The 137,214-nt window shown below is 43.5% G+C and overlaps 1 protein-coding gene across 2 annotated transcripts; it reads left to right on the forward strand.

Moving 5' to 3' along the window:
* The first annotated feature begins 34,368 nt into the window (after nucleotides 1-34,368).
* On the forward strand, nucleotides 34,369-102,619 carry LOC121291735. Of its 2 annotated transcripts, XM_041213241.1 has the most exons (16): nucleotides 34,369-34,939; nucleotides 40,182-40,280; nucleotides 51,247-51,546; nucleotides 56,310-56,609; nucleotides 60,570-60,634; nucleotides 66,608-66,791; nucleotides 68,113-68,551; nucleotides 69,627-69,841; nucleotides 79,786-79,901; nucleotides 83,465-83,627; nucleotides 84,114-84,355; nucleotides 85,985-86,116; nucleotides 90,297-90,474; nucleotides 94,566-94,703; nucleotides 94,827-94,973; nucleotides 101,975-102,619. In XM_041213241.1, the coding sequence occupies exons 1-16, from the start codon at nucleotides 34,624-34,626 to the stop codon at nucleotides 102,262-102,264; spliced, it is 3,324 nt and encodes a 1,107-aa protein (XP_041069175.1). In that variant the 5' UTR covers nucleotides 34,369-34,623; the 3' UTR covers nucleotides 102,265-102,619. The 2 variants fall into 2 exon arrangements, with proteins under 2 accessions (XP_041069175.1, XP_041069176.1); XM_041213242.1 differs by lacking the exons at nucleotides 34,369-34,939; nucleotides 40,182-40,280 and adding an exon at nucleotides 43,504-43,626.
* Nucleotides 102,620-137,214: the final 34,595 nt, after the last annotated feature.

Consider the following 137,214-nt stretch of genomic DNA (forward strand, 5'->3'; position numbering starts at 1 on the left):
TGGGAGGGTTCACAGACAGTGGCTTTTCCCTATTGCATCTTTGTGGCAGCTGCCCTAAGCTTTAGTGAGTCCCTCAGCATGTAGTGCTGGATCTTGGAATCTGCAACACTTTGGCAGCAACGGTTCTTTGTACTGGAAGACCAGCAGGTTTTGGGCAGAACAGAGTGTCTTTCACTGAGTTCATGGGCCCCCAGTAGCAGTTGATGTTTATCTCCGTGTTCATCCCTGGGCACAACCTGTAGAGTACTGCATTCTGCATTACAGAGCTGCTCGGGTTGATTTTTTTTTGGAAAAATATACTTTATTCATAAAATATCTGAAAGAATATTACAAACCATTTCAAAATGGCCATCACAAAAAGTGCAATCATATTCAACTTTCCCACATAGATCATGAGGTGCTTCAATACAATCAATTAACATTAAGACAGACAGTCAGACAGTGCAATGGTATTCAAATTATCTACATAGATCATGTTGCACTCTGAGGTGCTTCAATACAATTATGATACATGTGGTATTCACTGCATACATTCATTGTGAGTCATACATCCCAAGGGGTCCATACAACTCCCAGCCTGCAACACTCAGTCAGGGACAACTCTTTGCACTGCAAGACCAACAAGCTTCGGGCAGACCAAAGAGCGTCTTTCAACGAGTTCATGATCCTCCAGCTACAATTGATGTTTGTCTCAGTGTGTGTCCCTGGGAACAGCCCGTAGAGCACAGAGTCCTGCGTTACAGCACTGCTTGGGATGAATCTCGACAAAAACCACTGCATCTCTCTTCAGACCTTCTTTGCAAAGGCACGTTCCACAAAGAGGTGAATGGTCTCTTCACCACAGCCACCTCAAGGGCAACATGTAGAGGGGGTGAGACTCTTGGTGTGTAGGAAGGATCTGATGGGGAGGGTCTTTCTCACCACTAGCCAAGCTACATCTTGGTGCTTGTTGAAAAGTTCTGGCGATGAGGCATTCTGCCAAATGACTTTGACAGTCTGCTCAGGGAACCATCCGACAGGATCCGCCATCTCCTTTTCCCGCAGGGCCTCTAGGACGTTACATCCCGACCACTGCCTGATGGACTTGTGGTCAAAGGCGTTTACCCATCTGCTGGGGATTTCATTTCCCAGTTCCTAGTGTGATATGTGGTCAGATTACTGACCTCATTCTAACACAAGTGTTAATGCTGCACACACCATTTGTTGAAAGAAATTTTCCTTTCCTGCCCTGGATCCTATTCCTGATGCTTTTTCCCTAGTTTAGGAAGCTTCTTTGCACAGGCCTGTGGTTAAGATTCTGTGCTGGACCCAATGACCCCCATCTGGATTTGATTTGCATATCTAAACACAGACCAGGCTGACCTTAGTTGGGTGCCCTTGGCATTTAACTTAAAATTGTAATTGGTAGGACTGGTATAGGAAGCCAGCGAATGTGATTCCCACTTTATTTTAACTGCCCACCCATTCTGTTTCTGTTATAAATTCCCTCCCTCCACGTCATATTATAAAGTAATCAATTAAAACAAAAAGGCTGAGTGGTGTAACAATGGCTGGGTTTTCAGTTATGCTCACTCTAAGATCTGATTGAAAAACTAGATTACCTTCTGTTCCTCTTCACTAAACAACTGCTGTAACTTTCTGAATAAAACAGTTTTCATGTGTGTTTTCTGACCTGGATATTTCTCTACCAAGAAAAGTGCAAGGTTGTGTTTTAGCTCAGTAGGATTGACACCCATTCCTGTAAAGGAGGAGATGACGTTAAACTCATAGGATACTTTTGTCGGTTTGAGACATTTTAAAAGCAAATTTAAGTCTGCCCCTATTAGGCAGTTATTATGGTCTGTCCAGTCATTAGTAAATCTCAAGTCCATTTAATGTTAAAGTTGGAATGTAAACATAAAGTTACGTACGCAATCTGACTCTCAATTGGGAAATGGAATGTGAAACTCCAGTTCAGAATCAGGGAGTTTCAAACATGACTTGCAGATCCCTATCTTCAGGGTAAAGGTAATCTGGGTTCAAAGCTCGATATTTCCTCTTGTGCACAGCCTTGTAAATAACATCAAAATATACTGGGGCAAAAACCAGCTCATGACTGAGAACCTCTGAACAAAAACCACGTAAACCAGCTCCTCACACCTGCTGTCAATTGAGTGATCAGCATTCAGTTTGCTGTGTACTTTGTAAATGTTCACTATGCACAGTTTAAAGATCTGTCTGGTGGTATGGAAGAATTGTAACAAAGATTGTGAAAGGCCGAAGGATGAAATAGTGCCAGAAAAATGGGCAGAAAATGGCAAATGCAGATTAGTGCAGAAAAATGTGAAGTACATGTCAAGTACAATAGGAAAATGAAATGCATCTTAAATGCTAAGATTCTAGATGCAATAGAGAATCAAAAAAATCTTGGTGTGGAAATACATGGCTTACTGAAGGTGGTAATGCATGTAGATAATGCCATAAAAACTATTTGGAGGCATAAAATACAAAATCAAAGAGGTCATGATAAATTTGTACAAGATGAGAGTTGGATCCCAGTTGGTGTACTTTGTGGAGCTCTGGGCACCTCATTATAGATAGGGTATAAAAGCAATCTAAAATGGTGTTACCTGGATTAACTGGGATATTACCAGGTAACCCTGTTTTTCATCTGTCTGTGATCAGAATAAGTAGTTTACACACTGGCTTATGGATACCAGTCTCTTGTAATCAAAACTAAAAAAGCAGCTGAACCAGAGCAGTTTTAATCTAAAATTATTGTCGAATGGATTCAATTTAACCTTTCAAATGTTGTGAATATGAGAGAATCTCGCAGTCACTATTTAAACTCAGGACATATCATTCTATGTTCATCTCATAATAACTCCACCAATACTGAATGTATTTTCCATGAAAATCAATACTTGACTAAATGGAAACACAACTCTCAAGAAATAGCATTTAATGTCATACTGAATGATCCAACAGACTAACCTGAGCATGATGGATATTTAGGCAGGAGCAGGAGCAGCTGTGTGTTAGTGCTGGGTGTGTGCACATTGAACGGAGGCCCAGCCAGAGACACCTGGCCCAGAAAAGCCTCAAACTCCTTCACATTTATTTCTTTTACAGTTGGAGCTTCATTGCATTGATTGTAAATTAGTCTAAGACCACCACACACCATGCTGACTACATGTTGGTACCTATAAGAGTAATGAGTGCACAGGTAAATCAACCACACTGAACTTACAATCTATTTTAACTGACAAAAGCATTTTTTTGTATTTATTAATTAATAATTACTTTGCAATCCTGATTATCATGGACCTCCACTTGCATTGCTCATTGTGAGCTAGACTACATAAGAGAGTGAAGTCATTAAGTATTTTGATTGATTGGTTGAATTTGCCAATAATCAGACAGGATATTTTGCACCAGTATGTCTCAATACTGTTGTAGATTTATGAGAAAAGTACAATGTCCTGCAGAATGTAGGGTTGTGTCTGGTTTAGACTTTAGGAAACAGATGCTCTGGACTCGAAGTGAATGCTGGTCAGTTAGACTTAGGCCGCAGCTCAGAACCCAGGCTTTGATATAATTTTCTAATGTTGTATCACTGGTGTTTTGTGTAGTGAGGGAAAAGTCATTATTTTAAGATCTGTGAAGAAATGTGTCGAGTACAGGAGCAAAGTACTGTGTATGCTGAAATCTGAAATAAAAAACAGAAAATGCTGGAAATCCTCAGCAGATCTGACATCATCTGTGGAAAGAGAAAGAGTTAACGTTTCACAGAATCACAGTGCAGAAGAGGCCCTTCGGCCCATCAAGTCTGCACCGACACGTGAGATTGCTTTTAATAAAAGGTCAGTGAACTGAAACGTTAAGTCTGTTTCTTTCTTCACAGAAGCTCCCAGGCCAGCTGAGTATTTCCAGCATTTCCTGTTTTTAAGTTGGGTACAGGATATAGAATATATAGGTTATTCTGACTGTAATTTTCATTATTTAAAAAACAAAGTTTGCTACATTCTATTTCTACCCTGGAATTGTTCTTTGTTGCAAAGACTTCAAGGAATCTTACAGCACAGAAGGAAGCCATTTGAACCTGTGCTTTTGTGGGCTCTTAGAAAGAGCTATTCAATTAATCCCACTGCCCTGCTCTTTCTTCATAGCCCAGCAACATTTTTCCCCATCAAATATTTATCCAATTTCATTTCAAGGATATTATTGAATCTGCTTCCACCATCTTTTCTGGCAGTGCATTCCAGGTGAAAGAAATACATATGAGCCAGAGGTAAAAGAAATTTGATTTAAGGATGGACAAAGTTGCAAGTGGCTCCTTGGCTGTAAGGATTTACAACCTAGTCCAAGTGCAAGATACCAATTGGGGCATCCAAATCTGACACATGAATCGCAAAGGTTTCTAACTCCTTTCCTTTTCGATTAATATGTTACCTACTTCTTCAATTCTGATTGGTGTAATTGTAAGTAACAATTACCAGAAAGTGGGTCATTTTCTGGTTGGCAGGATGTAACAAGTAGTGTGCCTCAGGGATCAGTGCCGGGGCCTCAACTCTTTACAATTTATATAAATGAGTTGGATAGAGCAATGGCTATAACCAGTCGAACTCCTTACTATGGGGTACCTAACACCATCGAGTCATGGTGAAGGGCAGCGAGCAAGGAACAGGAATGGATAGGACCTTCTTCACCAAGAGGATCCTATTCAAGCTGTGTGGTTTCGAGGCTGCAGAGATCTACTGCCTACAGGATTTCCCCAGCGCTGGATTTTTTGATGTGACTTTCAAGCAAGTGGCAGCTTGTGTCAAACTCCTGAAGGTGTTTGAGGAAAAGAAAGACCCGCCAGAAATGAAGATCCTGACGGCGGAGCCGCTCTTTGCTCTGAGGTTGCAACGAGAACGGGTTGCGACGGTGCATCTTTACAACCCCTTCATCCCTGTCGCTGACGTGCTCACCTTCCTTACCAGGTACTTCGATAAGGTTGGGAGCTGCACCACGGTTAGAGATGATTTGGGGATCTGGACATGTAAACGCCAGGTTAAGGTAACGCTCAAGACCGACGGTAAGGGAGCCATCTTCCACCCCCCTTCCAGATTCGCTATCGGGGGAAGCCATGGCTACCTTGTCTATGCTGGGCAGCCCAAACTTTATCGCTCAGGCAGCAAGTCTGGTCATGTGGCGGCCAACTGCAGTGCCGTCCTCTGCAAGAACTGCAAACAGGAAGGGCACCAGACAAAAGACTGTAGACAGGCTAAGTGCTGCAACCTGTGTGATGAGGCAAGTCACCTCTACAAGACCTGCCCCAAACGTTGCCGTACTTATGCACAGACAGCCAAAGCCAACGAGGGGGAAGCAGAAGAAATGCCTCGTGTCACTCCAACCACCAAGGCCCCCAGGGAGAACAACAGGACAAAGGAGGACACACAGAGAGACAAGGTGGAGGAAAAGATTGGGGCAACAGACGGCCAAACAACAGCACTGCCCCCTGATCCTCCCACTCCTCAGGAGACTGAATCAACGGAGGAGGAGGTGGCAGCAGTGGGAAAGCAGCAGGGGGATTGGCAGCTGGTGAAGAGAGCCAAAAGGAAGAAGGGAATAAGAAGAAACCAAGCCACTTCCCAGAAAAGAAGCAAGAGGCGTCTCCTATCCGACACGGATAACAAGAGCAGCAGCTATTTGGACGAAGAAGGGCCAGGGCAGCGCCAACAGAAGAAGCAGCAAAACGCTAGGGATGAGTCACCCGAGCTCCAGAACATTGGAGTCAATGAGGAGACCAGCGCACCCCAACTTTGCCCACAACCTGAAGAGGCCAGTGTACCACAGCCCCAGGAATCTAGGAACAGTGAGGTGCTCAGCGCACCCCAGCTCCGGGAAGCCGGGAGCAGCAATGCCCCAGAGGGGGAGAGGATTGGAGAAGCTTCTCCAACAGAGGACATTTCAAACCCCGCTCTCTGTACAGACCCCCAGATGCCACCCGAGCAGAACACCGCCAATGGGGAGGTTCAGGACGCTTTCCTCAGCCCATCCAAAGTGAAGCAATTTGAGCACACTACGGGCATGAAGGAGCAGACCAAAGGTCTGGAACTTTCAGAGACAACAGTTTTAGTAAGCGACTAACTGCTTTAAAATGGGTGTAAAGATTGTATCCATAAATATGCGTAGCATTAAAGCTACTACATGATGTGTTGCAACCTTGGATTACCTTGCCAAGGTCAAAGCTGACCTGTTGTTTCTGCAGGAGTGTGCGATACCGCACCTCAGCTCCTACAGGTAATGGTCATGATGGTGGTCCCATGGGCCATCGATTTGGTGGGGAGGAAACGACTCTCGTTCCTCCAGCCTGGGTATTCTGCTGTGGGGAGGCAACTTCACCGTCTCCCAGGTTAAGGAGGTGGTGGGCGGGCGCCTCCTCATAGCAGACGTAATGTACAAGAATGCTCCACTCCGGTTAATTAACGTCTACGCCCTGTCACAAGGGGCTGAGCAGCTGGAGGTTTTTCAGCGGCTCCCACTGCTGCTGGTTACCTCCAGGCCAGTCATTCTGGGCGGTGACTTCAACTGCATCATCGATGCAGCTGGACGATCCGGCAGGGCCGACAGCTGATTGGACGCTATGTCCAGATCCCTGATGGAAACAGTAAAGGATGCCAAGCTGCACGACGTCTTCAGCAACCCTGCAGACGGAGCACAGTCTAGATACACCTGGTCGCGGCCTGATGGGTCCGTCTGTTCCAGGATAGGTTTCCTGTTTGTGTCCCGTGCATTCACAGTCAGATCCACCGACGTCAAGCCGGTGTTCTTCTCTGACCACTGCCTCCTACTGGCTGACTGTCACTTAGAGGAAGACCAGAGGGTTGGCAGGGGGGGCATGGAAGCTAAACGTGAAACTGCTGACACCAGAGAACATTGAGGAGCTCAAGAGGGATTACAAAGGTTGGAGAACCATGAAACCCCACTTTGAGTCACTGACACCTTGGTGGGAAGCGATCAAGGGAAACATCAAGAGGTTTTTCATCCTCAAAGGCACCCAGAAAGCTAGAAAGGAACAGAGTGAAATGTCCCGACTCCAGAAAAACATGCAGAATCTGCTCCGGCTGCAGTCGATGGGGGTCGATGTCAAGGAGGAACTCCAAGAGGTGAAGAGCCAGCAAGCCTCGCTCTTTGCCTCGGAGGCCTCCAAGATCATCTTCCGTTCCAGAGTCCGCTCCATGGAGCAGGAAGAGACATGCTCACGTTTCTTCTTCCAAAAGGTACACAGAGAGAGCTCTGTGATCAGCAGCCTGAAAGAAGAAGATGGCTCAGTAAAGTCATCACAGTCGACATTTTGAGGATCAGCAAATCCTTTTATGCCGGATTGTATGACATGAAGCCCACAGACAGCACGGCCTCCCAGTCCTTCCTGTCCTCTATCACAGAGGTCTTAGACGACAGTACACGGGAGAGTCTGGACAAAGCGCTAACTCCTGACGAACTGACTGAGGCCCTTGAGTCCTTCGAGAAAAGTAAAACTCCCGGAAGCAATGGCTTGCCGGCGGAGTTGTATTCGGCTCTGTGGAACTGGATCTGCCCGGACCTGCTAGAAGTGTACGAGAGTATGCTCCTGGCTGGCAGTATGCCAGAATCCATGAGGAAAGGCATTATCACCCTCATCTACAAGCACAAGGGGGAAAGGGAGGAAATTAGAAATTGGCGACCCATTTCACTGTTGAATGTGGACTATAAGATTCTGTCCAAGGTCATCGCCAATCGGGTCAAATCCGCTCTGGAATTGGTGATCCACCCTGACCAGACCTGCACTGTGCCGGGCAGGAAGATCTCTGACAGCCTCGCGCTGCTCAGGGATACGATTGCCTATGTACAGGACAGGGGTGTGGACACCTGCCTCATCAGCCTGGATCAGGAGAAGGCCTTTGACAGAATATTGCACACCTACATGGTGGATGTGTTCTCCAAAATTTGGGGAGGGAATTCGCAATTGGATCCAACTGCTCTACACTAACATCAGTAGTGCAGTCTCAATCAATGGGTGGGAATCAGATAGCTTTCCTATTAAATCTGAAGTCAGGCAGGGCGGACCTCTCTCACCTCTTCTTTTCGTGTGTTGCATAGAACCCTTTGCTGAGTCCATCAGGAAGGATCCGGGCATAAGAGGAGTGACGATCCCAGGCAGTGGAGGCAGCTCAGGTCAAAGTCTCCCTGTACATGAACGATATCGCCGTCTTCTGCTCGGCTCTGCTGTCGGTGCGCAGACTGATCCACATCTGCGACCAGTTCGAACTGGCCTCGGGAGCCAAGGTAAATCGTGGGAAGAGCGAGGCCATGTTCTTTGGGAACTGGGCTGACCGATCCTTTGTCCCCTTCACTGTCAGGGCTGATGGCCTGAAGGTGCTGGGGATATGGTTCGGAGGGACCAGGGCACGCGTTAGGAACTGGAAGGAGCGAGTGTCTATGGTGAAAAGGAAACTGGGCATGTGGGAGCGACGCTCCCTCTCCATTGCGGGTAAGAACCTGGTCATCAGGTGTGCGGCACTCTCGCTGTTGCTGTACGTGGTGCAGGTCTGGCCCATTCCACACTCCTGTGTGGTGGCGATCACCCGAGCCATCTTCCGCTTTATCTGGAGGTCGAAAATGGATCGTGTCCACAGGACACGATGTACAAGCCTCTAGATAAAGGGGGAAAAAAACGTGCCCAACATCGCCCTCATACTGATGGCCACCTTTGTGTGCGGCTGCATCAAGCGGTGTGTAGACCCTTAGTAGGCAAACACCAAGTGTCACTACATGCTGAGGTTCTACCTGTCCCCAGTGTTACGATGGATGGGTCTGGCCACGCTGCCGTGGAATGCTCCAAGTAGTTGGACTGTGCCGTACTACCTGTCCCTCGTGGAAAAATTTATGCAGAGAAACACCTTTGACCACAAGTCCATCAGGTAGTGGTCGGCACGTAACGTCTTAAAGGCCCTGAGGGAAAAGGAGAGGGTGGATCCTGTGGGATGGTTCCCTGAGCAGACTGACAAAGTCATTTGGCAGAATGCCTCATCACCAGAACTTTCCAACAAGCACCAAGACTTAGCTTGGCTGGTGGTGAGAAAGGCCCTCCCTGTAAGATCCTTCCTACATGCCAGGAGTCTCACCCACTCTGCACGTTGCCCTCGAGGTGGCTGTGGTGGGGAAGAGACCATTGTTCACCTCCTGGTAGATTGTGTCTTTGCGAAGAAGGTCTGGAGAGAGATGCAGTGGTTTCTGTCGAGGTTCATCCCGAGCAGTTCTGTGACAGAGGACTCTGTGCTCTACGGGCTGTTCCCAGGGACACACACCGAGACAAACATCAACTGCAGCTGGAGGATCATCAACTCGGTGAAAGACGCTCTTTGGTCTGCCCGAAACTTGTTGGTCTTCCAGCGCAAAGAGTTGTCCCCGACCGAGTGTTGCAGACTGGCACATTCCAAGGTCCAGGACTACGTGCTGAGGGACACAGTTAAGTTTGGGGCAGCCGCCGCAAAGGCGCAATGGGGAAGGGTCGCTGCCTAAGACCTTTCTGCCACAGTGCACTGGGGGGCTGAGAACTGTAAAGAGCCCCTCAGGCTGTACAGATTAAAATGAAGGTCTGCCAATGATTGTAATATTCATTGTTTGTACTGATGCACCTTGTGATTCATGTTGTAAAAGTTGAACCTGATTGTATTTTTGTAATGGTGATTTTGAAATGGTTCGAAATGTTTTTGAAGATTTAAGAATAAAGTATATTTTTGCAAAAAAAAAAATAAATGAGTTGGATAGCGCAGTCTCAATCAATGGGTACGAATCAGATAGCTTTCCGATTAAATCTGGAGTCAGGCAGGGCTGTCCTCTCTCGTCTGTTCTTTTCGTGTGTTGCATAGAACCCTTTGCTGAGTCCTTCAGGAAAGATCCAGGCATAAGAGGAGTGACGATCCCAGGCAGTGGAAGCACTCAGATCAAAGCCTCCCTGTACATGGATGATGTCGCCGTTTTCTGCTCGGATCCGCTGTTGGTGCGCAGACTGATCCACATCTGCGACCAGTTCGAACTGGCCTCAGGAGCCAAGGTAAATCGTGGGAAGAGTGAGGCCATGTTCTTTGGGAACTGGGCTGACCGATCCTTTGTCCCCTTCACTGTCAGGGCTGATGGCCTGAAGGTGCTGGGGATATGGTTTGGAGGGACCAGGGCATGCGTTAGAAACTGGAAGGAGCGAGTGTCTATGGTGAAAAGGAAACTGGGCATGTGGGAGCGACGCTCCCTCTCCATTGCGGGTAAGAACCTGGTCATCAGGTGTGAGGCACTCTCGCTGTTCTGTACATGGCGCAGATCTGGCCCATTCCACACTCCTGCATGGTGGCGATCACCCACGCCATCTTCCGCTTTATCTGGAAGTCAAAAATGGATCGTGTCCTCAGGGACACGATGTACAAGCCTCTAGATAAAGGGGGAAAAAAAGTGCCCAATATCAACCAATGGTATGGCTGTTAAATTTGCTGATGACACAAAGATAGGTAAGTTGTGAAGAGGACATGAGGAGGTTACAAAAGGATACAGATAAATTAGGTGAGTGGGCAAAGATCTCGCAAATTGAGTATGAAGTGGGAAAATGTGAGATTGTCCATTTTGGCAGGACAAATAAAAAAGCATATTATTTAAATGGGGAGAGATTGCAGAATTCTGAGATTCACATCAAGAATGTGGAGTTGAGGTTAAAATTAGATCAGCCATGATTTTATTGAATGGCACAGCAGGCTTTGAGGGATAGAGTGGCCTACTCCTGCTCCTAATTCACATGTTCGTATGTACGTCCCTAGAGGAAATGCACAAGATGTTACTATCAGATTTCCTGTGGCACTGCACGTCTTAGTGGCAGAATAATACATTGCAAGTCATATGGTACAACACTCTCCTGTCCTTAGAAACTAACACCCCCAACTACACTGAACAGTTCACAAACGCCTGCCAGCAATAAAAAAAAAAGCTTATCAAATCATTTTACTAAGTTGAACAAAATTGTTTAAAGCAGACAGCAAGAAAATGAATAATATTTTGATTCACACTGCTCTGTATTTGACTGGAAGCTGCAGGAGAATATTTCCATTTCAGGGAATGACTGTCAGTTCCAGGGGCACTCACCTGTTCTGCTGCACTGGCTCTCTTCTCCCCTCTTGCTGAAATATTTGATCCCAATTACCTGAAGCAATCTGGATGGTGCCCACGTTTGCAACTGCGTCTGAAAGAAGCCACAATCACTGTTTGGTCTCATTTCTTCAAAGTAACCTCTAGCCAAACATTCAGAATTTTTTTTTTAAAAAACGTACTGCCTGTCAAAGCTGATCCTACAATTTGTCCCAACTCCTTGTAACATTTATATTCTTTGCCTTTACACAACAGCAGGAAGCACAGCTCTGTGAATTTCACACTTTGTTCTCCCATTAGTCTCTTCAGGAAGTGGAACATTCGGTGCTGGTGATTGTACCAAGGCTCCAAGGCTGTTTTCTTAATATCTGCTTCACTGAAACCAAAATCTCTGGTTACTGCTCTCCATTCCGAGGCCAGAGCCCCTGCCATTCGGAACAGCCATGGGTCAGCAGGTGTTGGATGTTTAAAACCTTCCTGCTTCTTAATGTACTTTCCCAGGGCAGGATGTTGCACATGCTCCAGAGTTTCGGGGAGAAAGACTGAGGATGAGGAATCAGCTTCCAGCTCTTGAACTGTACATTGTTGACAAATCAAAACATTAGTCTTAGATAAACTTCACACAGTCTCATAATATTGTAGACCAGAAAGATCTCCATTAACAGCCCTTCCAAAGCATGAGAGTTCTCTTGTTCAAAAGATTGTTGACTTGAATAGTTCATTCCATATAAACTTATCAAACCACTTATGATGTTTCCCACCACCCTGAGACACAAACACACACTGCCATCCCCTGTTACAGACCAATCCAGAAGCATGTCACTATAGCTAGATGATTCAGCAATTTAAAAGATCTATATTTCCTTTTAAATTTTTCTATTTCCTATGCTTTATAAACTAATGCTCAAATATTCTTTAATTTCTTGCACTTTTTAATCTCTGAGCACATTCACTACCTTAGGCACTAACTACTTGTTACCTAAATACTACAAATTCCCAAATACCCTCAAGTATTCACTTGTCTGGCACTAGCCCAAATTCTTGGTACTCTACATCACAATGTATATGTTTACTACCTCAATCCTCATTAGCACAGTAATCTTTACATCTTTTTAATTGCTAAATATGTCTATATACTCTTTTATAACTTATTAAGTCGCCCCTTGTTCTCAGAATCTACCCCCCACCCTCAGTCTAATTCTTACACCTCAGTCGAGTGACTGTCTGTTGTGACCGAATATCAACATTGGTTTTTGGGCGGTAGAAAGACTAGGAGATATTGGACATGGTGCTGAATGTAGGGGTAGGGATTGTTCAGCTGCTCAAAAGCTGTGGCAGAAGATCTCTTGAGGCTCTTCTAATTCGCCACCATTCTTGATGTCCCTGTTCCTTCAGCATCTGGTTGATTATCCTCATCCAGTGCTGGCTTCATCTGCTGTCACTCGTGGAGAGAAATGTTATGCAGTTAACCACCATCATGAACGACCGGACCTGTACAAACAGTGGTGTTTTTGCTTGATGAGGATTCAAGTTAAACTGTCCATTTGTTTCTTGCTCAGTACAGTCAGTGAGCGTAGGTTTTTCAGAGCAGCCATGAGCCAAGTGTTCAGAGATGAACCTCACTGAGCAGCCAGTTGCTTTGCAGGGTCAAAGACTTGCACAATATGAAGGCATCATGGAGGTTGTCAGGAAGGTAGGCACACACCTGCATGATTCATGGCAAGCAACTAAATCATAGGTAAATCCTACTCGGGTTATTTTTGTCTTTGCCTTGAGGGGCTTGGTAGCAGGACATAAATTATAAAAACAAGTTGCTGTTTTTCCACTGGAGCATTTGACCATTGAGATATTCAGGAGGGGCCTCAATGTAAGTGCCCAGAGCTCCCGCTCAACCCCTTGGAGGAGGAGGCAATTGTTTTAATATATTAATGAGCCATTTTTTCACAGACTTGATGCTGCTATCCTACTTCCTAAACTTAAATGGCCACTCACCTATTTCTGGTTAAATCAATATAAATATTTGGTTGACATCTTATTCAAAGATTTCTTTCTGAGCAAAGTTGTTATTTCATCTTGAATGGCAGCACAAAATGGGTGCTGTCGCTTTGGCCACCTGTTGTACATTTATCAAATATTCAGCTATCAACTATCAGGCAGGGCCTGACTGATGTGACACTGCTTATTTTGTGCTATTCAAAATTAATTCTACCCCGTTTGTCCAGGAACAATCAAAGAAGCAAAAGAAAAATATTTTCTTTTGATGTTGAGTAGGAACCTGAACTCCCAATATGCAAATATAATTCATTAATTATACAGAAATTCAGCGTGGTACACACACAAATATCCAACTTACTGCCTTCTTCCTGCTTTCCTGGTTGTTGAGTGAACCTGATAATGTTCCTGCCAGCTCTGTTCCTGCTCAGCTCACAGCTAATGTATGGGTAACCAAGAGATGAGCACGTTTTCAGAAACGCACCAGCTGAGGTGGGACCAAACCACATCATCATTTCAGTCTCCTGTGAAGGCCATTTCAAATATTAGATAAGCTGTTCATTAAACTGTTAAATGGACATGAATTTTGAAGTATTGCTAAACAATGATGCCCTGCATAACCCAATCTGAATAAATATTTTAAAAAAAATTGTAGAGAACCTTGGAACAGTGAAAGGCTATTTGGTTCTCCAACCTATTCTGGACATTGTCATGTCGAACAATCAACTATAGACTGCACATCCCTCACCACACTTCTAGTCTCTCCTAATCCTGACTGAACCTATTAGGTTTCTATAACACCATGTCTCCTTTCAATATTTATAAAGCTCTGAAAAGAGTGAGACGAATTAGATTGCTCTTCGAAAGAGGCAGTGCAGACACGATGAACTGAATGGCCTTGACCTTCTGTTCTGTACTATTATTATACTGTATTCCAAGCTGACTTAAAATGAATTTTTTCTGTGCTGGTCTATTCTTCATCCTCTCGCCAAAGGGAAATAAAATATTTCTAATCAACTGGAAAAGCTGGAGCTTTATAGTGGAGAAGGTTAAGGGAAGATTTAATAGAGATATTCAAAGTTGTTAAGGCTAAATAGGAGAAAATATTTCCAATGGCAGGAGGATCACTAACCCAGAAGATAGTGTATTAAGATAATTGGCTGAAGGACCAGAGGGGAGATAGGTCTTTTATTACATACAGCGAGTTATGTTCTAAAATACACTGTCTAAAATGCACTGCCTAAAAGGGAGATGGAAGCTGATTCAAAAGGGGTTTGAACATCTGGCACAAATATGATGGGTTGAATAGTCACCTCTATACTGTAATCTATCTTGTAATCACTGAAGCCTGTTCTAATTTGTCATGCAACTCCAGACATCAAGTTTCACAGCCCCACCATTGCATTTAATTGCTTGAAAGAACCACTCTAAGAATCTTATGTTTACACATAGGACAGGAACAATCTCCAGCATAAATTCCCAAGTCAATACTTATAGTGGAATCTGTCGATGTAAACTTGTCATGCTGAAATTACACCCAGTGGTAGCATAGTGATGCTTGAGTATTATAGTCCCAATTCTTCTGCCTGTATCGCAGAGGAACTTACTGCTAGGAAAATAAATATATTTTTGAGGGCTCTTTTTGAGGAAAAACTGTCTAGTTTAATTTTCTCAAGGTCTCCTTTTTCATTTTCACCAACTCCTTTATTAAGTGATGCAGTCGTTTGGTGACATTACCTTCTGTAATTCTGTTGAGTTTTCTTTTCAGGATTTCCTTCTTTGGATAAATAACACAAACACCAAACAGAAAGACTCGGTCTCATAATTAAATCTTTAATTCCTCATTAAAAATTCGAATTATTTACAAGGATTGTGCAAATGCCCTTCCGCTCTGTCTGCAGTTTATGGACTTTCACTGAAAGCTGCATTTTACATGCCCCACGTGTTGATGTTGATTCTTTTTCTACAGGAATTAAACCCAGAGCTACATTCACGCTCCTCGTTGGTACGACCAAGACCCCTTTGAAAACAGAATGAAGTTTCACTTACCAGTCCCCTGCCTGCCAGCGCTTCGCCACAGCCCGGAGTTTGCAGACCGAAGCCGAAGACAGCCTCACTGCCTCCCGAGTGTGTGTTTCAAACATTAAATGGGGTTTGTATAAACCACTCCCCTGCCCAGTAACTGCAGAGTCGCATGCGAGCGGTACAGACCTTCTCACCGGTTGTTGCTGCTGCTGCTGCCCATGAATACATTGTCAGTACAGGTGGCTCATCCTGGCCCCGCTTTGGCTGCTCTGGACCAGCAGCTGCCCGAGGCCACACTCCCGGCCCCCGCTCTGGGTTTCCACACATACCTGCGGTTCTCCCTCACCCCCCTCCCCTCCCCTCCCCTTCCAAAGATCGGCGCAGTTGAAAATCTCCGGCACGGCAGATTCTGGGACCGGCCAGAATATCAGGGTCTACTTCCAATCACCGATTCCATCTCTGGAGGAGCCGCAAGGAGTGGGAAGGGGGGAACCTGTCATTGGAGGAACAGCGAGCATGGGCAGGAATGAATCTGTGATTGGAGGAGCAGCGGTCTCTCCCACGCTTGCTGGCCCAATCACAACTCTGTGTTATTGTTGCCACACTCTCGCTGACGCGCGCGAGTGCTTTTTGCCTCCTTTGGACCACGGGGGGAGGCAGAGGTCGGAGATGAGGGGCAAATCGCCTCAAATATTTTGTCATTTCGTCTCCGGTCTTTAATTTTTCCCGGCTATTTAAGGGCTGGAGGACGAATTCGACCTCTGTCCCTAAGTATTTTGAGCACTGCACGTTACCGTCACATTTTGTTATAGGCGCAAAGGAGAAAGAATGATTGTGATTTCTTACTGGGCTCTTCTGATGGAGCCAAACATTTACAATTTAGGTACATTTTCCATCTGAGTTTCCTACAGTTCATGTGAATTTGCCTCCCCACAGGGCACCTTGAGCAATGGCCTTAAAAGGGACAGGCCAGATTAGCAACTCAACATCTACTCCAGAGCTCAGAACGCACGGCCAAGGCAAAACCGACAGATCAGCTTTACGTCATTTACGCCTGCATTTATAATACAAACCTTGAAAAAGGTGTGTTTATGTACAAGTAACTTCACTTTATTGAAAACCTTTGACCAGCTGGAATCTACAGAGAAAATGAAATTGGTTAAAGAAAGACGAAAGCAAAATTCTGCAGCTGCTGGAAATCTGAAATCTGAACAGAAAATGCTGGCAAAACTCAGCAGGTCTGGCAGCACCTGTGGAGAGAGACTCTTTTTCAGAGCTAAGCTTTAGAAGCTGCCAGACCTGCTGAGTTTTACCAACATTTTCCATTGGTTAAAGAAATATGTGGTTTTTGGTATAGCATCATATCTTCTCTCAGCACTTTATACAATTGAGTCATTTAAACTTTGATCACCAGGCAATAATAAATCAGTCGCTAGGGCTGCTCCTCACTCAGCAATTAAACTTCAAATCACCTGCAATTAAAGGTTATGTAATAATTTTATGCACAGGAAGATCCTGAAAACACCAAGAGATAAACAACTGACTAATCTGCCTTTGGTAATGTTGATTGGAAAAAGAATGACTGCCTGGGAGAGAACTGTCAGCCCAGACACTGGCAAAATTCCCTGCGTGCCATAGGATCTTTAGCAGTCAACTAAAAGAGGAAAATCTCAATTTTGCGTCTCAACCCTCAGTGCTGCCCCCCTGACAGAGCCTCCTCCATGCAGACCCTCTGACAGTGCAGTGTTCCCACAGTACTGCCTTTCAATAGTACAGTGCTCCCTCAGTACTGCCCCACCAACAATGCTGCCAACCTCTCAATACTGCTCTAGTATCAGCCTAGGTTCATATCCTCAAGTCTTCGAATGCAACTTGAACCCACAACCCTCTAACTCAGAGACAATTTTGCTGCCCCTGATTAAAAATGGAAAGAGTTTGTGCTTCTTGGTTGATCTTTAGAGGTTTTTTTAAAAAAAATACACAATTTTTTTTACCGATATTGATTGGCAGCAGAATCTTGTCTCCATGGAACATTGAAAATGTATCGAGCTGGTCCTGTGGGCTTTTTAATGAGAGGAGCAGAGCATGCAGGAACTCTCGTGCACACCAAGCTGAGCCTTGCTGCTCCTGGTCCAAGATATTAGCCAAACATTTCTGGCCCAACATCCAACACATCTTCTGGGAAAACTCTCTCAGTTCCTGTTGACTGTGTTGTGAGGTCAGATCCTTCAGGCAGGGAGCAAATTGTGGATGTACAGAGATTAAGGAGTCAAACAGATTCAAATCTACCTTCATCAAGTCCATTGTTCCAGCAGCTTCCAGGGAGCTGGCCAACAGATTGCCTGATGTAAACCAGAAAGATGAATATCAAAATAGATGGAAAATACTGAAATTACAATAATCTCAAGAAAGCAAAGTTTAATTTGTTGAATACTGGAATTCAGAGTAAATTGGACAATTGTCAAGTTAATGAGGTGCTATAAAAGAGATGCTTTTCAGTTTGTAATACTCTTTATTCCCTGTTTAGTTTCTATTTCTAAACATTTTTTTTCTGAATTGGAATGTCCACCATCTCAATTCTTATGAATTTGCCACTAGTTAGTCCTCAAGTCCATCCCCGTCTTCACACCTCCATGCTAATGCGGACCGAGGCTGAGGATTTCCTCAGGAGGCTGTTCCATTGTTTCTGGCAAGGTAGAGGCAGAGTGACTGCTAACCCCAAGAATCTCGCAGCTCCTCCTAATGTAACAGTTTCTGCCATTTTACTGCGGGATGTCTACCCACGCTGAGAGGTGGAGTGTGGCGGGTGTGATGGTGGTGAGATCTTAAGTGTGAAATCAGACATGTTTTATAATTGCATCAGTTCCCTTTATATACATTCTGTCCCATATTAATTTTCACTGACTTCAACAGAGTTGAATATTGAGTAAGTTGCTTAATGATGACCGATGCCATTAAGCCCGTTTTCACTCTTATATCCTTGAGGACACTGGCACCTTCAGAAATTTTAACAGTCCAGTTCCTGGCCTCAGACACATCTCTGCCATAAGCATTGAGTGAAATGACTGTGCTGTCTCTAAGAAGCAGGACAGCACCCATTACACCTGCTCTTACTCAGCGTACTACGCACTCGTTCATAGACCCACTGCTGTACTCGCCTTTATAAAGCCAGGTTGCTATGAGAGTAATGACTTCACTCCATCATCACCTCCTTATGTAATTAGTCTGATTACCTATTTCCTGGTCCTCCTGCAGCAGGCATGTGTAGATTTCTTGGAATTGATTGTGTCCAATACAAGAATAATACTCATTGTTCACTTGTATCAGAATCTTTGCCATTTCCACCACCAAGTCTGACTCCGCCTGGCATAAAATCTCCTGGATTCTTGGCCATTCACTGGTCATCAGACAGTTCCTCTCATTCCGAGCTTTCAGCTGCTGTAGGAAGGGCTCCTTGTTTCCTGTATCAACAAGCCAAACGCTCAGATAACTGAGGAATTGTAGTAACTAAAAATTAAAATCCCCAGCTCTGGGTAAGGGGCCTTAGCTGTCTTATGGATGAGACTTTAAACAAAGGGTTCACATGTGGGATGGGCACGTGTGCTTTGAAGTTTATTACTTGTGTAATATTACCGAATCCACTTAGCACCTCCTTCCCTCTCTATTCCTAATTCCCACTCTCACCAAAATTCCAACTTTGACACCTTACATTTACATGAATCAACACCTGGTGTGCTCACAAATTGTAAGACAAATTATATCACCACAGTAATTCCCTGTTAGTGAGTTATAACAAAGATGGGTCATGGTCTTACTCAAATGAAAGTTCAATTTTATTCAAATATTTAAAGGTGTATTGCAGCTGCTGCCACTAGGTGGCAGTGCAGGACGTCAACCCTGCTGCCTCTCCTGCCCTTCTGCAGCACCACAGGGGAGGGAAAACTGAAATTATTCAACAGCTAAATTCCAGTTTACAAAGTGCTTCCATTTTACAGCATTTGCTTCAGTAATTGATAATTGGCTGACGGAGTTATCTTAATGCATTTTACAGCAGACCTTTTGTGACATTTCCCTCCCGCATTGGTTCTTTTTTGGGCATCAGAAAAGAAATTCCCAAAAGACCTCTGTAAATTAGGAACACACAAGAAAATCCTAAAGAAAAATCCTTTTGCTACGGATAGAGTAAAAGTTTTGACATTTTCCTTATTTTTGTTCAGCCATAAATGTGGATTAACACCATCCAGGACACAGCTGCCCATCCGCTGGCTTAAACATTTACTCCCTCCACATCAGCACACCACACTGCAGTGTGTATTTACAAGATGCATTGCAGCAACTTGCAAAGGCTTGTTCTGCAGCACCTCCTAAACCTGCAACCTTCACCACTTAGAAGGACAAGAGCAGCAGGTGCATGGAAACAGCGTCACCTGCAAGTTCCCTTCAAGTCATACACTACCCCGATTTGAACATATATCAGCAGTTTCTTCATCGTTGCTGGGTCAAAACCGTGGAACTCCCTACCTAACACAATTGTAGGAGTACCTTCACCTGATGAACTTCAGTGCTTCAAGTAGAAGGCCCACCAGTAGCTTCTGAAGGCCAGCTAGGAGATGCTGGCCTTACCGTCAATGCCCAAACTTTACAGCCAGCAGAGGGTATAAATGCTCAATGGAAAACAAAATGTCATTGCCACCTGCTGTTTATAAACAGTACTACAGGACAAGGCTAAAACATGAATGAATTGGAAAGAAATGATCGCTGTTTTATATATACTAAAGCCTGGATTCAGAGACTGGTCATGAAACTGCAGTGTACATAGCTGGGTTCAAAGCTCATCAGCATGAGCCTCAGCAAAAGAGTCAGTGATGCTATTGTTTAAAACTGGTACTAAAGACTCAGCAACAAAACCAAAATACTTAATATTTAAATAAAAGTTATTTTATAATCTGAAGGGAAAATGTGTGTGTCTTTGACCACAGGAACATAGCAACAGGAGGTGTGCATTTAGTCCCACTAGCCAATGCTACCTTTCAATGAGATCATGGCTGATCTGAAACCTAACTCCATATACGCACGTTGCTCCATAACCCTCAATAACTGGTTAACAAAAATCTACCAATTTCAGTTTTAAAATTAACACTGACTCAGAATCAGCTGCCTTATGCAGAAGAGAGTTACTCTGTGTGTGTAAAAGCATTTCCAATTTCAGTCCTGAAGGATCTGGCTCTAATTTTCAAACTACATTCCTTAGTCCTAGATCCCCCAACCAGCAAAAATCGTTTCTCCATATCTACCCTATTAGCTCCCCTTAGTATCTTGAAAACTTTGATCAAATCACACCTTAACCTTCTAAATTTCAGAGAATACAACCACAATTTGTCTAACCTCTTCATGTAATTTACCCTCTGAGTCCAGATTTTATTCTGGTAAATCTATCCAGCACCCCTCCAAGGCCTATTTCCTTCCTAAGGTGTGGTGTCCAGAATTTCAGGCTGTGGTTCTAACCAAGGCTTTGTATAGCTGAAACATGACTTCTACCCCCCCTTGTATTTTAGGCCTCTAGATATAAAGGCCACCATTTCATTTGCCATTTTGATCGTTTTCTGTACTTGTCAATGGCATTTTATGATCTATGTACACGAACCTCTAAGTTTCTTTGGATCTCCACTGTTTCTAACTTTTCACCATTTTAGAAAGTATTGTGATCTATCCTTTTTAAGATCCAAAGCAGATGACCTCGCACTTGCCTACACTGAAATTTTGTTTGCTACAGTTTTGTCTGTTCACTAAATCCATTATACCTCTTTGTAATTGTGTGCTTTCATCTATACACTGCTTACAATGTCACCTAACTTTGTGTCATTGGCAAACTTGGATATGTGGTTCCTATTCCAACACCGGAGTTATCAAGAAACAGGTAAATAGTCAAGGCACCAACAAAAATCATGTAGTTCACCACTGGTCACATCCTGCCAATTAAAGTACCTTCTCATTATCACTACTGCGAGGAACCTGTTTTTGAAAAATTTGAAGGACATTAAATTTTGGACATTCTTCTTCCTGAGTTATTTTTTTTTAAAAATTGCAATATTAATTTGAGGCTCTGCATATTCTTAAAAAAAAACATAGGTCAAGATAGCTGTCCAGTGGAGAACACTGGAAATGGAAGAGATACTTTGTATGTCTAAGTTAACAAAGAAGTGCTGTTGCCAAGCTAAAGACTCATGTTGATTGGTTAAAAATACCTGGCCTAAGAGAAGTATTCTTTGAACATCTTAGTTTAAAATAAACTCAGAGTGTGCTTGGTGTGCCTGGGAAGAATGCTGCAAGGAAAAGACCCTTTCTTTCCCTCTCTCTGCCCACCTTGTGTGTTAAACTTTCCTCAGAAACGTCTCATCAGGATAACTCGTGTTTTTTTTGAGAGTTTACAAAGTTGTGATAAGTAAGAGTCATCAAGGGCAGTCTCACCAAAGAATCTGTCTGAAAGAACTTCCAGATCAATTGTGACCAGAATTCTGTTAGATCAACAACGATGCGATCTCCTGGAATTTTATCCTTTTAAAAGAAAATTTTCCCATACACTTCTCCTCTGCAGGGGACTGTTTGCTTTGTCATATTTTGTGTTTGTGTGAGTGTGTGGAGGGGGGAGGTTTAAATATCTTTTTTATATAAGGGGAAAATCATTACACTTCTAAACTACAACTTCTACGTTAACCAGTTTATTAACTTGTTTTTAAAAAGTAATTTGGTTTATATTAAATCAATGTTTTTATGTTTTCTGAAAGAAGCCTGGTTAGAGTCTTTTTATGCTGGGAATAACTGTCAAAAGTAAATAATTGGCCAGTTTTGTGGGTGAATTAAACATTTAAACTATTGTTACGACCTGTAGAGAAGTGGGGCTAGAACTGACTGCACACTCTTCCCATCTCAGTCTGTAACACTACTCTGTCTTCTGCCTCTCAGCCAATTTCCTAACCAGGTCAATAATAATGCTAGAGGGACTGCCAACACAGGATTGGAAGTGTAGGTTGTGGGGGGGGGGGGGGGGGGGGGGGGGTGCCAGAGGCAGTGGCAGGGAAAGCATGAAGAGCCTCTCTGGCCCAAAGTTTGAAGAGGGTGCTGTCAGCATTTCTGAGTCACCTGCAACATGAACAGCATGTGACATGATATTAAAAATGAGAAGTGCTTCTTCAGCAGCTGCCTGTGGTTACTTTGTGGCTGGGTATTTCAGCACTTGTTATTTGTAGCTGGGAACTTGGGTGCATTTGGACAGGGCAGACAACGGAACTTACAAGTCAGTGATGGTTAGCAGGCAGTGGAAACTCTGGATAGGGTTAAGAAACAGCTTATGACACAAGATTCTGGTGAAAGATATCTACAGACCTCCTGACAGCAATGATGTAGGAATGGATGCACAAAAACTGGTCAGAGAAGCTTGAAGCAAAGAGACAAAGCAACTGTTATGAGAAACTTTAATTTTCACAAAGACTAAGAGGCAAACCAGTTCAGGTAGTAAAACTAGTAAAAGATATTTCTGGTGTATCCAGGACAGTTTTATGTTTTACTTATGAAGAAGCCAGTATTAATTAATAATCTGACAGTGAAGAAACATCTTACAAACAATTTACATCTACATAGCATCTGCAGCATAGTAAAATGTCCCAAGGTGTTTCACAGGAGTATTATCAAACAATATCTAATCACAACATGATAGAGTTTGACATTAAGGTCGAGATGGTTTCAGTCTTAATTAGGCTGACGATAAAATTGGGTTGAGCTATTAACAGACAAATCTACAAAAAAAAAACAACTGGGAGGGATTCGAGAGGTGCTTAATGTAATGCAAGATCAATTCTGGACTCATTTAAAAGATTTAAAAGATTATCAATTCTGGACTCTTCTCATTTCTCATCTACGTGCTGCCCTTGGTGACAGCATCCAAAAACACACCAGGTTTCACATGTGCACTGCGGCACACAGCTCTACCTCACCACCACCTCTCGTAACCCCTCCACAGTATCTAAATTGTCAGACCGCTCTTCTGACATTCAGCATTATATGAGCAGAAATTTCATCCAGTTAAATACTGGGAAGAGCAAAACCGTAGTCTTTTTGGTCCCCACCACAAAATTCGTCCCTTAGCCACCAATTCAACCCCTCTCCCCGGCCAGCATCTCAGGCTGAACCAGACTGTTCACAACCTGGTCATCTTGTTTGACCCCGAGATGAGCGTCCGACCCCATATCCTCCCATTACAAAGACTCCCGAGTTTCACCTCCATAACATTGTCCGTATCCGCTCCTCTCTCCGCCTATCTGGTACTGTAACTCCACATTTGATTATTACAATACTCTATCTTGGTCAGTCTTCCATCTTCCAGAAAACATGTGTTCGTCCAAAGGTCATCTACCCTTATCCTAAATGGCAGCAAGTCTTGTTCATCTATCATCACCCACCCCCCATGCTCACTGATTTACCAATGGCTCCCAATCTGGCAACACCTCAATTTTAAAAAAATATCAGATCACCCCTCCCCATGGCCTTGCCACTCCATATTTCTGTTACCTCCTCCAGCTACAACCTCTCTGCAATTATGGAAGCACCTTGACTGGACCACCAGCTCTGGGATTCCCTCTTTAAACCTCTCCTCTTCTTTGACCAACTTATGTCCGAAGATCTGGTGGCTGGTGTCAAATGTTGTTTGATCAGCTTCCTCTAAAGCGCCTGTGATGTTTAACCAGGTTTAAGAAAAGTGCTGCAGAAACGCACGTTGCTGTTATTTAGCTGAGGAGTGACCTGTTCCAGGGAACTGGGCACCCGGCAGTCCGGGTGGTCAGTGGCCGGAATCTGTCACGGCTCTCCATCCTCCGGACCCGGACCCGGAACCCCGGGCTCTCCCTTACCTGGCGGGCCGTCCACCTGCCGCAGCCCCTCGGTCACCAGCGCTGAGAAGCGGAGGTCAAACTCGCTCCACTTGTGGGTCAGGTCGGCGGACAGGAAACCGGAATCCAGCGAGTTCCACTCCGCGCTGCCCTGCGGCTTCAGGTAACGGGGATCCGACACCGCCATCCCGGCCTCATCGCCTCGCAATAGCGGGGACTCGTGCCCGAGCCCAGCCCACGTCCGCTCCTTCAGCAGAGAGTAACTAAGCAACCAGTAACCTAGCAGTATAACATGGCAACCAATAACTTAGCAACAGGATAACCCTTACCAGTGACCTGGCAGCATTTGACCGAGTGTGGCATCAAGGAGCCCCAGTAAAACTGGAGTCATTGGGAATCAGGGGGAAAACTCCCCACTGGTTTGAGTCATACCTGGCACAAAGGAAGACGGTTGTGGTTGTTGGATGTCAGTCATCTCAGCTCCAGGACATCACTGATTGTCCTCAGGGGTAAGAGTTCCTCAGGGTAGTGTCCTAGGCCCAACCATCTTCAGCTGCTTCATCAATGAGCTTCCTTCCATCATAAGGTCAGAAGTGGGGATGTTTGCTGATGACTGCACAATGTTCAGCACCATTTGCCACTCCTCAGATACCAAATTAGCAAATGTCCAAAAGCAGCAAGACCTGGACAATATCCAGGCTTGGGCTGACAAGTGGAAATTTTCATTCACACTACACAAACGCCAGGCAATTATCATCTCCGACAAGAGAAAATCTAACCATTGCCCCTTGACATTTCATAGCATTACCATCACTAAATCCCCTACAATCAACATCCTGGGAGTTATCATTGGCCAAAAACTGAACTAGACTAGCCATACACTGTGGCTACAAGAGCAGGTCAGAGGTTGGAAATTCTGCAGAGACTAACTCACCTCCTGACTCCCCAAAGCCTGCTCACCACCTACAAGACACAAGCCAGGAATGTGATGGAATACTCTCCACTTGCCTGGATGAGTGCAGCTCCAACAACACTTAAGAAGCTTGACACCATCCAGCTTGATTGGCACTCCATCCATGAACATTCAGTTTCTCCACCACCGACACAGAGTGGCAGTAGTGTCCACCATCTACAAGATACACTGCAGGAACTCACCAAGGCTCCATAGGCAGCACCTTAAAACTCATGACCGCTACCATCTAGAAGGACAAGGGCAACAGACACATGGGGACACCACCACCTGAAAGTTCACTCACCATCCTGACTTGGAAATATATCACCTTTCCTAAACTGTTGTTGGGTCAAAATGCTGGAACTCCCTCTCTAACAGAACTGTGGGTGTACCTACACCACATAGACTGCAGCTGTTCAAGAAGGCAGCTCACCACCACCTTCTCAAGGGCAATTAGAGATGGGTAATAAATGCTGGCCTAGCCAGTGATGCCCACATCCCATTAATGAATAAAAGAAAGCTCTGGATTACTACCTGAGCCATCATCAAATTGGCATAGGGTAAATAAGAGCAGGGAGTTGAATGCATTGCTCAAAGATTGATGTGGAAGAAATGGGTTTTGAGTCATGGGGCACTAGCACCATTACTAGGGAAAGAGGAAGCTGGGTTGGCCTTCACCTGAACCATGCTGGGATCAGCATTGTGGTGAATCATATAATTAGGACTGTAGATAAATCTTTAAACTAAATAGTGAGGAGGATTAATATGAGAGGAGTTTTGGAAAGTTAAAGAGAAAGCACAAGGCAATCATGTAGGGTAATGATGCAGGTACCGATAACCAGAGTGTGACAGGAAGCGATAGAGTGTGCAAACATAAGCGTACACCAACAATTAAAGATCAGAGTAATGGTGAAAGGACAGTGAAAAGATAGAATTAATGGTTCTTCATCTGAATGCTCACAGCATTTGTTACAAGATGGATGAATTGATGGCACAGATAAAAATAATTAAGTACGATATAATAGCCATAACAGAAATGTGTTGCAATGTAGCCAAGGTTAGGACCTGAATAGTCAAGGCTATCTGACATTTCGGAAGGACAGGAGGAAAGGAAAAGGAGGTGGGATAGCTCTGGTAATAAAGGATGAAATCAGTACAGTGGTGAGCAATAATCTTGGTTCAGAAAATCAAGATATAGTATCAGTTTGGATAAAGATAAGATATAGCAAAGGAAAGAAGTCATTGGTGGGAGTAGCTTATAGGCCCTCTAGGACAGAGCATACATCAAGAAATAATTGGGCTTGGAAGAAAGGTACTGCAATAATAGTGGGTGACTTTAATCTTCACATTGGTTGGACAGATCAAATTGCCAATGGTAGCTAGGAGGATGAGTTCCTACAGTGTTTTCGGGACAGTTTCTGAGAATAATATGTTCTGGAACCTACCAGGGATCAGGCAATTTTGGTCCTGGGCCAGGATTTTATGGTCCTGTCACATAGTGTCTCCCCAGCGGATTTAAATCCCCATCCAGTTCAGCAGGACTGTATTGTCCTGCCAAGCGGGAGGGGCCATAAAATCCAGGCCCTGATAACGTGTAATAAGACAAGATTAATTAAGGACCTTATAGTAAAGGATTCCCTAAGCAAGAATCATAACATACCATCAGTTTGAAAGCAAGAAATGTGGGTCCATACATAGTGTCTTAAACTTAAATAAAGGAAATTACAGGTGTACAGGGCACTGGTGAGATCACTTCTGGAGTACAATGTACAGTATTGGTCTCCTTATTTAAGGAAAAATGCATTAGAAACAGTTCAGAGAAGGTTTACTAGGATAATACCAATAATGGGCAGGTTGTTTTATGAGGAAAAGTTGGACAGGTTAGGCTTGTATCCAGTGGCGTTTAAAAGAATAAGAAGTGACTTGATTGAAGCCTTTAAGATCCTGAGGTATCTTGACTGAGTGGATGTGGAGAGGATGTTTCCTCTTGTGGGAGAATCTAGAACTAGGGGTCATGGTTTAAAAATAAGGGGTCACTCATTTAAGACAGATATAAGGAGAAATTTTTATCTCAGAAGGTCATGAGGTTTTGGAATTCTCTTCCTCAAAAGACAGTGGAATCACAGGGTCTTTGAATATTTTTAAGGCAGAACTTGATAGATTTTTGGTTAACAAGGGGGTGAAAGATTATCAGGGGTAGACAAGGGGGGTTACGGTCAGATCGGCCATGATCTTATTGAATAGTAGAGCAGGCTTGAATGGCCAAGTGGCCTACTCCTGCTCCTAGTTCATACGCTCATGTGTATAAGGGTATAAAGACAGATTTGTCTACAGTGGGCTAGGAAAATAAGTTAAAAAGTAAGGTGGTCTAGATTTGGTGGCGGACATTTGAGGAGATATTTCATAACTATCAACAAAGTTATATTCCTTTGAGTAAGGAAGACGCTACCAGAAGGATACATCATCTGTGGCTAACTAAGGAAGTTAAGGGTGGTATCAAATTGAAAGAAAAGTTGTACATTCTGCAAAGATTAGTGGTAGGGCAGAAGTTTGGGAAAGTTTAGAAACTGGTGAAGGATAACTAAGAAAATAATGAAAAGGGAGAAATTGGGGTACGAGAAAAAACTAGCAAGAAATGTAAACAGACAGTAACAGCTTCCACAAGTTTATAAAAAGGAAAAGAGTAGCTAAAATGAGCATTGGTCCCTTAGATGATGAGACTGGGAAATTAATAATGGAAGACAGGGATATGGTAGAAGCTTTGAACAAGTATTTTGTATCTGTCTTCACAGTAGAAGACACAAAAAACATCTCAAGAAGATCAAAACCAAGAGATAAAACCGAGGGAGAACCTATCAGTAGAGAAATAGTAATGGCAATACTAATGGGACTTAAGATTGACAAGTCCCCTGGACCTGATATTTTAAGACCCTAAGATGCAGACTAAGTGGCTGTAGACACAGTGGATGCAATAGTTGTAATCTTCAAAAATTCCCTAGATTCAGGAAAGATCCTTGCGGATTGGAAAATCGCAGATATAACACCTCTGTTCTATAGAGGGAGACAGAAAACAGGAAACTATAGGCCAGTTAGCCTTAACATCTGTCATTGGGAAAATGTGAGGCCTGGATTTTTGCTTCCGAGGCAGGTGAGCAGAGATGTAAAATCTTCTGGCTCGCCACACCTACCTCAGGAATAGCTGCCCCAAATGGCTTGATTTTGGCTCTGAGGAGCAGAAGGGAGTCGAACCTAACTACCCCAAAAGCAATAGAAGAGATGCGGGGCTGAGTAATATGGGGGAGGACCAAATGGCAAGCCCCCACCCCACCCAAAAAACAATGTTTGAGTTGAGCCAACATGCTCCATGCCAACCCGCCCCACACTGCAGGGCAGACTAATTAGGGCAGAGTAGGACTTCTATTCCTTGGTGGGTAGGAGATACCGCCCCCTGGAGCTGCCAGCCAATCAGATTCACCAGCAGCTCCATTAGTCCCTAGAGCACCAGGAAACTGTTAGTGGCCACTGCTGGGACTGCAGGAGAAGTCAAGGTCCGTGGATCCCTGGAGCAGGTAAGTTCAGGGTTTTGGGCAGGTAGGGTTTAGGTAGGTTAGGGAGAGGGGTTGGGGGTGAGTTTAAGGGAGGGAGAAAGTAGAAGGAAGGCGCGATTTGACCTAATGGGGGCCTACAGTTGGTTTGAAAAACACTTCATTTTGAAATTTCTCATGCTGTAAAAGCAGCTTTTACATCAATTGATTTACAGGAATTTTTTTACTCATTCATGGGATGTGGACTTCGCTGGCTGAGCCAGTATTAATTGCCCATCCCTAGTTGCCCTTGAGAAGGTGGTGGTGAGCTGCCTTCTTGAACTGCTGCAGTCCATGCAGTGTAGGTACACCCACAGTGCTGTTAGGAAGGGAGTTCCAGGATTTTGACCCATTGACAGTGAATGAACGGCGATATATTTCCAAGTCAGGATGTTGAATGGCTTGGAGGGGAACATCCATGTGGTGTTTCCATCTATCTGCTGCCCTTATCCTTCCAGATGTTAGTGGTTGTGGGTTTGGAAGACGTTGCCTTGGTGAATTCCTGCAGTGCATTTTGTAGACTCTACACACTGCTGCCATTGTGCGGTGGTGGAGGGAATGAATGTTTGTGGATGTGGTGCCAATCAAGCAGGCTGCTTTGTCCTGGATGGTGTCAAGCTTCCTGAGTGTTGTGGGAGCTGTACTCATCCAGACAAGTGGGGAGTATTCCATCACACTCCTGACTTGTGCCTTGTAGATGTTGGACAGGCTTTGAGGAGTGAGGAAGTGAGTTATTCGTCACTGGATTCCCAGCCTCTGATCTGTTCTTGTAGCTACAGTATTTATACGGGTAGTCCAGTTCAGTTTCTGGTCAATGGTAACCCCCAGTATTGAATGTGGAGGGTTCAGTGATGGTAATGCCATTGAACGTCAAGGGATGATTTGATTAGATTCTCTCTTGTTGGAAATGGTCATTGCCTGGCACTTGTGTGATGTAATGTTACTTGCCACTTTTCAGCCCAATATTGGATATTGCCCAGGTCTTGCTGCATTTGGACATGGACTGCTTCAGTATCTGAGGAGTCACGAATGGTGCTGGACATTGTGTAATCATCAGCGATCACCCCCATTTCTGACCTTATGATGGAAGGAAGATCATTGATGAAGCAGCTGAAGATGGTTGGGCTGAGGACACTACCCTGAGAAACTCCTACAGTGATGTCCTGGAGCTGAGATGGTTGACCTCCAACAACCACAACCATCTTCCTTTGTGCTAGGTATGACTCCAATCAGTGGAGACTTTTCCCCTTGATTCCCATTGACTCCAGTTTTTCCAGGGCTCCTTGATGCCACACTCAGTCAAAAGCAGCCTTGATGTCAAGGGCAGTCATTCTCACCTCACTCTGGAGTTCAGCTCTTTTGTCCATATTTGAACCAAGGCCGTAATGAGGTCAGGAGCCGAGTGGCCCTGGTGGAACCCAAACTGGCCATCAGTGAGCAGGTTATTGCTGAGCAAGTGCCATTGTTAGCATTGTTGATAACCCCCTCCATTATTTTACTGATAATTGAGAGTATACTGATGGGGCGGTAATTGGCTGGGTTCGATTTGTCCTGCTTTTTGTGTACAGGTCATACTTGGGCAATTTTCCACATAGCCAGGTAGATGCCAGAGTTGTAGCTGTACTGGAACAGCTTGGCTCAGGATATAGCAAGTTCTGGAGCACAAGTCTTCAATACTATTGCTGGAATATTATCAGGGCCCATAGCCTTTGCAGTATTCAGTGCCTTCAGCCATTTCTAGATGTCACATGGAGTGAATCGAATTGGCTGGAGACTGGCATTTGTGATGCTGGGGAGGAAGCCAAATGGATCATCCACTCGGCACCTTTGGCTAAAGATTGGAGCAAATGCTTCAGCCTTATGTTTATCATATGTTGCTAAAAGAACCAAGAAAATCTTAAAGATCGCTCTTCCTGCAGTGAGGGAGCCCCCTCTGACATCTTGACAGTCTCTCTTCGAAACCTCAAGCCATCCATCTGGCTTTAGCTTTACACATGCCATCAGGAAGTACCTTTTCTATGCATATCCACTTGTGTGATAAGAGTGGCTGTCCCCTCTCTGGTATTTCAGTGTTTACACCAAATGCTTTCTGACTCTTTGTTTGGCATCCTTTATTACCTTATCTTCTAATTTGTTAGTAACCACTAAAACCTCTCAATCATAAAGGCTTCTACTTTTCATGGCATTCCTAGCCTGTTCTATGGTCCTTGTTCTTGTCAAATTGCAACCTCTACTTGCCCTCCGATCATTCCTGGACTACTGCTACACAATCTCTCCCTCCTACAATTAGAGTTCCTTTCGTGAGTCTGTGATCTTTTCCTAGGGCTGTGATCACTTCCAGGTCAACTTTCAGAACTCTCATTGCGTTTTCTGGCTTTCCACATCTTTAACCTCATTTTGCTAACACATGGGTCTTACTTTCTGTCTCTCATCTTGCATATTCAGCCAATGCTCTCCCTATAAAAATATAGGGTGTGCGGTCTTAGCCCTGTTACACTCCCATTTAACCTGACTCTGCTGGGAAGACTCTGTACCTACAGAACTGATACAATCTCTGCTTCCTACTTCATCTTGTAGCATCACAAAAGCAAATCTTACACCGGTGGTCGTCAGTCAGCAGACCGCTGCGAAAGAATTCCTCATTGAACTTCAATTCCAGACTCTGGGACTCATGTGAACTGATATTCATTTTTTCTGTGGTCCTTGTACTATATAACCTCCTTTTCTCCATCCCTTTACTGCATGAATGGGGAGTGGGAAGTTGCAGACACTTCTTTTCACATTTATTTCTTGAATGTATTCAATTACCTAACCTTCTGAGTTAATCCTACCTCGAGTTTTTAGTAGTTTTAGTGCCTATTCTAAAAAAAAATCAAAACACCTTCTGTTTATGAACAGGTGGTAAGAGGAAAAACCCAGTGTACTCACCCCCTCCTGTCCATAACAGAAATTGGAAGCTCAAATCTGGGATCATCCATTTGAATTTGACCAGAGTCCAAATTTAAGACATGAGACAAATCTGATATAAAAGAGCCAATTGGAAGCCAAAAGAAAAAACTTGGAGTCTGGAACTACTTTTAAAACACAGTAAATTAACACAGCAAATTCCTTTTTCCTAACACTAAGAAAATGGCAACTTTAAATGTCTGGATGTGGATTAAACAAAGAACTAAATAGCAAAACATCAGCATCTCTAAGCACAGAGCAACTTAAAGCTGTAGCTAGGGAAGTGCAGTTAAAATTACCTAGTAAAGTGAAAAGAACAACTGATGCAGTTGTTGGTTGGACACCAAGACCTTACATATCCAACAGAGCAGGTAGATGAAGAGCTCAACCCTGAATCCAAATCCCTTCCCCTAGCCAACTTAGTGTTGGAAAAACTCAGAATGCAACTAGAGTTTCAGGAGAGAGAAAAGAGAAGCTGAAGAGAGGGAAAGAGAATTATAGCTCTGCAAATTGAAATAGAGCTAGCAGCTCAAAGGGAGAGGGGGAGAGAGAGACCAGACAGCTGGAAGCTGTGAGGGAAAATCTCTCCTTACCTGGTAGCAACCCCTATCTCCCTTTCCCAGAACTACTCTGAGGCCCTCAAGCACGCTAGATTCATTCACAAATTCAGAGACAGTGATGTGGAGTCATTTTTTGCCACTTTTAGAAAATAGTAGGACAGCTAAAATGGCCATCAGATATCAGGTGTTTTTAATTTGCTTCCCCTTTTATAAGCAGTGGTGTCTTTCCCAACCCTCCAGTTTTGGTGTGATCCAATTTTTATTAATAACCCCACAGCAAACTCAAGATAGGGTAAACTCAGAGGGTTAGTTTATTTGCACACACTCAAAAATGGGAAAAGGATCACACCTTAGCTTCTTTTTCACTCGTGCAATAAAAGAGGGGGAATAGAGAAAAAAGATTTACAGGGTAAAGACCACAGAGAAAAGAATTATTGTTTCATGTGTGTCTAAAATCCAGAATTAATGTCCAATGGGGTATTCCTTCAGAGGTTGGCAGGCTGAACTGATGTTGGATAATTCACTTATCCAGTAGAGAGTTGACTTCTACAATGAGATTGATTCATCTCTACGTGCCTGGCTTGTAGGTGATGGTACAGAAGTTCCAGTATTAACAGTATAGATGGGGCCAGGTATTCAAACCTGGACACAGCCCTTTTTCTGTGCTGCTGCCCGGTAGATGGAAAGATGTTTTGCAGCTCCACAAGGCAATATTATAGGCTTCACCAGCTATGGGGGTGGGTGGTGGCTGGTGGGGGGGTCATGTCACATGAGTCTCACCTCTCCACTTTGGCTTTGACAAAGGGTGTATATCACTTTGCTGGGGTTCCTGAGATTATTAATGTTCCAACCATTAAGAATTTGAAAGGAAAATTGCATGGCTCTTTGTCCTAGTAAACAAGTAGTGTCCAGTTGTAGACTAGTAGCCAGCAGGGTTCTGAAATACAGATGGCCTTTGTACAGTTCCCTTTGAACTTGGTCTCTGCAGCCCACAGAGGTATTAGGGTTCCATTAGGGTCTCCAGAGATAATAAGGTGCCAATTTCTTCGATACTGCTAAACAGCCTCTTTTTGTTCAGGGTCACAGACAGACATAGCTTCAACTGTTCTAAAAGGTCATTGTCCAGTTTTTAAAATTTTAGAAATTAGTTATGAGGATATATATATTTTTTATAAAAATATAGAGTGTACGGTCTTAGCCCTGTTACATCCCCATCCAACCTGACTCAGCTGGGAAGATCTTATACTATCATCTACAGAACTAATTCAATCTTTGCATTCCTACTTCATCTTGTGACATCAACACCACTGGAAAAGCAAATCTTACACCACCAGTCTTCGGCCAGCAGACATCTGTGAAAGAATTCTTCACTTTATTCATTCTCTCTGTGGTCCTTGTACTATATAATCTCCTTTACTCTATCCCTTCCTTTACCATATGAATGTGGAGTGGGGAAGTTGCAGACACTCCCTTTCACGCTTTTTTGAATGTTTGCAATGAACAAACCTTATGAGTTAATCCTACCTTGAATTTGCTGTTCGATTATTGGTAGAAAATCGGCACACAGAAACGCCAAGGGGTTGGGAAATATGTCATCACCACCTACTCTTAAAATAAACAATCCAAAATACCTGTTTATGGACAAGTGATGAGGAAAAATCAGTGTTGTTTGAACTGACCCCCTCCTGTCTGTAACGTAGATTTTGTCCATGAGTTTTAAGAGATTATCCAAACCTTCCTCAGTGTCCAATTGATGAGCCTCTAGCTCTGAAAATAGTTTGCATCTGATCCTGCTTCTGATAGGCCATACCTTATTTTTTCTTTGATAAGGATGTTTCCCCCCCACCTCTCCCTTCCCTCTCCCCCCTCCTCCTTCCCCCTCCCCTCTTCCTCCCTCCTTCCCTCTCCCCCTCCCCCTCCTTCTTTCCTCTCCCTCCTTCCCACCCAAACCCTCCCCCCTTTCCCTCCCCCTTCCCCCCTCTCCACTCCCTTACCCCTCACTGTTCCCCCCCATCCCCTTCTCCGCCCACTCCCTCTCCCCCCTCCCCCCTCCCCCCTCCCCTTTCCCTCCTCCTCCCTCCTCCCCCTTCCCTCCCCCCTTCCCTCCCGTCCGCCCCTTCCCTCTTCCTCTCTCCTTCCCTCTCCCTCCCCCCTCCTCCTCCTCCCCCCCACCCAAACCCTCCCCCTTTCCTCTCCCTTCCCCCTCCCTCCCTTTCCCTCTCCCTCCGCCCCTGCCTCCCTTCTCCTCCCTCTTCCTTTCCCTCCTCCCCTTTCCCCCGTCCTCCCCCTCCTTCCCTCCGCCCCTTCCTCCCTCCCCCCTCATTTTTATTGCTTGGTTGTTCCAGCTGAAATAAACACTGGAGAATAACCTACTTTTCATTGCTGGCGGCACTGTGGGGAATACACGGTGAGGATACAGCTCAATGGCTCAGGGCAGGGGGTTATGGTAACACGGGAAGGGAGCGGGCTCTCACTCTCGGGACGGCCCAGTGACGCGCTGGGGGCAGCCTATCAGATTCAGTGGGCGGCGCCGCTTTGACCAGGCGATGTCGGAGCCGGGACTGTGGCAGAGACTGAGGCTGAGGCTGAGGCGATGGCGCGCTCGAGGTCGAGCTCGAGCTCGAGCTCGAAGTCAGAGCCACAGCTGCAGCCTGAGCGGGATCCGAACACGGGACCTGACTCACTTGCCCGTCAGGACCAACGTGCGGGGTCCGGGCGAACTGGAGCCGTTATCTGGCTCGAAAGCAGCCAAGTCCCCGCTGCCGAGGAACCTGGGTTTCGACTGCGATGTCTGTAGCTGCCGCGAGGTGAAACCACTTCCGGGAATAAGTTGGTTGACTTTCAGCGATAATGAAGAACGTGGTAAGAACATCCGCTTTTAGTGATCAGAGGGTTTGTGGGCTTCACAAAAGGCGGCAGGTGGTGTAATTATCCGGTAGACCCGGAGTTGTGGGAGAAAAGGGGGCAGGTTACAGGCCACTGAAGGGCAGCACCTGTCTTAAATGAGCGACCCCTTACTTTTGAATAGTGACTCCGAGTTCCTCCCACAAGTTGGGACACCCTCCCACATCAGCCATGTCAAGACCCCTCAGGCTCTTGTATGTTGCAATCAAGTTGCCTCTTACTCTTCCAAACTCTGGTGGATACAAACCTAACCTGTCCAAACTTGCCTCGTAAGAGAACTTGCCCATTTTTCTTTATTCATTCATGGGACTGGGGCTTCGCTGGCTGGGCCAGCGTTTATTGCCCATCCCTGGTTGCCCTTGAGAAGGTGGTGGTGAGCTGCCTTCTTGAACCGCTGCAGTCCATGTGGTGTAGGTACACCTGCAGTGCTATTAGGAAGGGAGTTCCAGGTTTATTTTATTTATTCATGGGATGTATTACCCATTCCTAATTGTTCAGAGGGCATTTAATGGTCAACCACATTGCTATGGGTCTGGAGTCACATGCAGGTAAGGATGGCAGATTTCCTTCCCTAAAGGGCATTAGTGACCAGATGGGTTTTTACAACAATCAACAATGGTTTCATGGTCATCAGACTTTTAATTCCAGATTTTATTGAATTCAAATTCACTATTTGCCATGCTGGGATTCGACCCTGCGTCTCCAGAACATCACCCTGGGTCTCTGGAATACCAGCCCAGTGACAATACCAATAGGCCACAACCTCCCCCATAAAGATACCCAATATTAGTCTAGTAAACCTTCTCCGAACTGCTTATAATGCATTTAGATCTTTCCTTAAATAAGGAGACCACTACTGTACACATTACTCCAGATGTGGTCTGTCCAGTATCCTGTAGAACTGAAGCATAACCTCCCTACTTTTATAATCAATTTCCCTCACAGTAAATGATAACATTCTATTAGCTCTCCTAATTACTTGCTGTATCTGCATACTAGCCTTTTGTGATCCATGCACTAGGACATCCAGATCCCTCTGAATCTCAGAGCTCTGCAATCTGTCACCTTTTAGATAATAAGCTTCCTTTTTATTCTTCCTGCCAAAATGGACAATTTCAAATGTGGGGACTGCATCAGTCAATGGAGCAAGATGCAAAGATAAGTTGGAGTGGTCTTGCTGGAGTCAGGCTGGCAGTCCCTGGTGAGGGTAGGGAAAGGAACGGTTGAGGGGAAAACGTAGGGGTGTGAAGACCTTGGGGTGGCAGTGGGGCTCCAATGGGGACAGGGGGCGCATAAAGGAGTTACCAGCCACCGGCCTGAACAGTAAAAGCTGCCGGCGCTGCACATTTGGCGTGGGAGTCTTCCTCCAAATGTTAAATCCCAGCGGCAGTAAGACGAGGCCCTTAAGTTGCCTCCTGACACCTCCCCAGGTGTGGGTAAAATTGGGGTGCATGGGTAGGCACCGAGAATGTTATCCATGGTATGGTGCCTGTGATATGGCACCCAATTCTAAGTCTGCCAACCTATCCCTTCAGGGAGGGGGGGCGGGGGCACATAAAATATAGCCCATTAGCTCAATTTCTCTCTCTCTCAATGCTGCCCAACCTGCTGAGGGTTTCCAGCATTTTCAGTTTTTATTTCTGATTTCCAGCATCCATGGTTTTAGGTGTGTTTGTGTGTTGTTCTGCATACTATGCGAAGAATATTGAGGAATGATGATATGTGCAGATTCACTATTCCTTTGCCTGCTTTGAGGAAATTCAACTATGAAGAAAGACTCGAAAAATTGACCCTTTTCTCATTGAAACAAAATAGATAGGATAGAGGTGTTTAATATTATGAAAGGATGGGACGAAGTAAATAGAAGTGAACTGTTTCCAATGGTTGAACAGTCAGAATTAGGAGCCATAGATATTAGGTTAACTGTGAGATTTAGAACAGAGGCCAGGAGAAGTTTCTTTACAGACAGTTGTGAGGCTGTCGAATTTACTTCCAGATTTCAGGCAGAAATTATTTAAGATTTGTTAGGTGAATAAAGGAAAGGGGGTTGAAGGGATATATGGACTGGTTGGTTAGATATGATTAAGAACTTAAGCAGGTTATTCAGCCCCTCGAACCTGTTCCACATTCAGTTAGATCATGGCTGATCTGCATCTTAACTCCACCTACACACACTGTTTCTATAACCTTCGTACCCTTGTCTAACAGAAGTGTATCAACCTCAGTTTTGAAATTTTTGATTTATCCCCCAGCCTCAAATCTTTTTTTTTGGAGAAAGTTTCAGATTTCCAGTACTGATTTTGTGAAGAATTGATTTCTGACATCATCCCTGAATGACCTTGCTCCAATTTTAAGATTATGCAAATTTGTTCTGGACATTCCACCAGAGAAAATTATTTCTGATTACCATATCAACTAATTTAACCATTTTAAGCACCTCAATTACATCATCTCTTAATCTTCTGCAGTCGAAATGCAAACCTAGTCTGTCCTCACAATTTAACTTCTTTAGTCCCACTATCATTTTGTTGAATCTGCACAGTACCCTCTTCAAGGCCTACATATCTTTTTGAGGGGTGGTGCTCAGACTGAACGTAATACTCTAAATGGGCTCCAACCAGAACTTTATAACTTCAAAATAACTTCCAGCCATTTAAAACTCAGCCCCTTTGAGAAAAATATCAATCTTCCATTAGCACTTTTCATTATATTTTGTAACTGTCCACTAACATTTAGTGATTTATGTACTTGGACGCCTAAATCTCTCTAATCATCCGTGGCTCCTAGTGTCTTGTCATTTAGAAAATATCCTGGCTTATAGATACAAACATTTGAATTAGAAGCAGGAGTAGACCATTTGGCCCCTTGAGCTTGCTCTACCATTTGATAAGATCATTGCTGATCTGATTGTGGCCTCAACTCTACTTTTCTGTTTACTCTTTGACCTCTATAACCTTTGACTAACTTATTAATCAAGAATATATCTAACTCAGCCATAAAAATATTCAATGACCCTGGCTGCACTGTTCCCTGGGGAAGAGAATTCCACAGACTTAACAACCATCTGAGGGGAAAAAAACTCCTCATCTCTGGCTTAAATAGGAGAATCCTTATTTTTAAACTGTGTCCCCTAATTTGAGTCTTTCTCATCCTCTCAGCATTCACCCTGTCAAATCCCTCGGGATCTTACATCTTTCAATAATACTACCTCTCATTCCTCTAAACTACAATGGATACAGGCCCAATTTATTTAACCGTTCTTCATAAGTAATTCCTTCTTCATCAGTCAAGTGTACCTTCTCTGAACTACTTCCAATGCAATTATATCCTTTCTTAAGTAAGGAGATCAAAACTGTACACAGTACTCCAGATGTGATCTCACCAACACCCTGTACAATTGTAGCAAAACTTCCCAACTTTTATGCTTGATTTCCCTTGCAATACACAGCAACATTCCATTGGCCTTCCTAACTAATTTGCTGTACCTGCACACTTTTTGTGACTCATCTATCAGGACACCTAGATCCCTCTGTGCTGCAGAGCTCTGTAATCTCTTGCCATTTAAATACTGTTTTTCTGGACTTTCCATAAAAGCGGGCAAGTTCATATTTTCCCACATTATACGCCATCTGTCAAATTTTAGCCCACTCACCTAACCAATTTGCAGACTCCTTATGTTCTCTCTCTTTCTTGGGTTCAAAGTGGATGATCTCACTTTCCCCAAATTGAACTCCATTTCCCACAGTTTTGCCCAGTCACTCAATTTATCAATGTTCCTTTGCAACTTTCTGCTCCCGTTGCCTATATTTGTTGTGCCATCTAACATGATGTCACAAGCAAACTTATATATATGGCTCTTTATTCATTCATGTAAGTAATTTATATATACAGTCAAAAGCTGAGGCCCCAGTACAGATCCTTGGGGGAATACCACAAGTCACATTCTGCCAACTGGAAAACATATTCATTATCCCTATTCTCTGTCTACTACCTCCTTATCAATTCCATAGCCATGTCACTAGGTTGCCTCAAATTCCATTTTTTTAGTTCACTTATGGGATGTGTGTGTTGCTGGCTAGGCTAACACTTATTGCCCATCCCTAATTGCCCTTGAGAAGGTGTGGTGAGCTGCTGCCTTGAACTGCTGCAGTCCCTATGGTGTAGGTACACCCACAGTGCTGTTAGGGAGGGAGTTCCCTACTACATACCACATTGAAAAAGCTCTTGGTCACCTGTATAGAGCTGAGTTTCAAATTTTGTTTGGTCATGCTCCTGTGAAGTGCTTTAGGATGTTTTACTATTTTAAGGACTTTGACAGTGAAGGAACAACAATATATTTCCAAGTCAGGATGGTGAGTGGTTTGGAGGAGAACTTCCAGGTGGTGGCGTTCCCATCTATCTGCTGCCCTTGTCCATCTAGATGGTAATAGGTGTGGGTTTGGAAGGTGCTGCCTAAGGAGGCTTGGTGAGTTCCTGCTGTGCATCTTGTTGGTGGTACACACTGCTGCCACTGTGCATTGGTGGTGGAAGGAGTGAATAGTTCTGGATGGGGTGCCAATTGCTCTCATTTTTGTTTACTCTGCTTGCATGGGGGTGGGGTGGGGGGGTGTGGCTATGTGCCAATATGGACTGCTTTGGCTTGTTACTTTAAACTGACCATTCCTGCTTTCTGGGCTGATTTCCCATCTCCTTTTCTCTGTAATCTTCAGCTCATCTAGAACTCTGCTGCCCATACCTTAACTTGCATCAGATCCCATTTGCTCATCAACCCAGTGCTGACCTACATTGGCTTCTGGTCCTTTGTCTTAAATTTCTCATCCATGTTTTCAAATCTTTCCATGGTCTCATCCCTTCCTATCTTTACAACCTCCAACAGCACTCCAAAATCTTTGTATTCCTTCAACTCTGGCTTTTATGTGACTCGAATTTTAATCACTTCATCCTTGATGGTCATTCCTTCAGTTGTCTAGGCCTTGAGCTCTGGAATTCCTTACCGAGCGCATCTGCCTATCTAACTCTTTCTGCTCCTTTAAAACCCTCCTTATAACATACCACATTGAAAAAGCTTTTGGTCACCTGTATAGAGCTGGGTTTCGAATTTTATTTGGTCATGCTCTTGTGAAGTGCTTTAGGATGTTTTACTATTTTAATGGTGTATGTTGTTGTTGCTGTAGTAATCTCTATGTATTTCCCAATACAGGAGCTGTTGCCTCTCTGTTTATGGATAGTTCCTTTCTTGAACAGTGGACACAGCCACATAATGCAGTGAAACAGAATCTGTCTGCCTGCTTTAACTCAGGTGAGGTTTGTGCTGTGACCGAGTAATTAGTACATATAATGGGTTGGGTGGTTGGGGGGGGGGTGGTTTCATTGTTATCCCAACCCCTTGGGTCATGCTATGGTCTGAAGGGAAACTCCTGATTATTGGGTACAGCGACCTGCTAACTGAGAGCTGGCACTAGTAAATCGCCATTAAGTGTTGTTAAAACTCACCTGATATAGAGAGAGACTGCCACCCTGTCTATTCTGGTCTACCTGTGAATCCATTAAGTGTAGCCCCATACTTACCTAGGGATGGACAATAAACATATACTTGGCTCGCAAGTGTTGCCCACAACAAATTAATAGAAATATGGGGGCTAGGATGCCGACAATATCCTGTATAGATCTGACATTTTTAACAGTGGGTGTACTGGAGGAAGAGATGAAACATTTTTTAGAGCTAATTGTAGAAAAATTATTATTTCTGAATAAAATAGCAGAATACAACATGGATACGTCACCAGGTTGTAATGATGTGGGCTCTGGGCTGTTGGAGGAAGTCAGACAGGAAATAGTAAAGACTCCGACCACGATTTTTCAGCCGGCTTTAAATTTGCAATTGTGCCATGAATTTGGGGAGTAGCTAATGTAAAACCCTTTCTCAAAAAGGAAGAAAAGGATAAAGTGGGTAACTGTAGACCAATTAGTCTAACATTAGTTGTGGACAAACAGTATCTATAATTTGAGATAAAATTAATATGCATTTAAAAATCAATGTTTGACAAATTTGATCGAATTTTTTGAGGAGGTAACCAGGAATGTTGATGAGAGTAATGCATTTGATGTGGTCTACCTAGACTTTAGCAATGCTTTTGAGAAGGTCCCTCATGGCAGACTGATCAAAAAGTAAGAGCCCATGGGATCCAAGGCAAAGTGCAACGTTGGATACAAAATTGGCTGAGAGGCAGGAAGCAGAGGGTGATGGTAGAAGGATGTTCCTGTGACTGGAAGCCTGTTTCCAGTGTGGTTCCACAGGACTGAGTGCTGAGGCTCTTGCTGTTTGTGGTGTACACAAATGATTTGCACTTAAATGTAGGAGGTATGGTCAAGAAGTTTGCAGATGACATGAAAATTGGTAGGGTGGTAAATAGTGAGGAGGATAGTTGTAAACTGCAGGAGGATATCAATGGACTGGTTAGGTGGGCAGAGCAGTGACAAATGGAATTCAACCTGGAAAAGTGTGAGGTAATGCACTTGTGGATGGCTAACAGGCAAGGGATTACACTATGAATAGTCAGACCCCGGAAAACACTGAAGATCAGAGGGACCTTGGTGTGCATATCCTTAGGTCCCTGAAGGTAGCAGGACAGGTAGATAGGTTGTTGAGATGGCATATGGGATGCTTGCCTTTGTTAGCTGAGGCATAGAATACAAGAGTAGGGCGGTTATGCTGGAACTTTATAAAATGCTGGTTAGGCCACAACTGGACTACTACGTGCAGTTCTGGTCACCACATTATAGGAAGTATGTGATTGCACTAGAGATGGTGCAGAGGAGATTTATCAGAATGCTTCCTGGGCTGCAGGGTCTGAGCTATGAGGAAAGATTGGATAGGCTGGGGTTGTTTTCCTTGGAGCAGCGAAGGTTGAGAGGGGACCTGATAGAGGTGTATAAAATTATGAGGGGCATAGATAGGGTGGATAGGAAGGCCCTTTTTCTATTAGCAGAGGGGTCAGTAACTAGGGGGCATAAATTTAAGGTAAGAGGTAGAGGGCTAAGAGGGGAGTTGATGAGAACTCACTGCCTGAAAGGGTGGTTGAGACAGAAACTTTCATAACATTTAAGAAGTATTTCGATATTCACTTGCATCGCCACAGCCTCCAGGGCTATAGGCCAAGCGCTGGAAAATGGGATTCGTGTAGTCAGATCTTTGTTGACCGGTGTAGACATGATGGGCCGAATGGTCTCCTTCTGTGCTGTAAATGCCTATGTCATTTGAGTGCATCCATTTGGGACATTTGAGTTTAATGTCCCGTTTTATACAGTATAAAACCACCTGTAAAAAGGAATTGTTACAAGCTAAAGATGGCACCCTGTAGGTGCTGCTGAGGGTTCGTTGGTAACAGTTGCCACAGACCAGAGAAGTCGTGTTGGAAAATGCTGAGGAATCAGAATGTGCTCTGCTGGGAAAGAAACCGAACTAGCGTATTGTTTAAAAATTCATTCTTGCGTTAGGTATGTCACTGGCGAGACCAGGGTTTATTGGCCATCCTTAGATACCCTAGAAAGGGGGTGGTATTGGACCTTCTTGAACTGCTGAATTTGTATTGTGTTTTATTTGTGCTCTTTGTAGCAATTTGATGCAACAGAGTGGGTTGTTGGGCCATTTAGAGGACAATAAAGAGTCCAGCACATTGGTGTGGGACTGGAGTCACATGTAATCCAGACCAACAATGGATGGTAGGTATCCTTTCCAAAAGGACAGAGTGAACAAATTGGAGTGTTACAATAATCTGATAGCCTATGGTTGCTTCTACTGATGCCAGCTTTTTATTTAACTGCACATGGACTGCAACAGCTCAAGAAGACAGCTCAACACCATCTTCTCGAGGGCAATTAGGGATGGGCAATAAATGCTGACCTAGTCAGTGACTCTCATATCCCATGAATGAATGAAAAAAATAATTCACATTCTCAAACTGTCATAGTGGGATCTGAAAACACATTCTCTGGATTCTTAGTCCAAGCCACTGGATTACTAGTCCAGCAATTAAACCACATCCTTAATTACTCCCTTTAGCATGGACCCTGGTGTCCAGTGCAGCTGGAGTAGTACCTGTTGCAATTTTTGAACACGCAATGTATTTCTCATCTGTGTGAAGACCCATCCCATATGTGAGCCCTTGTTTCCAATAAGGTTTCCTTCCCTCAAGGCCATTGGTGAACCTGTTGGGTTTTTACAACCAATTTTGGGAGTATAGCTAACATGGAGAAATAATGCAACATAATAGAAAAAGACATTCGAAAACTTGCAGATTGTGCAGTTAAATGGCAAAGGAAGAGTATCCTCTGCAGTCACCATCGTGATGAAGCCGTCTGGGAAGAGTGTCCTCTGCAGTCACCATCGTGATGAAGCCGTCTGGGAAGAGTGTCCTCTGCAGTCACCGTCACCGTGAAGCAGTCTGGGAAGAGTGTCCTCTGCAGTCACCGTCACCGTGAAGCAGTCTGGGAAGAGTGTCCTCTGCAGTCACCGTCACCGTCACCGTGAAGCAGCCTGGGAAGAGTGTCCTCTGCAGTCACCATCACCGTGAAGCAGTCTGGGAAGAGTGTCCTCTGTAGTTACTGTCGCCGAATGAAAAAAAGAGTGACATCACAGGAAAACCGTAAGTTCATTGTTTGCTAAGTAACTGTTTGAGCTACCTATTCTAAGTTGACTTCAGATTAAAGGTCACTACTGAGGCCCAGGATTGGAAGCCTAACACTTCAGCTTCAATTCAGCAGAGAGAGCAGGTTCCAGTTGATTTTAAAAAGTGTAGTTTGAATCTCTATTCTAACTTGCTTTCAGATTAAAGGTAAATAGGAGAAATACTTTACAGATTTGGTAAACTAAAGTAGGAAATTTAAAAACAAATTGAAAAACTAATTAAATAAAGTAGAGATGCAGGGCCAGGCAATGTGTTGTAGCTGCATGATGTAGGAGCTTGTGGACCCCATTGTGGTTCCTAGTAACCACATCTGTAGTAAAGGTTAGTTGCTCAAGGAACTCCAGCTCAGAGGTGATGAGCTAGAGTCTGAGCTTTGGACACTGCTACACATCAGGGAGGGGGACGCTGGACGCTGTGTTTCAAGACACAGCCACACCTCTTAGATTAACTACCTTAAATTCAGCCAGTGGTCAGGGACAGGAGGGTGTGACTATGAGTGAGGCAGGTAGAGGGTTCCAGGAAGTAGCACTGCAGGACCCTCAGCCCTTGCCCCTATCCAACAGGTTTGAGATTCTTGCTCCCTGTGTGGATGAGAGTGGGGGCTGTAGGGAGGATAAGCAAACTGACCATAGCACCGTGGTACAGGGAGCCATTCAAGTTGGGGGAAGAAACGAGAAATGTAGTTGTAATCGGGGATAGTATAGTTAGGGGAATAGATACTGTTCTCTGTAGTCAGGATCGAGAGTCCCGAAGGTTGTGTTGCCTACCTGGAGCCAGGGTTAAGGATATCTCATTTGGGCTGCAGAGGAACTTGGAGCGGAAGGGGAAAGATCAAGTTGCCTGTCCACATAGGTATCAACGATATAGGTAGAATGAAGAAAGAGGTTCTGCTGAGGGAATATGAGCAGCTAGGGGCTAAATTAAAAAGCAGAACCAAAAGGGTAATAATCTCCGGCTTACTACCTGAGCCATGAGCTAGTTAGCACAGGTTCAATAAGATTAAAGAGGTAAATGTGTGGCTCAAAGATTAGTGTGGGAGAAATGGGTTTGAATTCACGGGACATTAGCACCAGTACTGGGGAAAGAGGGAGCTATTCCGTTCGGACAGGCTCCACTTGAATCATGCTGGGACCAGTGTCCTGGCGAATCGCATAACTAGGGTCGTAGACAGGGCTTTAAACTAAATAGTCAGGGGGTGGCTACAGTTGCATGGAAATATAAAAAATCAAAGTTTAAGAAGAGAGTAAGAGTGCAGGTTAGTGACAAGGCTGATTGTTACCAAAAAGTGAAAGGAAGGGACAGAATGTGTTGAAAATGGTACTCCCTTCAATCCAGCAGCTACTACCTAGGCCAGTTGAAGAGGAGAAGTTACAATCCCCGATTACACAGTGAGCACAGAGACTCAGGCTTTCTTTAACTGGTTTTATTCAAGCATCTGCAAGGGAGCTGCAATCCTTCCTAAGAATAAAGGCCCAGCTCCCAGATTGATTACATTTCATTACTTTTGTACTTTTTCTTATCATAATACATTTGAATACATCCAATCGGTAACCGACACATCGGTCTCATGTTAAAACTATCCTATTGAGTACATAAACATGCGATTTTGCTAACCAATTATTCTAAAGGATATATACATAATTATATTATCCAATCAAAATTAAAACACGTACGTAAAGACCTTGGTTCTCACAACTCAAGACTGTTTGTGTTTCATCAAAGCCCCCTCTTTGTCTATTGTATGTCCTCCCATATCTAAGCTAAAACCATCTGCCCCTTCCCTATGTGAGAGGGGAGTAATCTAATTTATGTCCTGCTTGTGTCTTCCAGTCTGACTCTCAAGGCTATGCAATGTCCATCTGGTAATCTTCAACTCTTAATATGTTTAACAGCCAGATCTGGCTGGAGAGTTTGTATTTTTCAGTAAATTCTAAGTGTTCTCTTTTAGCTTTTTTAATTTTCCCCTAACAGTGTGAACGCCATATTGCACCAAAGGATCATATAAGAGGAGGGAAAATTGACAATATGGCAAACTTAAAGGCTTTGAATCTGAATGCGTGTAGCATTCTGAATAAAACTAATGAGCTAAGAGTGCAAATAGAGATAAATAGGTATGATTTGGTGGCAATTACTGAGACTTGGTTACAGGGAGAATAGATTTGGGAGTTGAATATCCAAGGGTACTCAGTGTTTCGGAAGGATAGGCAGGAAGGAAAAGGAGGTGGGGCAGCTTTGTTAGTAAAGGAAGAGATCAGTGCTATAGTGAGGAATGATATAGGCACTGGAGAGCAAGACATAGAGTCAGTCTGGGTAGAAATAAGAAATAGCAAAGGAAAGAAGTCCCTTTTGGAAGTAATCCATAAGTCCCAAAACAGTAGTTCAGCAGTAGGGCACAGTATAAACCAGGAAATACTGGGAGCATGTAAGAAAGGCAGTGCTATAATCATGGGTGATTTTAATATGCATATAGACTGGACTAATCAAATTGGCAAGGGTAGCCACGAGGGAGAGTTTATAGGGTGTATTAGAGATTGTTTCTTGGAACAATATGTTGTGGAACCAACCAGGGAGCAGGCTTTTCTGGATTTGGCTTTGTGTAATTAGATGGGATTAATTAATGATCTCATAGTAAAGAGTGATCATAGCATGCTAGAATTTCAAGTTCAGTTTGAGAGTGAGAAGCTTGAATCCCACACCAGTGTTCTGGAGTTAAACAAAGGTAACTACATAGGCATGAGGGCAGATTGTCCCTTGTGGACTGGGCAGGAAGACTACAAGGTAGGACAGTTGATGAACAGTGGCAGATACTTAAGGAGATATTCAATTACTCCCAAGTAAAATATATTCCAAAGAGGAAGAAAGATGGTAAGAGGGGGAAAAAGCATCCATGGCTAATCAAGGAAGTTAAAGATAACATAAAGGCAAAAAATAAGGCAAACCAAAATGCAAAGGTCAGTGACAGGCTGGAAGATTGGGAAACTTTTAAAGATCAACAAAGGGTTACTAAAAAAAAAAAATAAAAAGAGCAAAGGTAAATTATGAAAGAAAACTAGCGCAAAATGTAAAAACTGACAGCAAAAGCTTCTGTAAGTATATAAAAGGAAAGAGAGTAGCTAAAGTGAATGTTGGTCCCTTGGAGGATGAGACTGGGGAGTTAATAGTGGGGAATGCAGAAATGGAAGAGATGCTTAATCAATATTTTGTCTCAGTTTTCACAGAGGAGGACACTAGTACCACCCCAATAGTAACAGGTAGTGCAGAGGGTATAGAGAAGGAGGAATTTAGAACAATCACCATCACTAGAGAAAAAGTACTGAGCAAACTATTGGGATTAAAGGGTGACAAGTTCCCAGGACCTGATGGCCTACATCCCAGGGTCTTAAAGGAAGTGGCAGTGGAAATAGTGGATGCATTGGCTATAATATTCCAAAATTCCCTGGATTCTGGAAAGGTTCCAATGGCTTGGAAAAATGCTAATAATATGCCCTTATTCAAAAAGTGGGGGAGGCAGCAAGTAGGAAACTATAGACCAGTTAGTTTAATGTCTGTCGTTGGGAAATTGTTGGTATCCATTATTAAGGAAGTGGTAATGGGGTATTTGGAAAGTCAAAATGCAATCCATCAGAGTCAGCATGGTTTTATGAAGAGTAAATCATGACTAATTTGCTAGAGTTCTTGAAGATGTGACAAGCAAAGTGGATAATGGGGATCTTGTGGATATATATCTGGACTTCCAGGAGGCCTTTGATAAGGTGCCGCACAAAAGATTAATACACAAGATAAGATCACACGGAGTTAAGGGTAATATATTAGCTTGGATAGAGGATTAGCTAACCAACAGAAAGCAGAGAGTCGGGATAAATGGGTCTTTTTCTGGATGGCAAGCTGTAACTAGTGGGGTACCGCAGGGTTCGGTCCTTGGGGCCCCAACTATTTACAACCTATATTAATGACTTGGATTCAGGGGCAGAAGGTACTATAGCTAAATTTGCAATGACACCAAAATAGGTGGGAAAGTAAGTTGCAATGAAGAAATAAAAAACTTACAAATGGATACGGACTGGTTAGGTGAATGAGCCAAAATTTGGCAGATGGAGTTTAACATGGATAAGCGTGAGGTTATCCAATTTGGTCGGAAAAATAAAAAGGCGACTTATTATTTAAATGGAGAGAAACTTCAGAATGCTTCAGTGCAGAGGGATCTGGGTGTCCTCGTGCATGAATTGCTGAATGCTAGTGTACAGGTAATAAGGAAGGCAAATGGAATTTTGGCATTTATTGCTAAAGGAGTAGTGTATAAAAATAGGGAAGTATTGTTGCAACTGCACAAGGCATTGGTGAGACCGCACTTGGAGCACTGTGCACAGTTTTGGTTCCCTTACTTGAGGAAGGATGTAGTTGCAATGGAGGCAGTTCAGAGGAGGTTCACTAGATTGATTCCAGAGATGCAGGGCTTGTCTTAGGAGAGATTGAACAGTTTAGGCCTATACTTGCTAGAGTTTAGAAGGATGAGAGGAGATCTAATTAAGATATATAAGATGCTAAAGGGGATAGACAAAGTAGACGTGGAGCAGATGTTTCCCCTTGTGGGGCATTCTAGAACAAGAGGCCATAGTTTTAGGCTAATGGGTGGTAGATTTAAATCAATGATGAGGAGGAATTACTTTTCTCAAAGGGTCACGAATATGTGGAATTCACTACCTCCAGAGTGCAGTGGATGCCGGAACGCTGAATAAATTTAAGGAGGAGATAGACTGATTTTTAATTAGTAACGGGTTGAAAGGTTATGGGGAGAGGGCAGGAAATTGGAGTTGAGGCCGAAATGAGATCAGCCTTGATTGTATTGAATGGCGGGGCAGGCTCGAGGGGCTGAATTGCCTACTCCTGTTCCTAGTTCTTTATGTTCTTATGAATGTTAACGTAGATAAATGTAAAGTGATGCACTTTGGTAGGTAAAACAGAAACATAACTAACAGCATGCAAATTAAGAAATTAAATGGGGAGATGAGCAAAGGAATCTAGGAATGCAGGCACATAATCATTAAAAGCAGCATCACAGGTCAACAAAGCATTAAAAAACTAAATAAAACACTGGGATTTATTTCATGGGGCAAAGAATTAAAAAATACTGTAGTTATGTTAGTACAGAACCTTGGTCAGGGTGCCCTTAGAGAATAGTGCACTGTTCTGGTTTGTTTACTATAGAAAATACATAGAAACTGGAGAATGTGCAAAGCTGGTACTAGAGGTTACAGCCAGCGAGAAAGGTTGAACAGGTTGAGCAATAATGCAAAAGCAAAAATACTGAGGATGCTGAAAATCTGAAAAAACAATTGGAAATACACATCTGTGGAGAAATTAAGAGAATTGATGATTCAGGCCTGTGAGGCCCGAAAGGTTAACAGATGCTGCCAGAACTCCTCATTCGGAAAGGAAAGATGACCTGATAGAGTTCCTTAAAATTTTGAACTTTTTTTTATTTGTTCGTGGGATTTGGAAGTCACTGGCTAGACTAGTATTTATTACCCATCCCTAATTGCCCTCCTTCAGCCACACATTGCTGTGGGTCTGGAGTCACATATAGGCCAGACCAAAGGGCATTAGTGAACCAGGTGGGTTTTTAATGACAATCAACAATGGTTTTTGTGGTCATCATCAGACTTTTAATTCCAGATTTTTTATTGGATTCAAATCTGCCTTGGTGGGATTCAAACCCTGGTCCCCAGAGCATTACCCTGGGTCTCTGGAATACTAGCTCAGTGACAATACCACTATGCCGCCGCCTTCCCTGTAATGGGGAAGAATACAGAACTATTGGCCATGAAATCATGATTGTCAGAAGGCGAAATTTCTTTACTCAGGGAGTGATTGGATTGCTGTAATTTCTCAGCTCTGGTACTGACTTTGTAAATCTTTCTTGCACTTTTCCAGTGCTTCTATGTCCTTTGTATCTAGTTAGAATGTGGAGCTAGCTACTGCCAGCTAGTTTCTTAGAAGCTTTCAAAAGAAAATTGGACAATAAGCGAAAAAGGGAATAGAAATATATGCTGAAAGGCTGAGATTAATAAATGGAATGGGAGGAAATTTGTGTGGTGTTTAATCACTAGCACAAATTATATATAAACCAGTGCCTCCGCTATTTCCTCCCTAATTTCCTTCCTTTCAATGACAGCTCAATAACTTCATGGTCATTTTAACTGGTCTCATTTTTTTATTCTATATTTATTTAATTAATTAATTAAATTCAAATTCACCATCTTCTTTGGTGGGATTTGAATTTGCACGGTCCAGGGCTCTGGATCACTAGTCCAGTTATACAACTACTATGCTATCATATCCTTGAGTGTGCATAGGTGCATCCCATCTGGACTGAGGGTGGTATCCTCTTTTAGTTTTGTTGGTTAATCATTTATTTTCTCCTTTACTATCACAGTTGTATTTTTTTTAAGTTCAGCCACTGACAAAGTGTCTGTTTCATTAACCTCATTAGGAGAAACAGATGCTGCCAGAACTCCTCCTTCGGAAAGGAAAGATGACCTGATAGAGTTCCTTAAAATTTTGAACTTTTTTTTATTTGTTCGTGGGGTTTGGAAGTCACTGGCTAGACTAGAATTTATTACCCATCCCTAATTGCCCTCCTTCAGCCACACATTGCTGTGGGTCTGGAGTCACATATAGGCCAGACCAAAGGGCATTAGTGAACCAGTACAATATTCCTGCCATTTCTCAATCTTTTCTTGGTTAGAATTTCTTGGTTCCGTGAGTATGACAGGCTGTTGCTTGACTAGACCCAACTTCCAAATTTTGTAATGGTCTCCAGGTGTTACTGAGGACTTTGCAGGGTTGATTGGGCTGGGTGTGCTTTTGTGGTTTCCTGATTCAATGCCTAGATTATAGCTGAGTGATAAGTTTTATTTTTTGCACCTACATGATGCTCTTAATTCTGGTTTTGTGTGTAAAAAATCTGTTGGAGGAGAAAGTGAAACAGTGATCTTCAAATAGGGGTTAAAAAGACAGTTCACTGAATCTAAGGAACAGAAGTGAAAGAAACGGCGGTGTTAGCAGAGAGTTTCCAGGTTTGTAACTCTTTTGAGTACAAACACGTTTCCATCTGTTTCAGATGAAGTTACATTGTTTCAAAGTTTGCCACTGTGAGATTTGAACTCTTGATCTTGGGGTTACAAACCCAGTACCATAACCACTTGGCTATTTAGGCCAAGCCTTTCCAGGTTTGTAACTCTTTCAAGTACAAACATGTTTCCATCTGTTTCAGATGAAGTTACATTGTTTCATAGTTTGCCATTGTGAGATGTGAACTCTTGATCTTGAGGTTACAAACCCAGTACCATAACCACTTGGCTATTTAGGCCAAGCCCTTTCCAGGTTTGTAGCTGCTTTAGGAACAGGAGGTGGTTATTTAGCCCTCAAGCCTGTTCCACCATTCAATTAAGTCATGGTTGATTTGGACCTCAACGCAATTTACCTGCCTTTGTTTGAAGGTGTTTGGTTTTGTTATAGAATTGTTGCATGTTACCACCTGTGCCTGTCACTTAGAATTTGTTCTTTCGTGTTTTGTAGTCGACATTGAAGCCCTTGTCCTGGAGCTGCAGCCAGGGATATTATTATTTCCCACAATCTGTACCGAAGCCCAATGTCAGCAGAACAAGAGCTGGTTGCATGAGCTGGATGATTACTGCAAAAATCTGGTCTGTTCGGCAGAGAGAAACATGGAAGCCTTGGTCAATGTGGCGAAAGCAGTGATTAGAACCAGCTATTATTGGGACATCTCTAATCTGAGGAGTTCCCCTAGGTTGTCTTCAACTCGCTCAAATGTTTGGAATCTTTACACCTCATTACTGAAGCTGGCGCCAGAGCAAGGTAGGTGTCACTGGGGGACCACCACTTTCTTTTACCATTCCACCCATTCAACCTGGGCAGAACAATAAAGAATCATCCAACCAATGAGGGCAGCTGCTGTCAATTTTGCTGATCAGAGGAGGAAGCCTGGCTAGTACGATGATTAGAGGGATTGTTTGGTGACTGAAGAGTCGTGCTTGTGTCCCAGCCTCAACTTCTCTGTTTCCATTTCTAGGTAAAGCTGTCGACCAATATCTACTCCCACAGCTACCTTGATTGCACTTCCTCTCACCTCGCTTCCTGCTAAAATTCTAATCTATTCTCTTAATTTCTCCATGCCTGTCACTTATGTTCTGACAATGTCACCTTCCACACTAGTGATCCTGTTAGAGTTCTGTTATCTTTACTGGTGTGGTCGCAAACCCCTCACCCCGGCAAGGGAAATTCTATCCTTTTGAATTTATTGTTAGTTTAAAATCTCATCTAAAAAATTCTAAATCATTAGAGCTTAATCAGCTATGCTAGCTAGTGACGTGGTCTTCTGAAAAAAGAGGACATTTTATTTTGAGTTTTTAGACGAAACAAGTATATCTCAGAATAGAAAGTACATAGAGAATAATGAATTTGTTATAATGTACTAAGGTAATTTCTCTCAGAAAATATACAGAATCCTATAATTAAAGAATGCCAGACGAATTAGGGTCCTTGAGGTTTATTGACAGAGACTACAACCTTTTTAAATGGTGACAATATAATACTGTATTATAAGCATGGTCTGTAGTGGTTCAAGAAGGCAGCTCCACCATCACCTTCTCAAGGACAACTAATGATGGGCAATAAATGCTGGCCTAGCCAGTGATACCCACATCACATTAATTAATTTTTAAAAAATCTTGAATTACATTATCGTAATGTTTTGAATACTCCAGCTGCAGTAGTGAGGTAAAAGCAGAATAAACCAATTCGTCTAAATATAGTAAATGTAAACCTCTTTTCCACTTAATTTTATTCTCTAAGTAAGGCATCCAAACAATTTTATACTTACAAACATAAGTATAAAGTGTAGTTTTTCCTGTCTTTGTCTCAACTATGAGGAAACCTTTCTTAAGGTCTCAACTCAATGATGCTCCAACTGACTTGTTTACTTAAGTTTGTAATATAAAGAAAATCTGTTATGATGAATTACATGACTATTGTCTGCTTTACTGTTAGCCCTCTTTATCCTGAGCAATTCTTGAGAATCAAAGCAACATGTAGCAGGTGCAATTTTATCAGCTTAAGCATGGCTCCCTGTATGGTAAAGCCTTACTTTCAAGGCCTCTATCTGTCACTCTGCCTGTGAAAATAAAATGTATGTATTTCTCACAGAAGATTTGCAGCTGTAATTATTTGAGTTAAGTTTTTAACCCATTTATAGTTTGAGCCAAATCCTTTACACTTCCAATATATCTTCCTTTTTTCTCAACCTAGGATTCCTCTCCACTGTGGCTGACGTTTCCTGCACTTCTGCCCTTATCTCTTCACCTCCTTCCCAAAGCCACAATAGGCCCCCCTTATCCTCACCTTCCACTCTACCAGCCTTCGCTTTTAATAGATCATTCTCTGCCATTTCTAGCATCTCCAGCGCAAAGCCCCCACCAAACACATCATCCCCGCTATTCCTCTTTCAGCATTTTGCAAGACTTTGGTCCACTATCCTATCATCACCAAGAGTTACTCACCTTTCCCTGGCATTTTCCTATGTAAGCAAAGATGATGCAGCATTTGCCCTTTCTGTTCCTTCCTTCCCATTGTCCAGTGCTCCAAACCCTCATTCCAGGTGAAACAGCAATTTATTTGTACATCTTTCAACTTGGTATATTTATGATGCAGTCTACTCTACAATGGGAAGAATAAATGCAGATTGGGTAGTCAATTTACTAGACACCTGAAGATCCTGTCTGTAGTGCCAAAGACATACTCCAGGATGAGTTAACCTCCCCTAAACTAGCCAAGCTGATCCAGTACAACTACAACAATGGCAACTGGCTGATAAAGTGGAAAATTGGCCAGGTAAGTCCTGTTGGAGATGTAGGACAAATTCAATCTGGCCAATTACTGCTTCATCTGTCTGCTGTCAATCATTAGCAAAGCGATGGAAGGTTTTGTCAAAAGTGCTATTAGCAGCACTTACCAATAACCTGCTCACCAATGCTCAGTTTTGGTCCCACCATACACACACAGCTGCAGCCATTACAGCCTTGGTCCAAACATGGACATAAGAGCTGAACCCCAGAGGTGAGAGTGACTGCCCTTGACATCAAGGCAGCATTTGACCGAGTCTGACATCAATGAGCTCTAGCAAAACTGAAGTCAATGGGAATCAGAGGGAAGACTCTCCACTGGTTGGAGTCATACCTAGCACAAAGGAAGATGGTTGTAGTTGTTGGAGGCCAATCATCTCAGCCCTAGGACGTTGCTGTAGGAGTTTCTCAGAGCAGTGCCCTGGGCCCAACAATCTTCAGCTGCTACATCAATGACCTTCCCTCCATCATAAAACAAAAACAGAATTACCTGGAAAAACTCAGCAGGTCTGGCAGCTTCGACAGAGAAGAAAAGAGTTGACGTTTCGAGTCCTCATGACCCTTCGACAGAACTTGAGTGAACTCACTCAAGTTCTGTCGAAGGGTCATGAGGACTCGAAACGTCAACTCTTTTCTTCTCCGCCGATGCTGCCAGACCTGCTGAGTTTTTCCAGGTAATTCTGTTTTTGTTTTGGATTTCCAGCATCCGCAGTTTTTTTGTTTTTTTCCCTCCAAGATAGATGTTTCTAATAATGCACAGTGTTCTGTTCAATTTGCAAATCCTCAGATAATGAAGTAATCCATGCCCGCGTGCAGCAAGACCATACAACATTCAGACCTGGGCTAAGTGTCAAGTAAGTTTGCACCATGCGAGTGCTAGGCGATCACCATCTCTAATAAGAGAAAATCTAACCATCTCCCTGGACATTCAATGACACTGTCTTTGCTGAGCTCTCCCACACTAACATCTTGGATGTCACTATTGACCAGAGGCTTAACTGCACTTGCCACATAAATACCATGGCTGGAAGGTCAGAGGCTGGGAATTCTGCTGTAAGTATCTCACCCCCTGACTCCCTAGAACCTGCCTACCATCCACGAGGCACAAGTCAGGAGTATGATGGAATACTCCCCACTTTCCTGGATGGTGCAGCTGCAAAGAAATTCAAGAAGCTTGACACCATCCAGGACAAAGCAGGCTACTTGGTTGGCACCCCATCTACCACCTTAAACACTCGCTTCCTCCACCATTGGCACTTTTGTGGCTGCAATGTGTACCATCTACATGTTGCACTGCAACAACTCGTCAGGACTCCTATAGCACCCTTCCAAACCTGTGACCTCTGTCACCTAGAAAGACAAGAGTAGAGAATAACATCACTTGCAAATTCCACTCTAAGCCATACGTCATCCACTTGGAAATGTACTACTGTTTCTTCACTGTTACTGGGTCAAAGTTCTGGGACTTCCATCCTGGCACCACTGTGAATCTACCTACATCAAATGGATTGCTGCAGTTCAAGAAGGCAGCTCACCATCACCTTCAAGGGCAAGTCGGGATAGGCAATAAATGCTGGCCTTTCCAGCAACATCCCAAGTATGAACAAAAAAAAAAATGCCTTTTAGCCTGCAAGTATCACCCTGAGCCTTCCAACTGCTTGCCATTTTAATTCTCTGCACAACTCCCAGTCTGGTCTCTCTGCCCTTGACCACCTAATAATCAATATTCAAATAAAGCTCAACACAAGTTTGTGGAACAGTGCCTCATTTATCGACCAGGCACTTTATAACTTTCCGGATGCAACACTGAGTTCATCGACCTCAGATTATAAACATTGTTTCTGTTTTCTTGGATAGCAGGAGCTGTTAATGGTTCTGTTGTTACCATTTACCGCTCCTTCATCTTTTGTTTCTTTACTTGTCCCATTATTGCCCCTTTTGCCCTGCTCCATCATCCCTTTTTCCTCTCAATCACTCCGGCCATCCACTCTTATTGTAAAGCTTTTTGGTTCTACCCCACCTGTTCCCCCTGCACCCCTTATTCTAACCAATGTGCTTGCTTACAAACTGTTAAATCTATAACAGCGTCTAGTTCTGATGAAAGGTCATCAGTCTGTATTGTTAACTCTGTCCCACAGATGCTGTGCGTCCTGCTGAGTGTTCCAGAATTTTCTGTTTTTAGGCCAGATTACTTTGTTGTGCTTTGTTTCCATGCCATGTCCATTAAACACTTGGCTGTGTTACTATGGTTGCGAACTAATCTGAGATGAGAGCTGGCCATACAGAAGAATGTGTACCAGTAATATTTCTAGTCATATATCTCAGAAGAGAGAATGCATCAACCACATACCTGTCTCTGGTGCAGACTGTGGATGCAAGAGTTGTCTTCTGAGCTACCTGTTTGGCTCCACTGTTGCAACTAACAAAGGTAGCCTGTAGAAAAAGTGGCTGTGCAAGCTCTCCTGACTGTGACTGGTTCCTTTAGTTAATACATTGTCAGGGACAGAAGAAAAATTAACAGGCAGTTTGTCAGCCACATGTCTCTCCAGCGATGGGAAATCCCCAAAGAATGTCACGTGTATCTACTGCCATACTGACTGGACTGCCAACAGAGGCTAGAGAACTGTGTGCCAGAAATCTGGCTGGAGTCAGCTCCATATAAGGTGCAGGTAGCCTTGTACAGCCTGTTTTTATTGATGCTTATTTTTGGTTTGCTTTAAGGGAAAGTGTTACAAGAATCGGTGGCGGCTGCTGAAGAACTGGATGTGACTAAAGTGGATTTGGAGGTTCTGGCTAGATTACTCAGTATTTATCCACCCTGGGAACCTCACGCTGTGCAGCACTTAACAACACCATCTGAGTTCTTTTACACAAACGTTATCGGGATTGCACAAAGCACAAGCATTTGCTATCAAAGAGAGTTTCTGCATGCTGTTCTTTTATCGACGAAAACTAAAAAGGATCAGATGGAAACCTTTTACACTTTCAGAGGAGATGAGATCTTATTACCGACGTCCATTGGTGAGAGCAACTGTTAGATGTAGAATTCTGAAAATTGGAGCACTCCCAGATTACCAAGGCCAGTCTCCAACTGTCCAACACTGGATTCATGCAGGGGTTGAGGAAGGGACCATATTCTGTTCTCAGGAGTCATTCCCATCACTTATAGTTTTAAGTACCTCTAGAAAATCACCTCTTCTAACAAAATCACTTGCAGAATTTCAAATCTGTCTTTGTATTTGCATTTGTCTTTCCTCGTACCAGACATCTCTGCTGTACCTTCCCTAGAACCTCAATATCTCGCAGACTGCACACGGTCTTCCAACTTACTGAGGTTTTATATAGATTCTTCATTATATATCAACTTTTATATTTTATACCTCTTGCTATAAAACTTAGCATTCCTTTGGCTTTTTATGGGCTTATCAACTTGAGCTGTTTTAATGTCTTGTGAACCTGAAACCCAAATCCCTCTGCTCTCTTAAATTTATTTATTCACTCACAGAACAGAGTCATGGGTTTGGGAGGAGCTGTCAAAGAAGCTTTGGCATGTTGCTGCAGTGCATGTTGTACACGGTGCACACACCTTCAACATTACTCAATCACACCCTTCCCCCATTCAAAGTATTATTATTTGCATTTTTCTAATCAAAATATACCACCTCACATTTACTGACACTGAATGTTATCTGCTGTTGCTTGTACCCATTCCACTCCCTTGTCAATAGACCCTTGAATATTTCTCTGGTCCTCAGAATTATTTCCTGGTCCTTCCTGTATTTTCTGCAAGTTTGGACAAAATATCCTCTTGGCCTATTGCAAATGACTGATATACACAGTGAACTAAAACAGTCCCAAAACAGTTTTGGGACACTCATTTCCAACCACTTTGACCAAGTGTCCTTAACTCATTTTCCAGTCCTGCCAGTGGTGGGCATCATAGCGGGGGCGAGACTGGAAAATCAAGGCCTTTGTTTCTTCCTTTCCAATTACTCCAATGTAGTACTTTTCCCTCATACCCCTTAATATTTTGCGAAACCCCACTGTGTGGAACTTAGTCAAAAGCTTCCTGATAGTCCAGGCACATCACATCCACTACATTTGCCCCCTCCACTTTATCTGTCAAGAGGCTTGGTTTCTCTGGTCTCTCCACCAAAAGTGCCTCATCCCTTTGTGAATCCCTTCTGCACCTCCTCCATGGTTTCCCTCTGCTTCTTAAAATATGGTTCCCATATTGTAAGCAAGTACTCAGTAAGTTGTATGTGTCTCTATAATCTATTATTCCTTCATTATCTAGTACATGAATGTTTGCAATTTGAGTGGTACAGCCTCACTGCTTTGATGCTCATGATTTTTTTTGTCCTGAGTGCTTTTCTTGTGAGTTGAATAAGTGTTGGCTGGCTGCAGGTATCATTGACAACTTGCTGGAGCTCAGATGGATCTAGACCTCCCTGGACTACAGATTTCCCAGGCTGTGTGTGAGAGCCAGGCACAACTGAAACTGCTGTTTGCTTTGTTATCTCCTCCCCTGCCTTGTGTGTGTACTGCTTTAGCTATCTTAAAATGTGTACCTTTTCTCCCTAGCTCCTTGAAGAATGGTTTGCAGGTCCCGGTTAATTAAACCATTCTTTCTGTTCATTAACTCAAAATCTTAAGCAATTTGACGAGCTATCTATTAATTTTGAAATGCAAATTGTCACATTCCTTATCAAGACAGACTTTAAATTTAACTTTAGAGAAAGATATTTGAACGTCCAGTTGATATTTGAAGGGATAAGATGCCAAAATTTCACTTTTTAAGGCTTTCACTGTTACAAATAGACTGAAAGCACTTATTGACTAAATACTATTTTTGTAGGCAATTTGTACTTTAAACTACAAAGCAGAACCTTCCCTTTTTACTTTAAGCACACCAACAAAAACCCACTTCACAGCTATACTTTACATTCTCCTATACGTAGTCATTCAGTTTTCCTCTTAACTTCCAAGGGTTCACTTACTTTTTTTTTCCTTTCCCAGTCTGGCAACTTTTAACCCCAGGCTGTCTTTTACAGTGAGTTTTTTTTTCTGACAGCTCCCCTTCTAGCTCAAGGTAGGTGAATCTTCCAGCCTTGTTTCATTTCTACATGGATTTGGTCTTTTCAATCAGAGCATGAGCTCCCACCTGCATTCTTATGTGATAAACCATAGAATCTTTTGGCCTCTAACTGCTCCCTTGCTCCCAAATTCTCACAGACTGCCTATGTCTGTATGTTTCCAGGAATAGCTTAGAAAGCTTTCCCCTCTCAAAGCCTATCTCCATGGCAAAATGAATCACATAGACCTTGTATCCAGGTAGAAATGCTGATTTGTTATCCTTGACACCCTAACTCCCTTTTACCTTGGAAGTAAATAGACAGCTCAAAGCATAACCGTTTACGACCCAATATTCGTAGCACCTTCCTGGTACTTTGGAGACTAAGTCTAATAACTGTAAACACAGATGCTGCTGCCATTGTCACCTTCTTCCTAGCAAAACAGCCCAGGCCTCCCTTTAATTTTTAACAGCCATGTCATCCAATCCTGTTGTTAGACGAACTTCAGAATAGATCACATGACCCCCTTCATTTTATCCTAAATTAAAGACATAGTCCCAAAACAAAACAATCTTATAAACCTCATATTTGTAGCAGAATGTTGTTATTATGCTTAATTGTCTGAGTTCCAGTGTGCAAGTGATCTAGAGGTCCATCCTTCTCATCCTCTGACCTGCTTTGTGGGAAGGACTTTTCTCATTTTAGCTCACAGAATGAAAACATAACCTTTATTGTTAACTTGCAGCAGAAAATCCTCCAAAAGCCTTAGAAGCCCAAAGCATTTGGTTAAAGCACTTTCCAACTTTGTTTATTAGTGTCTCCACAGTTAAGTTGCTGTCCGTCACTTAAGCAAGGCAGTCAGTTAGAATGTTTTTGTAGAAAGGTCCCAGTAATTGATAGTTCTTCAATGGACAGAGAAAAGAAAAGAAAAACAAAGGCTTACATTTATATAGCACCTTTTACAACCACAGGATTTTCCAAAGTGTTTTACAACCAATGAAGTACCTGTGAAGTATAGTGATTGTTACATTGTAGGAAACACCAGAGCCAATTTGCAATTACAAACAGCAATGTAATGATGGCCAGATATTTTTGTGATGCTGATTAAGGGATACATATTGGCCAGCACATTGGGGATAACTTCCCTGATCGTCTTCTAATAATGCCAAGGGGAGGCGCTGGACTAGTAATCCAGAGACCCAGGGTAATGCTCTAGGAACCCGGGTTCGAATCCTGCCACAGCAGATGGTGGGAATTTAATCAAAATCTGGAATTAAGAGTCTTAATGATGACCATGAAACCATTGTCGATTGTTGTAAAAACCCTTCTGGTTCACTAATGTCCTTTAGGGAAGGAAACCCTTACCTGGTCTGACCTGTGGTTGACTCTTAAATTAGGGATGGGCAATAAATGTTGGCATAGTCAGCGAATGAGTATTTAAAAAAAAATCCACTTGAAAGGGCAGACGTTGTCTCGGTGTAATGTCTCAAGACAAAGAAACCAGATTCCCCTTGACTGCTGGCTGGCCTTAACCAATTATTCCACACTTGGAAACCAATATAAAGCAAGCCACTGTTAGGAACAGCCAGTAGAATTACTAAACTCTGATGCCACCCTGTGCTTGTTAATCCTAACTAGATGTTGTGGCCTAAAGCTTCTTTATTACAGCAGGATAATGCCACTAGTGATAGGCAATAAATGTGGCCGTCTCAATGTTGCCTCCATACTGAGGGCAAATATTTTCCTGAAAATATTTGTAAAATATGTGGCTAGGATGTACCACAAGCAATACCACAGGAGACTTGCTAATATAAAAGGCCATAATTTGCATGCCAACAAATTCAATACTGTTCTCCCTTTCCTGCCATGATCATCTTGTAAGTTTGTCTCATTTCATTAATTTCAGATTCCATGTGGGTGAAGACGGTAAAGTCAATGAGGTTCCTGTTACTGAAGCATGTATTTGAGCAGGTTTGCACTCCAAATAAACCCTCACTGGTGAATTTTCATGCGGCCTGAAATCAGTGTGATATGACATAGTATGATTGGTGTCATGACCCCATTTGAGGCTGTACGACAGCCTCAAAGCCTCACAGCCTCACAGCCTTTGAGGCTGTGGTGATGCTTGTGCTGACTTCACTATCCACAGACTGCAGAACAAGACAGGCAGCCACTGGTTGAATGTGGTTGAAGACAATTTGGTTTGGTCTGAGCAAGTGGCTGCAGGAGGGGAATGGCATGAGTAATAAGGGAGCAGAGTTTGTGGCAGACATCAAAAACCATAGCTTCAATTTTTCCAAATTTAAACTGAAGGAGGTTCTGGTTACTCCAAGACTTGATGTTGGACAGTAGGATGAGAGAGATAAAAGTAGGGGAAATCCCAAGATATTCTATAAGTCTATCAATGGGAAGAGGATAACCAGGGAAAGAGTAAGGTCCATTAGGGACCAAGGGGGCAATCTATGGGTGGAACTAGAGGACATTGGTGGAGTGTTGAATGAATACTTCACATCCGTCTTCACCCAAGAGAATGAGGATGGAGTTATCGAATTCTGGGAGAGAGACTGCGAGGTTCTTGAGCAAATTGATATAGGGAGTAACAAGGACTGGCAGGCTTAAAAGTGGACAGATCTCCAGGTCCAGATGATTTGTGTGCCAGACTGCTGGGGGAGGCAAGGGAGGAGATCGCAGGGGCACTGACCCAAATTTTTAATTCCTCTCTGGCCACTGGGGAGGTGCCAGAATACTGGAGAATAGCTAGTGGTTCCGCTATTTAAGAAGTGTTATAGAGATAAGCCAGGGAACTACAGGCCAGTGAGTCTCACGTCAGTGTTAGGGAAACTATTGGAGAGAACTCTGAAGGAGAGAATCTATCTCCACTTGGAGAGGCAAGGTTTGATCAGGGATAGTCAGCATGGCTTTGTCAGAGGGAGGTCATGCCTAACAAATTTGATTGAATTTTTTGAGGAGGTGACCAGGTGTGTAGATGAGGGTAGTGCAATTGATGTAGTTTATATGGATTTCAGCAAAGCCTTTGACAAGGTCCCACATGGGAGACTTATAAAGATAGCAAATACACATGGGATACAGGGTAATTTGATAAGGTAGATTCAAAATTGGCTTAGTTGTAGGAGGCAGAGGGTGATGACAGAAGGATGCTTTAGTGACTGGAAGCCAGTGTCCAGTGGCGTACCACAGGGATCTGTGCTGGGTCCCCTATTATTTGTCATTTATATAAATGACATAGATGACTATGTGGGGGGTAGGATTAGTAAGTTTGCGGATGACACAAAGATTGGCCAGGTGGTTAACAGTGAGGTTGAGTGTCTTGGGCTACAGGAATATATAGACGGGATGGTCAAATGGGCAGATAAGTGGCAGATGAAATTTAACCCTGAAAAGTGTGAGGTGATACACTTTGGAAGGAGTAATTTGACAAGGAAGTATTCAATTGGCATGACACTAGGAAGTTCTGAAGAACAAAGGGACCTTGGCATGTGTGTCCATAGACCTCTGAAGACGGAGGGGCATGCTAGTGGGGTGGCGAAAAAGGCATATAGGACACTTGCCTTTATCAATCGAAGCATAGAATACAAAAGTAGGGAGATCATGTTGGAGTTGTATAGAACCTTGGTGAGGCCACAGCTGGAGTACTGTGTGCAGTTCTGGTTGCCACATTATAGGAAGGATGTGATTGCACTGGAAGGGGTGCAGAGGAGATTCACCAGGATGTTGTCTGGGATGAAACATTTAAGTTATGAAGAGAGGTTGGATAGACTTGGGTTGTTTTCATTGGAGCAGAGAAAATTGAGGGGTGACCTGATCGAGCTGTACAAGATGGAGGGGCATGGACAGGGTGGGTAGGGAGCAGCTGTTCCCCTTTGTTGAAGGGTCAATCACGAGGGGACACAAGTTCAAGGTGAGGGGCAGGAGGTTTAGGGGGGACATGAGGAAAAACCTTTTTACCCAGAGGGTGGTGACAAGTCTGGAATGCACTGCCAGGGAGGGTGGTGGAGGCGGGTTGCCTCACATCCTTTAAAAAGTACCTGAATGAGCACTTGGCAAGACATAACATTCAAGGCTATGGGCCAAGTGCTGGTAAATGGGATTAGGTAGGTAGGTCAGGTGTTTCTCACCTGTTGGTGCAGACTTGATGCGCCGAAGGGCCTCTTCTGCACTGTGATTCGGTGAGATTGTGAAACGATAGATGTGGGAATATCAGCATACATGAATGGAAACTCCCTGCCCCTGCTGCCAACCTGTAGATGATATCTCTAAAGGACAACATCTCAGTGAAGAAAAGGCCCAGGATTGATCCTTGGGAGATCCTGGAGGTGACTGGGCAGGGAAGAAGGAGGAATCGTTGCTGACAATGCACTGGCTTTGTCTGCACAGATAGGACTGGTTCAGGTAATCCAAAACAAAAACAGAATTACCTGGAAAAACTCAGCAGGTCTGGCAGCATCGGCAGAGAAGAAAACAGTTGACGTTTCGAGTCCTCATGATCCTTCGACAGAACTTGAGTGAGTCCACGAAAGAGGTGAAATATAAGCTGGTTTAAGGTGTGTGGGGGGCGGGCGGAGAGAGAGAGAGAGAGAGAGAAGTGGAGGGGCTTGGTGTGGTTGTAGAGACTAACAAGCAGTGATAGAAGCAGATCATCAAAAGATGTCACAAACAACAGAACAAAAGAACACAGGTGTTAAAAGTTGGTGATATTATCTAAACGAATGTGCTAATTAAGAATGGATGGAATGGATGGCACTCAAGGTATAGCTCGTGGGGGTGGGGGGAGCATAAAAGATTTAAAAATATTTAAAAATAATGGAAATAGGTGGGAAAAGAAAAATCTATATAATTTATTGGAAAAAAACAAAAGGAAGGGGGAAACAGAAAGGGGGTGGGGATGGAGGAGGGAGCTCAAGACCTAAAGTTGTTGAATTCAATATTCAGTCCGGAAGGCTGTAAAGTGCCTAGTCGGAAGATGAGGTGTTGTTCCTCCAGTTTGCGTTGGGCTTCACTGGAACAATGCAGCAAGCCAAGGACAGACATGTGGGCAAGAGAGTAGGGTGGAGTGTTAAAATGGCATGCGACAGGGAGGTTTGGGTCATTCTTGCGGACAGACCGCAGGTGTTCTGCAAAGCAGTCACCCAGTTTACGTTTGGTCTCTCCAATGTAGAGGAGACCACATTGGGAGCAACGAATGCAGTAGACTAAGTTGGGGGAAATGCAAGTGAAATGCTGCTTCACTTGAAAGGAGTGTTTGGGCCCTTGGACGGTGAGGAGAGAGGAAGTGAAGGGGCAGGTGTTGCATCTTTTGCGTGGGCATGGGGTGGTGCCATAGGAGGGGGTTGAGGAGTAGGGGGTAATGGAGGAGTGGACCAGGGTGTCCCGGAGGGAATGATCCCTATGGAATGCTGACAGGGGGGGTGAAGGGAAGATGTGTTTGGTGGTGGCATCATGCTGGAGTTGGCGGAAATGGCGGAGGATGATCCTTTGAATGCGGAGGCTGGTGGGGTGATAAGTGAGGACAAGGGGGACCCTATCATGTTTCTGGGAGGGAGGTGAAGGTGTGAGGGCGGATGTGCGGGAGATGGGCCGGACACGGTTGAGGGCCCTGTCAACGACCGTGGGTGGAAAACCTTGGTTAAGGAAGAAGGAGGACATGTCAGAGGAACTGTTTTTGAAGGTAGCATCATCAGAACAGATGCGACGGAGGCGAAGGAACTGAGAGAATGGGATGGAGTCCTTACAGGAAACGGGGTGTGAGGAGCTGTAGTCGAGGTAGCTGTGGGAGTCGGTGGGTTTGTAATGGATATTGGTGGACAGTCTATCACCAGAGATTGATACTGAGGGGTCAAGGAAGGGAAGGGAAGTGTCAGAGATGGACCACGTGAAAATGATGGAGGGGTGGAGATTGGAAGCAAAATTAATAAATTTTTCCAAGGCCCGATGAGAGCATGAAGCAGCACCGAAGTAATCATCGATGTACCGGAGAAAGAGTTGTGGAAGGGGGCCAGAGTAGGACTGGAACAAGGAATATTCCACATACCCCATAAAGAGACAGGCATAGCTGGGGCCCATGCGGTACCCATAGCCACACCTTTTATTTGGAGGAAGTGAGAGGAGTTGAAGGAGAAATTGTTCAGTGTGAGAACAAGTTCAGCCAGACGGAGGAGAGTAGTGGTGGATGGGGATTGTTCGGGCCTCTGTTCGAGGAAGAAACTAAGGAAGAAGCTAACTCTTTCTCCGGTGCATTGATGATTACTTCATGCTCTCGTCGGGACTTGGAGAAATTTATTAATTTTGCTTCCAATCTCCACCCCTCCATCATTTTCACGTGGTCCATCTCTGACACTTCCCTTCCCTTCCTTGACCTCTCTGTCTCAATCTCTGGTGATAGATTGTCCACCAATATCCATTACAAACCCACCGACTCCCACAGCTACCTCGACTACAGCTCCTCACACCCCGCTTCCTGTAAGGACTCCATCCCATTCTCTCAGTTCCTTCGCCTCCGTCGCATCTGTTCTGATGATGCTACCTTCAAAAACAGTTTCTCTGACATGTCCTCCTTCTTAACCGAGGTTTTCCACCCACGGTCGTTGACAGGGCCCTCAACCGTGTCCGGCCCATCTCCCGCGCATCCACCCTCACGCCTTCTCCCTCCCAGAAACATGATAGGGTCCCCCTTGTCCTCACTTATCACCCCACCAGCCTCCGCATTCAAAGGATCATCCTCCGCCATTTCCGCCAACTCCAGCATGATGCCACCACCAAACACATCTTCCCTTCACCCCCCTGTCAGCATTCCGTAGGGATCGTTCCCTCCGGGACACCCTGGTCCACTCCTCCATCACCCCCTACTCCTCAACCCCCTCCTATGGCACCACCCCATGCCCATGCATAAGATGCAACACCTGCCCCTTCACTTCCTCTCTCCTCACCGTCCAAGGGCCCAAACACTCCTTTCAAGTGAAGCAGCATTTCACTTGCATTTCCCCCAACTTAGTCTACTGCATTCGTTGCTCCCAATGTGGTCTCCTCTACATTGGAGAGACCAAACGTAAACTGGGTGACTGCTTTGCAGAACACCTGCGGTCTGTCCGCAAGAATGACCCAAACCTCCCTGTCGCTTGCCATTTTAACACTCCACCCTGCTCTCTTGCCCACATGTCTGTCCTTGGCTTGCTGCATTGTTCAGTGAAGCCCAACACAAACTGGAGGAACAACACCTCATCTTCTGACTAGGCACTTTACAGCCTTCCGGACTAAATATTGAATTCAACAACTTTAGGTCTTGAGCTCCCTCCTCCATCCCCACCCCCTTTCTGTTTCCCCCTTCCTTTTGTTTTTTTCCAATAAATTATATAGATTTTTCTTTTCCCACCTATTTCCATTATTTTTAAAAATTTTTAAATCTTTTATGCTCCCCCCACCCCCACGAGCTATACCTTGAGTGCCCTACCATCCATTCTTAATTAGCACATTTGTTTAGATAATATCACCAACTTTTAACACCTATGTGTTCTTTTGTTCTGTTGTTTGTGACACCTTTTGATGATCTGTTTCTATCACTGCTTGTTTGTCCCTACAACCACACCAACCCCCTCCACTTCTCTCTCTCCCTCTCTCTCTCTCTCTCTCTTCCCCCCCCCCCACCCCCCCCCCCCCCCCCCCCCCCCCCCCCCAACCACACACACCTTAAACCAGCTTATATTTCACCTCTTTCTTGGACTCACTCAAGTTCTGTCGAAGGGTCATGAGGACTCGAAACGTCAACTCTTTTCTTCTCTGCCGATGCTGCCAGACCTGCTGAGTCTTTCCAGGTAATTCTGTTTTTGTTTTTGGATTTCCAGCATCCGCAGTTTTTTGTTTTTGTTTTTATTTTTGTTTTTGGTTCAGGTAATGTTTGGCACATGTTTAGGTTCTCTCTCTTTGTTTTAGGAAAAGCAATTGCATAGAGTGATGTGGTTTAGTCCAACTGAGATAAAACAATTTCTGAAAGAACTAGCAGCCTATGGATATCCACATATCACACGAGAGCTGGAAAAGTGCATGAACAGCAGGAATATCATTCGATTCAAGGATGGGAAGCCACTTAAGAAGAAAATGTGTAAAGAACTAGTTGGTGTGTAAAGTGCTATTTATTGTAAATTGATGCTCAATGTAACCTCAGCCTTGTCGCTGAAATCCTTATCTCTGCCTTTGTTTGGTTCTATAACTATTCCAATATGCTCCTGACTGACCTGCAGTCTTCCACTTATGCTTCACCACATCTTAAACTCTGCTGCCTGTATCCTGACTTGCACAAAGTTTCAATCATATTTTGCTTGTTGACCTAGCTTGATTCCTGCTTCCCCTGACACCTCAAATTTAAACTGATCATCTTTTGTGATTAAATTCCTCCTCCCCCCCCCCCCACCCCCCGCAAACCCCACCTCATCCTGTGTGTGCTACTTTCTCTAGCCCTACATCAACTTCTACTCAACTCTCTGGGCTGAATTTTTGCGTCGGGGTGGAGAGGTTCAAAGGGCCTCCTACTATTTCTTATGAAGTAGAAGTAAAGACTGTTTCAGTCCTGAACCCACTGCCAGGGGAAAACAGAATTGAGTCACAATTTTCAAGGGGGTATCCCTTTAATTGGTATGGAGATGGGTTTGGCAGTCTATTAGCACCAGTGCGGTCAGGAATGGAGGCAGACCAGATGAAGTACAGGCTCAATTTAAACTCACCCCAGCAGCCAGTATTGTTGCTGTTCAGGCCCTCCAGGCCACACACTCTCCTGACTTGGAAGTATATTGTCATTCCTTCACTGCCACTGGGTTTAAAACTTGTAATTCACTTCCTTACAGCACTGTGGGTGTACCTACACCGCATGGACTGCAGCAGCTTAAGAAGGCAGCTCACTACCACCTTCTCAAGGGTAATTAGGGATGGGCAACAAATGCTGGCCTTAAGGTAACATGCATTTCCCAGAGAACAATTAAAAGAAAAGATCATGATGGTACCCTCCCCATGCCCTGGTGAACATGGCCAGAATCAGGAATGGCATTGGGAATCCAGCACACTAATGTGTGCTGGTATTTTTGGGGCCTGTCCACTTCTGTTCCCATACCCAGTGGAGCCCAAAAATTCAGCGGTCTCCAGCTTTGGCCTCATGCTTCTCTTTATGCCTCTCTTCATCCCTTCATTGGCACCTTTGGCTTGAAATACCTACATTCTAAGCTCTTGAATTCCCTTCTTTAACCCCTCTGTTTTTCCACATACCTTTTCTTCAAATATTTTCTGCTTTTCTCTCTCTGTCCCTGTCTGCTGTCACAGTGTGACTCCTCAGTGCCACCCTCACCTTCAACCCCACCCCCCAATCCCCATTCACTGTTGTGCATGCTTCAAACCAACACTGTTATTTCCAACATACACAGTTCCTTTTTTGATCTACTTGTCCACAGGAGGACCTTATGTTAATATTGCTGACACCTCCGCTGAAAGCTGTCCACCCAAAATACAATTACACACCAAGCACTGGTTACCTTCCAGTGATTGTGAATATCAAAACGATTTATTCTTTACATTCAACTTTGGAAATCTGTCCTCTTCTGACCCCTGGCTGTTCCGAATGGCAGGGGCATTGGCCTCGGAATGGAAGGCAGTAGCCAGAGATTTTGGTTTCAGTGGTGCAGACATTAAGAAAATAGCCTTGGATCCTTGGTACAACCACCAGCATCGAATGTTCCACTTCCTGAAGAGTCTAATGGGAGAGCAAAGTGTGAAATTCACAGAGCTGTGCTTCCTGCTGTTGTGTAAAGGCAAAGAATATAAATGTTACAGGTACCTCCAGGATATTATCGGTACAGCCCTACCTGATGTCAATTGTTCACCTGTTTTAAGGTGAGATGGTTTCTTTGTGAATGTGGAAAGATATTGCTAGCAAGACATGTTTGGTTTAAATGAAAGATATATGAATGGAAAAATATGACAGCAGAAAGCCTGAAATTCAGATTAGGCACCGGAGTCACATGATTTAAGTTTCTTGTTGGCTACAAACAAGAAGCTGGATGTTTTCTGTGTTTATTTCGATTGGAACTACAGTGCCTTCTCTGCTTCAGAGTTGCAAAATGTTGCCTCAGTGAAGGTGGAATCTCAATCTTTATCGCTAAGAGTTCCCCACCATTGAATAGGGATTGAATAGGTACAAAGGATCTCAGATAAGTGCAGTAGGGTGGGAACAGAATAATCATGCTTACACTTATGTCCAACACCTCCTTAAACTCTGATCCCCAAGTGGAAACTTTCTGACTGATGCACATCTATATTAAATGTTCACTTGCACATGTCCATGTATCAAGCTCCAAATATATTTTCCTTTTGCTAAAAATCAGTTAATCAAAACGGCAGTTTCTTACAGCCATTTCACTATCTGTTCAATTGCAGTCAGTTAACTCTCCCAACGGAAAGTTGGGTTATCATCATGTTTTCTCATCCAAGCATTACCCTAAAAATAATACTTCTAAAATAATAACTGCAAAACATTCAATTATCAGAAGAATGGAATCCCAAAACCATGACGCAAACTCAGTTACCACATTTTCCAAACCCTCCAATGTGGGTGCTGGATGGGCCTAACCACTGCTGGTAGCCTCTGTTTGCATTAGTTTGTATCGAACAACTGAGCCTCGATGTATTTTGGGCTTTGATGCTTGTGTAATCTCAATACCCCAAACAGTTTTCAATCTGACAATTGATAAGCTGCCATTTTTATACATTGCAAAAGAAGTGAGAAAATGATCTGAACAAAATTAATTTAATGCAGTGGGGTTTCTTAGTGCACCACAGGTGGTCAATTTATAAGCTTTTTGTACTATTCTAGAACTTAAATGAAGTACATTCTATTGTTTGTGACCAGTGTGAATTTGCGTACTTTGAATTGTACTAAATATGGCCTTGTTTATTTATTTTTGATCAGTTCCCAGTATATTGAACAATTACACGTGGGTAAAACAGAATCACTTGCAGCTTTTTATAAAAAAGGACAACCCTGTCCCATAATAAAAGAAACTAGTGGGAAGGAGTTTGAGAATTTTCTTCATGTGTTCTCGCTGCTTGGACCAGTGTATGATGTGCACACACCTGTCAAGGGAACAGAAGTGCTCTTGTACCTCCCTAGCGATGCATCTGCTGGTAAGTGCTTAAGTAGATGAATTTTGTAAAAACTGGAGCAGAGAAGCTCTCAGAATGATCCTATTTTCACCAGGTGTTTGTGCAGTGTTGACCTATCTCATCAGTGCTGGCTGAGTACTGAGTTAGATGGTTCAACTGGAATTTTGATTCCCAAGGTTTCTAATGTAGTATTTAAACAGTTAGCATCCCTGCATTATTGTGATGTAAGTGACGTGGCCAATTTTGTGATAAATAATTCCGTTTTCTGCTAATGACTCCAGTCTGCTGGGATGATGACCCCATTGCATCTGTCTTCACAATAGAGGAGAACGACCAGACATTGTAGTTAAGAAGGAGGAGTGTGAAATAGTAAATGTGATAAACGTAGGGAGAGGATACAGGATTGGCTCAGTGGAAGGAAACAAAGTCTAACGATTAACAAAAACAGAATTACCTGGAAAACTCAGCAGGTCTGGCAGCATCGGCGGAGAAGAAAAGAGTTGACGTTTCGAGTCCTCATGACCCTTCGACAGAAGGTTCTGTCGAAGGGTCATGAGGACTCGAAACGTCAACTCTTTTCTTCTCCGCCGATGCTGCCAGACCTGCTGAGTTTTTCCAGGTAATTCTGTTTTTGTTTTGGATTTCCAGCATCCGCAGTTTTTTTGTTTTTATTAAAGTCTAACGATTGATGGGTGTTTTTGAAACTGGAAGGTTGTTTCCAGTGGGGTTCCACAGGGCTCAGTACTAGGTGCCCTGTTTCTTGTGGTATATATTCATGATTTGGACTTAAATGTAGGTGGCATGATCAAGAAGTTTGCAGGCAACACAAAATTGGCCACATGGTTGATAGTGAGATGGGTAGCTATAGACTCCACATACATATCAATGAACTGGTCAGGTGGGTAGAAAAGTGGCATATAGAACTCAACCCATAGAAGTGTGAGGTGATGCATTTGAGGAGGTCAAACAAGGCTAAGGAATACACAATAAATGGGAGGATACTGAGAAGTATAGAGGAATTGAGGGATCTTGGCGTGCATGTCCACAGACCCCTGAAGGTAGCAGGACAGGTCATTAAGGTAGTTAAGATGATATATGGAATGTTTCCTTTTTTAGCCGAGGCACGGAATATAAGAGCAGAGAGGTTATGCTGGTGCTATATAAAAGTCTAGTTAGACCACAACTTGAGTACTGCATGTAGTTCTGGTAACCTCATCACGTGAGAGAGGGAACTGAGGGGGATTTACAAGGATATTGCTGGGTCTGAAAACTTGCAGCTGTGAGGAAAGATTGGATAGGCTGAGGTTGTTTTCCTTGGAACAGAGGAGATTGAGGGGAGATTTGATTGAGGTGTACAAGGTTGTGAGGGGCTTGGGTAGTTATGGGTGTTATGACACAACAGATGGTAAATGCTGAGCTGTTCAAATCCCAGAGGGAAACTTGAAACAACTGTCACAACTAATTTTCAATTTGTATGTTTTGAGGTGCAGGCTTTGAATTCAGTAATAATAAGACCACCGAATCTTAAGAGGTTTTTTATAAAACAAAATTAAACATTTATTAATAAAAGAAAAGATTGTAAGCACATAGATATGTCTACAAATTACTACTACAATAATTTTTAAATCTCCTAGTTAGTCTGATTCCCAGTTATCCCTTTAAGGCAACAGTAAAACACACAGATTTTAAAAGACCCTGGCAAAGTAAATGATATCCTGAACAGTTGAATGCAAAGTGAGTTCTCTTAACTTTAGTTCCTGAAAGCAGCAGTTTGAGGCATAGATGCTGAAGGCTTTTCACACTTGTTGAATATTAGACTGCTTACCCTTAAGCACAGTCTTCGCACCTTTATACATATTTTCCCCTTTAAATGCAAATTCCCATTGTTTCACCATGTCTTTGGACTTTATCTTTCTGATAATAAAAACCCCTCGTAGCACTAAGTTTTACCAACAATCTTTGGGGAGAAATAAGCACACTCTTTCTAAACTTCACCTGGCTAAGTGACACATTTCACTCCCTCTTTTGAAAGCAATCTAGTCTGGTGTATTTAAAAATGCAAATGTTCCCTTGACATCTATGTTTCTAAACTTCCCGATGGGGAGAATTTTCTCCCTGTCGAGCGGGCCGGTCAGGAGCGGGAATGGGTGGGCGTGGAGCCAATCACTGCCTGTGATCGGCTTCGCACTGCCATTTTACATGGGCAGGCCAATTAAGGCCTGCCCAGCATGAAACACAGCTCCCGAGGACAGCAGAAGTTGGCGGACGGCAGGGGGACTGCAATGACCACCAGGTCCAATAGCAACCCAGTGGCCTGTTTAAAGAGCGCAGCTGCAGCCTTGCAAAGGCTGTCAAACATGGCTAGCAGAAGCGTTCTGGGGAGTGCTGCTGGTGAGCAGGTCAGGCAGAAGGGCAGGTCAGCGGGGCACTGTGCCCCTCACCTTTTGGGTGAGAGCCTTGCTGCCCTCCTCAAGGAGCTGACAGCACGGAGTGAGATCCTCGTTCCAGGGACAGGAGGAGGAGGCTCCCCCACATGACCAAACATGCCTGGGAGGAGGTGGCAGAGATAGTGAGTTCACATGATGTGGTGCAACGCGCCGGGGTTCAGTGCCACAATCGCTTCAGTGACCTCTTGCTCTTGGGAAGGATGAGTACCTTGTTGCCATGGGTCACTTAACACAGCAGCTAGGACCCCACCCCCCCGCCTCCCTGGCACCACCCCTGAATGTAGTTACTGCATTGAATCATTCAGGGCATGTGTCCCTCGCTGGGTGGGCCAGCATTTATTGCCCATGCCTAGTTGACCCTGAAAGGGTTGTGCTGAGCTGGGTTCTACACCCACTGTTTGTGAAACACTGACCCACAGTACTGTTTTGGGGGCTATCTCAAGGATCTGCACCTTCGCACAGGGCTGGAACTCTGAAACATGTCAAAGTCAGGCTGCTGACATGCTGGGAGGGGAACCTCCAGGTGATGGGGCACCCGTCCATCTGCTGCCCTTGGTGTTCCACATGCTTGTGTGTCCTTGCTTTGCAAGGCTAAACCCATGTGGGTGGCAAATGTGATGGAGGCAGCATGTGGGCAAGGCCCTGGCTGCTTGGTGTGAGTGTGCGGCTGCTCCAGGGTCACGATTAAATGTCTATATGTGAGCATGGCTCTGGGTGATTCCTTACTTCTGCAGGTGGCTGGGAACCCATGATGTTATGAGTGACTTGTTTGTCATTGAGCTTTATTGACAAGGCACATAGTTAATGTTCCTAACAAGGCAGATGTTGCTCTCAGGTATCGAGTATGGAGGTTGCAGCCCTGGCATGTGTTGGAGGTTCACTTGTGGTGGGCTAGCTGACGGTTCATTGGATTAAAGCTTCCTTGGTGTCCCTGCCTCCTTGGAGGTTGCCGGGGTCAGTATCTATCTCCTCAGTGTTCTCCTGTATGTGCTCATCCTCGGACTTACTACTGGACTCATCGTGTGCAGCCAGAGCATCTGCATCACCCCTTTCCAGCGCCAGATTGTGGAGTGTGTACCATGCAACCACTATCAGTGACACACGATCTGGGGAGTATTGGACCGCGCCCCCTGAACAGTCCAGGCATTGGAAACGCAACTTGGTTCTCTCTACCACAGCCCTTGTGGAGCCGTGGCTCCTATTGTACCGCTGCTCAGCCTCTGTTCTTGGAAGGCAGAGAGGTGTCACGAGCCGCCTTTTGAGGGATAGCCCTTGTCACCCAGCAGCCATTCATCCAGCCGGGCTGGAGCTCTGAAGAGCTTCAGCTTCTGGGGGTGTCTCAAGATGTAAGCATAATGGGAACTGCCTGGGTACCTTGCACAGACTTGCAGAATCTGCATCCTATGGTCACATACTATCTGCACGTTCATAATTAAAATTCCTGTTGACAAAGGCACCCGTCTCACGGCGCTGGTGCCTTAATGACCACGTGTGCAGTCGATTGTACCCTAGAAGCAGGGTAACCCAGCAATCGCTGCAAAGCCTCTGACTTGCTTGGTCTGGCTGGCCTTGTCCCAGCAGTAGTGAATGAAAGTCAATGCACGCCTGAACAGAGCATCTGTGGACAGAGCAAGTGTGGACAGCTGATTGGGAGACTCCGCAAAGATCACCCACCAACCCCTGGAAAGAACCGGAGGCATTGAAGTTGAGGGCAGCTGTGACCTTCAACATTACAGGCATGGGGTGCCCACCCTCACAGTTGGTGCAGATCTCAGGGCCTATCATCTGACAGGTGGAGGTTACTGTCTCCCTTGAGAGACGGAGTCTCCTTCGGCCATCTCAGACATATTGAGGTAGCTGCTTCGCCGCCTGTAAACCCTGGCAGCAGGATAGTGATGTTTTCTGCGGCCCCTTCTACCTTGCACTTCCTGTTGGCCCTGCCCCCCTTGTGCCTGCACCTGTCCTTCCAAAGGTAGGTCCCCTGGAGGCTGAATGTGGACTTCTGGTCTCCTCCCCCTTCTGGCCCTCCCTTCCTCCTCAGAGGAGGTGCCTCCAGTGGAGAGCACAACTCCTATTCCCAGGGTAAGGGAAGGCTTCCTGAAACCCGCAAGGCCTCAAAAATGATGTTTATTCCAGAGTCCTGACCTGAAGCTTGTTACTCCTGTCCAAGCAGCTGTGAAGAGATTTGAAATTTTCTTGCCCACACAGGCAAGTAGCAGTATGTTTAAACATTAAATTTCTACCAAAGACCTCTTGCAACCCCACTCGTCCCTCTTATCCCACCCGTGGATGAGGTTTTTAAAAATGTGGCCTGCCCGTTGAGCCCATGCGTTAATCGGAATATCGCATGGGCCTCAAAAAAATCACCGTCTGTTAGTGGCTCAAGGGCCTTAATTGGCCAGTTAATTAATGGCGGGCACGCATCGGAGATCATCGTGCGCCCACCCACCGAAATATCGCGGTGGTGCACGGTGAGGTTGAGACGCATGCCCGATGTCACTGCGTGTCATTTTACGTATCGGTGTGTGGGGCCCGCCCCCACACATTGACAAGAAAATTCTGCCCCATGTTTACATAATTAACATTTCAAACCTAACTTCTCTTACACCAAAGCACCCAGACTATCTGCCTCTAATTCACACATCCACAGACACATATAAACACATCCCATTATTACTCAATTTTACAATAAATTCCAATAACATTGAGAATTATTATATCTTCCTGACAATTGGAAGGACCTATTTCCCTTAGCAAATAGGTCATTGACTAGGGGGCATAGATTTAAAGTGACCGGTAGAAGGATTATAAGGGAGATGAGGATAATTGTTTTCACCCAGAGTGTTGTATGGGTCTGGAACTCACTGCCTGAATGCTGTTACGAGCGCAGCCAATGTTATTCACTGAGTAAGCCAAATCCCAGAGGGAAACTGGCTTCAAATTCACGACTTTTCTCAGCACAGAGCTGGTATCAGGACATCTCCCCCACACAGCCATCTCAACTCAACTAAACATATAAAAATCTTTCATGTCTCCCTATTGCCTCCAATTTTGGGTTAAAATGCTTACTTATGAAACCTTTGTAAGTTGTAAAATCCCCTTAAAATCCCTTTGAAATTTAGTAGCTGAAAAGTCAAGTCCTTATCGACCACCTAATGCAAATTTTAAAACCCAACTTATTTACTTGTAATTCCAACTTCACCATAGCCTCTCATTACAAATGCATGCATCTAGTACCTTTACTGTTCAACTCTCTGTTCCCACAGACAAGCTGTCTTTGCTAACTTTCCCCCAGTTTAGTTACCCATGAACACACACACACATACACATAACACAAAATACCACCATATTCCCCAAAAATATTTAAAAAAAATAACATCCATTTTTACAACGCATACAAGAAGTAGAAACCCTCAACTCATTTAAAGGGTGTTTGGATATGCACATGGTGCATCGCCCTGAAGGCTATGGGACATCAAGTGCTGGAAAAAGGAATTAGGTTGGTGGTGGGGGGGGGGGGCCTCGTTTTTCAACCGGCACAGACATGATGGGCCAAGTGGCGAGTGGCCTCCTTCTGTACTATAAATGTTTCTAAATTTTAGAAATTTCCTGCTCTGAAAAGGAGGGATGTGCGGAGAGTGGCAGTATGTGAATGTGAATATCTCCTTAGGAGAGCCTGCATTGACACAATGGACCGAATGGCTGCCTTCTGTGCTTTAAAAATTCTATGATTCTATGACTGCCCTAATTTACTTTAGTTAACACCTTAGGTAGCTCCAAGTTTAAGCTGTTTTTTCTTGACCAGTACGTGAATGACAATCGCTGCGTTGTGGGCGTTGCACAATCATCTTTGTTGTAGATTTCATCCAAGAACTCTTATAGAAGTTCCAAACCTTCATCACTATCCAACTGCTGGGCATCCATCTCACAAAATATTTTCCTCTGATTATATTTCTTGTAGGAAATGAGAATACCAAGGTCTTACCTTGTTTTTCTCTTCAGTATGGACTTAACCCATGTCCACATGTCCACTTCATTCTTTCACTGGATATATGGTTCAGTCACCGAGAACATTGGAGGGTAATCACACTCCGACAGTTTGCACTTGTTTTCTGCCATTTTCCACAATGGCCACTAGAATTTTAACTTTCTGCCTGAATTTTATTTCTTAGTTTCCAACTTCCACCATTAGGCAACCGTTCTCTGCTACCCTGTTTTATTTGAGAATGCCAGGTGGTGCAGCATAGAATTGGAGCCAATCTTTATCATTTATTTGCAGAGATATACATTACAAACATGTACCTCCCAACCCAACAACCACAGTTTCAGCCTGTTCCTATTTATAAGAACACAAATATAAGGAACATATCTTTTTATTTCTGTTGGACTGTCGTAAAGAACATATCTTTTTTTTCCCCCAATAATTTATATAGGTTTTTCTTTTCCCACCTATTTCCATTATTTTAAAATGTATTTCCATCCATTGTTTTATCTCCACCTTTTAGCCTATTTTGATCCCTTCCCCCCACCCCACCGCCACTAAGGCTATCTGTACCTTGCTGGTCCTGCTTTCTACCCTTAATGTCACTTATTAGCACATTCCTTAGATAATATCACCACCTTCAACACCTCTTTGTCCTTTTGTTTATGACACCTTTTGGCTATCTCCACCTATCACTGGCCCTCTATCCAGCTCTACCTGTCCCACCCCCACCTTAAACCAGCTTATATTTCACCTCTTTTCTATTTTTACTTAGTTCTGTTGAAGAGTCATATGGGCTCGAAATATTAACTGTGTTCCTCTCCACAGATGCTGCCAGACCTGCTGAGTTTTTCCAGGTATTTTTATTTTTGTTTTGGATTTCCAGCATCCATAGGTTTTTGCTTTTATTTTTTTTATTTCCTGTTGAACTGTGGATTAGAATTATAATGGCTGTAGTTTAAAGAGCATGTCCACTGGAATAGGATGAGAGATATATACAATGTTGCAGTCCTGGAACAGAGTGTGTCATGAAAGACAGAATGGTGCCAGACTGGAGCCCTGGATGAAGGGAGCTGCCTGACAATAGCATTTTAATTGGCTCCTGACCAGGTGACAAGGTTATATGTGAGAAGCAGTGTGCAGCAGAAAGCTCCTGGCCTGCAAAGAGAAAACATCTAAAATCTCTTTTGTTCATATCTCTATAACCTGCTGTCCTCCCCAAGGAAACCCCTGTAAAAAGGAAAAGGGGAAAACCATTGTTAGAGACATTGAAAAGCAAGTTCTCAACCAGTGAACTAATACTGGAAGTGCTGGAAAACCACCTCATGTCATCATCAAGAATTGAAAGGAATTTGGATAACATTGATCACAATCAACCCATTGAATCCTGTACTCCGGATTGGTGCTATTGGACTGTTTTCTCACACCCTTAACATGTGTGTGCGTGTGCGCGTGCGTGCAGGACAGGGGTATATGTACGTTATAGTGTCAGACAATAGCAGCGCATACATCTTTCTGTTTCCACAGGTTAACCACAGTCCATCCAATAAACAGTCATTTATTTATTAAGTTTACAAACCTGGTGCTAGTATTCTGTTAACCCAAATTAAACAATCGGTCACATTGGGGCAATCTGATGGTTTGATCAAACTTTTCACATTTGTCCCAGCTTGGGGAACAATGGGGCTTGATATTACAGTGCACTATTCCCAGTGTGTCTTGACAGCAAGTGAATCCCCAGTTAATGCCCACCACCTGCATAAAGTTAAACAGAATGAATATAAAGTTAACCATAGGACACCATCACCTTCCAGCTCCAAAGAAGAGTCATACGGACTTGAAGTGTTAATTCTGTTTCTCTCTCCGCAGATACTGTCAGGTCTGTTGAGTTTTCCAGCACTTTTTGTTTTTATTTCACACCTCCAATGTTGTTGGTTTGGGAAATGCTGTTTCAAAACTCACCTTGCTGAGTTTCTGCAGTACATGCTGCAGCCATTCTATTATAGTGCTGGAAGGAGTAGATATTGAAGGTGGTTGGCTGCAAATTAAGGAGGTTGCTTTGTCCTGGATAGTGTTGAGCTTCTTGGGTGTTGCTGCAGTTGTACATGTTCAGGCAAAAATGACAAGTAGTTTATCAGACTTGTGCCTTCTAGTTGGTGGAGAGCCTTTGAGAGTCGGGTGGGGAGCTACTCACCTCAGAATACCCAGCCTCTGACCAAGCCTAATAGTTACAGCATTTATGTGGCTTGTTTTGTTCAGTTTCTGGTCAGTAGTGACCTCCAGAATATTGATGGTGGGGGAATTTAGTGACGGTAATGGCATTGGATATGAAAGGAAGGTGGTTAGCATTTCTTGTTGCACTAGTCACTGGTCAGTTTTCAGAGGATGAGCCCCAACCTAGGGTGGTGATTTTGCCAGTTATTTAAGACCACTTTTGTGTGGAACCTTCTGATTGGTAGGACTGTGGGAAGAGAGTTCATCTTACAGGTTTACATAAGCAGCTCTCTGGTAGCCTTATCAAGGGGAGCAGCCAAGGATGAGTCTAAAGTTAGTGATGAGCTAGTCAGTAATCTTCTGTTTAAAGGCCCACGGTTAGAGAGAAAATTAGTTGTATTTTCTATATATTGAGTATAGAGCACCATATATCTCACTGTGTTAAACTATTTACTTATTATAAACCTTATTTAAATACAACCACTTACTGGTTGAAAGACTGTATCTTTATTGGTAAGTGTTCACATGGTTTGCCTTTTGGAGAGAAGAGAGAATTCATGTTTACCTAAGGAATAAAAACCCAAAAACCAGACTCTTATGACACTCTTTGAGTTCAGCAACTGCACTTCTCACAGGACAAAAACAAAAACAGAACCATTGTCTTCAGGTACATTCTGCTCCCTGGCTACTCATTCCACCTTCCCTGGCTGCAGTTGGAGAAGCAGAATCTGTATTGTTCATTTCCATATTTGTGTGCACAATGATACTTGGGATCTGAACTTGGCAACTTGTATGAGATGGAGGAGCCCATGCTAAAGACAGATGAAAATGCTATTCTAAGTAGCCAACTCAATGGACCCACAACAGAAGTTTTGCATCTTGAATATAGGCTCTCTACTCTCTCATTCAGGCATCCCATCCTCTTTTCAGTGATGGATGATGAGTACAGTGAACATGATATATATTTATCAAGGACATTTTGCCTTTTCTTTCTGCTGACCTATCACCTGAAGGGTTTCCTCAGTGAAGCAGATTTATCTACATTTTGCTACCTCTATTAGCACACCAGTTTAAAGACTTCTTATCTGGGCAATTGGACAATGGGGTTTTTACTCATATTATAATAGTTGATTTGGCTGCTCAGTATATTCTAACACAGTAGTCCCTGGGTTAACTTGATCCTTGCTAGGTGTGATGGAAAAGTTTTAAAAAGAAGCTTAATTTCACCAAATGTTTCAAAAGAAACCGACTGTATGAACATTTTTGGTTGTTATGAAGTTTGTGTTGATTGGAACTGATGTGACTGACATTTTACTCCACAGAGGAATCTTTAAGTGCATCATTCCTGGGTGAGATTCTCCATGCTCTCTCTGCAGTGATGTCCCTGAACTCCTTTGCTGCACAACTGTGTAACTTCCTTTCAGAACCAAAAAAAAAGGTAGTCTTGTAAATTCTACATTATTAATGTATTGTAATATGTTTGTTCCAAGTTTACATATCTTCTGTAAAATTTTACCACATTATATAAGGAGGAGCTTAATCCTCTTTTTATTAATTGTTTCATGTTTTTTTTTATATTAATTCATGGGGTGTGGATGTCGCTGGCTAGGCCAACAGTTATTGTTCATCCCTAATTGTCCTTGAGAAGGTGGTGGTTAGCTGCCTTCTTGAACTGCTGCAGTCCATGTGGTGTAGGTACACCCAAAGTGCTGTTAGTAAGAAGGTTCCAGGATTTAGACCCAGCGACAATGAAGGAACGGTGATATGCTTCCAAGTTAGGAGGATGTGTGACTTGGAGGAGAGCTTGCAGGTTGTGGTGTTCCCATGTATCTGCTGCCCTTGTTCTTCTAGCTGATAGAGGTCGCAGGTTTGGAAGGTGCTGTTGAAGGAGCGTTGACTAGTTGCTGCAGTGCATCTTGTAGATGGTACATACTGCTGCCACTGGGCATCGGTGGTGGAGGGTGTGAATGTTGATTGTGGCAAATGGGGTGCCAAACAAGCAGGCTGCTTTGTCCTAGATGGTGTTGAGCTTCTTGGGTTTTGTTGGAGCTGCACTCATCCAGGCAAGTGGAGAGTATTCCATCACACTCCTGACTTGTGCCTTGTAGATGGTGGACAGGCTTTGGAGAGTCAGGAGGTGAGTTGCTATCCGTAGAATAACTAGCCTCTGACCTGCTTTTGTAGCTACAGTATTTATATGGCTAGTCCATTTCAGTTTCTGGTCAATGGTAACCTGTAGGATATTGATAGTGGGGAGGGAATTCAGTGATGGTAATGCCATTGAATGTCAAGAGAAGATGGTTAGATTCTCTGGAAAAACTCAGCAGGTCTGGCAGCATCTGCGGAGAGGAACACAGTTAACGTTTTGAGTCTGAATGACCCTTCAACAGAACTAAGTAAAAATAGAAGAGAGGTGAAATATAAACTGTTTTAAGTGGGGGGGGGACAAGTAGAGCTGGATAGAGGGCCGGTGATAGGTGGAGATAACCAAAAGATGTCACAGACAAAAGGACAAAGAGGTGAAGGTGGTGATATTATCTAAGGAATGTGCTAGTTAAGGGTAGAAAGCAGGACAAGCAAGGTACAGATAGCCCTAGTGGGGGTGGGGTGGAGTGAAGGAATCGAAAAAGGCTAAAAGGTAGAGATAAAACAATGGATGGAAATACATTTAAAAATAATGGAAATAGGTGGGAAAAGAAAAATCTATATAAATTATTGAGAAAAAAGGGGGGGATTGGAAAGGGGGTAGGGATGGAGAAGAGAGTTCATGATCTAAAATTGTTGAACTCAATATTCAGTTCAGAAGGCTGTAAAGTGCCTAGTCGGAAGATGAGGTGCTGTTCCTCCAGTTTGCGTTGAGCTTCACTGGAACAATGCAGCAGGCCAAGGATGGACATGTGGGCATGAGAGCAGGGTGGAGTGTTGAAATGGCAAGTGACAGGTCTGGGTAATGCTTGCGGACAGACCAAAGGCATTCTGTAAAGCGGTCACCCAGTCTTCGTTTGGTCTCTCCAATGTAGAGGAAACCGCATTGGGAGCAACGAATGCAGTAGACTAAGTTGAGGGAAGTGCAAGTGAAATGCTGCTTCACTGGAAAGGAGTGTTTGGGCCCTTGGACTGTGAGGAGAGGGGAAGTAAAAGGGCAGGTGTTGCACCTTCTGCGGTTGCATGGGAAGGTGCCGTGGGAGGGGATTGAGTTGTAGGGGGTGATGGAGGAGTGGACCAGGGTGTCCCGGAGGGAATGATCCCTGCGGAATGCCGCCGGGGTGGGTGAAGAGAAGATGTGTTTGGTGGTGGCATCATGCTGGAGTTGGCGGGAATGGCAGAGAATGATCCTTTGAATGCGGAGGCTGGTGGGGTGATAAGTGAAGACAAGGGGGACCCTATCATGTTTCTGGGAGGGAGAGGAAGGTGTGAGGGCGGATGCGTGGGAGATGGGCTGGACACAGTTGAGGGCCCTGTTAACCACAGTGTGTGGAAAACCTCGGTTAAGGAAGAAGGAGGACATTTCAGAGGAACTGTTTTTGAAAGTGGCATCATCAGAACAGATGCGACGGAGGCGAAGCAACTGAGAGAATGGGATGGAGTCCTAACAGGAAGCGGGGTGTGAGGAGCTGTAGTCGAGGTAGCTGTGGGAGTCGGTAGGCTTGTAATGGATATTGGTGGACAGTCTATCACCGGAAATTGAGATGCCCCTCCATCATTTTCACATGGTCCATCTCTGACACTTCCCTTCCCTTCCTTGACCTCTCTGTCTCAATTTGGATTTCCAGCATCCGCAGTTTTTTGCTTTTATCTTTGATTAGATTCTCTCTTGCTAGAAGTGGTCAGATTTTAGATTGTCAAAATAAATTCATGGGAAAGATTATGGTTGTAACAGAGCTCTGGTTTGTTTAATAATTGTGTGCTTCCTACCTGGAGCCTCGCTTGACAAGAAATCAGGGTACAGAATTGACCCCAGGCTGTGTGCCTATTAATGACTGCTGTTCTGATCAGACAGTGCAAGAACAACAGATTTGCTCCAAAGTTTATGTTGTCTTTAATATCAAAAGTCAAAAGATCTCAATTTTTTTTTTAATTGAGAATTGAACCTAGTTGCATCCTCAAGGCTGTTTTAACAATTTCTATACCTGAAAGGGTTAACTAGAATAGAAATCCAGAAGGCGCGCTATTTGTTAATAATAATTTATTCAGGCTATAAAACAGACAAACAGGTTAGAATAGGAAAATGAACAATATTCACTAAAAAGGCTATTTACAGTAATTACAACCCTTGTTATTTTTGAAATATGCACAACAAAAATGTATTAATTCTCAATGTAAAACCTCAGGTGTGGAAAAACACTGGCAATGAGCCACTAACTAGCCCATTGCCTCTGGCTGGCTGACATAAATAATGTTCCTCAATTGACAGTCACTTCACAAGAATTACCAGCTGTAGACTGAACCAGGAACTCTGCAATTTCCAGGGAAACAATTCTACAGACATCAACACACTTCCAAACCTCATCAATTCCTCCTGTGGGTCCAATCAATGAGTGGCTGTTCAACCACAGAAGGCACCAGAGAAAGCACAGTTCTGTCCTCTTAATGCTGCAAACATGCATTTTCCTGAAGAACCTACTCAGCTGAGGCCTTGAAACGTAGACGGTATGACACAGATGGAAACCATTTGGCCTATAGTGTCAAGTCTGAATCTATACTTAAGCAATCAAAAACACATTTTGCTTCCCTACTCTCTTGCCACAGTCCTATATTTTTCTCTGCTTCAAATATTTATCTCAATGTGGGACTCGGGCTGGCTTTCTTCATAGTCTAATTTGGGCTACTTCTGTGGATTGAGGTATCTCTACCACTTGAAAATTACTTCTACCACCTGGAGGTAGACAACCTTTATTGCCATTTAATTTAGTCTCAGCCACTTCTTTGGCATGAAATTCTATAATATTAGAAAAACAATTCCCTTCACTGATCTGTACAATTTTTCCTTAATAATTCGAGATGTTGTACAAGTTTCTGACAAGGGAGGAATACGATTCTTTTGAAGATCTGATGTTTACTGACACTACACATGAAGCCATGATATTCAGATGGGTCAAAAGAAGCAGCAGCATTGTCAGAACCTGGCCACGGATGTACCGGCACTTGCTAGAGCTCTCCCCAGGTATAATGTTGTTATAACTATATCTATCAATATAAATAAAACACATGGTCTTTAACTGCATTTTTCCAAACTCTTTAAGGTAGTAAAAAAAGTAGATAAACGTTTAACAGCCAAATGGCATCCTATCCTGTAAAATTTTCTGTGATTCTCAAGGCCCTATATTGGTTGGGGGTGCTGGGTATTTGGGATCAGAGGAAAGCTCCCATTCTCTGATTCAACAATATCACTCAACGCCAACTTCAAAAGTGCATGGCGGCCTGATTGATATTTGTCATTTTCTGTAGGAACCATCCTGTGGCATTTCTGAATGAGACCAACAATTTACTTACATTTAATGTGTAATTAGGGTAATTTTGTGCCACGAGCTCATGGTGTTTAGATTAAGACTTTTTTCAATATAGGACCCAAAATACTTAGTGTAATATTGGCGGTATATATTAAAAGGGCATGCAAATATTTACGTTTTCAGGTTTTATTTTGTAACAGTTAGAGTCGGACATATTAAGGATGAAAATCTGGAACTTCTTGTGCCACTTGCTGCAACTGAAACTCATGCTGTAGTGTTAGTGAATTCCTGCTCACCCTTTGTGACTCTGGAGAAGCTGCTTCGAAATGTGACATCTCATAAAGCCTATTTTCTACTCTACAAGCCAGTAGGCCGTTCCTATGTTGATTTCAGACTAACACTCAAGGTGATATTGGTTCCCAGGCGTCGATCATTGCTACAGGTACTTGTATGCTGCCATCCTTTCACTTGGAACTGTTCTACCAGGTGTTTTTAACAAACATTATATTGTGCCATAATTGAATTGCCCACACAGTTTTCAAATTGTCCCTCACCTTTCATCTAAATTTCTTGATGAAAAGAAATTTAAACTAACATTTGAAAATGTGTATATTTGTTGACAGACTGTCAACTGTCTTGTGACTGTCCAGTGGTCCTGGATGGTGGGAAGGACCTAATGACCCATTTGTCAGGGGGATTGGAATGAGGATGTAGTTTAGGAAGTATAAACGAGATGCACAATGAGAGACCAATAGCATTAGAGTAAGAAATATTAAGGTATTGCTGAAAAAAGAGATGCCATCAAGCCAAAAGGACATTCTACCTATCGCACAAACCAGTAATGTGGCATATGACTTTCAGTGCCGGTGTGATGCAAGGTACGTAGACCATACATCCCAAAGACTGGTGGATCATATCAAACAGCATGTCCCAGCCGCTGTTCACAACAGGCAGGGCACAGACCGTACCCAACCAGCCCGTGCTTGCAAAACTCAAAACACAGTGTCCAACATTAGATGTGATTCCGCAATTGTACAACATTGGCTGAATAATCCTCAGTGTGCTAAGAATTACACTGACAATCAATTTAAGATTGTCAGTCGGACTCGCAATGTGGCGTATTTGCATGTACTGGAAGCCACATATATTAATACACAAGGCCTGAAGTTTGCAGACAGAAAAAAACATGTACCTACATTTCACCTGTTTCAGCTAAACAAAGTAAATGACAACCATTATTTGACTCATTCCTTAGGGCAATGTCTTGACTAATCGGGGTAAAGCTGCCTGGTTTAAATTTCAAACAATACTTGGCAGTTAACTGTCAGTCACCATCAGTGGTGCATTCTCCATGACACCACCACTTGCCAGCCAATCAGCACTCTCATCACATACAGTATAAATTGTTGTTTTCCCCATATATTGGTATTCTTGTGAGTGTCCTGATGAGTGCAAGATGAAAAGCTTAGACATGTCTCTTTTTTCAGCAATACTCATGTTCTGTACTACCAACTAAGACTAAGGGGAAATACAGTAAGATCTAATTCCGGATTACAATGCAGATATGTATATACGCAGAGCTCTGTAAATAACATTGCTGAGCTGCAAGTGCAAATAGCCACATGGGAATATGATGATATGATGTTAATGGAGACTTGGATTAAAACGGAGCAGGACTGGGTACTATATATCCCTGAATATTTCCTGACTACAGGGATAGAGCAGGGAATGGGATTAACTGGATTGCTCTCTATGTAGAGAGCTGCATAGACTTGTTCAGCCGAAAGGCCTCCATCTGTGTTGTATTGACTGACTCTATGACCCTGAATGATGGGAAGGGCAAGTGAAGCTGGATGGTGGGAAGGGGCTGTTAGTGTGTTGTCCCATTCTGACCTTAGAATGTGGTTAAAGTGCAGACCACCAGAGAAGGTCACTCAGTTGCCTAGTACCTCCTCCCGCACCCCCAAATTCCAGGTGAAATCTGTATGTTACCTGCTCCAACTGGCATATGTCTGATGGATGTTTGCGTGTGTGTGTGTATTTTATTTAAATGTTGTACTTTTCTCATTAGGAATTGGACAAAATACTGAAGGACCACAAACGAATGCTTAAAAAGCAGGTTGGTGTTCATCGAACTTCCTGGTACAAATTACAGATCAACGAAGTGAAGGCTGTTGGAACCTCACTTTCCATCTCTCCAGAGGTACTGAAACATTTTGGCTATCTGGGGCACTGACAGATTCATGTAGAACATCGCTGCCTCAATTTGAATAGTGAACATTATTTTCCACCCTGATGTGGAGTGAAAAATACAGTAAAATCTGATTCTAGAAGGTAATGATGGGTAGCAAATTATATCCAAAGGCATTGAAGGATTTGTATAAACATTTACCTAATGCAATGAAACCTGACCCCAGACTATGGATCCCAAACTGATTTCAAAACATCTGATATCTAATGGTGATCCCAATTTTTAGAATTACCCACTAATGGTACTGCTCTTTAATTCCAGGAGGTAATTCTACAGCCCTTATTGAATACATTGCCTTGGGGAACGATCATAGAATCAAGGCTGCAATGTCCTTTGATCCCTTTGAAGGCATTTTAGCCCTATCCCTGACTCTCATTCTTTTTGAATGTTGTAATCATATCGCTGCTTGCTTTCCCTGTAATGCAGTCATTTAGGTTCATAAAACACATCTGGATGAAAGATTCCTCTTGGCACACGCAAGCTGTTAAATTAACAGTAGTTTGCATTTTGGAACACATCGAATCATAGAATGCTATAGCACAGAAGGAGGCCATTTGGTCTGTTGTGCCTGTGCCTGCTTTTTTAAAGAGCTGCCCAATTCGTTCCTGTCCCCTGCTCTTTCCCTACGTGCCAGTAAATCTTTCCTCTCAAGTAGTTACCTAATTCCCTTTAAAAAGTTATTATTAAATCTACCCTTACCACCCTTTCAGGCAACACATTCCAGATCATCATAATTCACTGCATAAATTTTGTTTCTTCCTGTTCCAGGCAGGGATGGAAGAACACTGAAACCCTTGTTCCCTTTTTCTTATTGTCTGTGGTTTTTGTGGAGAAGAAAGCATGTGTGTTTCTCAACCTTGAGTATGCAGTCAATTTTTAAATAATCAGCAATAAACTTTTGTGCTTTTAAATAAAGAGGATTAGTTATTCATGCATTCACCCCAAAATGTCACTCACTCACATACTTTCTCTCTCTTTCACTCTATCTCACACACAGACACACACACACACACATATACACACACACACACACACACACACACACACACTCTGTGTGTCTCTCTCTCTCTCCCTCTCCCTCCCTCTCTTCAAGAGGATAGCGCACAAGTTGTAAACAAAAGAATGGTTCATTCACATGTTTGGCTCATTGTAGGGAAAGCAGTTGTTGCAGGCCCATTGAAGAAGGTGTTTTCAGTCTGAAAGGGTAGTTTAAGTGATTTCAATAGCTGGAGTCATATCTTAGGATTATTGCAGGATTTCCTTGAAGAGATGGATGTTCAGCAGGTCACGAAGTGAGTCATTTGTAGTTTTCTTACCAGGAGTTCAAGACGCTGTACTGGTGGACTTTTGAAAAGGAACGGTTGGGAAATGTTTTCAGATATTAGTGTCCAGGTCTTTAAACTTATTGCCTTTTTCTCCAGCTGCTGTTTCTTGCTGTGTTCTTTTGCAGACTGCCTTTTGTAGCCTCTTTGCCTCCTCCTTGCAGTTGCTTTAATTTTGTATGGTCATCAAACATGGATACATTTCGTTCAGTCCCTTCATCTAAGTCGTTGATATAGACTGTACATAGCTGGGGCCGAAATACTATTCCTAGTAGCACCCCACTAGTTACAGCTGCCAACCCGAAAATGGCCTCTTTCATTTCCTCTTTAACCAGCAATGCAACTCCATCGCCTTTTCCGTTTTGTCTGTCCTTCCTAAAAACTGAATGTTCAGTTCCCATCCCTCGTCACCTTGCAACCATGTCTCCATAATTCTGAGTATATCACACTTTTTTACATCTATTTGTGCGATTAATTCATCCACTTTATTGTGAATGCTCCTCGCGTTAAGGCACAAAGCCTTAAGGCTTGTCTTTTTAACATTACTTGTCCCGTTCCCACTATTTTTCACTGAGGCCCTGTTTGGTTCTTGCCCTTGATTTCTCTGCCTATCACTTTTCTTTTTCCCCTTTCTGTCTTTTGTTCTTGTCCTCGATTCCCCTTCCTCTGACACCTTGCATAGGTTCCCATCCCCCTGCCATTTTAGTTTAAGCCCTCCCCAACCACTCTAGCAAATATTCCCCCTAGGACATCAGTCCTGGTCCTGCCCAAGTGTAACCCGTCCAGTTTGTATTGGTCCCACCTCCCCCAGAACCGGTCCCAATGTCCCAGGAATCTGAAACCTTCCCCTTCGCACCATCTCTTCAGCCATATATTCATCCAATATATCCTACTATGCCTACTCTGACTAGCATGTGGCACTGGTAGTAATCCTGAGATCACTACCTTTGAGTTCCTATTTTTCAACTTATTTCCCAACTCCCTATATTCTGCTTTTTTTTAACCTATGTCGTTTGTACCAATGTGTACCACGACCACTGGCTGTTCACCTTCCCCCTTCAGAATGTCCTGTAGCCGCTCTGAGACATCCTTGACCCTAGCACCAGGGAGGCATCGTACCATCCTGCAGCCTCGTTTGCGGCCACAGAAACGCCTATCTATTCCCTTACAATTGAATCCCCTATATTGCATTCCTACACTTTTTACTCCTCCCCTGTGCAGCAGAAACAACTGTGGTGCAACGAATTTGGAACACCTTTGGTCTGTCCGCAAGCATGACCCAGACCTTCCTGGCGTTTGCCATCCTGCTCTCATGCCCACATATCCGTCATTGGCCTGCTGCAATGTACCAGTGAAGTTCAACGCAAACTGGAGAAACAACACCTCATTTTCCGATTAGGCACTCTTCAGCCTTCCAGACTTAGCATTGGGTTCAACAACTTCAGACCATGAACTCTCTCCTCCATCCCTACCCAGCTTTCCATCCCCCTTTTTTCCATATTCATCTTTGTTATTTATTTATTTTTTAAATTTTCATTAATTTTTTTCCACTTATTTTCATTATTACTATTTTTCAAACTTATTTACAATTTCATTCATTGTTTTATCCCCAGCTTTTAACCTATTTTCGATCTTTCTTCCCCCACCCTCACCCCCACTAGGGCCATCTGTCACTTTCCAGAGTGCTTATCCTGGTCCGGCCATTATCACATTCTGCTTTCTTAATGTCACCATTAGCACCTCCTTTAGCCAGTACAACCACCATTAACAACTCTTTGAACTTTTGTTTTTGACATCTTTTGCCATCTCACCTTTGCCTCCACCTATCCATGTATTTCACCACATCTCTACCTCCCTTTAGATCTGAAGAAGAGTCATACGAACTCGAAACGTTATCTCTGTCTCTCTCTCCACAGATGCTATCAGACCTGCTGAGTTTTTCCAGCATTTTTTGTTTTCGTTGACTAGACTGAGGTTTGAGGGAGGATTAGAAGTGACATCAAAGCAAAATAAAAGGAGTACCAAAGCGGCTGCATGAAAAAGGAGTCTGTTTACAAGTGACAAACTCTTGTCAGCACCCAATCCATTTCAATACCTGGGGAAATGGAAGTAGAGTTCCATGAGGGCAAGAAGCATTTTCTCTGTGCGCTCATCAGGGTACAGTCCCCAGACAGGCGCACCATCCAAGGACAACATCACACACCAATTCCAGCACCTGGGAACAGAGAAGAAGGTAATGTACTTTAAAGAACCTGGGAAGTAAAGAATTTTTGATGCTTGTATTCATTAGGTAGAAAGCCAATGTTTGCACACCACAAAGCTTTGTTGCTAACCAGTTCATATCGTGTTCAGCACTACCAAGACCTTCTCAGATTCACAACTTTTGATTGTATCTCATGGAAACCCAAACCTAAGTAGGGCAAACATTTCTGAGCAAAATACAATTGAAATTCTTGCTTTCTTCACACCTCCCAAAGCATAACCAAGTGATTTCAGCACAAACCTGGACACGTGATGTGTAGATATGTATTGACACCCAGATTGGCCTGCCTATTAGGAAAAGTCTATCACTGTCCTCATGTACCTTCATCTTCCAGCATTCAGGACAGGTTCCTCACTGTACTGTCAAGAATTTACAAGGATGAGTTTGAAGGCTTCATTAATTGGATGTTGTTTTTTCATCATCTCTCCTGATAGAAGCTCAATCCAAAAGAAGACTTGGCCACTTGTGGTCTTGGTTTGTCTTCACCATGGTTGAATATTTCTGTGTGAAGACTTTTCTTATCATTTAATAATTTCTTTGCAATTAGGAAGCTGAACAATTCCAATTTGTAGACAATGCTGAAGAAATACTGACATGCTATGAGATAAAATTCAACATGGGGAAGTGGGAAACATGGCCTCTTGTGCTGGAGTTGGTGGAAGATGAGAAAAACATTAAGATACAGGAGAGACTTTGGAAGGGAATGTTAAATGCTGAAAATGGAGGTATGCATTGTGTTTCTTTTCAATGTAAAGTTAGTTCATGCAAAGTATGTTGCGGATTTCTGTTTTTATAAACTGTCTTGTCCCAGTGCCAGTAAGACCCAGTTTCTATACCTTTTCTGTACTCGCTGTTTGCAGAGGTGCCTATCCAAGGAGCTAACAGTTAGTCCTCTTACAACAATCATGATTAATGTAATCTCACACCAAACTCTTCAAATGGTAAATATTGCCTTGCAGATCAGATAATTGCTGATTAAATGACTAATATATTTATTTAACAATGATAACAACTTATATATTGCCTATAATGTCGAAAATCATGCCAAAGTCTTCACAGAGTCATTGGGTGGCAGAGGTTAATTTGCATTGGGTGATCAAAAGTTTGACCGAAAAGTTGGATACTAACAAAGGTCTAAAAGAAAGAGAAAGAATTGTGCAGGGATTTAGGGAGGGAACTTGCTAAACAGCTAAAGGTATTTCCACCAATGGTGGGTGAAGCAGGGTGCATAAGAGGCTGGAGGTTTGGAGGGTTGGGGGATATGATATCAGACACAGAACTTCGGATGAGCAAAAGTTTATAGAAGGTTGAGGATGGGAAGGTGGCCATATTGGAGTGTGCAGGTGAATATTAAAGCATGAAGTTGACAAAGGCATGGATGAGGTCTTCAGTGGAAGATAATTGAAGGCAGGAAATTGTTGGGTGATGTTACAGAGCTGTAAGTATGATATCTTGGTGCTGAAGAGAATATGAAGCCATAAGATTAGTTCAGGGTGAAATAGGATGACCGTCATGTTCAACCTGACCCAGACCAGAGAGCTGGGGCGAGGGATTGAATCAGCAAGGGTAGAGTTTGTGATGGGGACCAAAGACAATGGCTTTGCTCTTTCCAATGTTTAACTGGAGGAAATTATAGCTCATCCAGTACTAGTTGTTGAGCAAGCAGTCTGACAACACAGAGGAGTTGGAAGAGTCAAGTGAAGTGGTGGAAGAGTAGAGCTGGATGTCATCAACATACATGTAGAAGCTTACCATATGTCGGTAGACTATGTTGCCAAGCAGCAGTGTGTAATTGAGGAAGAGAAGGTGGTTCATGAATGGATCCTTGGCAAATTATGGAGATAATAACACAATGGAAACAATAAAAGCCATTAATTTAAAGATCAAACTGCATATTTTGATTAATGGAGTAAATTGGTTTTGTTCCTTGATTTTAGTCTGTGTAAAGGAACAAACCATTTATTTCACAGAAAAGGAAGCAGGCTGTGAAGTAAATCAAAGAACAAAGCCAACACACTGCTGCTGTAACCAGTACTGGATGAGCTGCAATTTTCTCCAGTTAAACATTGGAAAAAGCAAAACCATTGTCTTTAGTCCCTATCACAAACTCTACTCTTGCTGATTTCATCCTTCTTAATAGTAGATAATAAGGAAATGGCGGATGAAATGAACAAATGTTTTGTTTCTTCACTATAGAGGAGACAAAAACCATTCCAGTAATAGTTCTAAATCAGGAGGTTGAGGGGAGAGAGGAACTTGGTGAAATTACAATAACTAGGGAAGCAGTACAAAGCAAGCTGATGGAGCTGCTGGCTGACAAGTCTCTGGGTCCAGATGGACTTCATCCTATGGTCTTAAAAGAGGTGGCTAACGAGGTAGTAGATGTTTTGGTGTTAATTTTCCAAAATTCCCTACGTTCTGGAAAGGCTCTATTGGACTGGAAAGTAGCAAATATAGCCACTCCATTCAAAAGGGAGGGAGGCCAAAAAACTGTAGGCTAGTTAGCTTGACGTCTGTCGTGGGGAAGGTGTTGATCATTAAAGATGCTATAGCTGGGCTCTTAGAAAAGTTCAAGGTAATCACAAAGAGTCATCATGGTTTTAGAAAACGGAAATCATGTTTAACCAATTTATTAGAGTTATTTGAAGGAGTAACATGTGCGATGGATAGAGGGGAGCTTGTAGGCATGCCATACTTGGATTTCCAGAAAACATTTAATAAAGTGCCACAGCAAAGATTATTGCAGAAAATTAAAGCTCATGTTGTAGGGGGTAACATATTAGCCTGGATAGAAGATTGACTGACTGGCAGAACACAGTATGCATAAATGGATCTTTGTTTGAATGGCAGAATGTGACAAATGGAGACCTACAGGGGTCCCAACTTTTTACAATTTACATCAATGACTTGGATGAGGGGAGCAAAGGCATGGTAGCTAAATTTGCAGACAACACAAAGGTAGATAGGAAAGTATGTAGTGAAACAGACATAAGTTATAGATAAGTTGAGTGAGTGGGCAAAAATCTGGCAGATGGAGCATGGTGTGGGAAAATGTGAAGCTGTTCACTTTGGTAGGAAGAATAAAAAAGCAGAGTATTACTTAAATGGGGAACAACTGCAGAATTCCAAGGTGCAGAGGGAACTAGGTGTTTTCATGCATGGGTCACAAAAAGTTAGTATGCAGGTACAGCAAGTAATCAAGAAGGCTAATGGAATGCTATCCTTTATTACAAGAGGAATTAAACATAAAATTAAGGATGTTATGCTTCAGTAATTCAAGGCATTGGTGAGACTGCATCTCAAATACTGTGTGCAGTTTTGGTCTCCTTATTTAAGGAGGGATGTAACTGCATTGGAGGCAGTTCAGAGGAGGTTTACTAGCTTAATACCTGGAAAGAGCAGGCTATCTTCTGAGGAAAGGTTGGACAGATTGGGCTTGTTTCAAACTCAAAATACAAACAGATCAGCCATGATCTTATTGAATGACAGATCAGGCTCGAAGGGCTGAATGGCCTACTTCTGTTCCTATTTCATATGCTTGTATGACTTGGGGGGGTGGGGGTGGGGGGGAGATGGAGGGAGGAAGGGTGGAGGAGAGGGCTGGGAAATAGTCGGAGTGGAGGCAGTGACAGCAAGGGTGAAGAGGCAAAGGGAAAGGGGTGAAGTTGACAGGGAAGAGTATGTCAATATTTTTCCATCAAAGGAGGGTTTGCTCATGGGCCTCACTGCGGAGTGAGAAACTTTAGGAGATTTTTCTCTTGGGTAAGGGAGAGGCGATTTGATTTTCGTGTCATTGCAGGCGGATCTCTTTAGTTATGTCGAGATGGCTTAGTCATTCTAGTGACACGAGTTCTGAAACACCTAGGATGTAATCCTGATATGTATTGCCAGAAAAATCTACCTTTTAAAGGCTGACTTTCATGGGGTCCAGTAGAAGATTTATTTCTGGTGAGGTGCTGAGCATTGGATTCCTAATTCAATGTGGTGGTGAGCTTGGTTCTAATGGATGCTTTCAGCTGCAGGTTACTTTTCAGGTTTCAGTTTCCGAGGTGCAGGGGGATCTTGGTGTTCTTGTGCATGTCACAAAAAGTTAGTATGCAGGTATTGTTGATTTACTTCTTGTCCTGATGCCAGTCCCTTGATTGGGCATAGAGTGCCTGATAACAAGGGATGCCCCCCTGCCCCCCCGAATTGTGGTGGGCTCAGATAATGAGCATCAGTTGGCTCATTAATGAGCCTAATTGACACACTTGCCGTAACTCTTTCGAGTACAAACCTGTTTCCATCTGTTTCAGATGAAGTTATTGTTTCATAGTTTGCCATTGTGAGATTTGAACTCTTGATCTTGGGGTTATAAACCCAGTACCATAACCACTTGGCTATTTAGGCCAAGCCACGAGCCTAATTGACATCCCACTGGTCCGCCCTCCAACTTAATTGGGGAAAGTTTCACCACCACTTGGAGACCTATGCGGGGCCTCTCCCACAATTAAGTGGGCCTGGTGCCGTGGTTTCCATGGGCTGGATTAAATTCTGACCCTAGTTCTCATAGCTCACAGCCTCTTATCCTTGGAATCACTTTAGTGAATCTCTTCTGCTCTCTCTCTGGCTTTGATGTCAGATGTAAGATGTCCAAAACAATCCAACTGGCCACAGCATTCCAACTGCAGTTTAACTATTGATTTATACAATTAAAGCATTACCACTGCTTCTGTGTCCTATTTATAAAGTCTAGGCTTCCATACATTTTTACAGCTTTTCAACTTGTCTCACTTTTGAACATTTATCTCCTGTAAATTGTGCTGTTTGGCAACAGATTACTTGTACATAAGAGTGAATGCAATGAAACGCTGTGTCACAAGAATTCACAATGAGTTCACCTACAGAGAGCTTCGTGAAGCTGTGGAAAAGATGTTTCCTAATGGAAACTTTATCCTCACACACAAACAACATGGTGAGTGAAAAACCCTACCATCTGTTATCTAAACTACCCTGAGGATAAACTTCCTATTAATGGCCATTATCATCAGTTGTAAATTTCAGCTGTTCATCATACAGACACCTTTTATTTTTGCAGATTCACCACTTTTAATTGATGGAGACTTGAGTTTACAAAGCATCCTCCAGGAAGAAGGAAGTATCACTCTAGAAGCTAACTATACTGGAGGCTTGACTTCACAAAACATTCTTCTGAAAGAAGGAAGTTTCACTCAGGAAGCTAATGGTATTGGTTCAGACAAGTTGTTTAAGAAAAGTATATGTAACTTTGTGGACTTTTATTGGATAATAAATAAATGGGTTTTGCTCATGCAGTTAGTCCCAAGCAGGCAGAAGTGGAATTTTGTGCCCCTGGAAAGTTTATCATGGTCTACTGTTAAGTTAACTTCCTTCTCTTCTCCCAACTCCATACATCATATAGGTATCCCAAACTGGAATAAACCAAAATATTTGCTTCGATTGGCAGATTCAGGTAACATTTTGCTTTCCACCAGTTTTTCCCCTCCTCCCAGAGGCAATAACTTCTTGCTGAGATAGTTTTCACTCCCAGATTTTTGTCTTGTGGTCTTTGCTTTTGTGTGAGGCTGGACAAGTTAGTGTTGGCAGACTGTTACACCAGAAACAGTGAAGGGTAGCCAAGCTCAAATGCTGTGGATCCTTGGGAAAGGTGCCCTTCCAACAAGGAACATTGGATAGTGATGAGCAGTGGGAGCACTGGCACAGGAGAACTCCAGTTCAATTGTGGTACCTGTATTTTTTTTTTATTTGTTCATGGGATTTGGGTATTACTGGCAGGGTCAGCATTTAACGTCCATCCCTAATTGCCCTTGAGCAGGTGTTGAGAAACCACCTTCTTGAACTGCTGCAGTCCTTGTGGCATTGGTACACTCAGTGTTATTAGTGAGGGAGAGCCATGATTTTTCCCAGCAAGCATCAGCAAACACCCTGGGGTTTACCATTGATCAGAAACTTAACTGAACCAGCATTATAAATAATATGGCTACAAGAGAAGGTCAGGGGCCTGGAGTTCTGTGATAATTAACTCACCTCCCAACCCTCCAAAGCCTGCCTGCAGTCTACAATGCACAAGTCAGGGATGTGATGGAATACTCTCCACTTCCTGGATGAATGCAGCTCCAACGATGCTCAAGAAGCTCGACACCATCCAGGGCAAAGCAGCCCACTTGATTAGCACCTCATCCATCGCCTTACATAGTGACTGTCTCTACCACCAATGCACAGTGACGTGTGTACCATATACCCTGTACAAGATGTGCTGCAGCAACCAACTTAGGAGCTTAGGCTCCTTCAACAGCACCTTCCAAACCCCTGACCTCTATCACCTTGAAGGATAAGGGCAGCAGATGCATGGAAATGCCACCCCTCACAAGTTCCCCTTCAAGTGACACACCATGTTGACTTAGAACTATATTACTGTTTTTTCACAGTTGCTGGATCAAAATCCTGGAACTCCCTTCCTTAACAGCACTGTGGGTGTACCAACACCAGGTGGACTGCAATAGTTCAAAAGCCTTCTCAAGGACAATTAGGGATGGGCAACAGATGCTGGCTAGCCAGCGATGCCCACGTCCCGTGAAAGGATAAAAAAAAGTTCACTCAGCAGACAAGAAATTAAACCTGGATCCTCATAGCGTCTCTGACTGCCAGCAACTGTGTTTACTAACTGAACCAACTACGGGAGCTCTAGGCAAATTTCTTCATTTTAAATTTAACCTATTATGCAATACCATTAATGGAATGTAAAGCATGCACTGTGAATCAGTGTTTATTTTCTGCAAGATAGAAGTTATTTTATCCACATCTGTTGTGCCACTGGCATAGCAGCAAGCAGTAGGTGTTCACCTTCCTCATTACTCTCCTCTAACTGGCGAACATACTAAGCTGAAGATTATATCCAGTGTCACTCCAGGGGCCACCAGTTAGATCAGACTTGATGTATCCATTACAACAACTGGCAGAACACTTTTCAGGATAACAGGCAAAAATTATATACAGCACAGGGTATAAAAGGGGAATTAGGGGAATTACGCAAGCTATTAAGTAGTCAATTTGTTAGCAAATCAATTAGCTTAATTAACATTTTCTAACTAGAGATCCCAAAGTAACAGCAGCTCTTTTTAGGAATTGAATAAGAGATGATAAAGATTTACTTTAAATACAGAAAAATTGTACTAAAATATAAAGTTGGTAGCAGAAGATATTTACTGTACTCAATGTATGTGGACGAGTACAGTGTATTGGAAAGAATTGCCTTTGTTTCCATGTTAAAACATACCCAGAATGTGAAAAATACTTCCACTCATAATCATAAAACCAAGCTGTTTACTTTGCAAAAATTATTAGCTTAATGTATTTTTTCCTTTCTTCATGTAAGGTGCTCATGCCCGGTATTGGGATAACGTTGCCATGTCCTTATCAAGGGAGACCAGGCAATATATTCAGTGAAAAGTTGTTTTGCCAATTTTGGTGACATTGTAGATTTCCTTTGTGTCTGTATCATCTGTACTCGCTGCCCACCACCCCAACTATTTCACAATCCTGTACTGTGAGGCTCAGCCCTTCCTTCAGTGATAGTCACTGTAGTGTATCACTCCATGATAGCCAACATTATGCAAGTTGTTTTGTCCCCAAGCTGTCCAAGGACTTTCCTTTCCCCTCCCTGGAAGTGCACCAAGTATTGAGACATAGCTCAGAGGTACCTATCTCTCATCTTCTGTCTGAGTTAGAGCTATATGGGTTCCAGCACCACCCCAGAGACTTGGGATGTGTAATCCAGGTTGGCAGTCTCTTATAGTACTGAGTGAGTTGATATTTCAGATCCATCATCAACTGGTGCTACCATCTGGCTATGCTCTGCAGTAGCATTAGTTCCTCAACAAAGTTGAACTCAGACCCTTCCCTAATGGTGGATTTGTACAGGACATTGTTGTGGTCACAATTAGAGTACTGACAGCAATTCTAAGTGCCCCATTATAATAAAGGCATTAAAACCATGAAAGGAGACAGGAAATCACTAGAATGATACCAGAAATGAGAGTTTGTAGTTATTTGAGGCTTTATTGACAGGAGCATAGAACCTAACAGGAGATTAAAATGATTTCAAAGTTTTGTGAAGGTAACATCTCAGAGGATAAGTAGTGAAAGATTGTTTCCACTGCTCAGTGAATCAGTAACGTGTGGGCAATGGGAGAACGAAGAGGAAAGTTACAAGAAGTGCTTTTCAGACAAAGGGTTATTAGAATAAGGGATGGTGAACTACACCTGGCCATAGAGACAGAGATAATACCATAAGGCAATTGAGTATGAGTTTGAAAAGGAAGAACATAAATAGATACATGGAAATGGGATTAGAGTTCACACCTCCAGTTTAAGGCTTATGGGCTGTATGACCACCTGGTGGTGGTGTGTTACTGTTCATTCGGGGAGTCTGTGGCAACATGCACTTTTACATGTATGGATAGTGACGGTGGAGGCTCTGACATTCTTTCCATCACATGGCTGACCAGGAATCTCTCTGCTGTTGGCATGTGTTGAGAAGATTTGCATGTTGATACTCAACCTGTTTGGATGAGTTATGAATGCACCTTACTTGGTCATCAGGTCCTGGGGTGAGACTCTGACCTGGAGCTTCTGGCTGAGAGACAGGGGCACTACCCACTGCGCTATAAGACCTCCTCATGAATGACCACCAAATGTGCTGTAAATTCAACAATGTGTGCATCAAGCTGGGGTCACTGGTGAGAACGAAGAACATTGTCCGGAGATGCTGAAGCGATTTGTAGAACAACAAAATGGTTGAGATCTATAAGACGAAGCTAAGGATGGAACCTGGGTGCTTCTGAGTCAGTGAAGTCATTAGACAGCCTGATCATCACGGTATAGTTCTTGCTTTCTGTTTCGATTTAGTTTTTATATTTGAAGAGGAATTGTGATAATATTATCAGGACATTGCGAGGGTGAACAATTGGAGGGGGAATGGTCCCGAGTACACATTAAGGCATATCAGAAAATAGAAGTGAGTACACATTAGTTCAGATCAAAAACTGAAGGGGAATGGTTCGCATACACACCAGGGCTAATGGGAAGACTATTGACACTAAGATTCTTTATTACTCTCTCATAATGAGAAAATTAGCGCAATGTACTGGATGATGTGAGAAAGTTGATTTGGCAAAATTGAATGGTATGAGGGTGTCAGTATTCCTCCCTGTATTAATTGCACCCTCAAAAGATTTGTGGTTCAATAAAGGGACTAATAGAGTTCTCAGAGGAGGTGACCGAGCCACCTAGTGGTGCAATATTGAGTCCATACAGAGCAGAAATGTCCCAGGTTTGGTCCACAGGCTGTGCTGTGTTAGTGAATCTCAGCTGTGACAGCACTGAGGACTACAAATAGTCTTGGCCTGGTTTACCGAGGGAAATGTCAGCTGCTGCTCAGTTCCTGCTGCTGCTCAGGAGCACTTTGTGTGTGAACACTGGGTGAAGATAGGATCGGATTTGATCATGAAGTGCGCGTGGTTGAATACGCAGTCAACCTTCACTATGTCTATGTTACTTTGGTTAAGTCAACAGTAGGCTGTATCCTCACAAGACTGTGCTGTCAGAAAAATTATGAAGTTATGAAAGATCAAAGACAAATGCCATGCTTAAAGACAATAATAAACTAACAGTGTGGGCATATAAATGACAAATGAATTCAATATCAAGTGTGAAGTGGTAGGAAGAGCAAGGAGACCACATACACCCCTTGGGGTATAAAAGGAGTCTAAATAGGGTAGAGGAGGAAAGATCACTATCTAAGAAGACCCATCAGCCAAAGTGCACCGAGGGGCTGCGAATTGTATAAAACCCTCGGGCTGTATGACTCACATTGAATGTATGCAGTGAATATTACATGTATCACCAATTGTGTGGAAGCATCACATGTGCACAACCTAAATACCAATGTGCTGTCTGACTGTCTTCTATGACCATTTTGAAATGTCTGTGATGTTCCTTGGTTCTTGTTTTTTTTATATTCCTTTCATGGGATGTGAGCTTCACTGGCTAGGCTAGCATTTATTGCCCGTTCCTAGGTTGCCCTTGAGAAGGTGGTGGTGAGGTGCCTTCTTGAACCGCTGCAGTCCATGTGGTGTAGGTATACCCACAGTGCTGTTAGGAAGGGAGTTCCAGGATTTTGACCCAGCGATGGTGAAGGAACAACGATATATTCCCAAGTCAGGATGGTGAATGACTTGGAGGGGAACTTCCAGGCGGCGGTGTTCCCACCTATCTGCTGCCCTTGTCCTTCTAGATGGTAATGGTCGTGGGTTTGGAAGGTGCTGTCTGAGGATCTTTGGTGAATCCCTGCAGTGCATCTTGTAGATGGTACACTGCTGCTACTGGGCGTCAGTAGTGTAGGGAGTGAATGTTTGTGGATGTGGTGCCAATCAAGTGGGTTGCTTTGCCCTGGATGGTGTCAAGCTTCTTGAATGTTGTGGGAGCTGCATTCATCCAGACGAGTGAGGAGTATTCCATCACACTCCTGATTTGTGCCTTGTAGATGGTGGACAGGCTTTGGGGAGTCAGAAGGTGAGTTACTCTTCATACCATTCCTAGCCTCTGACCTGCTCTTGTAGCCACAGTATTTATATGGCTAGTCCAGTTCAGTTTCTGGTCAACGGTAACCCCCCAGGATGTTGATAGTGGGGGATTCAGTGATGGTAATGCCATTGAACATCAAGGAGTGATGGTTGGATTCTCTCTTGTTAGAGATGGTCATTGCCTGACACTTGTGTGGTATGAATGTTACTTGCCACTTGACAGCCCAAGGATGCGACATGATCTATGTGGAAAACTTGAATATTATTGCATTTTTTGTGATGGCCGTTTTGGAATGTTTTGTAATGTTCTTTCAGATATTTTATGGATAAAGTATATTTTGCAAAAGATAAGGTTGAAGAGTAAAGTGATCTAGGAATACTGTTACACATCACTCTCAGTAGAGTGCAGGATAGTAAGGCCATTAAAAAAAGACAAACGAAGCATTGAGGTTCATTTCTAGAGAGGTCGAATTGGAAAACAGAAGTTATGTTAAACTTCTATAGAACCTTGGTTTGATCACCGTTGGGAGTACTGTGCACAGTACTGATGTTATAAATGGATATAGAGGCACTGAAGAATGAGCAAAAGGTTGATACCATAACTGAGAGGTTGTATCCATTAGGAAAGTTTGAATAGGCTGGAGCTCTTTTCTCAAGGATAGCAAAGGTTGATTAAGTTCTTTAAGATTGTGAAAGGGTTTTATAGAATAGAAGGAATATTTCCACTTGCTGGAGAGTCTAGAACTAGGGACCATGAATATAAAATAGTCACTAATTAATCCAGTACGGAATTGAGGAGAAACTTGTTTACCAAGCGAGTGGTTAGAATGTGTAACTCGCCACCATGTGTAGTTGAGGGAAATAGCATAGTTGCATTTAAGAGAAGCTAGATAAGTACAGCTGCAGTTGTTGCCAACACTGTGCATGTGCAGTTCTGATGTTTTACTGCATTATGTCATTGTGAGAGACAGTAGGCAGCAGCCAGGAGCAGAGATGCTTATCAAACAATTATTAGAGTTTCGTGGCAGTTGCAGAGAAGAATATGCGAATAACCCCCTGTGTCTAGAGCAGCATCTTTAAGTGAACAATTCCCATGCACTGCTCCTCTCAGGGTCCCATTGTTAACAATCTGCGCAACATCATTGGATTATTGTGGTTAAATAAAACAAATGCATACACCCTTCAAGTAACAAAATTGGCAGTGGAATGACATCATTGGTGTTCTGTGCATGTGTGAACCAGTGCTCATGTGCGATGGGTATTGGCAGCCATCTTGCGTTGCCAGGAGACACAGTGGGTAAGTACATGAGAGAGAAAGAAATAGAAGTGTTAGGTGAGGAGGTGTGGGAGGAAACATGTGGAGAGCATAAACATTAGTATGAACTGTTGAGCTGAATAGCCTATTTCTGTGCTGTACATTTTATGCAATGGTTACAGCTAATGATCTGAGGGTATGGTGTTTTCCTTATCTATTCAAAACCTGATTGATTATCTGACTGGAATACTGATAGAATATAAACAAGTTCACAACTGGAACATTAAAATAATTTTAGTCTGAGCAAATTGTGGAAATTTGCATGTTTAACAATTGGGTGCATTTAATTTGGTTTGTTTTTGTTTACAGTATCTCTACCACTTTGGTCGCAACATTTCATTGAGAAACATGAAGCAGAGCTGATTGAGAGACTGACAGAAATTGACTCAATCTTAAACGGCTTGAAAACAAAATGTGCCATCAATCAGTACGATGTGTCCAAAGTGCGGGCACCCAGCACAATTGAGGATCAAGTAAGGGAGTTAATGACTTGTGTGATCAAGAAAGGGAATAACACAATGGATTATTGTCATGACCTTCTTCGGAAGTACCACAGGCATTTAGTGTCAGAGCTGGAGAAAAGAGAAGCAGCAGAATAAAGCTGTGCAGCTAAGAACATACCAAGACCACGGTTAACATCTCTAATGCTCCTGTTCTAAAGATGCTGCCTGTTGCTGGGGGACAGGTCCCTGGAGACAAGAATCTCTGGCATCTTTCTCAAGTCATTTTTAGTGTTTGGTAAAGGTACCCAAACTTGCTTATTGTTTATTAACTTAGTAACTAAATGCAAAGCAGCTTCTCATATCTCTGTTTACTTGGGCTCACAAACTAAGAAAATGACTTGCATTTATATTCTTTGGGTAACTCGATACCCGAACTACATCTGTGTTGATTAGAAAGAAAGACTTGCATGTGTATAGCATGTTACAGCCAATGAAGTATTTTTGGAATGTAGTCACTATTGTAGTTAAAACCATTTACCAAAAATTCAGTAGAACCAATCTATCAGAGTTCAAATTCCATAATGTTAAACTGAATGAGCAGCATATAGTTCCATCTCACATTCTCCAGATGACAACAGCAATACTTCTCACTCCGTTCCAGATAGTGGCAGCTCCTGCTTCTTTATATAGGGTGCTTTCTCCTTCACACAAGTACTCACTGATTCTAAATCAAACTATACAATTCTAAGCCACAGACATTCAAACTTTTTAAAACACAGCTCAGGTGTCTCTGACAGGCTTGTTACAATCTTTTCATGAGAAATGAAGAAAATCCTGTCATCTTCAATGGATGGAGCGAAAGTCTGCTTGCATCAGGACTTCTGTTTAAAGGGGGAAGGCTTAAGGCATGAAATGAGTGGATTTCAGTTCAGAGAAACCTTTTCAACAATGTTTAGAAAAATGTGAATTCCATTACTACAAGATGCCATTGAAGGTGATTTAAATATCAAAAACAATTATATAAAGTATTGGATAAAAGATTAGAGAATATAGCAAAAGAGTGGGGAAATAAAATTACAGTACATAGCTCCGGCGCAGAGCTGGGACAACTTAAATTAGTAAAACATCTTAAGGTGCTTCACAGGAGCATTATCAAACAATATTCTGTCATCTCCCAATTGTGTCCTGCAATTCAATCAGGTTTCTGCTCCTGAAATGACATTAACTAAAATCACAATTGAGGCTTTCTGTTACTGTGACCATGGTAGGTTATCCCTCCTCATCTCAGCTTATCTGCAGCCATTGACACAGTTGTCCATACCATCCTTCAACACCTCTCTTCCATTGTCCAACTTGTTGGGGCTGGCATCATTTGGTTTCACTCTTTCTTATCCAATCAAAGTCAGAGTATCTCCAGCAATGGTTTTACTTTCTGCCCTTACATCATTAACTCTAATGGAGCCAAGCTTCACCTCTACATCTCGATCCCTGCCATGCCTCTGGCAGACTGTCTGTCTGACATCAAGTCTTGAAAGACCTTCAGTTGCCTCCAGCTGAACATTATGAACACCAAAGCCATAGTCTACAGACCTTATCAAAAGCTTCTACTCCCTGTCACAGATTCCATTCTCCTCCAACTATTGTTGCAGGCTTAGACTATTTCCAGCATTTCATTGGAACTAAGCTGCCACCTGCATATTTTAATCACAAGACCACCACTTCGACCTCTGTAACATCACCCTCTCCGTCTCTGTCTCTAGTCATATGCCAGTGAAACCCTAATCGCTGTCTTTGTCACCTCCAGATTCTGCTATTTGGATGCTTTCCTAACTAACCTCCCATCCTTCCCCCTATTTAAACTTCAGACTTCTTAAAGCTCTGTTGTCTGTGCACTGTCCTGTACCAAATTCTGCTCACCCTTCATTCCCAGGGAGGGTTTGAAACACAAGGATGAGAAATTTAAATGAATCAGAGGACTGGGAGCTAACTGACCCCTCCCTATTTCTATAACACCCTTCAGACTCTTAGTTCATCTGCCTCTGGTCTCTTTTGCAAGCTCCTCCCTTTTCCTTGCCATGTCATGCTTTCAGCTGCCAAGGACCCACAATCTCCAACTCCCTCTTCTTCTAAAAAATCTCCCTAATTAAATCCCCTTATCTACCAAGCTTTTGGTCGTTCCACCGAAATTCCCCTTTGATTCAACATTAATTTCTGCACTCCTGTGAAGCAGCTTGAAATGGTTTTCAACTCTAAAGGCCAATTATTACTGTATATTACTTGTGAATTCAATTTGTTATCAGATGTATTTTTGCAATTTTTTTATAACTAAAATAAAATGAGCGCAACCAAGGAAACTTCCAATATTCTTTGGGAATTGGAGTTTTCCCCTTTCCCAGTGCAACCATCCTTGATTTGGCATAGTTCTATAGTCTAATGATGAAAGGTTTATTGCTTTCTGATAGGAGAGCAATGGGGACAGCATTACTGACAGGATTCAGGTGCATTGTGGTGCTTGGCCCTTTTTTTAAGGTAATAACATATTCTGCAAAGGAGGAAATAGTCTATTCCTCAGAAATATTCTTTTCATGGGATGTCGGCATCACTGGCAAAGCCAATATTTGTTGCTTAGCCCTAAATCTCTTAAACTAAGTTGCTTGCTAGGCCATTTCAGAGGGCAGTTAAGAAAAGGTAAACCACATTACTGTGAGCCTGGAATCACCTGTAAGCTAGACCTGGTAAGGATCGCAAATTTCCTTCCCTAAAGGGCTTTAGTGAACTAGGTGGGTTTTTACAACAATCAGTGATAGTTGTCATGGTCACTATTTGTGATACTAGCATTATTAATTGAATTCAGATTACACCAGCTGCCATAATGGGATTTGAACCTGTGTTCCCAAATCAGTAGTCCAGTGATTTTATCATTATGCCACCATCTCCCCAACTTTCCACAATAATAACTGTTTAATGTGATAAACTGCAACCTCTGCACTCAGCAGAATTTACCATTACCCCACTGTCATTTATAATTCAGTCAGTGAAATAGATCTGGCCATTTCCCCCTACTGCAATTTGCAAGAAAGACTCATCACTTAAGATACAGACAGCCCTGCATTCGCTGGGCTGGGCCAAAAATCACCATTCTCTTTTTTTTTATTAAGTTTTAGCAACGTTCATAATGAGTAACAGTACAGAAAATAGCTTACAGTGCAGCAATAATTTAATAAACTTACATTTGGAAGAGAAGGGCAAGGAAAAGAGAAATAGGAGGAAGAAGAAGAAAAGGGAAGGGGAAAAAGATGAAAGAAAGCTTTCCCTAGCCCCCTGAAAAAAGAGTAAATCAACAACAATCAGAGGACAGACATTATTTTACATGGTATAACATATACACCATAATTAGGGTCAGTTACATGAAAGTAGAGAGCTATAGTTCCTCAAAATAATCTAGGAAAGGTTGTCAAGCTATATAAAATCCATCAGCGGAGCCTCTTATAGTGCACTTTATTTTCTCAAGTTTAAGATTTTGCATAAGATCACGTATCCAATTAGTAAAAGAGGGCGGACAGACTGTTTCCAATTTAATAGAATATTACGTCTAGCCAATAATGTTGAAAAGATGAGTGCGTCAGTCTGAATTTTTGTAAGAGGGATCCATCCCAAAGAGTGCTGTATTAGGAGAAGGTTCAATGCTGCTCCGAAAAATATGAGTGTGAGACATAAAAATTGTTGTCCAAAACAAAGCCAATTTGGGGCATGACCAGGACATATGAATTAGTGAGGCTGGAGCAGTATGACATTTATCACAGGTTGGATCAAAATTTGGATAAATCTTAGATAATTTAACTTTGGATAGATGTATATGATATTAGATTTTAAATTATAGCAACCCATTCCTTGCACATACAGATAAATAATGTACGTGAGAAAGAATAGACTTCCAGTTATCTTCTGATAAGTCTGAATCAAGATCTTGCTCCTGAAGAGTTTTTAAGGTGGAAAGCGAAGAGCAGTGTAGTGAAAAGATTAGAGAATATAATTTGGAAGTAAACCCCCTAACAAAAGGATTTAGTTCTAATACAATATCTTGGTGATTTAGAGGGCAATAAAGGAATCTGAGTGACTTTTCTTGCACGCAAAATCTCTGATTTGTAAGTAGTAAAAGAAGTGTGTGTGGAGCGGATCGTATTTCCAAGAGAGGGAGTCAAAAGAAGCAAAAATATTATCAATGTATATGTTAGCAAGGATTTTGATGCCTCTCATGTGCAAGACTTTGCATCAATAGGGCTGCATAAAGAGAGAGATTGTGGCCCAAAAGCGTTCTGAACTGGGTCCAAATCTTAAGTGACTGGCGAATGATAGAGTTTGAGGAAAGGTGACTGTTTGAGAAAGGAATGGAGGTGCACAATAGAGCAGGCAAAGATGTGGACTGACAGGAGGCTGCCTCCAATGGCACCTATGCTAAACTAGCCGAGTCTGAATGAAGTCAAAAATAAATATTACAGATATTGGCAGACCAACAATAAAACTGAAAATTTGGCAGTGCCAAACCACCTAAATGCTTGGGTTAAAAAAAAATTATTCAAAGGGATAGACTATTCTCCCCATTTGTTCAATGAAACAAGGCAACCCACTTCTATGAACTGTGAACTCCTCCCTTCACTTATGAACATTAAACATTTCTTAGCTCAACCTGACACAATATGTAGGCTCTATGCCTCCCAATCAGTGGATTGGGCCATCCTTCATTGTGACAAAGCATTTCCCCATTGATGTATGAAATCAGTTAGCCCTCCATCCTAGTTCAGTAACCTTTCTTTCTGGACCCAATGAGACAGAGCATTGCTGTCCATTCAGTGAGCTAGGCCATTGCATTGCATAGGACATTGAACTGTCCAAATGATGGACGAATCATCTTATTTCCTGCAATTCCACCCTCACTCCCTTCCCCTGCTTCCCAGAACCGTGATCGGGTCCTTGTCCTCATGTTCCGCCCCACTCAATGGATCATCCTCTGCCATTTCCGCCGCCTCCACCACAATGCCACTGCCTGGTGTTCGCTGCTAACAATACAGTCTCCTCTACACTGGGGAGACCAACCCAGATCACTTTGCAGAACATCTCCATTTCATTTTGCAAGTGTGACCCTGAGTTTGATGTTGCTTACCATTTGAATTCTCCATCCCATACTCAGGGTGGAATTTAATGAAACTAATGTGGGTTCATTCCATTGATTGGAGAACCAGTGGAAAACCTGGATCAATTCTGAGGGGGAGGCCTGACAGCAGTGCCATTGGGAGCAGTGGCTGCTGCCAGTGATGTTCCCATGGAGAGGCCAAGGATCGCTGAGCAACCCAGGCCACAAGTGAGTGAGGGAAGGATGGGGCTGTGCAAAAGGGGGAGCGGGGTGGAAAGGGAAGGGCAGGGGGGTGGCTTTCAGCGATCACCCACTGCCAATTGCCAGGTCCCTTGATTGAGCACTAAGTGCCTCTGAAAGAGAGAGCCCCCTCCCCTTCCCTGAGATCACAGGCAAACCCTGGCTTTCTGGAGCCACAGGAAAGGCCTGCCACTTGCATTAAATTCAGGTTGGCTCAGGGATAATTGGTGCCAATTGGCTCAAAAATGAACCTAATTGATAACCTACCGTGAGCAGGTAAGTTTCCCCCAAGGGCCCATTCCCTCTCCACCTTAATCATGGGAAGTTTTCCCAACACCGGGAGGCTGACATGCAGCCTCTCCTGTGATCAAGTGGGCCCACCACCATGTTTCCTGCAACGAGAAGCTGCATTAAATCTAGCTTTCACCCTCTTACAATGTTCTGATAAACCCTTACAGAAGCTTGGGCAACAGCCCCTCATCTTTTGAATAGGCTTTTTACGATCTTCCAGGAACAACACTGAACTCAACAGCTTCAGATCATAACATGCATTCCCATCTTCTCAGACAACAGATGCTGGTAATGGTACTATGACCATTCACACTTCCTCTGGACGCAGCTTCAATTTCTTTACTTGCCCCATTGCTAAGGCATTCAAGCTTACCCATTTAACCCCTAACTTTGATGAAGAAGAGGTGAACGCTTTCTTTATCTCTTTTGAAAGGTTAGCACAGTAGTTAGTGGCCAGCTCACCATTAGTCCCTGTTGCTGCAATGTAAGCTAACAGGAAAAGCTCACAAGGTTTATTCCCCTTTGCCTGAGGAAATTGCAACAAGCTATGAGGCAGCAAAAAGGGCTATTTTAAGTGGTGCCAGAAGTGTACCATCAGAAATTCCATATGGTCAAGAAACGGCCTGACTAGATGTATCTGGAATTTGGCAGCTTAAGCAGCTCACTTTTGGTGGGTATGGGCGCTTAAAATTGAGGCCACCTACAAAGACCTTTGTAAAATAATTCCCTTTGAAAAGTTCAAAACCACCATACCCTTCCCAATAAGAAATCACTTAGAGGGACAGAGACAAGGGCCAGATAGACAGCATTTATTTATGAACTTGTCCATAAACCCACATCCAAAGGAAACCCTTCTCTAGTCACCCCCAGCTATCTGAGAAGGATAGATGGTGGGGGTGTGATAGGGAACTGAGTGCCCATGAGAGAGAAGGAACAGCTGAAAATGAAGAGGGGCCTGGACAAAAGGATGGTGCTGGAGTGAGGCCAAGAAGCCTGTGTATTTTAACCTCCGTGCTGATTGCTGGAGATTATGTGAAAAACCTGTGGGATTTGCTGAGAAACACACACCCTGCGGCTAAAACAGGAAGCAGACAGACAGCATAATAGACCGGGCTATGTCTCTGACTGAGGCAGCAATTGCCTGTAGATGCAGTACTGTGAATGCAGGAGAGTTTAAAAAATCCCTGAGTTACAAGGATTTTGTATCAAAAGGAAGAGTGGCCACATTTCCCCAGAGCAAGACAAGTAAGCCTATTGCGATGCTGAGGTATACAGCGACCAGCTAAACTCTAGTGCTGAAAACAGGTATGACCTTTCCACCAGAGAGTGTATTAAGTGCCAAGGTGTTGGTAAAGGAGATTGAAGGAGGGTACATGCCCATCTCCTTATGCTAGGTGCACCTGGAGTGCAACCTTGTGTCAGGACTGGTGATCATGGGAATTATCCCTAATTTTCCTGTGGGTGGGGTTGGCCTGCTCCTTGGCAATGATCTGGTGGGATCAAAAGTGAAAGCATCCCTAATAATCTCGGAGAAGCCAACCAAAATCAGGTCGACAGAACAACTGTAGGAGAAGGTGCCTGCTATTTTCCCTGACTGTGTGGTAACCCAGTCTATGGATAGACAAACTCCCTCAGAGGAGGATGAAGTGGCATTGCAGACAGGTGACCCTACTGTTTGGTGATATGAGACCTTTAGGAGTCTAGAGGACCCCAGAAGGTAATAAGTAGGTCTTCATTTGTTCTGGCTCAACAATCCGACCCATTGTTAAAAAGTTAGCTCAGGCTACCCAAACTAAATCTGAGGCAGAGACGATCCCTTAATGCTACTACATTAAAAATGAGGTGCTAGTGAGGAAGTGGAGACCCCCTCATAGACCTGTGACCAAGGAGTGGACAATGATCCACTGAGGTGCCATGGGAAATATTAAGGTTAGCACAAGAAATCTTGTGGCTTAGGCCTGTTGGTATTTGAAAAGCCCAAGCCTGCATCAGGTAGCATTTTTATTTTTATTGGCCACACCTCAACAAAGATGTAGTTTTGCAGAACCTGCCAAGCTTGCCAGGTTGTGGGAAAACCCCAGTCTGCAATAAAACCTGCATCTATAATTCCCATGCCGCCTTTTGGGGAACCATTCAGCAAGGTGCTAGTGGACTGTGTGGGGCTCCTGCCCAAAACTGAAGGGGCTACCAGTATATCCTAACCATCATGTATGTGGCTAACCATTTCCCAGAGGCCATTTCCCTGAGAACCACATCTGCCAAAATGGTGGTGGGCGATTTAACACAATTCTTTACCAGTATGGACTGCCCACCAAGATCCAGTTGGATCAGGGTTCAAATTTCATATACTGCATATTTCAGGAAGTCAAAGGTATCCTAGGAGCAACCTAGCTGAAGTCCTCAGCATATCGCCTGCAGTAGCAGGGGATGCTAGAATGATACCACAAGACCCTCAATCAATGATCAGGGCATATTGCCATGAGTACCCCATGACTGGGATGAAAGACTAAGTTGTCTTCCGTTCGCTACCAGAGGCTCACTCAATGAGTTCACCAGCTTTACCCTCTTTGAATTGGTTTACGGACACCAAGTGAGTGGTCCTCTGAAACCAGTCAAGGAGAGATTTTTTAGAACAGAAGGAGGAAGTCTCCATGATAGACTATGTCACCGTGTTCCATGAGCATCTCACGAGAGCCTGTGATGTGGCTTGAGAACATTAAAAAATCTCTCAAACAACTATGAAGAAATGGGCTAACAAACATGCCAGGGCCTGAACCTTTCAGCCAGGAGACTAGATGCTAGTGCTCCTACCAATACTGGGTGCATCCCTAAAAGCATGGATCAGTGGCCTGTACCGAGTAGCTAAGAAGCTTGGTGGGGGCTAACTATCTAAATGACACCCCACTCTGGCAAAAAAAACAAAGGCTGCATCATGGCAACATGATAAAACTGTCACAACCAAGAAGTGGACAAGCAGGTAATGGTCTGTCCAATAACAGACCTGGAGGGCAAGAGGAACAATGGGGATAAATTAGAGGGAGAAATGGGTGAGGCCTACATTGAACCTCCTACAGTCCGGCTATCAAACAGAGAAAATCCAGCAAAATTGGACACCATATTCACCTACCCAAATGCAGAACAGCTAGAAGACCTGATAAGGCTGCTCACTGCAGTTAAAATAAATCTATAGAGCCAAGCTAGGCTGCACCACATTAGCTCTACATGATATGGATATAGGAGAAGCCCCTTCCATAAGTTGACATCCCTACCATCTAGATCCAGAAAAGCTGACCCATGTTTGGAAGGAGATTAACTACATGCTGTAGCACTGATTATTAGAGCCGAGCAGCAGTATCTCCCCAGTTGTGCTTGTGCCCAAGCTGGATGGTTCCACAAGGCTCTGTACTGACTGCTGAAAGGTCAATGCAGTGACTAGAGCCAACTCCTCCTAATCAATGCCCCGTCTGAATAGATATGATAGGTAATGCAGCCTACATTACCAAGATAGATCTACACAAGAGATACCAACAGGTTCCCTCGCCCACCTGCATGAAGGAAATCTCCACGTTTGTGACTCCAGATGGGTTATACCAGTGTCGGGTCATGCCATTTGACTCAAATATTCCCCAGCCACCTTTTAAAGGCTGATGAACCAGGAAGTAGCGGGATTATCCAATTGTGTAGTGTACCTAGACGACCTCCTGGTGTACAGTGACTTGGAGCAACTGGAAGCCCTCTTCCAGAAATTACAGTCAGTTGGCCTAGTGGTCATTCTCACAAAGAACTAATTTGCTAAGGCTCAGGTGACCTATCTAGGACACGTGGTGAGTCAAGGACATGTACTGCCCAGAGCTACAAAGGTACAAGCAGTAGTACAGTTTCCCATTCCTACAACAAAACTGGAAATCATGAGATTTTTAGGGACACCGCGCTGACAGACCTACTATGGAAAAAAGCAAAAGTATTATGGACCAAGAAATGCCAGGCAGCTTCCGAGAAGCTGAAACCCCTTTTAATAAACAAAATAGTGCCAGCAGATCCAGACTTTAATCAAGCATTTAAAGTAGCCAGCGATGGTAGTGACCTCCAGGAGGACGAATCAAGAATAGAGAGACTAATCAGGTACTTCTCCAAAAAAATGAAAAAAAAACATCAGAAATGGTATTCCACAGTAGAAAAAGAAACCCTAGGTTTATATTACTGGCTCTCAAACAAATAGACCACAACCCTTTGACTTTTGTGGAGAAATTCAAAACTCAGAATGCAAGGTTATTCCATTGGAATTTGCTTCTACAACCATATCACCTAAAAATCACCCAGATTGCCAGGAAATTGAATATGATTGTGGACGCCCTGTCCAGAACTTAGAGACCCATTTAGAACTGATGGGATAATCCAGGCCAAAGCTTAAGAAAGTGAGTGAATGTGGATGTGTTTTTTTTTGTGTTCTTATACCTTGTAATAAAAAGGAAGTAAATCTATTTTTTTGATGGGGAGGTGGCATGAGGCCAGGTTTCTTTAGTTTTCAAAACATGATTTTTCAAATTTCAAATGACTGGAAATTTTGTGATTTGAACTGAGACAGAGCAAACTTAAAAATGCAAGGTCACATTCCAAGCTGCATGTGAAAAACAACAAATCACCCACAGGGGAGTGTGAAGAGAGAGACATTTCCTATAATCCAGACACCCTTCAAAACCCGTAACTGTCTAAGGAAGAGACATTAAAAGGTAAAGTACTGAATATTGAAACAGTGGTTGCTGTAAACAGGCACACTCAAAACTTCCTGAAAATACACAATGGGTGAAGTATTTCGAGGCAAGGCTGCCCAGCCACTAGAGAGCGATTGTAGCTGATACAGGTGGTGTCAAGAAAGTCCTCAGGGGAAACAGGCTGAAGGCTGCTCTCTCTCCCTCTCTTTTGGCATAAGAGTGTCAGATGGTTTGAGCAGCCAGCTCTACTAAAAACCTACCAGTGAACTGAGATCTCAATAATTGCATGATCTTCTACATCTGACCACTTCCAAAAAAACAGCTAACCTAAATTGGCTGCAGCGTTTAAAATCTACACCTCAAGGACAATCAAAGGATACTTAACCATTTATTCTTTTACCTTTTTTATTGGGTTCTCACTCCTCATTTCTTATACCTGTGTGTGTGTGTGTGTGTGTGTGCACGCACATGTGTTGGGGTGCAGAAGGGTAGTCCAAATGACTGAATGAAGGCTGAATGCTTGACATCACATTTTTATTATTTTTCTTGGGTTTAGTTGTTAATAAATCTTTTTCTTTGACTCAAGAAATCCTTGTTTAGTTGACTCCTTATTGTTCACAGCTTAAATAGATAAATACATTCTGATTTGGAAAAAGCATGTTCTCCTGAAAAAGAAATGTGAACCATTGTGACCAAACGAGGAGGTCGAATAGCAGGGAGCCAGTTCACTGCTTCTTACCCTGTCATAACAAATTGAACTCAGCTGCACTTTTAAATGACCCACATGATTCATAAAATGTGCATGTGTGAAATCTGTCTCACCCCTATTTCTCACCAACCCCTCTCCCACCTCACCCCGATGAAAATGGTTTCTACTGGATATGGGGCCAGCACTTCTGGATTCAGATTCCCAGCGCCATTTTGGATATGCTGTGGAATCTCTGCAACTCCCCAAATATCAAGGTCCTAGAATCCACGAATAAAGATGTAGTAGCAGGATATTAAGAAAATCAGAATACAATCAAAGTCAACATTGTTTTGTGAATGGGAAATCATTTTTGACAAATTCATTGGAGTTCTTTGAGGATGTAACAAACAAGTGCATTTGGATTTCCAAAAAGCATTCAATATGGTGCCACATAAAAAGTTTCTACAGATGGCAAGAGCATATGGTGTTTGGGATGATCTGTTAGCACCAGTAGAAAACTAGCTAACCAAGAGGAAACGGAGAGTCAGGATAAATGGATCATTTTCAGGTTCGCAAATTGTAACTAGTGGAGTGCTGCAGGGATCGGTGCTGGAGCTTCAACTATCTCGCTATGAATTGTAGGGAGTCGAGTGTGAAAGTCCCTTTCAGAGTCTTACTTAGGTTCGGAGCCATACTCTGGATGTAACAGGAGTGAGCAACTATGACAAGTAATGTGTTAAAACAACAATTTTATTGAATAATGAATTACGATAATAATAATGACAATTATAATTGATAATATATAAAAAGGGATAAGTAAGTAAAAAGAATTAGAGATAAGTTTATTGAAAGGAGAAAGCACTTTACATATATATATATCTCAGAAGGAAAGAAGAAAGACATTTTTTAAACACAAACAATAACCCCAACTTAGTCTGTTCCATGACAGCACCCTAAATTGGTACATACGTTACCATCTCCTTGGTACCTGCATTACTAAGTCACTGAGTAACCTACAAGTGGGCAGTACAGTGAGTCACTCCGTTCCTTTCCCTTCCTCCCATCTTCAGTGGTGACTTTTCCACTATGGCTGCAGCAGCGAGTCCTCGAAGCAGTGTCCCTTTAAGCCAAATTTCTGGCTCCATTCCAGCCTTCTGACGCCTGGTTTATATTCTTAAAACAAGTCTCAGTTCTTATCAATTCTCCATACAGGCACTGCAAGGTCATGCAGACATCGCAATATCTAAGTCGTTTACACATCTTTTGATGGTGTCTTCCCATCTGCCATCCTTCAAGTGTTATATCCATCAATCAAACTTCATCTTCTGATGACCACCATAAAGTAACTCATTGTCCTGGCCTGTAATCCAAGGATCGCTGAATGCAGTAAGAAAAAGGACTTCTGATAAACAAAAGACAATTTGTTTTAGTATTCTACCTTGAAAAACAGAAAACAAAAATGTAGTCTGGATGCCATCTGTGCTTGGCCAGTATGAAAACAACAAGGTCTAGGAAAACAGATTATTATTATTATTATTTAATAATAATCAAAGCACAATCATAGCTGGGTTAAGATCAATATCTACCAAGTAAGATTTAATACAAAATAAATTTAAATATTCATTATAAGCTTAAAATCAAGAGCAAAGCAGAAATAAAATTGCAAAAATACAAAATTGCAAAAATTAGTGGTTGCCACCTGCAGGCCTCAGGCTTACCGAATCCAAACAACACAAATCTGCATCTCTATGAACACGCTTTGGATAAGAAGACTAAGTTATCACCTTATCTTTTCTACACCACATTGAACACTGATTCAGTGAGACATCTGGCATTGTTTTTACTTGCCCAAGAAGTCAATGTCCGCCCGTACACATGATGTAGCACTGTGGAGCATTCCAGACAGATGCCTTTCTGTCAGGAGTGATCATGATTTTGCCCTTCCTCGTCACCTTAGGGACCACATTTCCGGTTTTTCCTTGTTCACAGGGGCTTCACAAGTTTTGGGAAGAAAAGGAAACACTAAATAACCTTCCTTCTAACATAAGGTCAGAAGTAGGAATGTTCACCAATAATTGCACAATGTTCAATACCATTCACGACTCCTCAGATACTGAAACAGTCCATGTTCAAATGCAGCAAGACCTGGACAATATTCAGGCTTGGGTTGACAAGTGGCAACTAACATTTGTGCCACACAAATGTCAGGCAATGACCATCTTCAACAAGAGAGAATCCAACCATTGTCCTTTGACATTCAATTACATTACCATTACTGAATCCTTCACCATCAAATCCTGGGAGGTTACCTTTGACCAGAAACTGAACTGGACTAGCCATATAAATACTGTGGCTACAAGAGCAGGTCAGAGGCTAAAATTCCTGCAGTGAGTAACTCACTTCCTGACTCCCCAAAGCCTGTCCACCATCTACAAGGCACAAGTCTGGATGAGTGCAGCTCCAGCAACACACAAGAGGGGGTACCATCTACAAGATGTGCTGCAGGAACTCATCAAGGCTCCTTAGACAGCACCTTCCAAGCCCATGACCACTGCCATCTAGAAGGGCAATGGCAGCAGACACATGGGAACATCACCACCTGGAAGTTCCCCTCCAAGCTACTCACCATCCTGACTTGGAAATATATCGCCCATTCCTTCACTGTTGCTGGGTCAAAATCCTGGAACTTCCTCCCTAACAGCACCCTGGATGTACTTACACCACAATGACTGCAGTGGTTCAAGAAGGCAACCCAACTCCACCTTCTCAAGGGCAATTAGGCATGGGCAATAAATGCTGGCCTGGCCAACAACAACCGCATCCCATAAATAAATTAAAAAAAAGAAAATTTATCTCGACCAACACAAATTTGCATCTCTATGAACAAGCTTCAAATGAGAAGACTAATTTATCACCTTACCTTCATTTGCCTGTGTGTCAGATGTGATCTTGATTTCCATTTAATGCTTTTCATTCTCAAAAAAAGCTGCTCACAGCAATATGTGCTGCCAAACAGTGCAAATAAGCAAAGGGACTGTGTTGACATGTCTAGATAAGACTCCAAGAGAACATGTCGCCTGTAAATGTCAGGTCATGCTTTGCAAAAGCTCTCTTCAGGGTATTGTCATTTTGCATCTCACCTGGCTCTAGCTGTAACATGTCAGGGGCATCAGTGGCATCAGTTCCAAATGGATCTGCAAACAGCTTAATCTCATCACAGTGCTCTTTGCAATCCACAAATCTGTGCTTCTCTCAAGCTAGTGGTCAGTGCAGGATACTCCTCATGGTTCATTGTCTCAGCATGCCTTGCTGATAGTGTTGTGAAATGGACAACTTTCTTCATGATCAACTGTTTCTGAAACAATTCCAACTTCTGAATGAATGCTTGGATATGCTTATACAATTTATTGACAAACTGATCCTTTCCTTGCAGTTTTACATCCAAATCTGCAAGGTACTTAGTGATGTCAACTAGGAATGTCAAGTCATTCAACCACTCATCATCCACGAAGCTCACATCTCTTCCTTTGTTTGTCACGAAGGCTTTTAACTCTTCAATTAGTGCACGGAATCTGGCTAGTGTGGCTGCTTTGCTGAGCCAACAAAAGGTAAATGATGTGATAATGCTTCTGTGAGAAAGGCTCAGAACTGTCTATGATTAAGCCCCATGGATCTTATGAAATTGATGTTAAAATAACCTTTTGCACCACATGTTTCATCTCCAGGGTCTTTGCATAGCAGCTGTTCTTGGTGAATGATGCAGTGAGGTGTGATGACTTCCTGAGGCACTGATTTGAGCATCAGACTGTGAATCAGACTGTGAATCCATTGTGGCTGCCTGTCGTCAAAGGAGCTCCATCAGTTGTCAGACCTCAAAGTTTGTATTCCCAAGCAGTCTTTCACGAATTCCCCATCAGACAACAGTTTCCAGGACAGACCTAATTGAGAAATAACACACCCTTGATGCAACATTCAACCATCATGCTTAATTTCCAGTTTTCCTTCTTTATCGCCAGCTTCTTTAGGTGGTTTCAACAACACTTCTTGAAATTTCTTATCCTGAAAAATGCAGCTTTTACAGCAATTAATTTACATTCCCAGGAATATGTTGTTAAAAGAGCTAAGAAAATCTTTAAGCTCACTTTCCTGCAGTGAGGGAGTCCATTCTGACATCTTGATCACCAAGTCTCTCTCCGAAACCCCGAGCCACTAGTTTGGCTTTAGCTTTATGTTCGCCATCAGGAAGTATTTTCCTGGGCACATCCACCTCTGTGATAAGGCTGGCTGACCCCTGTCTGGTATTTCAGTGTATACACAAAATTCTTTCCAACTCTTATTGTTTGGCATCCTTTATCACCTTATCTTCTAATTTGTTAGTAGTGTTAGGAATATATATCTCCAATTAAATTTTTTTTTTAGGACATTGAATTATATGGACGCTTTCTTAGGAACTGCCCTGGTTTCTTAAAAATAGGTTATAACACTTTGGACTATGAGCAAACTGCCTTTCCAAGAAGTCACATGGCTTCAGCTAAATGACCAGCAAGAAAATCAGAACTATTTGCTTACTTGAACTTTAATTGCTGGAGGAAAAACTTACTGTTTTCAGGCTGTGAGTCCTTGGTGATTTTCTGGAAACCACCTGACTGAGATGAGTTTTCCGTTTTGAACTTGTTTTTTGGGCTCAGTTTTGGGAATAAACCGAAAAGGAGAATGTTGCCCAACTTGGTGTCTCCCTGCATTGTCTAAAATTCAATGTAGGTTCGGTATCTTGCTAGAAGTCCTCATCTCAGTACAACTCCTATTTTTGGAAAACTGACAGGCTGAGATGAGAGACAGATCCCAAGACCATTGATCCTGCTCTGTTCTTCAAGACCATTGATCCTGCTCTGTTCTCCTCCACAGCGAAGCTCCTTTAGAAGAAACTTCCAGAAAACTACTGCGAACAGCGATCCGACTTTACACACGGGAACACCAGGTTGACAGTGTCAAAACCCTTCAAACTTTATCCATAAGATCTTCCCATTGGCCAAAAGGTGTTTTTTATCCCCTTAAATGCCAACCTCTGCACAGACCCTATTTGTTTTGGGCTTTGTGTGTATGTGTGTTGAGGGGGCGGGGGGGGTGCGCGGTGATGTGGGGTGTAGTGGTTTAAAGGGGTATATAAAGGGGATTTCAAATTGTATGGTAACCAGTTTTTGCAACTTGCTTTTAAAAATAAGCTTTGTTTCATAATAAATCAATCAGTCATTCTGAGTTTATTGAAAGAAGCCTGATTAGAGACTCTTTCATTCTGGTTCTAACAACAGCGAATGTAAACAATTGGCCATTTTGGTGAATTAAACATTTACACTTATGGTGTGACCTGTGGAGTAGTGGGGCCAGAGAAACTGCATTCCTCTCATCCCAGTCATAACAGTAGCCAGTAAAACTTATCGATCTTAAGGGCTGCTACTTCTCATGGCATTCTTAGCCTGTTCTATGGTCCTTTTTCTTGTGAAATTACAACCTCTTCTCGCCCTCCTATCGCTCTCTGGACTACTGCTACATGATCTCCCCCTCAGCATTCCTTGCGCAAGTCTGTGATCTTTTCCTAATGCCATGATCACTCCATGTCCACTTTCAGGACTCACATTGCGTTTTCTGGCCTTCCACATCTGTCCCTCGTTTTGCCAATCCATGGATTTTACCTTCTGTCCCTCATCTTGCATATTCAGTCAATGTTTGTATTTCCCAGTAGTTTTTCCTGCTCTCCCTATTATGGTGGAATCCCTCCATTCAATGGTACCTTCTGGCATAAATGTTCCTCCAGTGGCAACTTTTGGTACTTGTCCTTTGGGATAAATGGCCCTATCCTGTGTTTTCAGGCAGCACCTTCCAAACCCACAACCGCTATAATCTAGAAGAACAAGGACAACAGATATGTGGGAACACCACAACCTGGAAGTTCCCCTCCAAGCCACTCACCATCCAATTGGAAATGTATCGCCGTTCCTTCAGTATCGCTGGGTCAAAATCCTGGAACTCCCTCCCTAATAGCAGTATGGGTGTACTTACACCACAAGGACTGCAGCAGTTCAAGAAGGCAGCTTACCTCCACCTCCTCAATGGCAATTAGGGGTGGGCAATAAATGCTGGCCTAGCCAGCAACATCCATATCCCATAAATGAATAAATTTTTAAAAATTATCAGCAACTGCCATAATCTGCACTTCGTAATTGTTCAACATATGCATATGTGAATTGCATAGTGCCTTATCACTTTTTATTACTTGTTCAGATTCTGTAAATATATAATCAATGCCAATTAACCTTAAGGAATGCACCCTAACAGTTTGATTGCTATGCTTTAAAATTACTGTTTGTCCATCACTGCCTATAACCTTACACAGAGAGGAGTCCGTCAGGGCTGTCCCTTGTCTGGCCAATTGTATTCTATCTGTGTGGAGTCTTTCCAGTGCCTCTTGTGAAAGAGGCTGTCAGGATTGGTTCTGCGTGGGCTGGGAATTGGGATGGTGCTCTCGGCTAACGCTGCTGACATGCTTATGTTCAAGGACCCAGCAGACCTGTGGAAGATGCACAAGTGCCAGGAAGTGTACTCTGCTGCATCCTCTGCAAGGATCAACTGGAGCAAGTGTTTTGGACTCCTGGTCAGCCAGTGGCAAATGGATTCCTTCCCTGAGGAGCTCAGGTCTTTTACCTGGAGCAAGACCAGTCTCCTCTATCTGGGAGTCCATCTCAGCCCTGCTGAAGAATCCTGGCCAGCAAATTGGCAAGAGTTGGACAGCAAAGTTACCACTTTCCTGAAGCGCTGGATGGGACTGCTCCAAGTGCTGTCCTACAAGGCGTCAAGCGCTGGTCATAAGCCAATTGATTGCTGCCATGCTGTGGCACCAGTTGGTCACTTAGGCCCTGTCCCTGGAGTTTGTCACAAAAATCCAGAGAACGCTCATTGACTTCTTCTGGGACAAAATGCTGGGTCGCTTCTGAAGTTCTGAGTCTCCTGCTTAGGGAGGCTACTTTGGCGCCAGTGAGCCTTCGCATCCAGGTGGCGACCTTCCACGATACAACAATATCTTTATGCCGAGCCCCTTACTAGATGGTGTGCTCTGGCGACGTGTTTCTTCCGCAAGGAGTATGCCTGAATTAAGACGTGCAGCTCCAGTTTATCGACCAAAGGGGCCATTGTGGCTCCTTGCAGACGTTTTCCATCTTTTACTAGGACCTGATAAAAGTATGGAACATGGTCGCTTCGTGCCGCAGCTCTCCTCCATTAGGAATGGCGGCTGTCGTTAGGGAGCCATTGTTCAGCAATCCGCACCTCCATCAATATGACTTTAGGTGGCTGGCAGACGAGAGGGCTGTGGCTGCTGAGATGACCAGAGTTGGGGCCATGCTGGGTGGTTGGGCTTGTTGACATCATTTTAGTTGGCGTGTCCTGCGTTGGTGCATGTCCAGCTTGCAGCCAATGCCATCCATGACCTTAAAACATTGATGCTCAGCCACAACAGCACACAATATCTTGAGGAGGCTCAGGTGTACAGTGGTCTATCATCTGAACATACCCCTGCTTGGACAGAATTTTACATTGGCCCCAAGCCCCAAACCCTCCCCCGGGAGCTAGGGCATCACAATCTGAGCCGCCTCATGGAAATTCCCTCCGTGCCTTTTAGCTTGGTGTGTTGGGTTTCCTGTATGAGCCGCTGCTGCACACCCTTCACCTCTTTGCCCTTGCCCACAATCCAGACATGCCTTGGCATGCCATGTTACCGCTTGATGATGGCGGTTTCCCCGGTGGAGGGCTCCCTACGTGGAAGTCCATCCACTTTCCATCAGGGACTTGGGGTGGAGGGTGCTGCATGCAACAGTCCCATACAACCGTAGGTTGTGATAGTTCATGGACTCTCAAGATGTCTGTGTTTCTTGCAGCCTTGTGGAGGCTGTGGACCGTGCCTATGTTAGTTGTTTTAGATTACAGCCCCTTTTTTGAAGGGTATCTTACTAAATTTTTGGTTGCACTTCAACCCCACAATCTTTGGACAACCGATGTGGAGAGGGGCGGAATCCTTGTAATCCTTGTAATCCTACTCCTGGGCCTGGCCAAATTTGGCTATCAATAGATCCAGGCAGTGTGTAGTTGAGGGGGACTTCCTGTCTGGTCCTCTTCCGCAGCTATGTTCGCAGCCAGGTGTACCTGGAAAGGGAGCACGTGGTGTCTGCCAGCATGCTTAAGGTTTTCTGTGACTGGTTGGCACCCCAAGAATGAAATTTTGATTTAGTTTGATAAATTTTCTTTGGTAATTTGGTTTTACTTAGTTTTCCTTTAAGGGACTATCCCCCCACTTGTTTTGCTAATTTGTTTAATTTGTGTTAACTTGTTCCTTTAATTTGTGTTAACCGTTTATTTAATTACACCAAAACTTTATGACCGTAAGCAGGCGTTTCCAGTCTTTCTGCCCTTCTCCTTTGTAATATACCATGTCCCCGGATTAAAATTGATTTCAAATAGTCTTATGTGGTGCCATAAGGCTCGCTGACTTTTCTCTGATACCTCAGTCTTGCACGCAGGATTCAAGTGCTCAGAAACAATTGAACTAATTGTAGTCCCTTCCAAGGCTAGGGGGTGAAACCACATCACTGAAGGTTGTTTTGGGTTTCTCCCCACAAACCAATTGATAGGGACTCTAATCCAAACAATTTGAAGTGAATTCTTTGCCTGGGTTGCCTTCGCCAGGGTAGATGTCAGTTTACAACTTGCATTATCAACTAAAATGTGAAGCATCTCATCAATTACTGTGTGAATTCTTTCACAAATCCATTAAAGGGACTTTCCATTGCTGTGTTCATTACTATGATGTTCATATTTTCACACATACTTTTAAATTCATTGTTGGCAAAGTCCACTAGTGCCCCTCCCCAATCCCCCTCCATGTCAGTTAGGAATTTGGCTGGTGCTCCCAGTCCAGTTCCTATCCATTTTTCCATTATTTTGTCCACAATACCTTTTTGTCTTTCCTATATTTTACTGTTGACAGACTGAATCTAGTTGCCATGCCTATGAAGCATAAAAGAAAAATGTTTTTGTCCATATCCCATATCTTCAAGTCCATTGCTACAACGTCATTAAAGTCTCTTGTTAATGGAAGACTCGGTATGGGCCATGGTGGTGTCCTCTTATATTTCCTACATATATTGCATTTCTCACTGATCTCTTCTATAAGTTTAGTATATTCATCATCTATTACTCCTGCATCCTTTAGTTTTTTAAAATTCATTTAATGGAATGTGGGCATTGCTGGCTAGGCCAGCATTTATTGCCCATCCCTAATTTCCCTTGAGAAAGTGAGTTGCCTTTTTAAACCACTGCAGTCCCTGTAGTGGAGGTACACCCACAGTGCCGTTAGGGAGGGAGTTCCAGGATTTTGACCCAGCGACTGTGAAGGTATGGCAATATATTTCCAAGTCAGGATGATGAGTGCCTTGGAGGGGAACTTCCAGGTGGTGCTGTTCCCATCTATCTGCTGCCCTTGTCCTTCTAGATGGTAGTGGTCTTGGGTCTGGAAAACATTGCCTAAGGAGCCATGGTGAGTTTCTGCAGTGCATCTAGTAGATGGTACACACAGCTGCTACTGTTTGTCAGTGGTGGAGGGAGTGAATGTTTGTGGATGTGGTGTCAATCAATGGGCTGCTTTGTCTTGGATCGTGTCAAGCTTCTTGAGTGTTGTTGGAGCTGCACTCATCCAGGCAAGCAGAGACTGTTCCATCATACTCTTGACTTGTGCCTTGTAGTTGGTGGACAGGCTTTAGGGAGTCAGATGGTGAGTGACTCGACGCAGGATTCCTAGCCTCTGACCTGCTGTTGTAGCCACAGTATTTATATGTTTGGTTCAGGTCAGTTTCTGGTCGATGGTAATCCCCTGGATGTTGTTAGTGGGGAATTCAGCAATGGTAATGCCATTGAATGTCAAAGGTTGATGGTTAGATTCTCTCTTGTTGGAGATGGTCATTGCCTGGCTATTGTGTGTTATTGTGACTGTTATTTGTCACTTGTTAGCCCAAGCCTGGATATTGTCCAGGTCTTGCTGCATTTGGACATGGACTGCTTCAGTATCCGAGGAGTCACAAATGATGCTGAACGTTGTGCAATCATCAGCGAACATCCCCACTTCTGACCTTATGATGGAAGGAAGATGAAGCTGGTTGGGCCTAGGACACTACCCTGAGGAACTCCTGCAGTGATGTTCTGGAGCTGCGATGTCTGACCTCCTACAATCACAACCATCTTCCTTTAAGCTAGGTATGAATCCAACCAGCGAAGAGTTTTCTCCCGATTCCCATTGACTCCAGTTTTGCTAGGGCTCCTTGATGCCACACTCGGTCAAATGTTGCCTTGACATCAAGGGCAGTCGCTCTCACCTCACCTCTGGATTCAGCTCTTTGGTCCATGTTTGAACCAAAGCTGTAATGAGGTCAGAAGCTGAGTGACCCTGGCAGAACCAAATTGAATGTCAGTGAGTAGGTTATTGCTAAGCAAGTGCTGCTTAATAGCACTGTTGATGATGCCTCCCACCAATTTACTAATGATGGAGAATAGACTGATGGGGCGCTAATTGTATCTTTAAACTATAAGATGGATGGGCAAACTGCCGATGTAGTTTTAAAACAATATGCCCCTTTTCCTTTAAACTCCTAGCCTTTGATGCCATTAATAGTTCTTTAACATATTGATTAGCGATGTTAGGTCTTGTTAAGTGGGATACAATAATGTATTGATTTGTAAACTGTAAATTTACAGGTTTTCCAAAAACAATTGCCTTATTGTGTTCCATATTTAAATTCATTTAAGCCTTTTTCATAGAAGACTTACCCAACAGTGAGGGTATTCCACTGATAAAGTGGTTTACCCCAGCTATTTTATACAGAATCACCACTCTTTTTAGTGATCTTAATATGTTGTCATCTCCAAACCTGAAGCAAGCAATACTTTCATATTCCTTAACCTTACTTTGGTTTTTTCCTATATAGAGAATCAAGGTAATATTTTAACCAATTCATGCCACATGCTGTGGACATGTGCCAACTGTGTAAAACAATGCAATTGAATGAATCTGCAACTGGAACACCCACTACTGGACTAAGGCTTCTCGTAATCAGAACAATTCCTTCTGGCTGATCAGTATTGCCATCTTCCCCTTCTGAACTTCCCATATCACGTGTCATTTCAAAAACCCCATTATTCCATTTCAGACAATTAATTGCATAATAATACTTTGAGTCACATCTGAAACACCTGTTGACAATTCCTCGGTTATCTGGCATTCATACTTCTGCTATAGTTACCCAATTCCTGTTGTCTGTTACAGCTGCCAAAAGGGTTTCTATCCTCATTCCTTTTGTTTGTGGTCTTTCTTTTGTATTGACGCTTGAGCCTCATATCTGAACAGTCTGGAAACTCCACTGGCATTGAATCCTCCATCTTTTGTGTTATTGCTTAAGGTTCCATTTGTGCCATAAAAGTGGCTGGAAATGAACATTTCTCCAGGAATTTTTTTAAAGTTTCTCTCATGATCCCAGTTGATGTTGCTACTGGACAAGCCAGATCCCAGGGTGGAATCCCACTTGATAGATCCTAACTTTTATTTTTTGCTTAGAAACGTGGAGGGCAGCTACTGAACAGAATCACAGAAGTCAGCTGATGTAACAAAAGAATAGAACATTTATTAAACAAGTAAAGATGAACTATATTGCAATACTCCTTCACCCACACCTATACCTTTACAGATATATTCAGATTCGCAAGATAACACAAGTTACAAAAGCTATCTTATACTCTAATGTTCACAGTAAATACATAGTCATACCTGTGGTCAGGCACACCACACATTAAACTAAGTGACAGATGCCACCCCAAACAGATGCTATGGATCTCCCATCAACTCTCCCAAGATGGTTGTCACATCATGAGCCAATCGATCTCACTGAACTCCATCTTTCACATAAGGGTTTCCAATCTCCACGCTCAAAGAACTCGCTTTGAAATCTTCTCCCAAACGACCCCTTCTCTTGGACGTCTTCAACAAGGATCTACCTCCAGGGTTTCAATCTCTCCTTCCGATATTCCTCTCCCTTGGATTGCCATATGCATTGAAGCTTTGCCTTCCATGCACAGTCTTTCAGATACTCAGCCATGCCAACAGAACACCATGCTTCACATGCCCATAGCAAAGAGTTACAGAACTTCAGCTATCTCCTTGGATCTTCTGACTTCTCGCAAACCTGCAGCTTTCTTCTCTTTAATTTGGAGCCTTTCCCTCTGCTCCTTTCTTTCACTTCATCTGAACAGGATCTTGTTCCAGATTCCGGTCCTTGTCCTTTGAGTTAACTTAAAGGGCTTCTTGGACTTTTCTCCTTTTTCTTGCTCCCTGCTATTTCCTCTCTCAGTAGACTGCTTGGTATCTCCCTTGAGATCCAAAACTCACTCAATATTCACTGTTACTTTAATTTTAGAGCAACTCATCTAAGATTCTTAGACTTATTTTTCTCAGCACTCTGCTAGTATGTTCAGCTGGAGAGAGACTTAAACTGCTTCCTTCACCTTACAGCATAATGACCAACTGAACTCAAACTGCTTCTCTGTTTCTCTTTGTTTCTCTGTATGGGTCTCCCATTGCTTGGCAACAGCACAGTTTTTCCTACCTTGTGTTTGTTTTAGCTTCCTTTCAAGAGTCGTAAAACCTCATTAAAATGCAGGCATCTTTTGAAGTAGAAATAAAACACAAGTTCCCTCTTTTCTTAACACACAAATACAGGCATACAAATTAAACTTAAAGCTAAAACTCATTCCTACCACCCACAAAGACAAATATAACTTACTTAAACTATCTCTAGTTCCTAACACTTCAGACACATGTTCTCATTCTGAGAATCTACCTCCAGTTAAGACCAGGAGCCTATCCATGTTCGATATTTTAGCACAATCCAACAATTTGAAATCAAGCACTGAATTAGTAATCACCAAATAGAATATCTGCAATCTTGTAGATAATCTGTCAAATTCCATAATGTATTCTCCTATGGAATAACTGTACGTCTTTCTAAATTTATAAAAGTCTGACCATGCCTTGTATGCATTTAATAGATTACCTTTCTTATAAATTTTGTCCATAAGTTTGAGATTATCCAAACCTTCCCCCAATTGATGAGCCTTTAGCTTTGAAAATATTTTATACCTGATCCTGCTTCTGATGGGAAGTGAAAGCACCAAGAACATATCTTACCTTTTCTTTGATAAGGATGTAACCCATGTCCGCATATCCACTTCATTCTTCCATTGGTCATTATAGACAACAGTGGACAACTATACCTTGATACTTAACCCTTGTTTTCAGCCATTCTTTTCCAAAGTAACTCCAATAACAACCTTCTGTCTGAAAATAAATCTTAGTTTCCAATCTTCATCTTTAGGCCACCATCCTCTGCTACTAATGTTAACAGGATCCAAACTGGTTGGTGAAGCTGAAACCAAAACACAGACTTTTTCTTTATTGAGAGAGTTTATTGACTTGTTCAGTCTCACAGCTGTCCTCCCCAGTGTCCGAACTATCCCCTTTTAAAATAAAAACAATAATCAAAAATAACCTAACGCGAGGGGCTGACAGCCTCTGGTGGGGCGCTGTAACAAAAAAAATCAAAATTTTGAAAGGTAACATTCAAAATCAAATCAAAGTATCATTTCCGGGGGTGATGATGCAACCCAGACATCGTAGGCACACCGGCTGCGGAAGGCCTCAAGCGTACTGGTGGACACTGCATACTTCCTCTCCAGGACCACCTGGCCGCAAACAAAGCCATGATAGAGGGGCAGACAGTCGGGTTGGATGACCCCCTCAACCGGCCTCTGCCTGGATCTGTTGATGGCTCCCTTGGCCAGGCCCAGGAGCACGCCGACATGGAGGTCCTCCTCTCTCCTCGCCCTTCCCCCGCACCAGTTGATCCCCTATTTATACTCTTTTAGTAAAACTAAAACCAAGAAATCAGAGGGGATAAACAACCCCTGATGGGGAGCACTGTGGCTAAAACAACACGCCAAAGGACACTTACAAAATCAAATTAAATTGCCATTTGCGGGGCTGATGATGCACCCCAGCCCCTGCATTGCCCACCCTTTGTGGAAGGCCTCTGGCATACCGGCAGACACCACGTTACCTCTCCAGGGCCACTCTGCCGCGAACATAGTCGTGGAAGTGGGCAGTCAGGCCAGACGACCCCTTCAACCGCCCACTGCCTGGACCTCTTGATAGTCACCTTGGCCAGGCCCAAGAGCAGGCTTACGAGGAGGTCCTCCTCGCACCCCACCCCTTCTGACCAGTGGTCCCCATTTATAGGCTCTTTTTATAAAACAAAATCAATAAATCAAACTGAAATCAATAAATGAGAGCGGGTAAACAGCCCCCGGTGAGGCACTGAAACTAAAACAAATACATGAAAGGAAACTTAACTAATTAAACCAAACTATCCTTACCTGGGGTGATGATGCACACCTGTACCTCCAGCGGCCACTGGTTGTGGAAAGCCTCTAGCGTGCCGGTGGACACCACCTGCTCCCTCTACAGGGCCACCCAGCCACAAATATTAGCCGTGGTAGAGGAGCAGACTGTCAGATGATCCCCTCGGCTGCCCCTTGCCTGGACCTGTTGATGGCCACCTCAGCCAGGCCTCGGAGCAGGGTTACGAGGAAGTTCTTGTTGTTCCTCCCCCTGCACCCTACTCCGCACTGGGTGATTTCCTACGTATTGACTCTTTTCAATAAGTTAAACTAAAATCAATGAATGAGAGGGGGTGAAAGCCCCTGGTGCGGCACTCCAACTAAAACAAAAATGTGAAAGGAAACTTAACTAATTAAACCAAAATATCATTACCAGGGATGATGATGCACCCCAGCCCCCATGGTGGCCATTGGTCGCGGAACGGATCCCCTATTTATGGACTCTTTTTGAAAACAAAATCAATAAATTAAGCTAAAAATTGTTAAGAGGTGACAGCCCCTGGTGGGGTATTGTAGCTAAAACAAAAACGTGAAAGGAAACTTACAAACAAACCAAAATGTCATTTCCGGGGGTGATGAAGCACCCTCGCCCCTGCAGTGCCCACCAATCATGGAAGGCCTCCAGCGTACGGTAGACACTGTGTACTCCCCCTCCAGGGCCACCTGGTTGTAAACATAGCTGTGGTAGAGGGGCAGTCCCTTATTTATATGTACTCAAAGGTAATTAATACCCAATACCTGTTTTTCTTAACTGTAACAATGTATTTGACATTAACAAATCTTAACAATGTAATTGATAAGACATTGACAAATGAGGGGGTAACCATCATTCTATTAATGGGTAGGTATTATGGGTGATTAATGGTGATAATTTTCAGTCCTGCTGTAGAAATGTAGTTTATCTCAATTTCTCTTCCTGTAATCCATAAGTGAGTAAGTAAAAGTGAAGTGAGCCTCTCTGTAAGAGTTACAAAAAGAGTTACAAAAAGTACGACAATAAAGTTTCCAGTATATATTCCACCCCCCCGCCCCCAACCCCACAGACCCTGCCCTCTTGTTGTCCCACTCATCTCGCAGCCTCTCTTGCCCCCCAACTACCCCCCCACCCCCTCCCCAAACCCATCGCAGCCACACAGCTGCTCTCGCAGCCTTGTGGTGTTGGCCATGGGTTCAGGCATTCCTGGTTTGGAAAAATGTTGGCTGAGCAATAGCAGGGCCTGACTGATTTCCCCACCATGTGTCCCACCAGCAGGCCCCTGCGCAGCTCTCCCCCACACGTTTGTCCAGTGGGTCCCTGCTCAGCCCTTCCCCTCCCCGCCATGTGTTTCTCAAGTCTCCAGCAGGCCTCTACTTTGCCCTCCCCCCTACATATTGCTCTGTCCTCCCACATCCCCCACCACTTGTTTCTCCAGTTCCCGGCTCCTGACCACCCACCTGCACCGCCCCCCCCCCACCCATCCGGTCTCATTCTGTAGACACCATGCTTCAGTGCTCTGGAAGCTGACGACTGGTGGCTGTACCTCCCCAATGTTTGCTGCTCATCCAGTCATGGGCTGGTTTCTCCCTGCATTTGCTGCTGATAGGCTCCCGATCAGCTGCAATTGCAGGGAGAAATTAGCCTGGGATTGGACAATCAGCTTTAGAGCATCTTTGAAATCCAAGTTTGCTGTTCTTTCTTGTATCATGTTTGGATTGAGAGGTGAGGTCGGCTGAGTTCTGTGCCATGGGTTGCCAACAACCTGGCAAGCCTGGCTTAGAAGAATGACAGGTGATCTTATTGAAACATGTAAGATTCTGAGGAGGCTTGAAAGGGTAGATGCGGAGAAGATCTTTCCCCTTGTGGGGGAATCTAGGACTAGGGGCGTATTTTCAAAATAAGGGATCTCCATTTAAGATGGAGACTTCTTCTCACAGATGGTGGTTAGTGTTTGGAATTCTCTCTCCCAACGACCAGTGGAGGCTGCATCATTGGATATATTCAGGCTGAGTTAGACAGATTTTATGATTGACAAAGGAGTCAAGGGTTATGTGGGACAAGCAGGAAAGTGGAGTTAAGGCGACCGGTAAACATGTTCCAGGGCCCAAATGCCCCCCTGTTCTTATTTCTTATCCCTCAGCCGCTCCAGCAGAAATAAACACTAGACAATAAACCTACTTTATATTGATGGCAAAACAATAGCTGCTCCCCGCAGGATGAGTATATGACATTTCTTTGCACCGTTCAATGGCTCAGGGCAGGGGGTCATGGTGACACAGGAAGGGGAGCTGGCTCTCACTCTCGAACCCCCCCATCAGATTCATTGGGTGAAGGCACTTTTGGCCGGTGATGTCGGAGCTGGGACTGTGGCAGAAACCGAGGCTGAGGCGATGGAGGAAGCGACAGCCAGATCCAGATCGGAACCGACAGTGCGTACGAGAGCCAGAGCTGGGGCCGGCTGGGGCCGGGGCCGGGGCCCAGAGCGACAGTGAAAGCTGGGGCCAGAGCTTCAGAGTGTTCTGGGTCCGGTGCTGTAAGATAGTGGACAACAACAAAAACAGAAATACCTGGAAAAACTCAGCAGGTCTGGCAGCATCAGCGGAGAGGGACACAGTTGACGTTTTGAGTCCTCATGACCCTTCAACAGAACTAAGTAAAAATAGGAAAGGGGTGAAATATAAGTTGGTTTAAGGGGGTGGGGGTGGAGGGAGAGAAGTGGGTGGGGGGGGGTGTGGTTGTTGGGACAAGCAAGCAGTGATAGGAAGAGATAACCAAAAGCTGTCACAGACAAAAGAACAAAGGGGTGTTGAAGGTGGTGATATTATCTAAAAGAATGTGCTAATTAAGAGTGGATAGCTGGACAATCAAGGAACAGATAGCTCTATTGCGGGTGGGGTGAAATAAGACTAAAAGGGCATAAAAGGTATAGATAAATGATCGGTGGAATCCATTTAAAAATAATGGAAATAGGTGGGAAAAGAAAAATCTATATAAATTATTGGAAAAAATAAAAAGGAGGGGGAAGAAACGGAAAGGGGGTGGGGATGGAGGAGGGAGTTTAAGATCGAAAATTGTTGAACTCAATATTCAGTCCGGAAGGCTGTAAAGTGCCTAGTCGGAAGATGAGGTGCTGTTCCTCCAGTTTGCGTTGGGCTTCACTGGAGCAATGCAGCAAGCCAAGGACAGACATGTGGGCAAGAGAGCAGGGTGGAGTGTTGAAATGGCAAGCGACAGGGAGGTCTGGGTGACAGACCGCAGGTGTTCTGCAAAGCGGTCACCCAGTCTTCGTTTGGTCTCTCCAGTGTAGAGGAAACTGCATTGGGAGCAACGAATGCAGTGGACTAAGTTGAAGGAAGTGCAAGTGAAATGCTGCTTCACTTGAAAGGAGTGTTTGGGCCCTTGGACGGTGAGGAGAGAGGAAGTGAAGGGGCAGGTGTTGCATATCTTGCGTTCGCTTGGGGAGGTGCCATAGGAGGAGGTTGAGGAGTAGAAGGTGATGAAGGAGTGGACCAGGGTGTCACGGAAGGAACGATCCCTATGGAATGCCGCCGGGGGGTGGGGGGGGGGTGAAGGGAAGATGTGTTTGGTGGTGGCATCATGCTGGAGTTGGCAGAAATGGTGGAGGATGATCCTTTGAATGTGGAGGCTGGTGGGGTGATAAGTGAGGATAAGGGGGACCCTATTGTGTTTCTAGGAGGGAGGAGAAGGCTTGAGGGCGGATGTGCGGGAGATGGGCCGGTCATGATTGAGGGCTCTGTCAACTACCGTGGGTGGAAAACTTCGGTTAAGGAAGAAGGAGGACATGTCAGAGGAACTGTTTTTGAAGGTAGCATCTTCAGAACAGATGCAATGGAGGCGAAGGAACTGAGAGAATGGGATGGAGTCCTTACAGGAAGCGGGGTGTGAGGAGCTGTAGTCGAGGTAGCTGTGGGAGTCGGTAGGCTTGTAATGGATATTGGTGGACAGTCTATCACCAGAGATTGAGACACCCCTCCATCATTTTCACATGGTCCATCTCTGACACTTCCCTTCCCTTCCTTGACCTCTCTGTCTCAATTTGGATTTCCAGCATCCGCGGTTTTTTGTTTTTAGCTTTAAGAAGGCAGAGCGGAACGTGTGGGCCAAATTGAAGCCATCACTCCAGCTTCACGCGGGCTCCCTTTCACACGTTGTTTCCTCCAATTTGGCACCAAAACGGTTTCCCATGAGAAAAAAGGGTGGGAACATCCGCAGTCGGAGCTTTTAGTGATCAGAGGGTTTGTGGGCTTCACAAAAGGCGGCAGGTGGTGTAATTATCCAGTAGACCCGGAGTTGTGGGAGAAAAGGGGGCAGGTTACAGGCCACTGAAGGGCAGCACTTTCAATGTAAAAAAGCTGAATGGGAAAAAAAACTAGGTTTTATCATGAGCTTTTATATTCTATAGCTCCTAATAAAACCATAAAGGTGAATGGTGAACTTACCTCAAAGCAGAGCGGGTTATTGGAATACAAGCTGGAAATACTCAGCAGGTCAGGCAGCATCTGTGGCGCCCTTAGCTATGTAACGACCGTCAGTGAGGAAGTCCCGCTTCTTAGCATCGCAGTGAGTGGTGGCCTCAGTTGGGACTGCATGCAGTCCCCAAAGGCAGTCATCAATGGAGCCAGATGCAAACATAAGTTGGGGCTGTCTTGCTGGAGCCAGGCGGCTTACCATGGTGAGGGGGTAGATGAGAGGGGAGGCAAGGTACCGGGATGGGAAGACCTGGGGGGAGAGGGTGCCTCCGACGGGCACAGAGAGCCCAAAAAGCAGTTATAAGCCACCAGCCCAAGCAGTAAAAGCTTGAGTTAAGTCCCAGTAGCAGTGGGAGGCAATCTTTAAATTGTCTCCTGACACCTCCCCAGCTGCAGATAAAATTGAGGTGCGCAGGTTGGCACCAAGAATAGTGCCCATGGCACGGCACCCAATTTTAGGTCCACCAAACCATCTCTGGGGGGGGCCATTACACCCAACCCATTAACTCTGTTTCTCTCTCTGTGAACACTGCTTGACCTGCTGAGTATTTCCAGCATTTTCAGTTTTAATTTCAATTTTCCAGCATCCACAGTTTTAGTGTGTGTGTTGTTTTGCACACTTTAGAAAGAATATTGAGGAATGATGATATATGCGGATTTGCTATGCTTCTGCCTGTTTTGAGGAAATTCAACTATGAAGAAAGACTTGAAAAATTGACCCATTTCTCATTGGAACAAAATATGATGCAAGTGTTTAATATTATGAAAGGATGGGACGGGGTAAATAGAAGTGAAGTGTTTCTAATGGATGGGCAGTTAGAATTAGGAGGCATTTAGAACAGAGGCCAGGAGAAGCTTTTTTTATGTAGACAGTTGTGAGGCTGTAGAATTTACTTCCAGATTTCAGGCAGAAATTATTTAAGATTTGATAGGTGAATAAAAGTAAGGGGATTGAAAGGATGTGTGGATGGGTTGGTTAAGTGTGATTAGGAGCTGAAGTAGGTTATTGAACTCCACAAGCCTGTTCCACATTCAGTTAGATCATGGCTGATCTGTATCTTAACTCTACCTTGTTTCCATAACCTTTAATATCCCTGTTTAACAAAAATGTATCAATCACACTTTTGACATTTTCGATTGCTTCCCAACCTCAACACCCTTTTTTTTGGTGAGAATTCCAGATTCCCACTACTCTTTGTGAAGAAGTGCTTCCTGACGACATGCCTGAATGGGCTAACTCCAATTTTAAAGTTTTGCCCCCTTGTGCTGGAACCCCACCAGAGGAAATTATTTTTATTTATCGTATCAGCTCAATTAATTATGTTAAACACCTTGATTTCATAATTTCTTAATCTTTTACACCCGAAATGCAAACCTAGTCTGGTCTCACAATTTAACTTGTTTAGTCCCAGTATCATTTTGTTGAATCTGCACAGTACCCTCTTCAAGGCCAATATATCATTCCTGAGATAAGAGCAAAATACTGCGGATGCTGGAATTCTAGAACAAAAACAAATACCCGGAAAAACTCAGCAGGTCTGACAGCACCTGCGGAGAGGGATACAGTTGACATTTCGAGTCGTAATGACCCTTCATCAAGATTAAGACATATAGAAATGAGATGAAATATAAGCTGATAGAAGTGGGTGGGACAGTAGAGCGCGATAGGGGGCCAGTGATAGGTGGAGGCCAAGAAGAGACTGCCAAAGATATCATAGACAAAAGGACAAAGGGGTGTTGACGGTGGTGATATTATCTAAAGGATGTGCTAATGGGGACATTAAGGGAAACAAGCTAGTGGCAGATGGCCCTAGTGAGGGTGGGGTGGGGGGAAGGGATTGAAATGGGCTAAAAGGTGGAGATGTAACAATAGATTGAAATAAATTTAAAAATAGGAGGGAAAAGAACAAAATATAGTGTAAAAAAATTAGAAATTGTTGGAAAAAGGGAGATCGGAAAGGGGATGGGGATGGAGGAGAGAGGTCATGATCTGAAATTATTGAACACAATATTAAGTCCGGAAGGCTGCAAAGAAGGCTGCAAACCATTCCTGAGGTTTGGTGCTCAGATTGAACATAGTGCTCTAAATAGGTTCCAATCAGAACTTTATTATTTCAACATAACCTCCAGCCATTTATATTTCAGCACCCTTGAGAAAAAGATCAGTATTCCACTAGCCTTTTTAATTATCTTTTTTACCTGTTCACTAGCGTTTAGTGATTTCTGTATTTAGATTGATAAGTCTCCCTAATCATCCAAGTTCCTAGTATCTTGCCATATAGAAAATATCCTGGTCTATAGATACAAAGATTTGAATCAAGAGCAGGAGTAGGCCATTCAGTCCATGGAGCCTGCTGTACGTTTTTTTATTCCTTCATAAGTTGTGGGCAACATTATTGCCCATCCCTAATTGCCCTTCAGAAGGTGGTGGTGAGCCACCATTTGATATGATCATGGCTGACCTGATTGTGGCCTCAACTACTTTCCCAACTACATACTATAACCTTTGACTCCTTTATTAATTAAGAATCTATCTAAGTCAGCCTTAAAAATATTCAATAACTCTGGCTACACTGCTCTCTGGGAAGAGAATTCCACAGATTAGCGACCGTCTGAGAGAAAAAAAATCTCCTCATCTCTGTTTTAAATGGGAGACCCCATATTTTTAAATTGTGTCCCCTAGTTCTAGTCTCTCCCACAAGGGGAAAAGTACTCTCAGCATCCACCCTGTCAAGTGCCCTCAGGATCTTCTGTCTTTCAATGAGATCACCTCTTATTCTTTGAAACTCCAATGAATACAGGCCCAACTTGTTCAAATTTTTCTCATAAGATAACCCCTTCATCCCTGGGCAAGAATTTTATGTTTCACGGGTGGGCAAATGCCCCACCCTAACGGACGTGAAATAGCGCAAGATGACGTTGGGCGAGCGTCCCGATGTTATCCCACATGCGAGCAATCATCAGGTCGGCAGGCGTGCACATGTGTTGGATCTGCACTGCCAACAATTAAAGAACCACTTAAGGCCATTAAAAAAGCAATCAATCCCAATTTTACATGGCCCATGTGATTTCACGCTCATCGCACAGGCAAAACGGGCAGGCTGGCAGCCCACTTTTAATGAAACCTCATCCAAAGCTGGGATAAAAAGGGTCTGCATCATCTCTGTTCTGAGCTTCAGTTTTCCAGGCTTTATTTCAGGGCTCATTGGTGTCTCCAAGGCCCCCAGAGGTTTCAGACTGTGTGGACCCTTCCAGGCACCAGACAGCCTTCTGTTACCTCGGTAACAGGGATTGTGGTCTCTGCTGGTGGTATCTCCTCCTGAGGAGGGAGAGAGGGGCAGAAGGGAGAGGAGGCCAGGTATCCCAATGCAGCTTCCAGGAGAGCGACCTGTGGGAGGAGAGGTGCAGGCACAAGGGGACCAGGGCCAGCAGGTAGTCCAAGGGAGAAGGGACTGCAGAAGACACCACTATCCTGCTGACAGGGTTTGCAGGCAGCGATGCAGCTACCTCAACGTGTCCGAGGTGTAATGCCTAAGGAGGCTCCGGCTCTCTAGGGAGGCAGTAACCTCCATTTGTCAGATGATTAGGCCTGTGGTCACCTCCAACCCCATGCCAGTGGCTCTGAAGATCACAGTGGCCCTTGACTTCTATGCCTCTGGCTCTTTCCAGGGGTCAGTGGGGGATCTTTGTGGAGTGTGCCAATCAGCTGTCCCCAGTTATGTGCAGCTGGTGACTGATGCTCTGTTCAGGTGGGTAATGACATTTATTCGTTCCTGTACAGACGAAGCCAGCCAGGCTGACCGAGCCAGAGGGTTTGCAGAGACTGCTGGGGTCCCCCGCATCCAGGGTGCAATTGACTACACACATGTGGCCATCAAGGTGCCATCAGGTCAGCCGGGTGCCTTCGTCAACAGGAAGGGATTCCACTCCATGAACATCCAGATAGTTTGTGACCACAAGATAAAGGTTCTGCAAGTCTGTGCAAGGCACCCTGGCAGCTCTCATGATGGTTACATCCTCAGATACTCGCAGGTGCCAAGGCGGGTCGGTGCTCCAGCTCAACTGGATTGATGGCTACTGGGTGTCAAGGGCTATCCGTTGAAAAGGTGGCTTATGACCCCTCTGCCACCCAAGAACAGAAGCAGAGCAGTGTTATAACAGGAGTCATTGCCTCCACAAGGGTGGTGACAGAGAGGACCATAGGTCTTCTGAAGATGCGCTTCTGATGCCTGGACCGTTCAGGGGGAGCACTACAATACCCTCCAGAGTGGGTGTCACCTATAGTGGTTGCATACTGCTCCCTCCACAATCTGGCAAGGGGGACCCACTGGTGGAAAAGGATCTTGACGCAGCTCCACAGGCCACAGATGATGAACCCAGTGGTGAGTCAGAAGAGGAGCCTGGTGAGGAGCACAGTGAGGATGTAGGGGAAGACCTCTGGATCCTTTAGGGAGGCTGGGAAACCAGGGATGCCTTGATCCAATGCTCCTTCAGCTAGACTGCCGAAGATCTGCTTCCACCTCATTGCCAGGGGTGCCGCCTCCATCCTGGATGTCTGAAATGACCCTTTCATTTGAACCCAAAGTCCACTCAGTGCCTGTTCAATAAAGTTTAGAGCCACTCACGTCCAGCATGAGACACTGGCATGCCCTGCCCCTACTAAACAAGTGAAGCATATTCAGGCCATTAAGACAAAAGCAAAATTTATATCAAGTTGGCACTCGCATCAAATGAACATAACAATATCGGGTGTTACTGGTCACACCAGCAAACATATGAACAAAACACGGCAGAGCAGAAGATCATCCATGAATAGTAACTGTTGTGCTCATGGTGTCTTAAACTTACGTTTGTGACTGCTAGGTCTTGTTCCCCCTCCACCTTGCTGGTGGCGACAATCACAGAATCACTGCAGAAGAGGCCCTTCGACGCATCAAGTCTGCACTGACACGTGAGAAACATTGGACACTGGCGGCTGCCTGCTGCCTGTGCTGTCCTGTTGGCATTGATGACCTTGGCGGTCGTCCTCTGGC

The sequence above is a fragment of the Carcharodon carcharias genome, chromosome 19, assembly GCF_017639515.1.
Source record: "Carcharodon carcharias isolate sCarCar2 chromosome 19, sCarCar2.pri, whole genome shotgun sequence".
Lineage (NCBI taxonomy): Eukaryota > Metazoa > Chordata > Chondrichthyes > Lamniformes > Lamnidae > Carcharodon > Carcharodon carcharias.

Bases quoted from the DNA above. Each gene is read 5' to 3' on its own strand.
- LOC121291735 (XM_041213241.1), top strand. From the start codon at position 34,624: ATGTCGGAGCCGGGACTGTGGCAGAGACTGAGGCTGAGGCTGAGGCGA. The intron at 86,117-90,296 runs GTACTGAAACAT...CTTTGCAATTAG, and splicing joins CACTTTCCATCTCTCCAGAG to GAAGCTGAACAATTCCAATT. The intron at 90,475-94,565 runs GTATGCATTGTG...GTTTGGCAACAG, and splicing joins GTTAAATGCTGAAAATGGAG to ATTACTTGTACATAAGAGTG.